This window comes from Stegodyphus dumicola, chromosome X2, assembly GCF_044657685.1.
Source record: "Stegodyphus dumicola isolate Sdum_Otavi_A_Nest chromosome X2, ASM4465768v1".
Taxonomy (NCBI): domain Eukaryota; kingdom Metazoa; phylum Arthropoda; class Arachnida; order Araneae; family Eresidae; genus Stegodyphus; species Stegodyphus dumicola.
Window position 1 is genome coordinate 168,214,699 of NC_140781.1, and position 144,179 is coordinate 168,358,877.

Sequence of the window (144,179 nt, forward strand, 5' to 3'; positions counted from 1 at the left end):
ATATTCGAAATGTTAACGTCAAAGATTATCTTAAATTACTCTTCAGGAACTATCCATTAAATATCCATTCCACAATATGAGTATCGTATATTATATAAATATGCAATCTTGGAATGCTCGAATTGATACGCATTCTAATTCATATTTAAGTGATTATTGCTAATTGCGACCGAATACTTGAAATTTTTTTTACATTCGAAATACTATTTAAAATGGGATATTTATCTGTATTTCAAGCTCAGAAACTATTTCCTTAATTTATCATCATTCCGGGCATTGTTGGTTTGAAAACATGGTACAAAAATTAAATAGCTAGTATCATTTTCTATTTAGAGTTATACCCGTCGAAATTTATTGCTTAAATATAAAAATTTACGTTATGAACCATTGTGTTGTGAGAAAACGATACGTGAAAATGGTGGTATATGCTTATCGTGATCAAACTCGTTTTATTTAATCGTTTTGCACGTCTTTAGCAGCATCATCTTGCGTTCCTTTTACTCACGCAACCCCCACTCTTCCCTCAAGCAGAGATCATATGACCTTCAACAGACATATCTTCCTTCTGTCCTCTAAGTATGCCTTCCTTTTTTATTTAAATAGCTTTCTATATTTATTTGCATAAGCTTTTCGAATATCTTCCATTATCGATATTTATTCCGTTTATAAAATTTATTTAAGGTTATTCGTTCAGTTGTTAAATAGTAGTCTCTATTGAAATTTTCATTGCATTAGCAAATTGTCATTTAAAAAATATTTCGAATTATATTTTACCCACAATTTTGTGGAATTATTCTGAAAAATTTTGTGCGTGACAGCGACTCTTTTTTTCCCATATAATCACATCGCGCCTTCTCGTTTTCTGCGAGATTTCTTTTCAATTGGCGGCATTTACATCAATCCTTCACATTTTGAAGACAGCGTTAAATGTGCATTCCTTGTTGTGTAGCTGTTTACTGTATTGATTGACAATTTAGCTCACCATTTTTGTTGTCGCTTCAGTCGTGAGATCGTAAAAAGAAAATGAATCCTAAGAAGCGTAAAACTGAAGATGAAGACAGCTGGACTACAAAAGGACAAAATGAATATAAAGATTACGAAAGACAAAGTTTGGATGTTCACGCGGCCAATTGCGGAAGCAGTGAATGTGGCAATTCAACGGAACAACAAAAATCCGACAATGGCGGTTCTTCAGAACAGCCCGGTACAAGTGATGACAAGATTTCGGAAGAACAGAAAGATAATGCTGTTCAATCTCCAGAACAACGCGACAAGAAACATATTGTAAGTTACCACGTGCTGCTGTTTACTATATGGTTGTTAATAAGAGTACAAAAATGATTCCATTTTTAATGATAACAAAAAATTCTTTTAAAGCTTTCAATGATATTAGCAGTTCATTCATTTCATTAGAAATAACTAATATGGTGGATGATTCTCGACGGATCGATGTCATATGCTTTATGCTTAGTAGAATAGGATTTTTTATCCTTTGTGTCTAACTGCATGTTTGGATTTCGTTATACATTGATATAAGAATTTTCGTTCGCTTTGTGTACTTAATTTATTTTCGTTTTATTTTCGTTCGCTTTGTGTACTTACGTTATTTCGCATTTATAACATCAGGACATTTAATTATATTGATTGATTTAAATTAGCCACTGGCAATTGATTCACTTAAAAATGAGTAGTTACCTCTCAGATTTTTGGTTTCTTTGCTTTATTCATGTATTTATAGATCAAAATCTACAGGTCTTATAATCATGATATATAAACATTTTTTACGTTATTTGTTGTTTCCGTTTTCACATCTTAAGGTACCAGTAAATTGGATATCTGGAAGGGTTTTTGAGCAAAATTTTAAGAGAATGTCTTTCATAGGATGGAAGATTAAAATTACTCACTTTTAAAGTGAGTATTCAGTATAATCAAAAATAATATTTGTCATTGCATAGCTTTTACTTTCTGCTGAATGAAGTGTTTATGTTATAAAGTTTGATCATGAATATCTTAATTAAAATGTTTACATACTTCAGAGTGTATCTTTAAAAATATTGTGCTTGTGAAACAGCATAATTTTATGATTTAACTGTGAGTTTTAAAGATTGCCATATCATAATGTGGATCAAATTGCTTTCATCGATGCATAATATTTGTCACTTTTAACTAGAAATGTAGTATTGATTTAGTCTCCTTGCACTAATAAGTATACAAAGTATTATTATTAATGTGGTGTTAAAATGAGTGCATGCAGTGTCGTCAAATCTTCAATTCAATATATCAGAAATAAAAGCAAATTTAGAGATCTGGACAAACTAGAATTCTTCACTTTCATCTACATTTGATAGTTCAGTATTTCTGAACTTTATATTTTGATTATAGTCTTAAATTAATCCATCATTTAGTATTTTAATTGCATATCCAAAACTTCCAGGGGCTTGTTAATTTAAGTATGAAATTCTTAAGGAACTTTTATACTAAGAGTGAAAAAAATGGAAATTTATAATAAATTTAATGATACTTATTAAAAATTGTGTAATACTTTTCATATCTGTTTGAAGGCTTAATTTTTTATATTTAACAGAAGTATGGGAAAATTAAGAGAAATATATTATACTTAAGTATAAATCAAAAACAATTGTCATCTGAACATTCATTGAGTTAACTGTTAATGTTAAGTTCCATTCATTGGAGGTGAGATTTTGTTTAAATTTAAAGCAAACAGAAAAGGTATAATTGAAGATAAAGAAATTCTGATGGGTGAAATATGAGATTTGGGGAAATGATGTCAAATTAATAATAATTCTTGAAGTGTAATTCTTCAATAATAATCTTCATAAGTAGTTCTATCATACTAACACTTAAACATGCCTTCTCTCAAATGTTATGCAGTGTTTTATTATGCTTCTTTCTAAAAAAATTAAGGTATTTTCTCATTATCACTATCTCTAGTTTTAATGGTCAGTATAATTGTGATGTTTTGGTTGTATTTTTGAGACGCGTGATAATAGCTAACCTATGTATCCCATGCAAGTTTGAATACATGTGGCTTCATCCTTTTTATATTTAAACTTTATTTTGATGAATAATATCCACTCATTGTAAAGATGTAAATATCTGCCATATGTATTTTTGATTTTTTCCTAAAATCTTTTGGTTTTTTTGTTTCTTTTTATTAATATTTATGAACAGAGCACTAGCTATAAAGCTAACTAAGCTAATGCTTTTCGCCAAGTCGCCAATGAAATAGAAATGTTTCATTTAAGGTGTGGCTATTTAAGAAGTGCCAAATTTAGTGTTAATAATATATGGGTTGATGTGTGTATCTCATAATTCTGTTTCAGGAATAAATGTGTTTAAAAGATTACCATGCGTAAAAGTTTCTGTATTATTATAAAATTAAAAGAAGGTGCATTGATAAAGTTCGAAGGTTGATCTTTACATTATGGTAACTTGGCGAAAATTTGTCAACCAACTCTCCTACAGCAACCCTCTATTTTTTTTCCCCACTGCCATTTTGTCTTCACGAAGTAAAGACATGTTTCTTTTCTTTTTATCTACTGAACACTTCTTCCAACAATCTAGTAGCCGAATTACACTTATGCTAGAAATGTTATCAAACGAAACTACTTAATCATGACAAATATTCACTGCAAAATTGGGAAAAAGTGCACAATACCATACTCCTTACGCGTTTTTCAAAATAACACATACACATAAACCATGTACACGCCGACTTATTTTTACTTAAAAAAACATCCCAGAATTGCATAAAAATGCCATTGCGCACACTCTTCACTATATCCATGTACACTGCTTTTTTCTCATAAATTAGAAAAATTTCACGAAAATACATGACAATTTTCTCAATCTTTAAACCCGTTAAAAAGAACATATATGAAATTACCTGATCGCGAAAAGCTATTTACCCTTTACAAATATGAACATTTCCACATATAAAATAAATAAAATATCCAAAAACTTTTACCTCTAAATCATCTATTACATTATACACGTCACCAACGAATTCATACCGCAAGCATTACAAATACTTAGTATCAAATATTTAAATTATTTCCATGCACGTTTATTTCAACTTAAACGTATACCAAATTCCTACAAACATAAAATTCACAAAATAACTATCATTTCATTAAAATATAATTAAATTCAAAAACACTACTTAAAATATAAATGAGCACATACATTAAATTAATAAAAATTACCTTACAATCCTAATTACTTTAAACTAAATCATTGCTAATAATAATTTTCCCAATAATACCAAATTCCTTTCCACCTTACATTTAGAACAATGCATAAAAATAATATCCTCAAATAATTAAAAATACTAACTTACCTAATCTTCTTCAGAATCTTGATTACGTGGCGGATACACTTTTCTAATTCATTCAATAAAATTATTGAAAGATTTTTTCTGCGAATTTTTCCTCCATACTTCCTCCGCTAAATAAAAAGCAAACTTCTCTTTATCACAATGCCTAAATACCCATTTCGAATTCACTTTAGTTAGGGCCATAGGATCCAAAAATTAAACAACACTGTTTCACACAACACAGAATAAAGCTAAATACAAAATTTCCACATTTTTTCCCGATTTCCCCCCTTTTCTGATTAAACAACCGTAATTCGTCCATTAATATCACATGACATATCCCATGATCTCTCATTTCCCTCACGCAAAATAATGCGTAATCGGAACTGAGTACTGCTCACATTATTACCAAAGTCCCAGGTAGTAACCTTTATCGCCTCCAAAATGTCGCTAAACTACCAGTTACCATATTGTAAAGACCAACCAGTTCGAATTTTTTTTCCCCCCTTCAGAAGCAAATAAAACGAGAAATGGTAAAAATATTAACACATGTAATGAAATTTCTGAAAATATATTATTTGCTGTTTCATTAAAAATGGTTGTTCAGTTTTTTGAAATGTTAAGAAAGATGGGTACACACCAAAGAAGTTCAATAATACAGTCAAAAGTCTTTAATCCGGACTCGTTGGGACTTCGGCGATTCCGGATTATCGCTTTTTCCAGATTTCCAGATTATAGATCATCAGTTTAAATCTGGTAAGATGGCATGCAGAAATTATAAAATTAAAAATATGAAACCGTAGTTTATGAAATAAAGAGCAATTATGATATAAAGGGTATCAAAATTTACAAAAAAAAAAGCTTAATATTTATTTGTTTACTTTATTAAACATTTCTTTCAATGTGCGCATGCGTAAAGCATACATTACGCATAGTCAAAATTAGAAAATTGCAACCAGAAAATTATTTGATGTATATTCGTGATATTTATAATGAAGAGGAATTTGATTTAAATCATATCAAAGACGGAGTACATCGAGATGAAATACTACATTTAGTAAGGAATTATAAGCTGAAAAAATAAAAACATCTGTCATGAAGATAAGGATAGTGCTAACAGGTCAACTTCCAGTTCATTGCGTGCCATGCCGTCCCTTTCCCCGCAAAGCAGCGTGAAATCGATAAACAGATTTCGGAATGGTGAGAGAAACAAAGGATATGTCTTTATCCATTTTTGCAGCAATTCCCTTTTTGTTTGATGGATATCGAAACATGCTTTCGCTTTGTAGATCCTTTGACAGCTCAAGAATCGGAAATTCTTTTTGATATAATCGAAAGTTTAAGCTTACTTTTATAAAATTGCTCTAACAGTCTGCAAAAAATAATAAGCCGGATCCAATTCGAAGATTAAGGAATCACGCAATCTACAACATTAACTGAAATAGATAATTTTAGCTTAGCTTATACCGTCCGTTATCCGTTAAACGCGCATGCGTAAGCGTATTATGCGCATAGGTATCATTCTGGATTATGGACGTCTGGATTAAAGACTTTTGACTGTATTGCTTTTATCTTGTAGTAAAATTAGTCTTTCATCAGTTTTGTTCTACTTACTTTGGAAGAGTGTGTTATTTGATTTTAACGTAATGCTGTTAAATGATTCCCCAAAACTGCTCTGTTTGTGCGGTAACCCTAACCAGCTGGAAAATATTATTCATACTATCAATGTTCATAGCTACTTAACAAACATTTGCTTATGACAGTGATATTTTACTTCTTGGAAGTATTACTTTTGACTGAATGTGTGGCTAAAATGTTTTAAACGTGGAACATTAAAAAATTTCATATGCTGGTTAATAGTTTTTAACAATTGAGCATATGTAGTATAGTATTTTGTTTTCTATATTACTTAGGAATAGAATATTATAATATATGTTGTATCTATGCATTTGATGAAAATTTTTTAGTTTTTATGTTATCTATATAAAGGGCAAACCTTTGTTTGGAAGAGAAGGGTTATTTGTTTCCAAGTGATGACAGGACTGTGTATTTACTTCCTTAGAGAAAATTGTAATCCTCTTCTCAATATTTTGTGCTTTCAGGTTATCCACACCACAACACTGGTTGATTTCAATACTGATTGAATTGCTTTCTTTTTTTTTTTTTTTTTTTTTCTTTTGCATGTGTGTGTGCATAGATGATACTGGTTAACTTGCATATGTTTGTATCAAACGTATGTTTTCTTTTTAGTCAGTATCCAGTGGTTGTGGATGTAAGTACGTAATATCTTAAAAGTAGATATTGGCCATATGGATTTTCCCCCCTCGTTAAGTTTCTTGTTAAATACTTCTTATTATTAATGAATAAAATATTAACTGTATCCAGGTAAAGGTGACTTTTTGTGGGAGTAGATGATCAGAAAATACAGAATATTTTGCTGCTACTTTATACTAATAATGAATTGTAAATGAAGATGATGCCATCGATTTACTTCTTCCTATTTTATTCACTTTCTTGAATATAATCGATAATAAAAAGTTATAAAGTGCTGATATATTTAAAGAAGTTTTTAAGTTCACTAAGTTTAGAAGCAGTGAATAACATAAAAGGGGGAAAAATCTGTGCAGTCTGTAATATCTTGTGTTTTTATTACAAGATTATAATAATGATGATGGTAACTTCTACACTACAATAAATACTGCATTATTACCCATAAAGTTATTTTTCATAGTTTTGCTGTATTTGGATTAAAGTTATTAATATTTGCAGGAATTATAAATGAAAATTTTGTGCAGGAAAAATAAGTATCGAATAATGTTTTTGACGAAATAGTACTTGCAAAGCAGTTTTCAGTTTATTGTGATAAAAATAAATGCTGGAAGTGGACAAAAGACCATTTTGTAAAGAAATATTTAGTTTACAGGAAGATAAAATTTTGTTTGTCATCATTATGAAAATTCTTATGATAGAAGAAATTATGACCAAGTCTAAAACTTTTCAATTATGCCAGCCACTGATGGAACAAAGTATTGAAATGCATTAGGTTTGATTCATGTAAGAAGACATCTTCGTCTGTTAAGAAACGTCTTGAAAACTCCAGCAGTGGGGCACATTGCTGAAAAGAAATAATGTGCATGTTGTGCATGCTGGCTGTAATCTTCTAGTTGCATGGTTAGGTTTCTTGTGTTTGAAAAAGATGTTAAGAATCTTTATGTAATTGTCATTACGTTAATGTGAAAATGTTTGTGGTTAACATATATGTAAGGGTGTGCCTTGGATTATCGTGGAGTTGTTTCGTTTATCGCGAAGTTGGTGTTTCATTTATGGTAACCTGAATAATTGAATGTTATGGAAACCCTATTATAATGTGGTTGGTTGCATGATTGCAGTGAATTTGATTGATGGGAAAATATTTGTTGGATGTCAGTTAGGAAGTGCATCTCGTATTGTGTGCTGTGCATTGTAAAATGGCTGCCGGTGGTAAAGTGGGTGTTTGATGGTGATTTTTAGAACGAGAGAGAGGAAGGTTTTTTTTTTTTTTTTTTTTTTTAAGTGGTTGAGGACAGAAGAAAAGAAACTTTGTTGGATGTAATTCAGCTGCATATGGTTGGTTAAACATAAAGGTTGTTCAGATGGCTTTGAATGGGTTTGACTAAAAAAAAGTTCAAATACTCACCATATAAAGTGTTCCATTAGAAAGGGAACATGGTTTGAGGAAAGTTTTTGGGCTACATAAAGCCAGAATAACAAGTCAAAGAATTGCACAAACTCGGTGTCCATGTACTGCCAAAAATCAGCAATTTTCGCCAAGGGGCACCCATAAATATACTTTTACCATGTTTATATATTTGTTTTTAAATTGCATTTGCTTTGCCTTACAGCTGTTACTTCTGTTGCAAATATATCTGCGTCATCCATTTCCGTCCATAGTTTGCTTCAAATGCTGCACTTTCTTTTGATTTCTGTTACAAACTTGAAATAATGATTGAGACATTTGTTGGGGGGGACTACAATATGCTGTGTAATTCGTATTATAATACCATGGCTCAGAATAAGATCATTTTGACTTCGGTTTTTATTCACTGGTCTATAAATTTTCTCCAGAGTTGTATAATGCATTGTATTTTTGTAAAATCAATAATTCAGATGAAATTCACTAATGCCACCCAACTTATTTGCTGTGAACTAGTGCACCATCCAGAATTGGAAAGATAGACTACCTGTTCATCTCTCCTCGTCAAGAACCATCCGCAGAACTATATAGTTCACCTTTTCTGCTCAGCGCAATTACGAATGGGAGAAATGCAAATTTCTATCTCTAATAATACATTTACAAAAATAATTTGGTTGAAAATTAAATTCAGATATAATTCGTTAAGTGCTTTGTAATATTGTAAGTTCATACGCTCAAGCAGGTTTATTTGATAATATTTACTCAGAACTTCAATTAAAATGTGAATTTAAATTAATACAAAACAAATAATTTCAATTATGTTATTAAATCCCTCAAATTTTTTTCATTCAAATAATCTTGCTGTTTTTGTTATCTAAGGTATTATTTTACATAACATTAATTAGAAAATTTAACTATGCCATTTAAAAAAGATCTCCTTTCTGTATATTCAGCATTGTAAATCTTTTTTATAAATTCTACAAACATTTCAGTACAGAAATAAAAAATAGGTCTAGGTAACTGTAATGTAGAAGAAAACGGAAGCAATGAGACTAGAAAGGAAAGTTTAAATCATTATAGGAATAAAATTGCATGTACGTGTGGAAGCTTAATTATAATTTTTTGATACTTCAGCTTTGTTCAAGGTCAATATCTGCTTGTAAACTTTAGCAAAATAATCCGTTTTTATTTTCACAAATATTCTTTTAGCTATAGACAACAAAATTTATCATAAATGATGTTTTTAAAAGGAGTGATGGAAATAGATTTTGTATTTAATAGGAAATAAAAATAAGTTCCTATAAAAGGATAATACATTCAAAAGTCGTTAATTCGGACACCCATAATCCGGACCTCAAAGTTACAGCGACGCATGCGTGTAAGACCTTTACGGCTGCAAATATGCGTGTGCGCATGCGCAAAATACGTTTACACATGCGCGTTTAATGTATAACGGACGGTATAAGCTAAGCTAAAATTATCTAACTCAGTTAATGTTGCAGATTGCGTTGTTCCTTAATCTTCGAATTAGATCCGGCTTATTATTTTTTGCAGACTGTTAGAGCAATTTTATAAAAGTAAGCTTGAACTTTCGATTATGTCAAATAGAATTTCCGATATATATTTACTAATATGTAAAGGATCTACAAAGCGAAGGTATGTTCCGAAGTCCATTAAACAAAAGTGGAATTGCTGCAAAAAATGACCTAACCATTCCGAAATCTGTTTATTAATTTCACGCTGCTCTGCGTTGGGGGGGGGTCACGCCGCGGCACGCAATGAATTGGAAGTTCATCTGTCAGCACTATCCTTATCTTCAGGGCAGATGTTTTCATTTTATTTGGCTTATAATTCCTTACTAAATGTAGTATTTCATCTTGATGTACTCCGTCTTTGATATGATTTAAATCAAATTCCTCATCATCATAATTCGCTTTCAATAGTGATGAAAGTGACACAGAGGTTATTGTAAACGAAAAAATTTCGATTGACAAATTAGTCGGTATTCTCGATACAGCAATTATAGGACTAAATAGCGGAACTTTTAACTGAACAAGAAATTACGTCTGTTTATAGAATTAAAGAGAATGTATTATCACATAAAAAAACGAAGCAACTTAAACAACTTACATTGAAAGAAATGTTTAATAAAGTAAACAAATATTAAGCTTTCTCTTTTTGTAAATTTTGATACCCTTTAGATCATAATTGTTCTTTATTTTATAAATTACGGTTCATATTTTTAATTTTATAATTTCTGCATGCCATCTTACCAGATTTAAACTGTTGATCTATAATCTGGAATCGCCGAAGTCCCGACGAGTCCGGATTAACGACTTTTGACTGTATTATCTCATTAATTTTTAAGTTGATCGATTCACTGCCATGTCTGCACTTTATACCCCCACCATTTCTAAACTAATATCGCTTTATTTTCAATTAGAATCATTTTTTTTTTACATCAACTTGATGTCTTTAACAGCAGCTCGTATTTTGTTTTCTTGTTACTTCATATTCCTTACTTGTGATTTGAGAATATCGTAGTATGTTTTAGAAGAACTTGTAATATATTGTGCGTTTAAATATTTGTGGGAAAAAATAAAACAAACCTAGATTTGCAAAATGGAAAAATGGCTACGAATGACTATCGTAATTTCGTAGATAAGTCGCCCTGGCGTATACGCCGCACACATGATAATTGACTGAAAAAAATAAAAGGTCATCGGATAAGCCGCACCGCCGTATATGCCACAGCCAAGCATTCCGAAGCATGGCAATTAATATTCATTCGGTAATTCCCTGCGATATTGGAGTAATCATCATTGATAACATTTACAACATAAATATAATCAGTAATATATAAATAAAGAAGAAACATCTTACCTTGAACTTGCTGAAAATGAACTCTGATGATTTGTAATATATTATTTTTACGTTTTCGGTAAACTCCATTTATCAGCATAAATTACCATATTATGAAAAAGAATACGTAAATTAAATAAACAAACAGAATTTTCTTTATCGACCTATAAGGCAGCCTCCTCATACAGAGCTTTTCTTATTTGTGAAGGAATGGAGTTCGCTTTGCATCCACTCCTCCCACTGCTTTCGTAGTTCATGCTTGAAAGTTCTATTGATAGCAAGATCTAGTGGCTGTAAAATTTTTGTAAGCCCACCTGGTATCACTGAGACATCGGTGCTAAGTTTTTTTACTTCAGATCTTACCGTATCCGCTAAATGGGATCGCATTGAATCCAGAACAATGAGTCCTCGGGGTTTGAAAAAAAGCAACCTTCCTTTTCCGGTAAATTTCTCTCAGCCAAAACATCACTTCTTCGCACATTCATCCTTTTTCGTTGGCACAAATAATAACTCCTTTTGGGAAGTTTCCTTTCGGAATTGGTTTTCTTTTAAAAATTATCAAAGCGGTTAACTTTTCTCCATTGGCGGCACAACTCAAAACACACGTAAAAGAAGTCTTTTCATTCCCGGTTGTTAACACTGAAATACGTAGCGTATTCGGAAACTAAGTACCGTTTCATTCTAGTGCCATCGCAGCGCTGTGGTAGGTGTCCCGTGCATGCGCACTAGTCTTTCTTGTTCACTGACTTTCAATTGTCGCCATTTTGGTTGGTCTATGTTGTGTTTTCAGCTTGCTGTGCACATTCAAAATGTTTAAGACAATTAGTTCTCCCGCTGACTGTGAGACTTGTGCCGTGATTAAATTTTTGAACGCGAGGAATGTTAAACCAGCCGAAATTTATCGTCAAGTGACAGAAGTTTATGGTGAATATGCGATAAGTGATGGAATGGTGAGAAAGTGGGTAAGAATGTTTAATGCAGGTCGAACAAATGTCCACGCCGAGGCTCGGCCTTTTGTTGTCACCGATGATTTGGTAAGGAAAGTTGATGAAGCAATTCATGAGGACAGACGCTTCACAATGACAACTCTTTCAGAGGCATTTCCACAACTTTCACGTACTGTTTTGTTCGAAATTGTGTCTGACCGCTTGAATTATTGTAAACTGTGTTCCCGATGGGTTCCAAAAATGCTCACTGCTGTGGAGTCATGGTTATCGAAACTGGCGGGAAGTTTCTTTGACGATGGTATACAAAAACTGGTCACCCGCTATGACAGATGTTTGATCATTGGCGGAAACTATGTTGAAAAATAGTTTAAGACATGTATTTTCATGTAAAAATAAAATTGGATTCAAAAAAATTGTTTTACTTTTTTTTTTTTATTTTTTATTTCAAAACGGTACTTAGTTTCCGAATACGCCTCGTAGTTTTTTCTCGTGTTGAATGAACAGTTCTGCTCGGAGGACAGTGAAAAGTAACGGGCACTTCGTCCATATTAATTATTTGCCCTCTTTTCAAATTTTGTTCTTTAATTTTCTTAGATGTGTTCTCCAAAATAGCTATCTTTTTTTCAAGCCAGTCCACCAGAAGATATTGTCCAACTGTTGTTTTGGTCTGGACGGATAATTTCTTTCACTTCATGAACCTGAAACACCAATTAGGTCCTCCAACAAAATTTTTAATGCTCGTTTGTTGAGGAATTACCTTTGCTTGAAAGCGAATTCCAACTGTTGATACTGATAATATACTTTCTCTCTGCTCTATTGTCCATTTCTCTAAATTGTCTTCCAAAACAGGCCAGGCTATGACACCAGTTCGACTAGATCTTTTATTCTTAGGCATTTTCTCTAATTCTTCTTGTTCAGACTTCCACCATTGAATGCATCGCTCGTCAACTTGAAATTCTATAGCCGCAGCGCGATTTTCAATTTTGATGGCTTTCTTCACTGCCGAAAGCTTAAAAGCAGCTGTATAACTTTTTCTTCGAGTAGGAGCCATAACAATAATAATATTTTTAGAGCACAAATGATAAGGGAGACAAAAAGCAAGCTACAAAGCAGTAAAAACGTGTATGAATGAACACAGCATTTAACAAGTAAACGTAGCTGCTGCCAGTAAAACAAAAAGTCATAGGAAAATGTGGGGAAAACCACGGAGTTTAGGAGGAAGTGCATGCATTACAGTGTGTTTACAGAGAGCGGCACATGCCTTAGGGGAGTTTAGACTCATTGCACTGCTTTAGCACAATCTGAGAGTTGGAATATTGTAGCGAATTCTTACCGCCTCACTTCTGCATTACTTAGGATCTGAATTAGTGAAATTTTAAGGACAGAAGAAAATAAAAATTCCCTCAGATATGCTGCCAACTTAAATTTTCAACTTTTAAACACATATAAGCCGCGGCTTATCTACCCGAAATTACAGAAAGTGAAAAAGTAATGATTCACAGGTGATTGATCCAGGACTAAAAATATTGAAAAGAAAAGGAAAATTTATAGAAAATATAATGAAAGTTGTTTATCATTTGGCTTTACTTGGAATGGCAATGAAATGAACCCTCAACCTAAGTGTGTTGTTTGCGGTGAACTATTATCCAATCAAAGTATGAAACCATCATTACTTAAAAGACATCTTGGATCTAAGCATACCAATTTAAAGGATAAATCTAAAGAATATTTAAACAGGAAGTATTGGAGTATCAGAAATAATAAACACTTAATGAAAGGTTTTGTTTTTTCAAGTGAAAAGGCTTTGGAAGCTAGTTATTCAGTATGCCTAAGAATTGCCAAGATTCGGCAGGCTCGCACTATTGGAGAAAACCTTATATTACCAGCAGCTAAAGATATTGTTTTAACATTATCAACAAAAAAGCAGCTAGTGGACTTAATATTCCATTATCCAATGATACAATAATAATATTTTTAGAGCACAAATGATAAGGGAGACAAAAAGCAAGCTACAAAGCAGTAAAAACGTATATGAATGAACACAGCATTTAACAAGTAAACGTGGCTGCTGCCAATAAAACAAAAAGTCATAGGAAAACGTGGGGAAAACCACGGAGTTTAGGAGGAAGTGCATGCATTACAGTGTCTTTACAGAGAGCGGCACATGCCTTAGGGGAGTTTAGACTCATTGCACTGCTTTAGCACAATCTGAGAGTTGGAATATTGCAGCGAATTCTTACCGTCAACGAATTCATGAAGTGGCAAATTCCATAAAAGAGACTATTTGATTCTAGTTAAATCGATTGTCCTTAGCAAGCATAACTTTGAAAAGACCGTGGCGAATATTCGTTGATCTTCTGAAAATGACAAGAACAAACTTAAGAAGGTTTCAAATACCCTTTTATTTAACTCGGAGAATATTTCATAGTCTGTCCCTCTCAGGCTTACAGAAAGTCTCCACTTGGGCTTTTTTAACTTATAGATAGAAAGTGAGCAATTTCTAACTAGCTAAAATTTAGCAGAAGCTGTACAGAAATAAGTTCCGAGTTCTTCTACGAAAGTGACTGAACTGAAACTTCCCATTAAATACTGGTTCTACCTCATTTACATAAAACACAGTACTGAAAACTCAATCTAGCATGGAATAGTGGGTGAGAAAGAAGAAAGTAAAGGGTTTCAAAATTAAAAATAACTAATAGGAAATTAAAATAATCCTTACAAGACACCTATTCAAAAAATAAAACACAGTGAGTATTTCACATTTCTGTTAGATGAAAGTACTGATAAAATGAACTTCGTTCAATTATTAGTTTACATACATTTTGAAAAAGATAAATGCATTGCCAAAGTGCATTTATTTTGTGAATCTCTTCATGATCAACTGCAAATGAAATTTTCAAAGTAATCAATTTTATGCCTGAGAATGAGTTGCCGTATGCGGTGACAGAGCTCGGACTTTAACAGGAAAACATTCCGGAGTTATTTCTCAACTAAAGAAAATTGCATCTGAAACTAAATTTACTCACTGCTGCATTCATCATGTAGCTTTAACAGTAGCCAAAACATCATGTAGTAACCAAAACATTCTCAAAAACCTGAAAATCGTTTTGAATCAAGCTGTGAAAATTGTTAATTTTATTAAAAGCCGAGCTTTAAATTCAAGAATATTTATGATTTTATGCTAAGAGATGGGCAGTAAACATGAAACACTTTTGTTATATTCGGAAGTAAAAATGGTTATCCAGAGGCAAAGTTTTAAATCGTCTTTTTGAACTTGAATCAGAAATTCCAAATTTGGGAATTCCAAAAACATTTAGTGAATTATGTTTGGCATAGTTAGCTGATATTATTGGAATGCTAAATGATTAAATAATTTAGCATCTGACATAAAAATGATTGATTTTCATTGATTAATAATTTCAACATGTATTTTCCCAAGGATTGTGAAAAAGAAAATTGGATTAAAAATCGTTTTGTTCAGATGTACATGCAATTTTATCTCAGGAAGGAAAAGAACAATTGATAGAAATTTCCTGTGATCGAACTCTTAACTGGAGATTAAAAAAAATACTGACTTGTTAACATTTGGCTGAACCGAAAAAAAGGATTTAAAGGCATTTCAAATTAAGCTATTAAAATTTTTATTGCCTTTTTGCACAACGTATTTGTGTGTACAAGGATTTCTTCCATGTTATATTTGAAAAATAAATACAGAATAAAATTAAAAGTGGATCCTAATTTATGGTTAAAACTAAGTGAAGTAAGACCAAATTTTAGAATTAAAGTATTATAAATTAAATTTTGATAATTAAAGTGGTAACCAATTTTTAATCTAATATGTGCATATTTAATAGAAATAGCCACTAGGTTGTGCAAATGGCAATATATACACTGCTCAACGTTGAAAATACAACACCAAGAAGGAGTAGTCAAAAAGTGATGAAATTGGAAAAAAGAGACAGCAAGCAGCAATAAGTGATCTTTGTTTCAAAATAATAGCCAGAATACAGAGTGAGAACAGCGTCGGCTCAATAGAATGTAGAACCACCGCGGACAGCAATGCACGAAGAAACACGTCTAGGCATAGAGTCAATAAGAGTGCGGATGGTGTCCTGAGGGATGGCTATCCTTACCTTTCAACCATTTGCCACAGTTCGTCTTTTGAACGAGGCAGGGGCAGAGTCTGCAAATGACATCCAATCACATCCTACACATGTTCGATTGGTGACAGGTCAGGAGAGTACAATGGCTAGTGAAGCATCTGTATACCTTGCAGACCATGTTGGCAGATGCGAGCGCTGTGTGGTCGGGAGTTATTCTGCTGAAAAATTGCATTAGGCAGCCCCTGAAGGTAGGGGATTGCTACCGGCCGCAGTACATTATCCAAGTATTGTTGGGTCGTCATAGTGCCCTGAGTATGAACTAGAGGTGACCTGAAATCGTAGGCAGTAGCGCCCCAAACCGTTATGCCACGCCGCGCGGTGGGGCGTTGCACAGTTACTGCCGGATTAGATCTGTCTCCATGTCGATGACGCACACGTATGCGGCGACTGTCACTGGATAAACAGAAGCGTGACTCATCTGAGAACACGACGTTTTGCCATTCTGTCATCCACATCACTCCAGTCCGGCACCATTCTAAACGTTGCCATCTATTCTGTGGGGTTAATGGTAGTCTTCTTAACGTACGGCGTGAGTGCAGGCCACGTTTAACCAATCAATGGGAAATGGTTCTGGTCAACACGGGAACATCCAGGGTATCTTGCACATGTTGCAGAATCGTGGTACAAGTGACTTGCAGGACTGCCACAGCTTGTTGGTGGATGCATCGATCCAAGTGTGCTGACGCAATTTCCTTTTTCCAACCATGTTCGCTATAGCCGATGCACCGCGCTCGCATCCATGTGGGTATCAGCTGCGATTTGACGTAAGGACCAACCCGCCCTTCTCAATTCGATCGGCATACATACCCCTTGTAAAATCGTCTATCTGCTGGAAGTGCCTTCATTGATGACGGCCTGGCATTCTCTCCTATTGCACGTATTCTCTGGAGCAAAAACCAACTTTCTTCGATAATTTGTCTGGCAGAAATAACGACATAAATATTGCCCATTTTGCATGTCCCTTCCCTTATATCTTACTTCACGTGCGTCGTGGAGCTGCACATTTCGCATCATTCACATAACTCAGTGATGTGCATCTACTCTAAAATTTGCATAAATTTCTGACCACTCGTTCTTGGTGTTGCATTTTCAATGTCGAGCAGTGTATATATATATATTTATTTAATATTTCTATTAAGAAATCTAAAAATAATCATTGTAAAATGTAATGGTGATACTAAAGATTTGCAATTTTTATTTAGATGATACACATTAGTCAAAAGATTGAGAACCACTCGAATGCTGATGTCCCTGTTAATATCCACCTATGGCCATACAAAATGCAACATGAAAGGTAAAAGATATCAAAGCCAAATTTATTTTGTACATTACACATAGTATCGGTGTTAATTGATTTGAAATACAGCCTTCCTTGAGGTGAGGAAGAGGAGAAAATCAGGACTCCAGGTTTGTCAATAACCGCTTCTACGTGCTGCAGCACTGAGTGAAAGTCTTTGGATATGTTGCTGGAGAATGGCAGCTCATGCTGCCTTAACACTCCTAGGCGTTATTGACCGAATATCTTCATTGGGTGAGGGTAACAATGCTACGAAGAAAGCTTGAACACTGCATGCAATATGTCGTCACACATTGTCCTTTTGAAATGTGGCTGCAGGTAAGTCTTGAATGTAGGAAAGGAGAATAGGTTGCGAAACCTCAGAAATATAGCATGAGCTAAGTGCATCGATAATGCATACTACAGATGTGTGGGAGTGGAATCCAGTACCACCCCACACCATAATACCGGTTGCAGGACCACTACGATTATGCATAACACAACAGTCAAGCAGCTTATCTCCACAAGTGTGTCCATTCTCTAATATGACCATTGAGGTACTGCGTGCAGAAGCATGACTCATCCGAAAACACAAGTGTCATGCCATTCGGATATCCATCTCTGCCTTTCAGTGCATTATTGCAAATGCCCATGGTTTAACCCATTAACCGCCAAAACTACAAGGAATGTTTCTTTTCTCATGAAAATAATAAAAAATATTAAATTAAGCATTTATAACATAAATTTACATTGAAAATTAAAAAAATGCCCTTACCTGTTGAAAACGCGAGTGTTGCATTCGCGTAATGTCAGCGGAATAAGACTATGGATGTTGAGTGAGTAGGATTGTACTCGTGTGATGTTTCTTCTGAGTGGAGCACAAGATTACGTTTTAGCTGTATAACGATCTATAAATCTACAAATCACTTTACTTGTAATTAATTTAATATTAAAATATACATTGTATTTCTTTTACAAATACAGATTATTTCAATTGAGAGTCAAGCATGAAAAGCTTGATTGCAATCATGATGTAAAGCTACATTACATACTTTGCATCTATAAACAGTCTGGCTATGGTACTCTTTACAACAAAGTCTTTTGTTATCAACGGACTTTACGATAAAATGTGTACCATCTCCATGCAATGGTTTTTGAATGCTGAATTTACTAGGTCTTCCTGTTGCTGATCTATTTGTGGCTGATTCTACACTTTCAATAGGAGTTTGCAAAAGGAATAATGCATTCTCGCGTCTGAAATCTAAAAGAGACTTTATATTTCCAGTAGTAAAAAGTGGTGATATTTAGTAAGTTTAGATACAGTCTCACCTCATATAATTTATCAGTATTGTCAATTTGACTATTGTCAAATGCAAATTCTGCTTTATAATCCTGTACTGCAAACGTGATATTGATTCTCGTACAACAGGAATAGAAATGTCTTTATCAAAAGACCAATACATTTTTTCTTGAGATAAAGAATGATATCCTGTAAGCAATAATATTCCAATAAATCTTCTCATAGGCTTCAGACGCAATAAATTCTGGGCGCTTTTTTTTTTTTCGCTGAGCGTATGTATTTATCTGTTCAACGAGAAGAGAGTAAATGTCTAAACCAAAATGAAAATCGAAAATCTGTGCACTAGTTTTACCTTGTATTTTGTCTTTTATAATTTCTCTTCTATCTCTTTCTTCATGTTCTTCCTGAGACATAACTAACAGTTCCTTTTTTATCCACTTCAAGATTTCAGTCTTCTGCTTTTTAAACTTTTTACTATAACTGCTTTTAGAAGGCTGAAACCTACTTTTTACGTGAAATTCAACTTCCCCAGCAGTATCATTTGGTAAAATATCATTATCATTATTTAAAACATTGCCATTCCTTTCTTCTTCGTCACTAGATTCTGCAATTTCTGGGGAACAACAACAGCATCAGTTTCATTCTGGTCATTATTAACATTATCATCTGTTTCTTCATCAAAAAATCTTTGAAGGGCTTCTTCTAATGTAAGATACCTCGTTCTAGGCATTTTTAAACAACCAGAACATTGAAAGGAATGAGTGAAAAAGGAGATTGATTACCCGTTTCCTGCTGACGTTGCGTCAACGCAACACCTGTTTTTCCTTTCTTGCCAGCACAAATATAAACATCTGACTGGTGTAATGTTCTGATAAACGGTGACCTTGACTAAAAATAGATCACTCATAAAGACGGCGATTCTTTCGTTAAATATTTTCAGCAAAAATACTCAGTCGAAAATTTTGCTTAAAGTATGAGATTAATTATTATAAACAAAATGATTGCTGAAGGCAAATTTTTTTTACAGAAATAATCTTCATAATATTCCCTACACAAAATCATCTGCTGGTATAAAATATCTTAGGTAGTTATATTTATATATGCATTTATTTTGACCGTTGCGTCAACGCAACACCAGTGGCTAATGGGTTAAAGGTAAGTGAAGAAATACATGCTTAGCAGACAGTCCGTTGTACTGGAAATGACATTGAATTGTTCGTGCAGGCACTGATTGTTGTGTTGCAGACTGCATTCATTGTGCTGTGGTTGCCTATATAGTGTACAGTGCCACGCGTACAATATGTCTTGTTTTCCCGTGGAGTGGTGCAACAAGGCTGTTGCAATTGCTCCTGTCCACCAGTCATTCCCTTTTGCATCCACTAATTCAACATTCACGTCTATTGCTTGCCTATATCTGATAAGATAACCAATTTTCCGGAAGGATAATTCGCAATCTCTATTTGTAATTATTCTGCCTCGGTCAAACTCGGAAGCATACTTGGATGTTGCTCCTCTTTTTCTGCAGTACATACTAAAGCTACACATGAAGAAATCTCATGAAACAACAGTTCATGGTATTTAAAATGGCAGTCTTACCTCGCTTTATTATATGTATTGTAAGGAGTGCTGCAGTCGCTCGTGATAAATGTGTATGCTGAAATCATAATCGTTTGCATATCCCTTCGCGATATACGCATAATGCAAGTTTCGTGCTGTTGCACTTTGATTAGCCAGCAGCTTAATAACTAGAGCAGGCAACTCGTGTTTTAAAGCTCATCCATCTCATATCTTAAAACTAACATCAAAACAGTTTGTGGAATGCAAATCATAAATTTGGATGATAATAATAACTGGGCTTCATCCTATCCATTTTATTACTAGAATCTTAAAATAAACAATTTAAAATGTATAAAAATAACATCTTACCTATGTTCCAAAATAAAAGTCTTTTATAACTCAGAATTTCCTTTTAAATTGCTTTTCAAAACGAAAAATAAGTAATTAAACATTTTTATGTTTTTCAATGTTTTGGAATAAGAATTATTGGTTTTTTTTATTTTTCATTTATTATTATTATTTTTAGTTAACAGTTGGTTAACCTTTGTGAATAAACATGCCAGAAAAGCAAAATTTTTCATCTTTTTACAACTCCAAGCATTACACTTAACACTGTGTAAATGTAAACAATCAGCTAAATGTGACCACATCTCACAAATTTTTTTCTCTTTGCCTTTTCTAATATAACATTATTTATCACTTAGTTCATATGCAAATTACCAAGTAAGTGCAAATATAATACATTCATGTCTTGAAATTGCATAGTAGTTCCCGGAATGGCAATAAAAATAGAGACTAAGTTTTTCTGCAGACAGAGTATTAAATTGGATTACCCAGTTTTCATAAAAAAAATAATGACTTTATTGATTGCATTCAACAAAACTTTTAATATGCATGAACTGAATTTATGACAGTCATATGTGATGCTGCAATATATGGATTTTATGTAATTTGCATCATAGTAATGTAATTAAATGATCTTGCAGTGAGAGAGCCTTTGAAGACTGAAAGAAATTCCATGTTGAAATATGGACCTACATAAACCTTAATTTTTTTAGTAAACTCATTTCATGTTGTTTTGAATAGTTTTTATTTCTTTTCTGATTGGTGCTATTTGCTGTTCATCCAGATGAGTGTTTCCAAAGGTTCTCATCCTCATAAAGACATAAAGACAGTTACTTAGAATAGAAGAAAAGAAAGGATTCTTATATGTTTTAAGACCTCAACTGAAAATAACATGAATAATTTTTGCTCTCAATGTATTTAACAAGTGTCTCCAAATCTTTTAGAAAAAACTAAAAATGTATAATTTTTAATAAAAATTTCCCAGTTTTCTTTAGCATTTCTTTGTTTGTATAGTTAGTTGAGAGTAACTGACATAGTAATTATGAAATGCTATTATCTTGAGATGAAATTTAATAAATGTTTGAAGTAATTAAATCTACTTCACAAAAGAATTTGATTCTTACTATGTTTTTTTTTTTTTTTTTTTTTTTTTTTTTTTTTTAAAGCGGTTGGAGGGATCTAAGACAGCAGGTACACTTCTCTTTTGTGGTGGTACAAACTGGGACTTAATAGGTCGTAAGGAGCTGCCTAAAACTGGTGAGTACTTACTTTAAAGTTTTTGGTTTTATATATATACTTTTTTAACTTGCATTTTCCTTTGTTCACTATTATGATAGATAGTTTATTCTGGTTATTATGGGACTAACAACAATACAGGCAAAGGTATCTCGATGAAGAAAGAGGAGACAAATCCTCCCTGGGGGGTTCATAGTTTAAGGGGGGAATGTGGGCAGCTTTTTATTTAGCTGTTAAGTATTTAGTTTTAGTTTATGAATATAAAAAACTACTTTTATTCAAATTTTGCTGTATATTAACATTTCTATTCTTTATTATTTAGTTAATAAAACTTCAATGAAATCTAGAAAAGTGTATACATTTATTTTTAAGTTTTGGAAGTGAGGGAGGAAGGATTATCTAGCAATAGTGAAAGGGGTGCATGGGGCAAAAAAGTTTGAGAACCTCTGGTATAGGCCTTTGAATAATTGGTTTCCTGCGACTGCTTCACATAGCAAGGCATTTAATTGGCAGGTTTGGAATGTAGCCGACACATTCGCATTTTGTATTTTCCTTCAATTTTCACCTTCTTTAAGTTTTAGTGCTTAAAAATAGGTATCTAGTGTTAAAAGTGCTCTGACATAGTGCTCAATGTGTAATATTCCTACTTGATTAGATCAGACATTGTTTAATCAATCAGTAATGTGCCAGCCTATGAACCAAAGGAACCCAAATTCTGGTCCCATTAGTAGTAAATTGCCATTGAATATCAGCAGCTTGTGGAGAATCTTCAGTAACAACTTAAAAACGTGTGCCAACTGTAAGATGTACTAATTGTAGATGACGCAATACAAATAAGGGTACTGTATCTGTGAAACATGATTAGCTAAGGTCTGTCTTATGTGCAGACAGCCAGTTACATCACAGCAGCATTGACCAGATATTTATGAAACCCATCCCACAATCCAAGGTCAGACACTTCAACAAATTAGTGGAATTTGAGTGGAATGTTTCAGTATTGCTTGGCTGTGCAGATATTTTATAATTTTTCTTGTAATTAGTAGTAATTAAAAAATTTGCTACTTAAGTGCTATTAATGGGTAGTAGTAAAATGCACAAAAGGGAGAAAAGCAAGTTACTGCAAAAGTTGCTGCAAAAAATCAGCGTAAAGGTTAAAAATCAGCATAGCTTGGGACCTTAGGTACAGATTTTAAAGTTTTATTAATGAAAAATCATTAGATGCTGACTAAAAAAAGGGCAGGATAAATAAAAGGAAATTTAAACATGGATGTGGAAACTTTTTTTTTTTTAAAATTCAAACATGTATATTGAATATATTCAAGAATTACTTAATTTTAAAGAAATACATTAATTATGTGCAAAAGTTCTATCCATTTTCGGTTAAAAAAGAAAAATGGTAACACAAAATAGCTATGGTTTCATGTAGTTTTTGTCGTTATACGTTTTCCTGTCTGTTATGTGGTTTATCCCATATTAAAAGAAATTCCTTTGTTTTAGAAACAAGAAAGTATAATAATGCAATTACATTCACATTTCAGTGAAAATTTAAAGTTGAGATGTTCTGGAATTATAAAAGAGTTTGTAGTTGTAAGCTCTGAGAAAATCATGTATGGCTGTGTTCAGACGAGGCGTAATGGGCATAAGTGGTTAAAGCGGAGCTGCGTTGCCAAGGCAACCAGTCTGTGCTAAGTCACGTAATCTGGTTTAAGGCTCGTGTCACAAGATTCCAAGTTTTCAACTTTATGCCGAATTTGTGATAAGCATCGACCAATCACAGCGAAGTTAAAATGAAGCGGCTTTCTTAGACGATTTCGCTGTCACATGGAAGGCGACAATTTTTTTAATATGGAGCACATCGTATCTGAATGAGTTGTAATCGTATCCGAACGAAATAAGGAGTTGATCTCGTAAGAAATCTGATGATGGCATGCCTTTTTTTAATTAGTATTCACAATAAATTGAAAAATAAGGATGAAACTCGTAAAGCGAAAGTTAAGCTCAGGATCATGCACACTGTGTATGATCCTGTAGATGATTGATCCCATCCATTATTTTTCATTTTATTATGAAAATTCTTTAAAAAATGCATGCTTGCAAAAATTTTATTTTTTCTGTGTAAATTATTATTACTTTTTTTCTGTTTATTATTTTTGTATAAATTATTACTATCATTTTCTTCCTGTTTAATTATTTTTGTGATTAAGAATAAATGTATTGAAAAAGCTGGAAATATTGTATTGCTATTTGCTTCAAATGCTGATTTTCTTTCCAAACAAACTTCATGAATTAATTTTACTAAAACATCAAACTAATATCAAGAATCTGCTGTTTTTTTTTTTTTTTTTTACACTAAAAATATTACTTTAAAAAAAAAGGGGAAAAAATATTTTCACTTATTTAAGAATAGTCACAGTAGTCAATTAAATGGTGTAAGCTTTCTATAAGTAATAAAAGATTAATCTTTTGAGAAAATGCTCGTATGAATTCCAAGAAGGAAAAAATATAGTGAAATATCCTTAAAACAATAGTCAACAGTTTAGACAGTTTTGTCTCTTGTTGATGTTCTGTTCTGTTTTTTAATTATGTTCTTCCATGAAAGGAATTTTCTTTTAATGAAACTGAATAGCACACATAATTCGTAAATGGACTATAATTTAATGAATAGTATTTATTATTATTATGCACTCTTTATTACTATCATTTGAATGGAATTTTGATCATTAAATTCATGCTATTTCTCTGGTAGAAATTCCTAGATAAAGGTATGAATGTTTATAATTTTATTTTATTTGAAGACTTGGGTATCTAAAATTTATCAAGGTGAAACTACTTTTGAGCTATTGGTCGTAAATAGAAATGGCAGCATATGTTGAATTAAACTCTTTTTGGTGCTTTAATATGCATGTCTGCTAGTTATGTCCTTATGCTCTTTATGCCGCCGTCTGAACGCAGCTTATGAGAACACTTCCCAACCAAAGCCCAATGATCTTTTTATTTTAAAATTAGCCATAAAAATTAACCAATTCCAAGAAATTGACTTTGCTGGATTGCACTGATATTTTTTCATCGGTTTTATGTAAACCATTAGCATCAATTTTGTGACCTAAAATTAGTACCTGGTTACTTTTCTCCAAATTTAATTTTAGTCTGTGAATTTTACATTTTTGGAAGAACTCTTTTAAAGTATTTAAATGTGCATCATCATCAGACCCTGTTACACATGTATTTTCCATGAAGACTTTACACCCATCCATTCCTTAGAATATAGTCTGCCAATTTAATGTTGCCAAATTGCTGGTACTGAATTTAGCTTGAACATTAATCACTTACACTTATATAATCTCTTGCGTGTGTTTATTCTTAGCAAGTTTCGAGTACTTTCATTTGTAAGTGAAAGCTTATTCTTAAAATTTCTCACGATTTTTATGGAACTTGGCTTAATACTTCGTTATATGAACAAAAAAAAAAAAGTGATTTTGGACGTCTGAAAGCAATTTTACAGTAAAAATATTACTTTAATAATATTATCTTTTTCTCTAGATTATATCTAAAACAAAACTTTGTGAATCAGATGAGAATTTCTGTTTTGTGAGTAAGAGCATACAAATCCAGAAACATCGTTCCCCAGTTCTCCAATGGACATCGAGCTCCACTGCGTGTCATCTGCCATATATTAGCCAATGAGCACAAAGCAAGCTCAAGGCTGTTATTTGTATGTTCTTTAGTTACTTCTTTTATCTTGTCCTGAGTTGTGCGAGTACACGTGCCTTCAAGAAATAGTTTTAGAAATTATCACCTTTTGCTATGTCTGCGAGAAAGGTGAAATACTCGTGTACGTTTCAAAAGTCGTACACAGTTGACTTATATAGTCCATTATTTCCTCAAGGAAATGTAATAAATTTGCGATGTGTACCGTCTGTCCTTGCGATTTTTCGATTTCGCATGGTGGAAAAGTGGATGTTCTCAAACATGTGCGTACACAAAAACACAAGGACAACATGAGTTGTTTTGAAAAAAAAAAAAATTTTCAGAAAACTGAATTTTTCTTCAGAAACAAAGGACCGAAAAGTTATTAATGCAGAATGTCTCTTCTCTGCCTTTTTACTGGAGCACAACCTGCCACTGAATGCATCGGATCACACTGCATTTAGAAAATTTTCTGCATTCTATTTAGAAGAATGTTTCCTGATAGTGAAATTGCTAAGAAATACTCAAGTGCAAGGACTAAAACGTGCAAATGTTAAAGAAATGGGTTTGAAAAATAAATCTTCAGTTATTGATTGCATGAAAACAGCTCTGTTCTGCCTCTCTACGGGTGGAAGCAATAATACAGATTCAAAACTGTATCCAATTGTGTTTCTTTTTTTAATCCAGAGTCTTCAGAAATTGAATCCAGAGTCTTCAGAATCAGTTTACTTTCTGTCCCCACTTAGAAGGACATTCGACAGCCTTTAATATAGCACAGCTAATTATTAAAACTTTAAAAGAAAATGCAGTCCCTCTGGATAATTGCTTATCACTTGGTGTCGATAATGCACCAATAATGGTAGGCTTGAAGACTGGTGTTGCAGGCATCATAAGAAAGGAAAATTCAGATTTGCAGATTAGGAGGTGCACCTATCACCTCTTAAATTTAGCAGCTGAAAAAGGGGCAGCTTCTTTACCCATAAATGTGGATGAACACATTTTTGATATTTATTATTATGTTGAAAGGAGTTCTAAAAGGAAGGGAAAATTGAAACGGTTCCAACAGCTGCATAATACTGAATTGAGAAAAATTTTGAAATGTGTGTACATGCTGGCTGTCTTTAAAGAAGTGCTTATCTAGAATCCTCGATCAATGGAATCCACTTCATGTATTTTTTAAAGAAGAAGTAAATGCTTCAAGAGTTAAGATAAAAGGCTCTATTGAAAGTTGTAAAATACCTAAAGTAAATGGAGATGTAGTTACTACTTCCATTGTTAAAATAGGTTTGAGAAAAATAATTTCTGCACCATTCAGCAATTCAACTGGCAGTTCTCAAAATAATACTGCAAAAAATAAGCGTAAAGCTGATACAAATTTCTCTCAAAATAAAAAACATTGCTCAACACATGAAATGTTTTCCGATTACTGTAAGTTTATCTTGTAAAGAACGAATATTATGTTTTTTTTTTTTTCGGACCTTAACAAAGCTTCTTGCTTTTTTTAACAATTCATTTTGCCATCATTCGATGTTCTTAACACAGTTCTACAAAGCAGAATTCCATTCATGTTTTGCAATCAATGATTTATGATCTGTTTAAAGACAGTTTATCAAAGTTTGTAAAACCAGTCTGTGTTTTGTCTTGTAATTCTATATATGATGTGATTTATGGTGAAATAGAAAATCAGTAAGAAAGATGAAGATTTGGTAATAGGAACTGCAACTACAAAAGTAGTGGAAGAACTTTCCGAAGAAGACAACAATAAGTTTTATCTTCATGTTAGAAGTTACTTCTGTCAAGTATGTGATTACATACTACATAAATTTCCAGTCAACGATGAAGTGATTTTGCATGCTAAAGTTGCTGATGTTTCTGCTCTAGCAAATGTATCTTTTTCTGATATAAGGTACTTTTTGAACAGATTTCCCGTGTTACTTCATTTAGTCTTGAAAGATGATGATATTGATGTTGCCACTGATAGATTGCAGTCGCAATTTTGCAGTTTACTATTAGAAAACTTGGATGAAGTTATAAAATCAGCTAGGGTTGACATCCAGTGGAGTTTAATGGGGAAACTGAAAGGTGCTGATGGAATTTTAAAATATAGTGAACTGTCTAGAATTATGTTGGCCATCTTGACAGTTCCTCACAGTAATGCAGAGTGTGAGAGAATTTTCAGTGTTGTTGCAAAAACGAGGACTAAATTTAGATCTAATATTAGTGATGACATGTTAGAAAAACTTTATTAGTGAAAGCAGGCCTACGTGTTAATTGCTATGAACAAAATTATGAAGTTTCTTTCTTAACAAAAGCAAAATCTGCCATTGTTTATAATATTTGTACGAAAACTAATAAAAAATGTCTTTTTTTTAAAAAGATGCAAGTAATAAAAATGTTTTTTATGTGTAAGCTATTTTTGTGTTGCTTGCATTTAAGAATTAGTAACTATTTAAAGTTAATTCATTACTAAAAACTATATTTTTATCATTTAAAACGTCTTTTTAACATTGTGAAAAATCTCCTGATTTTTTAGTGTCATAGGTTGGCAAATATGCATAACGATATTTGGGTTTACTGTTACTGAGTAGTCGGCATATAGTCATATAGAGCCATCTTGCTTAACTATGGGTACTTCCATGGTTCCTCATCCCAGTGTTTCAACCTTTTCGATTATACCCTCCTTTTCCAAACGATCAATTTCTTCATCTTTCTGGTCTTAACACAGATGGTACTTGCCTAGTTTTATAAAATTTTGGTGAAACATTTGGTTTTATTTCAGATTGAACTTCATAATTTTTTATATCCCTCTAATTTTCCATCAAGAATCTCTTTATATTATTCTAATAATTTATTTAAATAACTTTTTTGAGAGATAGAAATTGACTTTATTGAGGTCCAGTCTGTATTTATATCCAAAAGCTATTCAAGACCAAATAATGTTGCAAGTTTTTCTTCAACAATATAAAGATTTAAGTTTTTATTTTGAACTTTATATTCTGCATAAACTGTAGAAAATCCTAAAGGTATCACCTTTTTCTCCATTATATGTTTTAAATACTAGACTTGTGTTTTGAATTTTATTTTTCGAAATTAGCTGGAATTTTTTTTTAACTCATTACAGATACTGTAACCCCTGTGTCTAGTTCTGTAGCTACCGGTTTTCCTTCCATGTTCACTTCGAATGTTATGGACGGTTTTCTATTTTGTACCTCACTGGAATTTATGCTGTTTATAGAAACTGTGTTTTCATTTTCTACTTCAAGTTGTTTTTGTTTTGCCGTTTTACTTTCAGCATTTTTAGTGTTATAGCATTCTCTTTCAACGTCCCTGGTTTTCTTAAAAATTGGCAGATACTTGTCTTAAATTTGCAGGAATTTCTGTCATGGTCAGTCCCCGTGCATTACAGATACATTTTTACCTTTAGCACTTTTAGTTGAGGACTTTTGTTTTGGAGCAACCGACTTTGATTTACCTTTATTCTTGGCACTAAACTCATTAATTTCTATTGGCATCCCAATTATTTCTTTTGCACCTTTTAAACGCTTTTTCCAGTGCCAAAGCTATTTTTAAAGTATCATCTAAACTAATATTATCCTGCTAAAAAATTTAATCCAGAATAACCATCTCTTAGTCCAATAACAAACAAGTCCTGCAACATCGTATTTAGTATGTTCTGATCTTTAACTCACTGTGTACAGAATGTTTCCCCCTCGTGTTGTTTTCAATGTAAAAATACATGCCTGCTCAATATTATAAGAGGCTGAGGATTTAAATGGTTTCTCAATGTTGTTTTGAACATGTCATTGATGATATAGTACTGTGAATTGTAGTGTGTATAGCTTGATGTAGTAAATTTTTTATAGCACTAACCATACCTTTGATGAGTATCCAAAATATGACTGGTCCCCAAGTAGTAAAGGTGCTGAATACTGGTAATATATACAGTCAGTAAATACACTGATTAGCCAGAACATTATAACTGTCTCCACATTTTTCAATGAACTTGTCTGGATGTTGTGTAGGGCAGATGGTTAAGTGGCAATGGTATCTAACTGCTGCTGGAGAAGGTAAGGAATAATCATTGCACTTAAATTTTGAGAGTGATGGGAAAGGCTACTAATCTAAGTGAATTTGATAGAGGGCAAATTGAAATGGCTAGAAAACTCGGTACGAGTATCTCCAAAACTGCACGATTGATAGGCTATTCACAATCTGCCATTGTTAGTATTTATGCAACAGGATAAATGATGGTGAAATTAGCAGTAGATGCCAAGTTGTTGGAAGTTCACATGCCATCAAAGTTAAAGGACATCGGAGATATTCCTGCTTGGTACATCAAACAGTGCCAAACAGTGCTTCGGTTGACAGCCCAATACAATGCAGGTTCAAATGCAAGTGTTTCAAAGTGCATAGTTTATCAGACACTGTTGGATATGGGACTGTGCAGCAGATGTCCCACTCGTGCACCTCTGTTGACCGAGTGTCATGGTCAGCTACACCTACTATGGGCCCGGGAACATTGAGAATGGACCATGGAGAAGTGGAAGACAGTTGCCTGGTTGGATGAATCATGATTTCTCATTCATCAAGTCAATGGTTGTGTCAGGGTTTGCCATCTTCAAGGCAAACAGTTGCTCCCCTGTACAGCAGATCATACACAGGCTGTTGGTGGTGATGATATGCTTTGGGGGGACGTTCTCTTGGTGGCTCCAGGACGTAAGAGTAGTGGTAGAACAGAGCTACCACAAGTTCTAGTTGTGGTAACACAGAGCATGGAAGCTGCAGATTATCTGAACGTAACTGGGGCTCAGTTGTACCCTTACATGGCATCTGTCTTTGTAACTGAAAATGGAATCTTCCAGCAAGACAATTCCTCATGTCACAAGGCTCAGACTGTGTTGGGATCGTTTGAGCAGCGTAAGGATGAATTCTAGTTAATGTCCTGGCTACCTAAGTCGCTGGATCTTAACTTGATAGATCACATTTGGTATGTCGTGGAGTAGCAGCTCGGAGCTCGAACGCCACCATGTCAGAATGTTTCTACTTTCCATGACCGCTGCTTGGACGTCTGGTACAACCTGTCTCCGTTCATCTATTAAGAACTTGTGGCATTTATACCAAGTCAAATTATAGCTGTTTTGCAGGCCGAAGGTAGCATCACTTGTTATTAAGTGGATGGTCATAGTGATTTGGCTCTCCAGTGTATACTGAGTTCACTTCGAGGCAAATGAGTTGGCTCTATGGGTATTTTCATTGATCCCCCCTCTCAGGGTTACCACACTACCGGGAAAAGTCAGGGAATTTCATACGGCAAGCTCACCCCAAAAAAGTGAGTTTTGCGCCAACGTTGGAAGCAATCACTTACTTGGCGAATTATGTATTTCGTGTGCATCATTTGGCCAGCTGGCATAGAGCCAAATTTCGCAGCATACCAGATTGTCTTTTAGAAAGGCAAAGCAAGTTCCCAGCAACTTCGAGAGACTGGCATGTGCATATCCAGTGCATGTTGAACTAAGGGAAATACATAGTCTCATATAAAATAAAATTGGTTTAATTCTAGTATAGGATACCATGGAGGTTAGAACTTATGGAATATGGAAGGATCGTGTATATGGAAGGTACTTGGAGTTACCTTCCATATACACGGGATTTGGGGACATTATGATAAGTGATGCAAAAAGCAAAGTTTAAAGTTATAAAAAACATTTAGCGGAAATAGCAATAGAAGCTCCCTAAGTTATATACTGTGCAGACATTGAATGCAAAAGTTTTAAACTTAACCAATTTATTAACAATATATATAAAAATAAAATTACAATAAATAAATTTAATCAACACCAGAAACTTAAAGAGTGTAACATTATCAAAAATTACATTTAGTTGACTATTCATTAACCCCAAGGGTTTTTCCTTTAAAGAATATTACACTATTAATGATACAGCAAATATTTTACCTGATCTTTGAATACCGGCATTCAATGCACGAAAAGCATATCACAGAACAAAAACTATGCGGTTAATATGAAATTCACTTCACTATAAGTAGGTCCACGCTTTTTGGCCAAGAAGGCACCTGAAAAATTAAACTAAACCGTGAGTGCACTTGAGCTGGCAAAAGCCGCTCACTGTAGTTACACATGAGAAATCACAGCTTGGAAAAACATTGCCTCTAGTCCTGGAAAAACACTTGTATTGAAGATGCTGCCTTCATGAAACAGGATGGCCGCCTACAGCAGTTGCTCACTGGAAAACACAACTTGAGATCTATCACCGTAGAAACAGGATGCCACCCACGGCAGTCGCTCACATCGTAGCCGCCTTCCAGAATCCAGGAAAAATCCTCTTGGACTGGAACCACGGTACTTATCGCTGGACGGCACGCATAGCAATATTGTCTCCCAATAGGGGCTGGAAACGGCACACCAAGGAGCAATGAAACAGGAACTAGAAGGAATAAGCCAGAGCGATGCGAGATACTTACAGTGGATGGGCAAAAATATGGAAACACCTTGTGAAATGCATGTTTGAAAAGAAAGATTGATTTTAATGAAATATGTAGGTGGCGCTGGCATTTTTGACTACTGACGCCACCTATACAACTTCGTAAATGTGCTAAACAGGTTGTCATTGCATTATGTCAGAGTTAACAGACTTCGAACGTGGGCAAATCGTTGGAGCACGTATGGTAGGTGCTTCCGTAAACAAGGTAGCCGAGGTGTTTAGTGTTTCAAGAGGTACTGTATCGAAGATTTATTCCGCATATTTGAAAAGCGGAAAAACATCATCTGCTAAATCACAGCGCGGACGAAAGTGTGTCTTGAGTGATCGTGACAGACAATCATTAAGGGCAATTGTGACGAAAAATAAGAAGACCACAGCTGCAAAAAGTAAGTAATATGGTCTGACGAGTCTTCTTTCACATTGTTTCCCACTTCTGGCCGAGTTTACGTCTGGAGAACGCCATCTCAAGCCTATAATACAGACTGCTTGTTGCCAAGAGTGAAACATGGCGAGGGTTCTGTTATGGTTTGGGCAGCCATATTGTGGTTCTCTGCTAGCCCCAGGATAACTGTGTCAGGGCACATGACTGCCAAGACTTATGTGAACATTTTGGCCGATCAAGGTCATCCCATGGTACAAACTTTGTTCTCCGATGGTGATGGTGTCTTCCAAGATGACAAAGCCCTTGTTCACACAGCTCATATTGTCCAGGACTGGTTTTCTGAGCACGAGGATGAGTTGTCCTATCCCCCCTGGCCACCACAGTCACCAGACCTGAATATTATCGAAACTTTGTGGTCTACATTGGAACGGAAAGTGCGTTCTCGTTATCCACCGCCAATATCGTTATCTGAACTTGCCACTGTTTTGCAGGAAGAATGGTATAATATTCCCTTGGCAAACATACAGGAACTGTATTTATCCATTCTGAGAAGACTGCAAGCTGTTTTGGATGCCAACGGGTTTCCTACACCATATTAAGCAAAGAAACATGTTTTTTTAAAGGTGTTTCCATATTTTTGTCCAACCCCTGTATACCTGAAGTAGACATGACGTCATCTCACGGAAAACAATCAGCCATCAGCACGACTCTGCTTTCCAGATGACGTAACATCAAGTTTTGTTTTCGCATCTTAATTAGGCTGGAACAGTCCGTTCTTAATACACACAGTGGCAGTGAAAAACGAAGTAGAAGTAATTGCTATATTCCTCTAAAATAAGAACTAAACCTTATGTAAAAGTTAGAATTATTTCAAGGAGGAGAGATGATGCAGAAAAAGGGTTACAATAGGTCATGTTTTCCAACAATAAGCAGTAAACTTGTCATTTTGGTGTTGACGACAGTTTACAAAATCGTTCCAAGGCCATAGCGTGCATATACTAGGATTTTACCGCAAAATCTTTTTAACCCTTTTTTAAATAAATGCGTTATTTGTCTTAAAAATAGTACCATATTTGACATATAGTAAAATAAAAAATAGTACCATATTTGACGGCATATAAGATGCACCCTTATTTAGAAGGCCACACACATGTAGATGTAGAAAAAGTTATGTGTGTCTAGACCTTTATCCGGGCTAAAAATAGCAGTATATCTGGGCAGTATAAAAATAAATAAAAATATCAGGGCGGTATTGAAAGTTAACCTGTGTCCTTCACGTATAAGATGCAGGTAACTTTTTTGAGACCAAATTTAGGAAAAAAAGTGCGTCTTATATGCCGTCAAATACGGTAATCAATCACCTAGGCTAACCATTTAATATAACTATATTCGCCAAAATATCGTTGATTATTCTAATTCAATTTTTAAATAATTATCTTTATTTTGATGTTATTTGTATCATTTAATGTTGCTTCTCTCCTCTAAATTTATTTATTATTAGTAAATAATACTTTCAAATTTCAGGACATTTTCTGTGGCATAATCCTGGAACTAATTCTAGCAGTATGATGACACATCATCATGAAATTTAATGCATATATTTTTTGCTTATGTATGCTGCTAAATAAATATAAAATACCTGAATTTTTTATAAATATAATTAAACAGATTTTTCTTTCGTTTAGCTGCAAAATGTCTGAAAAAAAAAAGGAGGGGACATTTTTTCATCCAGATTGGGCAGATTCTAATCTCAATCTTTAGTGGAGAAAAAACTCATATTATATTTATAATAGTAATGCTTTAGGGATTGCATAGTCATATGTAAATTTTTGTGTTTTCAATTGGTACCATAATTAATTTACCTCTTAGCACAGCCAATGTGCATTACGTGAATAGACTGGAATTTTCTTAAATCACACCTGGAAAACCTGGAAAAGTCAGGGAATTTCACTTTCCTGTTTTGAGTGGCAAACCTGCCCCGTGTATAACTTGGATTCAAGTCAGTTTCTCATAGAAAGTCGTACACGAGGTATTCCTCCCCTTAGGCAGATAGCCCTCAAGTGCTTTGCTATAGTCAAATAAACCAAACCAAACCAGAACATGATAGATATGCATACTGTCTCCATCTTAGAATTTTTCAAGTCAGGAGCGAAGCATTTCAAGAGCAAACTGCATCCTGTCCATTTATTTGATTAACTGCTGCTTCAACATTGCATGTGACAAACTCGTAAACCGTGCCTGATGTACACCTTATTTCTTGCTATTTTAACACTTAGAAGATGGGTGACTGAAGAAACGACCAGAGCTGCAGTGTCAAAAAAGGCGGCTGCAGGCGAAATTTCAGCCAGAGAAATTCTTCCCCCTCTCACCATTTATGGTGCAGAGAAAGTCATTGTGCGATAACCTTCCCCTGCCATTTCTCCAATGACCTTCGCGCCTCACAATTATGCGGTTTCGTAAACTCCCCTTCATTTTCCCCCCAGCAGTGCAATGTTAGCTTGATGCAAAAAATTTCAGTTATGTTTCGCATGATTAACTTGCCATCTAGAATTCTACATAAGTAAACTAACCATACTGATATGCATATATATGTGTATGGTATATACATATGCAAATGAGGTGTGTGCATATGCACCAGAAACACGAATGCGTAGCATGTATGTATGCTAATTGTGTACATGTATGCAAACAGATAAAAGCATAGCATACACATGTACATATGTGTAAATGCCAAGTATATATGATAACTGTGTGTATAATACGTATCCCTATATCTGTGTGTATACATAATATTTGAAAATCACAGATTTAAGTTAAAGTATTATATGAATTCCCCCCCCCATTCGTCGTAGAAGTTTTATTCAAAAATACAAAAAGCCGAAATGTGATAATATTCCAATCATTGATGAATTTATGGAAAGAGACTAGGTGACACTATATAAGGCCAGGACACTCTATGAGATCAGCAAATAATTTCTCTTATATATTTGCTTTCTATATTTCTAAATATTTCTTTTGTCATAAATAATAAAATGTGGGAAATGTATTAAATAAGTTTTACAGTATTTACTAAGATTTAACTTCTAAACAATCTCTCATTTTTAGCATTTACTCTTCGTTTCCTAGAAGATAACCAAAATGAGAATTAATAGTTAAAATATAAATACATATGTATCCATTTGCTTCAAATTTTTTCTTATAAGAAATTGTACCCATTTAGATAACAGTCAGGTGATATCTTCAGTCAATTGAATATCACCTAATGGCATATCAGTGAAATAGCTATTCTCTGGTGATTCTCGAAGGTTCCATTCTCTGCTGCAGCTAAATAAAGCTTTTTTCTCCTTCACGTACACACATATAAGTCAGTTTCACGCAGAAAGTTCTTAACAAAGGCCTATTAGTGGCCAAGCAACAAAACCTGCTGAACACTGGTGGTTCAGTCCGGGATTCGAGTTCCAGCAATCGGGCTGACTGCATGAGGTTCTTCCCCCCCATGTGTAACTGGTATGCAAACCACTTTTCCTTAAAACATCTTCAATGAAACGTCCTTCCTTTTCCATGTAGTGCCTAATGGTGGAGCATGTAATAAATAATAAATATATTCCTTAACGGTGTTATTTTTCCATATAAGCAAATAGTTCTAGCATAATTTTGCATAATCATAGTCTAATTCATGTTAACTATCTAATTCATCTTATTTCGTATTTACCTTCTTTAATTAGACTGAATTACTTTTCAGCGTAAGCCCTTTTTTTAAAATTAATAAAATTGTCATCACTGTGGTGTAGTAATAATGAGAAATGCTATTTTAATAACATATTTAATTTCAGTATTCCTGACATTCTTGTGTGTAATGAAAATATGAGCTAAATTCATGCAGGGGTGACCTGCATGATAGTATCTATATTTTGAGAGAATAATTATCTGTTTATGGCAATTCCAGTCTTTATATGCACCTATATATAAAAGTTGCAATATTTGGATTACGGCCAAGGTACAAAGGGCTGTCTGCCCAAGGGTCCTCCTGCCAGGGTCTTCCTGGAGGACTTTTTAAGAGAAATTGGTTGGTAGCGTGCAGCCAGCTGGTTGACCAAAATATGAACCGAACCTAGATTTTACCGCTCGACCTCTGGTGGGTCTATATAAATAAATAAATAAAGTTAATAAATCCATTTGAAATTTTATGATACTAGTATTAATTTCACCAGTTTTTCAGTGTCATCAAGAATGTATTTTGCCTTAATATTTCCTCTTTTTATTGTAATTTTTGTATCTAATATTGCTATTTAAAACATGCAAAATGCAATGCGATGAACTGAACATATAATCAGTAAAATCCTTTTTTTATAGTAAAGGAGAATATTTTAAAAAAACTATGCGAAAAGGAGAAAAAAGCTTTTATCACAAAAATGGAAGAAAGAACAATGAACAGTAATGTAGTTGAAAGATGAAATACTTACGATATAATAGGGAGAAGTATCAGTAAATTAAAAAAAAAGAACTAAATAAGGATACTAATGAGAAAGGTAAACAAAACTAATATCACAAAAATACAGGAGGATTTGTTGAATATATAAATATAAGCTGTTGCACAACGTTTGTAACAAAATGAATACGAATTGCCGATTTATGTGAGAAATAGTTAAACATAATTTTCAAGTATAAATTAAAACTCTTAATCAGTACATGTAATTCTAAATTCAGTTTGTAAACAAAAACTGATTATGTACTGATTTTAGGTGTATTTTAGTACTAACTGCTAAGACGTTTAGTATTTACTGCTGAGATGTATTTTCATTACTACGCAAAGTCAAAATTTATTATACCACCATTTGACAATTACGGTATTTAATGGCATATAAGACGCACTTTTTTTTCATAAATTTGGTCTCAAAAAAGTTACTGCGTCTTATACGTGAAGGTAATTGCATTCAATAATTGTTTATTTGGCTTTTAAGAAACATGAGAACTAAAAGAAACCATGCTGTTGAAACTTTTTTTCCTTGTGTGTGGCCGTCTATATAAGGGTGCGTCTTATATGCCGTCAAATACAGTACTTAGCACGAAATCTCACCATCTTATGTTTCCCTAGTGTAGGGAAAGAGATAGCAAAAAAGAGAAAAAATTCCTTTCTTTTATTCCCTAGTATCTTATGTGAGAATTAACAAAGGCAACCTTAAGGAAAGGTTTCAAAACAGTAATACTTTCCCTTTACAATGGCAGCAAAAAGGGGTGGAAATGAATTTGGATTAACCTTCCTTTTAAGTGAAACCTTTCCAAACTTCCCAGTCTTTTAAAACTTAAACTGTTAAACACAGATGTTATGTCAAACTTAGTGACTTTATATGCTGTATTGCAGGGATACCCAACTCATAGCTCCCATGTCTGTCCCATTTTCAGTTTTGTGAAGTGAGATGGCAAGACAGGAAAAGGAAAGTGAAATTCCAGTTATGCCACATGCTCAAAGGTGCAGCTGACCTAGGCCCGCTTAGATAGATCTTTTTCAGGGGGCTTTGAGCCAACACTGTTCTACACTAGATTTACTACTCTCATTATTCTACACATTATCATTGAACTGATCCTTATGAATACCTTTGCCGCAAAACGTCTACTTATTTTACTGTCTCACCATTTGCCTTTTGCCATAGCCTGCATGAAACACACACCTGTGAGCACAGAACGAATTTTCAAAGTTCTGCATAAAATAGCTGATTTGGGGGTTTCATACAGGTATAAAAAATATTCGCTTCTTCTATGTGTATTAGTTATTAATTTCAAGAGATTAATGGTTTTGTAGTTCGTGTAATCATGTCATTATATGACTCCGGAAAAAAGAGTACCTAAAATTAAATTTTACAGTGAATTTGAAGAGAAATATTTTTCAATATTTTTTTAGATTGAATGTATTTGTGTGATTTATGATGTGTTTGGTTTCTGCTGAAAAAAAAGCAGCATGAAAAAATATTTTACAACAGCTCATAAAAAATATGATAATAACAATCTAAGAAAATGTAGAGTGAAAGAATTGAAAAGCATTCTCTTTTCCCAACAATCTGTTTACCAAGTTACCAAATAAAATGAAGGTTGCATCATGTAAGGTTTCATTTATACTTGCACTTCCCAAGAAAACCTTTGTGAAAAGCAGCATAATTAAAGAAGCTAAAAGTACATGGTTGGAAAAACTTTCCGTGTCAGTATTGTGAATTAAACTTGTGAATGTAATACAAATCTAATGTAAAGTATTTTTATTTAAAGCTAAAGGAGCTGTAGGAAGAAATTTATGGGGCCCTCATCGCTTAGCATCTCTACAAGGTATCAGGGTGGTATCTGTTTGTGTAGGAAGCTGCGCTGTGCACAGTGTAATCATAATAGAAGGAGGCCAAGCATTAACTTGGGGTAGGTGTTTTAATATTTCTGTAAATTTTAAATTTTAGAAATAATTTAGGTAACATTAATAAACATGTAATATATGCTATAACTTACGGTTCATTTAAGTTTTCCTATTCTCTTGCAGCATTAAATAAACTGGTGTTTCTTAAAAAGATTTGTTTAGCATTGTAACTGACTTCTTATAATTATTTTCTAGATAAATAGTGAATTCTAAAATGTTATATTTTCCCATGAGTTTGTTTGATCTAATATTTCAAAGGAAGTACTTTATATTTCTCTCGTTTTTATTAATTTTAATAATAATGCATAATCAGCTTTATGTACTTAAAACCGGCACTGTATAAATAAAGTTAAAAACAAGAAAATAAATTGATAAAAATTTTGCTTTTTTTTTTTTTTTTTTTGCCCATTTCATGTATTTTTAAATGCTGCATAACAGAAGTCAAACTAGAATATACCAGATGTTTCCAGGTTTTAGAACCTAAGGCAGGTTTTTAACTTATAAGACATCTAATTTCAATTTTCATTTCATTTCTTTCAAACATTTATTTGCTTGAAAATTGTAGTTCATTGATCAGATGTCATTTGCGCTTTTCAGGTATTGTTAAGGCTGTCTAGCCAATTCTTTTAAAGCATCAAACTTAAAAGTGTTCTGAGAATTTTTCTCAGGTGAACTAGATAAGATTATGTTCTCTTTTATTATAATCGTGTTTGTAAATATTACTGAATATGTCTTTAATGAACCATTTATATCTCTATACTTTTTACTATCTAGAAGAGTAAATTTGAATTTTCTTATCACCTATTTGAGACTGTGTTTCACTAAAACTGTTGCTGGGTATTCAAAATTGCAAAGTACTTTTAGTTCACCCAGGATTCTATTTCTGACATTTGAATAAGCTAGCTGCCTGATATTTCAACAGCTCTCCTCATGTGCAATGTAAGTATATTAGTATAGCCTGTTTTTTTTTAGAAAGTCATATTTTTCCATTGGCTGGTAGCAGTTAACTTTACTGTAATCTAGTCCATATATTGGGTCATGACTGCTGTTATCCTGATTTTCTTCTGCAAAATCATCTCCCAACATGTCTTCATTCACAATCAACTTCATTTGGCAATTTATTTGAGGTATTTATTCAGAACCTGGATGAAAAATATTTGTCCCCATGCAAAAAGCCCATGCCATTCCAACCTCCACACAAAGGAATGTCTGTGATAGCAGTTCAAATGCATTTGGTATTATAACATCATTTTCTCCCACAAGAGCTTTGAAGCTGGTATATGTTAACTCATGACTATTTAATTATACGTTTATTTTTAGTAAAAGCTTAACAATAACTTATGGGAAAAGTTTTTTTTTTTTTTTTTTTTTTTTTTTTTTTTTTTTTTTTTTTTTTTTAAATTCAAACCTTTCCTTTAGCTGTTTCTTTCATTTTAGTATACTCAAACTTCATGTGATTGCAGAAAAAAACTAAATTAGCATGATTTAACTGTATGTAAACCAGAAGAAGGTACTTCTTTCTTGTACAGCCCTGGTTATTTAAATGCCGCCAATATTATTAATGAATCTCCAGTGTATATTTCCAACACTTGGCATTCCTAGCCAGGTTTATTGCTTGCCACATGTAAAGCACTTGTTGTATTTCTAATGTATTTTCTGTTTTTTTTTTTTTTCAAGAAAATGTTAACAATTTTTTATTTACCTAAGCGTCTAGGAGATCCTGTATCCTTCTTCCTGAAGAAAGGCATTATAAACTGCATTCTTATACATGAAAATGACCAAATAAGTAATATGGGCTGTAAAAATAAAGAAGCACTTCTCAAAGTGTTCCTGGTTACACCCATTGGCTGTTTGGCAGCATGAAGTTGATTGATAATACTGGCACCGTTTAAATAAAGGGTGCCATGATAATATGGAAATAACCAGAAAATTTATAAACAAATTTAAATGGAACTAACTGACAAATGGTATGAGAAAAATCTTCTACACAGTTAAAATTTATATCTAAATCACTTCCATACTGTTTTTCTTCTATGGTTGTCTCCAAAACCATGTGTAGTCTGTCTGCCATGAGAAGAGACTTGGCTATACCTTCATGATGTCTTGGACAATCCCAGTATATTATGTTAAGTAAAACAGGAGTAACAGTGCATGCTGTCTATAAAGTGGAATTTTGATTCACTCATTTGCCACTTTTGATAAGTTCTCTGTGTCTCTCCCAGCATTGAAGCTCTCCTTCCTAGCAAGCAAGGCCAAGTTTTTCCTCGTGGATGAATGAACTATACAGTCCTCAAATCTTCATTCTTATTTCTCTGTATATCTGTCACATAAAAATAAATCTTTGGGCTTAATTCATTCTTTAACTATAGTAATAAATTCAAAGTAATGTGTATTGTTATACTATTTAAATCTTCTGGCTAGACAATTTTTAGGAGGAAAATGTTTTTACCCAATGACCATTACTGAAGCTTAACAAGTGTAAGAAATAAATATAATATTTTCATTGAGACACATATTTATAATAATTTTATATAAAGAATTCCTAACTGAAATAAATCAGCCTTATTGAATATTTGTCATTCACAATACAGCAAGAGTGAGAAAGAATTAACCTGTAAATAAGTATATCAATTATGCTGATTTGTAATGAACTCTGTAATTCAAAACATGTAAAGTTTTCATATTTATGCACAGATTAGGTGATATTTCAGCCTCATCATTTGTAACTTCTTCAGAATCATTAATCTTATTTAGTCATTATAAGTTAACTTCAAGCATGATCATTTGATATCTCAGATAGAAAGTCATATGTATTCCAGAATTTCTGTTGTCTATAAAGATATGGAGTTGTTTGTTTAGAACAGGGATAGGCAGCCTGGTTCCTACTGACCACTAATAGGCGATTTAAGCTTTCACAGTGGGTGGTGGAGGTTTTGCCCTATAATGATCAAGGAAGATTGAAACCTGTATGGATGTATAAATATATACTACATACCACTTAAAGTTTAGTTCTGTTCTTGACAATTACCCTTTGTGCAGTGCTCTTCTGTTTCCATATATTTATACAGCTTTGTTTATTAATGCTGTCTGTTAAAAATTTAATATTGTAAATTATACAGGGTGATTTCTTTTAGAACTGAACTATTTCATTGGGCTGTAGTTTATTTAAAAAGCATTAGATTTTAATGTGATTTGCAGCAAATGATTATTGAGGAAGGATGAAAATTTAGTGTTCCGTCCCGTTTTTTTATATGCAATGCCGAAAAAAAGAAGAAATAATGAAAACCACACATTCCATGAAATTCCATACAAGAGGACTGCATACTTTTAAAGTCAGAACAGTTTGATATTTTATGTCTATCGTGATAAACCATGGACATTAGATGAATTAAAAGCCAGCATTTCTAGGGAAATTACAAACATCACTGCCCACACATTGTGGAGTGTTGCAGCCAACATGGATCGGCGAGTTTGGTTATGCTTTCGCCAGGAGGGTGATAATTTTCAACACCTATTGTAGAGTAAGTCATTATGAACCTTTATAACCTTCACAAACCTTTGCTAATCACGTTTGGCATGCAATATGGCAATCAGAGTTTTTAACAATGTTTTATAGGTGCAAGCCATCCCTCCTTATATAGCATTTGGTGGTTTTTATTATTTATTTTTTGCACCATTGCACATAAAAAAAAAATGGGACAGATCACTAAGATTTCCTCCTTTCTGAATCTTTTGTCGCAAACCACATTAAAATTGGATACTTCTTAACAAAACTACAACAGCCCAATGAAATAGGGCAATTTGAAAAGAATCACCCTGTGGTATAAATAAATGCATAAATTTCGGTACATATTTTTTACTAAACTTCCCTTTTGTGTCGTGTTATGTTATGCTGTGTTAAGTTACTGTGAACAGGTGGGCGGTTTAGAAATTTTAATGCCTACAAAATGGGCATTAGGTATAAAATGGTTGGCTACCCATGATTTAGAAACTACCCTTTTGAAAATCCATTAGAGAGCAAAAGTGTTCAAACACATTGAGTTTATTATTGTGCACTTGGCTCTTAGCTTTTCAGTTATCACAGAATTAAAAAAAAAATTAACTTTTAAAGTAGTAATACTCTATCAATTCTCAAGTAATTCCTTGATTACTATGCTGAATTAACAAGATAGTGTTGCCAGGTAATGAAACTTCATTACGCTTCAATAAGAAAAATATTTAAGCATAATGGTTTATTTCTCCATTGCACTTTATTAGTTGTCAAAAATCGCCTTTGCCCATGTTTTAGGAAATGATTAAGAGAATTTCTTAACATATATGAAACATGACAAGTTTTAACATTTATTGGTTATAACCATTTTATCTTTTTTATTATTCATGTTAATGCATAATAAAACTGTAATACCTTTAATAGCAGTTTTGCACCCAATGCTCAATCATAAACATCAGTGCCATTGCATATTTTTCAAAGTTAGCGGTAGATAATAGTCTGTAGTTTAGGTTTCCTCTGCAGAAAAATCTGCATCTTTTTTGACATCGTGATTTCATTTGTAAACTATATTTTCTTGTTTTCTTCTGTGTTTTCTCTCTTCCAGCCATTTCTAGTAGCTAAGCTGTCTCTGTTTTCTTACATAAGTCATTTGCTTTTTGATGCATTTATGTATACTTTTTTTTCATGCATTTAAAGAATGGGCATTTATTTTTGAAGCTTATTATTAAAAGGACATAGTTTTGAAGCTTACTCAGCAAATGATTATCACAGATTTATTATCCAGGTTTTTGAATTGATAACAAAAAGAGAACCAATTGCAATAAATGATGATTTAATGCATATTTAGTACAGAACCAAGCGTATATGATAACATTAAGTGAAATTGCATTAAATGGCAACCATCATAATGATTGTTAGATAGCCTTTTAAAAATCATATGATTCCATTAGAGATAAACCACAAAGAAATTAAATCCCTGTCTTCTAGTCTGAAACTGCAAAGTAGTATTCTAATACAGGTGTTCTGATGTTACCAGATCGTTTAAAAATTCTTTTTTTTTTAACCTAGCTAAAAATTATTTTTTTTAACCTAGCATACTACTTCAGTGTTATAATGTATTACTGAAAATGTTTAATACACTAACTTTGGTGTGCTAATATTTTTGTAACTAAAAAAGTAATTCAAAATTTTCAGAGTGAGTTTAAATTTTCTTTAGTTCAACTACACACTTCATTCAATATCCTTTGCGCTTGTAGAAAGAGTGTTGGAATAAGTGTAGTGCTGTTCTACACTTAAAGAATTTTTTTCTGTGTAAAGCAGAATTTCTGTCATATGCACTTTACTGTGGACTTATTTGTACTTGAAAGACTTCCCTATAATAGTTAAAAACTGATGTTTTCAGATTAATTTCTCTTCATGTCTCCCCTTCATATATATAAACACGAACCACATTTATGTATGTAGAGAATGAAATGTATCCCCTTAAAGGAGAAAATCTTGTTTCCTCCATAATTAACCAAAATATTTCTTTTTCAGTTATGTACTTTATTCCCTAATTTAAAAATTGTAATAATTTGATGAACACTGATTAGTGTTAATTTGCATTTAGTGACTGTATGTGTTGAATGTATTTTAATATAGGTCGTAATGATAAAGGTCAGCTGGGTCATTCTGACACTAAAAGAAGAGATATTCCTACTGTAGTGGAAGCTCTAAAGGATCATCAAATTGTAGCTGCAGCATGCGGACGAGGGCACACCTTATTTTTATCAGGCAAGTTATATTAATTTGAATCTTATTGAGTGCTGTAAAATGGATCTTCATGATCAGTTGCAGTTATTGAATTGCACATAGAAGTAGCTATATGCCTGAATTTAATAAATATTACTTTAGTAAATATGTTCCTTTGAATAAAGAAATAATAAGTATTTATATGATGTTTGAATATTAAGTTAATCATCGAATACTATTTAATAGTTAAAAATTGTATACAGTCAAAAGTCGTTAATTCGGACACCCATAATCCGGAATGATCTATAATCCGGACCTCAAAGCTACAAACTTTCTGCGCATAAGACCTTTATGGCTGCAAATATGCGTGTGAGCAAAATACGTTTACGAATGCGCGCTTAATGTATAACAGACGGTATAAGCTAAGCTAAAATTATCTAATTTAGTTAATGTTGCAGACTGCGTTGTTCCTTAATCTTCTAATTGGATTTGGCTTATTATTTTTTGCAGACTGTTAGAGCAATTTTATAAAAGTAAGCTTGAACTTTCGATTATGTCAAATAGAATTTCTGATATATATTTACTAATATGTAAAGGATCTACAAAGCGAAAGTATGTTTCGAAGTCCATTAAACAAAAAGTGGAATTGCTGCAAAAAATGGATAAAGGCATATCCCTTGTTTATCTAAACTTTGTTTATCTTTAACGCCGCGGTGCGCAATGATATATAATATTGTGCCAAATGTTATAATAATTAATGTGCACTAAGCCTGAATTACTGGATAACGTGCAGGATGGAAGTGTGTGATCTGGAAAATAAATAGAATTAAGTTAACTTACCCCCAAAGATGACACTTCAAATGATGTGAATTATGAGAAATTTATTGTACCTTGACATCGTGAAAATGCAAGATAATATTATCATAAATCAAGAAATATAACCAGACATAAGACAATTTACCACGTGCTACTATTTTTGAGTCCTAACATTTGTGCACAAATGCGTTGAAGATCCAGTCTAATAAATCTCAGTTCATCTTCGTTGCAGAAAGTTACAAGATACCAGAATTGAAATTTTATAGGCAAGGTGTACCACTTCGATGATTATTTCAATATATTTTTTTTTTTTTTGGAACATGTGTCCAACTCAAGATGCGACACGTGCACAGAAATTCCTCTCAAGTTGTCAAGCACCATTCATCTACCGCAGAAGCCAACATCTAAATCAATTTGAATAATTCTTCTGCTTACTGTATTTTTTTACAAAACTGCATCCTCTTGAAACTATGTGGAAGTGGTTGTTAGAAATGCACAAAAAGGAACTAATTGCAGACACGCATCATCCCCGGTGAGGACGGTCAGATGGCCGCCCTACACTTTCGGAGTCTCGTAGCAGAAGAGAGCCAAAACCGGTTGTCATCGTCAACCTCGCTCTGTCATTGAGTGGTCGCAGTGAAGACATGAAGCTGAATAAATGTGGAGGCTTGCCTGCACATTCCCTCCGGCCAAAGGAGAAAAAAAGCAGCACAGTTCACAAAATCATATCACAATACTTTGATGAAGCACAATCCTAATTTGCAGATGAGACTTGATGTATTTGCAATCACTTAAATCTGAATTCTAGGATCTTGTCCATTTGAAATTAGCACATGTTAATTTAATCAAATCTGTCTGGCATAATCCAAATTATGATGAATCAATAAATTATCAAAATCTTATTGTGTCAGACAATATATTTCAATATATTTTTTTTTGGTTAGAATTAAAGTTAAAAATTAAAACTAAGAACTAATACATAAAATACATGATACACATACAATAGCATAGATTTCACTACAATCTGTAGACACATTACATTTGTAACTGAATACATCTTGTATGTCATACAATCTTTTTCACTGTTGTTAACAACTCTTGATTACTATATATCTCTTACTCAACAATATTCAAATCATATCATTTTATCAACTCTTAAATACCATACATTTTTTCTTATAATATTTGTAAATGTTTAAGAATGATTTACTCTACAAACTTTCTTTTACAACTTAGTTATTCCCAATTCTCAAACTGTTAAAATAGCACATTATATATATATATATATTTTTTTTTTAAATTCCATGACCTTAGTCAACCTGGACCAGCCTGCAACTGACCAAAGTTATAAATGAAGGTGGCCAACCTACACCCACCCATACTAACCAAGAAACTCCAAAAAAAAAAAAAATTAATTGGAACTAAATCCACTACATTCATAAAGTTTGATGAGTGCTATTAATTAGTTAAATTTGACCTCAGAGGAACTCTTTTAAACAATTTACTACAATGAATTTTTTGAGTTTTGTTGTCAGTGATATTTTCAATTAAATAGTTTTTATTTCAAAAAAATTTTACGATTTTGAAAGGACCAGTGTATTTTGGCTGTAAGGCATGAGGTGGTTGTAAAGCCTTTATAAATACTTCGTCTCCAATGTTAAATTTAGGACTTTCTCTGCCCTTCACAACTTTATCTTGAGTCTGAAAATACTTTTCTTCATTTTGTTTCACTAACTCTCTAGTGGCTTTAATGTGTTCCTTTTGACGCAACAAGTACTGTGAAGGATTGTCTACAGCATGTGGTTCATTATTTAAGTCTAAAGGTGTATTGAGTTCTGGCCTGAAAAATAACTGAGCAGGAGTGAAACCAGTTAATATGTGTTTTGAATTATTGTAATGCAGTTTAAAAAATGCCAATGTATCAGACCATTCAAAACCTGATTAGATAATGAAGCTATGCTTTCTTTCATAGTTCTGTGAACTCGTTCTGTGATCCCATTCGATTGTGAGTAATAAATGGAACTTTTTCTGTGTTCAATACTTGAATCTGTTAAAAAATTCTCAAATTCAGCCGAACAATAATTTGACCCGTTGTCAGATTACATTATCTTCAGAATACCGAATTTTGAAAAATACAGATTCATACATCTTATGATTGTTGCAGAAGTGATACTGGTTAAAGGAATAGCCTCTAAATATCTCGAGTAATGATCAGTAATTGTTAAAATGAAAAATTTACCATCGTGTGACCTGAGTAATTTACCTACTATGTCAATAGCTAACATTTGTCCAGGGGCTAAATCAGACTTTTTTATATTACTTGTGACTGTTCTAGAAGATTTGGGTTTATTTTCCAAACATTGTTGACAATTTTCACAAAAGTTTTTTGTGTCTAAAAACATGCCCTTCCAGAAATATTTCTTTTTTATGAATTCATAAGTCTTGTTGGTGCCAAAATGTGGAGCATGAGCAATCTCTAAACAAGGGTTCACTAAAGAATTTGGAAGTAGAATTTTGTTTTCTAAATGCCTTGTCTTTAAATGATGTGCTCTAAGTCTTAATCATTACTATACCATTTTTCTGATCAATAAAATGTTTGCTACAAATCTCAGAATTGTTATTGTTAATTTTGTTTATGATGTTGTAATGATTTTATCATCTTTTTGGTGATTAACTATATTTTGACTGCTTAATTGATTATTTTTTGGTTGAAATAAGTTAATATTGTTTACATTATGAGATTCTTCAGGAACTCTGGAAAAGAAAATCAACAGGATTAGAAAAACAAGGTATGTGCTTTAAAGTGTAATCAGAATCCTGTAAATACAATAACCATCTGGCCACAATATCAGGCTGCTTATCCAATTGCATATGAAAAGTGAGAGGTTTAGCATCAGTTAAGATGTTAAATTTTTTTCCATACAAATGTTCATGAAAATGTTTCACAGATGAAAATATAGCATAGAGCTCACGTCTAATAGATGGATACCTAGTCTCAGCAGGAGTCAGAAGTTTCGAATAAAATTCTACAGGAAAGAATTTGTCATCAATTTTGTGCAAAAGTATACCACAAATAGCTACTTTAGAAGCATCAGTAATTAAAAAAATTTCATGATTATCATCATATTATGTTTTTTATAGTAGGCTTTTCTAACATTATTGGCTGTAACAGATCTAAAGCATCCTGACAATCTTGATTCCAAACAAAGGCACATTTCTTTTAGTCAAGTGTACTATTGGCTGAGTGATCTCAGCAAAATTATGTATTAAGTGTCTAAAATAATTCATCATACCAAGAAAAGCTTGAACTTGTTTAACATCTTTTGGAATAGGGAATTTTGAAACTTTTGCTATATTATCTTCAGAAGGAGAAAAACCTGCTTTAGAAATGTTAAAACCTAAATAAGTTATATCAAATTTCCATAGCTGCACTTTAGCTGGATCTAAAGTCAAATTGAATGCTCTAAGCCTATCAAAAACCTTTTGAAGAATTACTTTCATTTCAGATACACTGTCAGCAGCAACAATAATATCATCCAGAAAAAATTGAACATTACTACCTTTGATATCATTTAAAAATTTTGAAATTAATGTGTGAAAATAAGAAGTACTATTGCGTGAACCAAAGGGAAGTCTACAAGGATGAAAATTGCCAATCTCGGTGCAAAAAGCCAACTTTTCTTTATCAGATTCTTGTAACTTAATTTGGAAAAAAGCTGATTTCAAGTCGAGTACACAATATAAATTCCTACTAGCTATGTTGTGTAAAATTTCAGAAATTTTTGGTAAACAGATTTTGTAAGATTCTGTTATACTGTTTAATAGGCGATAGTTTACAACCATACGAAATTTTGGTGTGTTTTTATCCTCACCAGGTAAATTCTTTTTTCTGACAAATATAACAGGAAAACTATAACTGGAAGAAGATGGTTCTATTATGCCAGCCTCTAATAATTTTGCAATTTCTTGTTGTGCATACTGTTTAGGAATGAGATAAGGTCTTGTCTGAATAGGAAAATTATGATGAAGTTTAAATTCTGGCACAACTTTATCAGTGGATCCTAAAGTGTTATAAGACTTTGAAAATACAGCATAGTTATTCATTAAAAATTGTATCATTTCACCTTTTGCTTTTTCATTTAGATGATCTAGTATAAAATCTGATACATTTAATTTTTCTTTTCTGAGCTTAATTACTTCTTGCAGATTTAGTGTATTTATTTGTAATGTTTCATGACTTTTTGGGTTGACAATATCTTCAAAATGGAATGGCATAGCAGTTCCCGTGACAGAATTCTTTCTTAGAACTAATTTTTCATTCGTATTATTTTCAATGATAGTTTGACTATGGTTGTAACAACCAACTGTATGCAAAGATTCAATGACGTGAAATCTGTTTTGGGATGTTTTTGGATAAAGTAAAATTTCTTTCTATTGTTTTAAAACTTCAGGTACAGTTAAGGAAATAATCTGAGATTGACCTGGCATGACAGTAATATTAGAAACCATCCTTACTGCATTTAAATTGCAGTTTTTCTTTTTTGTATTTTTAACCGAATTGGTTACTGTTTTATTAGGAGAAGTTTCCTCAAAGTCCAGATAGGTGTTATCAATTATGAGTTTTTTATTTACGGAATCTAACAAAATTCTGTTGCATTGAATAAAGTCATACCCTAGAATCATTTGATATGTGGAATTCCAAGTGTTTTGAGTAACATAAAATGAATTAGTAAGCCATTTATTTTGAATTTTGAATTTTAAGTTAACTGCAGACATGTAAGGAATAGATGAGTCTTCAATTGTCTTTATTCTAACCATACGAGAAACAAATTCGACTTTAGAAAATTGTTTAATTTCCTCAATTACATCTGGTTGAACCAAAGATAAATTAGCACCTGTATCAAGAAGAGCTTCATAAGTCTGCGAACCAATTTTAACTTTAATTATTGGTAGATAATTAGAATTTTCAGAGCTACAAGACATTAACAATTTGGTAACATTTTTATTTTCATTATTCTTATTTTCTACTAATTTATTTTGGAGTTGATTGCTATTTCCTTCAATCATTTTTTTATATGTATTTTGTCTGTTGAAATATTTCTTATGGCCCCAGTCTTTACAGATCCTTGCAAGGGGTCTAAATTTAGTGTCATATCTCTGGCAAGAACCCTTAATTAGTTTAAATGATTGTTATGCCCTCTTTTGTACTGACTGTTACCTCTATAAGGATGATAAGTCCTACGCCAATTATTACGAAAGTCTCTATGACCTCTGAAAGTTCTACTAAAATAATTATGTCTATCTTGCTTAGGAAAATACCAACAATCTGTTGTTAAGTGTCTTTTGCTACACATATGACAAGATACATTATCAAATCTGTTCGTATTTTGAGATGTAGAAGCACTCTGATTTAATTTTGATTGTGAGCTATTCATCTGCATTTGAGACAATTCATTTATTTTATCTTTTAACTCCTGAATGATTTTATTTTGTTCAAATTTTTCTTTCAACAAAGTTAATTTCCAAATTTTGCTCAGCATTAATGCTGTTAAGATAGGTTTTTTTGGTCATTCAACACATTCTCTATATTACTACCGAGTTCTACAGCCTTATCGAATGAAGATGGACCTAACTTTTTAACTTCAATCCTGCTATCAGCTCTAAGAGCCTCAAGAAATTTTGTGAGTTTCATATTTTCTTTTAACTTCTGCAAGCTAGGATTATCAACCGAATCTTCATTAATGTACTCTATGGCTGCAGTATTTATCTCTTCAGCTAATTCTCTGACAGACTGATTACATTTTTGAGATATGTTTGAAAATTTTTGCTGAATAACCTGAAAAGATTCAACTTTAGCAAATTTCTCTTTTGATAATTTCACTAAATTTTCAAAATCATTTTCCTTGGCTGCCCGTGGGTCATTGACCAAGAATTGTAGAGCTTTATCTTGACAATTAATTTTTAAAATAATCAACTTTTTCTCATTGGGCCATTTTTCAAGTTCTGCCACACTATTTATCTGATCTAAGAAGAAGTTCACATTTTCTGAAACATTATCACTAAATGTGGGTAGAGCAGATGCTAAGGAAGTAGTCATAATGGTAGTCTTAAATTTTGATTTTGGCGTCGATGAACTATAGGGTTACTTATCTTTTTTTTTTCCATTATAACATTCAATTTCAAACACATTAAGATGCACATAAATTTTTGACATAAATACTTAATGTTAAATTTTGTAAGATACAAAATTTTACTTATCAACATGCATAATTATAGCAATAATCACTATAGGGATAAAAAATTTTTTAAATCAATTATCTTAGTTACATACTTATCATAACACTATACTTATCAAATACACGACAATCCAATGTTGGATTATTAAATTCTACTTTTGATTTAAATATATCACATATATCTGAAATTATTTAAATATCATACATTAATTTAAGTCAAGCAAATAATATTAGATAACACACTTTATGTCAAGTTCACAATGCGAATTGAAAAAAATTTTTGTGCTTCTTTAATTATCTGAAATATCCAGGTTCTCAACCTTCAATTTTTTTTTTTTTTTTTTTGAATGGCACCAAATCTTATATAATATTGTGCCAAATGTTATAATAATTAATGTGCAATAAGCCTGAATTACTGGATAACGTGCAGGATGGAAGTGTGTGATCTGGAAAATAAATAGAATTAAGTTAACTTACCCCCAAAGATGACACTTCAAATGATGTGAATTATGAGAAATTTATTGTACCTTGACATCGTGAAAATGCAAGATAATATTATCATAAATCAAGAAATATAACCAGACATAAGACAATTTACCACGTGCTACTATTTTTGAGTCCTAACATTTGTGCACAAATGCGTTGAAGATCCAGTCTAATAAATCTCAGTTCATCTTCGTTGCAGAAAGTTACAAGATACCAGAATTGAAATTTTATAGGCAAGGTGTACCACTTCGATGATTATTTCAATATATTTTTTTTTTTTTTGGAACATGTGTCCAACTCAAGATGCGACACGTGCACAGAAATTCCTCTCAAGTTGTCAAGCACCATTCATCTACCGCAGAAGCCAACATCTAAATCAATTTGAATAATTCTTCTGCTTACTGTATTTTTTTACAAAACTGCATCCTCTTGAAACTATGTGGAAGTGGTTGTTAGAAATGCACAAAAAGGAACTAATTGCAGACACGCATCATCCCCGGTGAGGACGGTCAGATGGCCGCCCTACACTTTCGGAGTCTCGTAGCAGAAGAGAGCCAAAACCGGTTGTCATCGTCAACCTCGCTCTGTCATTGAGTGGTCGCAGTGAAGACTTGAAGCTGAATAAATGTGGAGGCTTGCCTGCACACGCAATGAATTGGAAGTTGATCTGTCAGCACTATCGTTATCTTCAGGGCAGATGTTTTTATTTTATTTGGTTTATAATTCCTTACTAAATGTAGTATTTCATCTGGATGTACTCCGTCTTTGATATGATTTAAATCAAATTCCTCGTCATTATAATTCGCTTCCGATAGCGAAGAAAGTGACAGAGGTTATTGAAAATGAAAAAATTTCGATTCACAAGTTAGTCGGTATTCTCGACACAGCAATTATAGGACTTGAACAGCGGAACTTTGTAACAGAACAAGAAATGATGTCTGTTTATAGAATTAAAGAGAATGTATTATCACATAAAAAACAAAGCAACTTAAACAACTTACATTGAAAGAAATGTTTAATAAAGTAAACAAATAAATATTAAGCCTTTTTTTTGGTAAATTTTGATACCCTTTAGATCATATTTGTTCGTTATTTCATAAATTACGTTTCATATTTTTAATTTTATAATTTCTGCATGCCATCTTACCAGATTTAAACTGATGATCTATAATCCGGAATCGCCGAAGTCCCTAAGAGTCCGGATTAAAGACTTTTGACTGTATACTATCTATTAGAATATATGCTCTCTCATATCTATGAAAAATAAAACAGGCACTTATGAACCTCAAAATTGAAGGTGAAAATTAGCGTGTGTTTGTTCAATCCTCAGTTGTTACATAAATGTGTTTTGGCAACATGGTTTGCCTATTTTGGTGACATAGTGAATTGTTTCATGAATATTTTTCAGGGGAATGGCTATAATCAAAATGTACCCATTATTAAGTAAAGTAACACAAATTATATTATATACCAGAGTGTGTGGTCTCTCCTATCCATGAAAGTAAAGAGATTTTGATATTTTAGTTTCATCCACTAAAGATGAGTGAGAAATGAAGAAATGCAGTTCTTGTAAAGGACAGCCTAACATACTGTTTCAATGATTGGTACCAATAATACCTGACTTTCCTACTTCTAAGCTTGCTTTATTTCCAGCCACTTATAGCATCACCAATCTTACATTTTGTAGTTTTCAGCTGTGTTAAGTAAATGTGAACCTAAAAAGAAGAGCTGCAATGATATGTTATTTAATGGAAATAGTGTGAGTACTAGAAGCTTTTCATAAACTATGGTTTCATATTTTTAATTTTATAATTTCTGCATGCCATCTTACCAGACTTTAACTGATGATCTATAATCCGGAATCGCCAAAGTCCCGACGAGTCCGGATTAACGACTTTTGACTGTAGTTGCAAAATTATGTATTTTTCTTGCTTTTTAATATTGTTAATGTAGAGAATGGTGGAGAATAGTTCACACGTAGAATAGTTTATTTATTTACATTAAAATGAAGTAGAAAATAATCATCAAAACATTTTAAACACGTCTGTTCTTGCTATCTTTCAGCTGTCATCTCACTTTGGCCTCATCTAGGTGCCACTTTTAAGTAATCTTACTCAGTTACATTTCCCACATAATTCGGCCATCCGACATAGTTTTCTGCCCTCGTATGAGAAGAACAAACAGTGAAATTTAACATATATGAAAGAAAGTAAAAAGAAGAATATTAATAGTATTAACCAATAAATGAAAATACTAAATTAATACAGATAAATGAAAATAGTATTCTATCTGGATCTTTAATAACAGCACCTAGAGGAATAAAAAAAGTAATAGCCAGTAATCATAATCAAGGAAAAGATGGATAGGATTAAAGTCCAAAAGAGTAGGTTCATATGAGAAAATATCCACAAAACACTTAAGTTCAGGTAGAATGTTCTGATGAAGTCCAGGGTTTCATAAATTCAGCGCAAGTGCTTGTTTTCATAGGTCCCTTGAAGAAACGGCATTTTTCAAAATCATAGGTGTCGTTTGGCTTGATTTTCACAATTTTGTAGGGTCCCAGAAATTTGGGTTTCAGTTTAAGACCAGGTCCATATTATGTACACTTGATTGCCACTACATCATGAAGCTGGAACGTACAAGATGGTTTATGTTGTATATGTAAGTTTTACAATTTTCAGCCATTGCACTTTCAAAATCTGTTTAGCTTCTTTGCAAAGGTTTGACGAAAGCATCACAAGCTTTGACGAAATCTGACTGGATCTGCATTTAACATCTCTCTAATTTTATCATGATTAGCAGATTTGATTTTAGTTCCAAACATGAATTTGAATGGAGTTGTTTTATACTGCGTTGGTATGTTGAATTGATCACTTGCTGTACTTCCCCATCGTGTGTATACCATTTTGACGAATTTTGAATCTATAATTTAGAGAAAACAGGAATTATGACGGAATTCAGTCTCTCACTTTGTCCATTGGCACGAGGCAGTCCTGTGGTAATTTAAATGTACTGGATATTGTTGGTTCAACAATAGTCTTGAAAATCTTCCTTTATCTGAAGTTATATGTAAAGGATTTCCAAATGCGAATTTTTGATTTTTCCAATTTAGATAATTACTTTGTCATTATCAGTAAATTTTGTTGGATAAAGCCATACAAACTTTGCAAAAGAATCAATAACTGCAGTTATATACTTGTAATTCTTATGAGTACTTTGAAGTGGTCCTAAATTATCAATGTGATGCATATGAAATGGTACATCTTGTTTGGGTATAGAATGCAACACACTTTCTTGTTTGCCACATTAACGATTAATTAGTATGCTAGGAATGCAATTAGCAATATAGTTGTCAATTTTATCTTTAAATTTAGGTATATAAAATTCTTGTTTGATGAGTTCTTCAGTTCATTTAGAAGCGAAATGTCCACGAAGATGTGTGACCTTAATTGTATCAGTTTGCATTGATTCTGGAACAAAAGTAATTCATTACTGTCTACAGATTTTTAATGTATATCAGTTTTAACACAATAGTCATCATAACTTTTAATGGTAACTGGTACATCATAACTTAAGACTTCTTTGATATATTGGCTGTGATCATCTTACTCTTGATCATTTCGTATTTTCAAAATGAAGTTATCTTGAGTGATGAGTATAACAGGGGAGCTGCTCAATGCATCAACATGTGTCATTCATGTTCCAATTCTGTGTTCTATTTCATCGTCGAAATCTTCCAACATCAGTGCGGCCCACCAGCGGCCGAGCGGTAAAGACGCTGAACACTGGTAGTTCGGTCCGAGGTTCGAATCCCGCGAACGGGCTGCTGCATGGGCGTTTTCGTGGTTTTCCCCATGTGTAACGTGTATACGAGCCAGTTTCCCTTAGAAACTCCTCCACGAAAGGCATCCCTCCCCTTAGGCAGATAGCCCTAGTGTGCTTTGCCATAATTAAATACACCACACCACACCAGACCAACATCAGTGCTCGACATACTATTCGTTTATTTAAGTTTTTCTTGTTCATTGTAATTTTGAATGCATTAAAGTTGGTAATAATTCTGAAGTTTTTTCCTAAAAGATAAACTCTAAATTTTTTCAAAGTTTGAATTACAGCTAATACTTCAAGTTTGTAACTGGTACATTTCTTTTCTGCATCAGATGTCTTTTTACTCATGTAGTCAACAGGATGTAGGCAATTATCAATCATAGGTCTTTGCCTGAGTATACAACCATAACCATGGATACTGGCATCAGTGTGTATTTCAGTATCGCTCTGCTGATTATAGATGCTGAGTATGGTTTTTCACATAAATGTTGTTACAAAAGATTGAAAGCATTTCTTTCATTAAAGTCATTACCTTTATTAATGGTTGAGCAATTATGGAAAATGTAGAATAAGTTTACGGAAATATCCGACGATACCAAGGAAAGATGGAACTTGTTTCAAATTAGTGGTTCTGGAAAATTAAGGACCACTTTCGTTTTTAAAGTAGATGGAAAACTTTACCTTCTTCAATAACATGACCCAAGAATTCAATTCACATCTTCAAAAAATGAGATTTCTTGAAATTAATATCGAATCCATATTCACTAGCAAGCTTTAAGACTCGTTCAAGGCTGTTCGATTCCTTCCTCAAGGGAGGACAACAAGATTATTTCATCATCCATATACAGCAAAACAATACCATCATTAACTAAAGGTCAGAAAATGGTGTTGATGTACCTCTGAAATACAGCCGGAGAATTGCATAGTCCAAAAGGAACCTTGAGAAATTGGTGTTGACCTTCGTGTATGGCAAATGAAGTATACTTCCTACTCTCCTTGTTTACGTCATCGTGTACTGAAACACATGTGGTCCCTGCAACTGATCTAGAATATCTTCAATTAATGGAAGTGGAAACCTGTCCTTTACTATTATTTTATTCAATCTCCTATAATCAATACATAAACGAGATGTTCCGTCTTTTTAACGATTACAACTGGGCTGCAGTATTCTGAGAACTAGGTTCTACTACTCCTTGTTCTAACCATTCAGCTACTTGAGCTTCAACAATTCTTTTTTCTGAAAATGTCAACCTACGAGGCTGATGAAATATAGATTCATTATTTTTTACCGAAATGTTCATTTCTGTGTCTTGTTTTAGTTTTACATGGTACATATTTCGAAACTAATCGTTGCACTTTTATCTCCAAACATATTTGGAACATCAAATTCAATATTTACTTCAGTTTCATCACAAATTAAATCAACTGGAAGAATAACTAAAGTATTTATTTCTTTTATGCACTGGGATCTATTTCTAATCGTAACTTCATTTTCATTTATTAGAGTTTCACCCTGCATTAACATATTAAGTCCTACAATGATGTCACAAGCTATAATTTTCCTCTACACAAATGTCAGCATTACAATTACAATTGTGAACTTGAATACTTTCTTAAAAACAGCCTAATGGTTGTACTCAGCATTTTCCAAACCCAATCAAAGAATTCGAAGGACGTAATTCTTCAACATTTAGTTTATCGAAAACAGATGTTCTAAGCAATGTCGCTTGACCACCAGCGTCTGTTAATGATTTTACCGTTAAATTACCAATCATTATCATTTTGTTCAACTTCGATTCAACATTAACAAAGTGGTTACTTCTGTTTTCAAATTTGTTTTTGGACATTCTGAAGCTTTATGTTCGAAAACTTCATTTAATTCCCTTATCTTTATGAATACAGTTTTTAGAAATAGGATTTTTTAAACCCCAATTAAAACAAATTTTATTGTTAAGACTTCCAGTATATTTCATATCAGATTTACCATCTTTCTTCAATTTACTTTTATTCACATTTTCGGTTTTAAGTTAGTTTTATCATTATAATCATGTTTTGTTTTCGTTCTATCGAAAGTACCTTTACTTTTTGCAAAACCATTCTTCATTACTTCGTATACATTGAGTTTTTCTTTAAATTCAATTAAGTTTTTACATCCGTACAGTAGGATTTTGTTTTCATGCCTATTATTTATTCCTTGTATAATAATGTATGAAGACAGCATCATCTATTTTCCCAAGATTACATACTTTCATTTTTAAGAAATATTCTTGAGCTGATTCAGTATTTTTCATTTTCCTGTGACTTAATAGATCATGTAATAACAGAATTTATTTCAAAAGAGAATTCATCAATTAAAGCTTTTCTTAAATTGAGTTCCAGTTCTATTCAAACAAATAATGCTGCGTTCCCACCAGGCGATCATTTAGCAAAGACACATTTTTGTAAATCTAACAAATTAAATAATGTAGAAGTTTTCTCAAAATGTTCAACCCATTAAACAACATTTTCATGTGATTCTGCATTAAACTTCGTAAAAGAACTTTCGATGTCAGAATAATGTTAACACTCTGCATTATAGAATTTCCAGTAGTTTCATTTTTGCAAGCACAATCACACTGTATAAAAGAATCAGTGTTACTTTTCTAATAAAAAAAAATTTGCACTACATTGAAAAATCATTTTCACTTCTTTTATTTATTAAAACTTCTATTTCCAATTAATGGGAGCTAGACGTTTCGGCACCGGTTATATTTTCACCTAGTGTTTCAATATCACATAATAAAGATAAAATTATTTTTGCTGTTTCTGATTTATTGCCATTTCATAAAATACTTAAAATATTAGAAATTGTGACTAACTCATTAAATGAAAAGCTTTCTTCTATATGTTTTAATTTGTTTTGAAATTCATCACTATCTGAAGCAAAGTAAAAGCCAGAAATGTTTCTGTTTTGACCTATCACCGTCTGCATTGAAAATAAATCAATGTAAAATTCTAATTTTGTCTGTTTTGCAGTTCTTCAATGCAACATTGATTTGTTTTATTCCACTTGGAATCATTGTCAAATATGAAAATAAAATCTACATAACTTCTATCTTTGAAGTTCTTAAATATGTAATCCTACATAGAATTCAGTTATTAATCTTCAAGAATTCTATCCCACTTCTGATACCAAAATTATGTAGATAATGGCATAGAATAGTTTATTTATTCACATTAAAATTAAAAGAAAAGTAAAAGGAATCATTGTCAAAACATTTTCTACATGTCTGTCCTTGTTATCGTTCAGCTCTCATCTTACTCAGCTCATAATCTTACTCAGTTAGAATTTCCACAATATTAATGGCTGTTGTATATTGGAGTAGATGGATGAAAAAATGGTAGCTTGTTAGGAAGAATTTGGTCATTTTGTCATTCTGTGAACACCAAAATGTCTTGTTATTTTTAACTGTGGCTATATAAAGAGAAGACACAACAGTACATTCAGGATAAACTCATGTTTTTAAGTTTCAGCTTTGAAATACCTGTAAGTAAGCCTCTTATGTTTAACTACTGCGTTATACTAGCCTGTCATAAAAGTGATAAAACAATGTTATGATTTAATAAAGCACATAAAATCCTGCTTGTGTAGTGGCTCCATGGCATAAAAGTGCTGCGACTGTTGATGGTAGTTAGCTTGTTTACTGTGGTACAATAAAACTGTTGCTGTGTCCTCTCAATACATAATGTGATAAAAGTCAAATTTCTTTAACATGACCCACTTGCACTAAGTTTATTTCTATCAAGAAATCCTGACATGTTTGCTAAGTTTCTTCGCTGCTCATCTATTACGCCATCGCCAAGCTCCAAATCATTCATTTTATATCATGACCTTTTTTTAGCCGGACAGGATTCATGTACCTGCTGCCTAGAACTCCAGTGAGAAAAGTATCTGCAAGTTCATCGTTCTTAAAGTTAGATATCATCAAGTATTCAAATATGGTCTTTACTTCATTTTGCAAGTTCTTCAGAAAAAGTGCGTGGAACTAACTTCCAATTTGTGCTTTCATTATATATATATATATTCGCATATGCATTTAAGCATGCACATAATACCTTTACGCATTCGCGTATGCATTTACGCATGCGCATAATACGTTTACGCATGTGTGTTTAATGTATAACGGATGGTATAAGCTAAGCTAAAATTATCTAATTATCTATTTCAGTTAATGTTTCAGATTGCGTTGTTCCTTAACCTTCTAATTGGATCCAGCTTATTATTTTTTGCAGACTGTTAGAGCAATTTTATAAAAGTAAGCTTGAACTTTCGATTATGTCAAAAAGAATTTCCGATTCTGGAGCTGCCAAAGGATATACAAAGCGAAAGCATGTTTCGATGTCCATCAAACAAAAAGTGGAATTGCTGCAAAAAATCGATAAAGGCATATCCTTTGTTTCTCTAACCATTCCAAAATGTGTTTATGAATTTCACGCTGCTCTGCGGGAGGGGGGGGAAACGTCGCGGCGCGCAATGAACTGGAAGTTGATCTGTCAGCACTATCGTTATCTTCAGGGCAGATGTTTTTATTTTATTCGGCTTATAATTCCTTATTAAATGTAGTATTTCATCTCGATGTACTCCGTCTTTGATATGATTTAAATCAAATTCCTCATCATTATAAATATCACGAATACAAATCAAATAGTTTTCTGGTTGCAATTTTCTAATTTCGGCTATGCATAATGTATGTGCATGCGCGTGTTGAAAGAAATGTTTAATAAAGTAAACAAATAAATATTAAGCTTTTTTTTTTGTGTGTGTGTGTGTGTGTGTGTGTAAATTTTGATACCCTTTAGATCATAATTGCTCATTATTTTATAAATTACGGTTTCATATTTTTAATTTTATAATTTCTGCATGCCATCTTACCAGATTTAAACTGATGATCTATAATCCGGAATCACCGAAGTCCCGACGAGTCTGGATTAAAGACTTTTGACTGTACTGTATTATTAAGGCATCACTTGTCTATCCCTCCCCTATTCTTATTTTACTGTGTGTTGCACACTGGCTTCATAATAGGATTACCTGTTATCTAATCTTTTATGTTTATATGCATCATTGAAATAGTTAGTACTTGACATTCATTTCTGAAAGCAGTTAAGTTTAGGTTCTTTTTTCTGCAAAACTAACATCTCAGCAATTTTTATTTTGGGCGGTGAAAAATTTTCAGTCATTCCTTTTGTTCTCTTGATTAAAGTTCCACAAGTATTCGTTTCAAGTTTAAAGAGTTCATCTGCCAGTGACGGAGGCATGAAAGTTTATCAATATATAAAATAGTACCCTTGACCAGAAAGTTCTTCAGTTAGATTTAGCATCGCTTTCCCCATATGATCCTGAAGTTTATTTTCCTTTATTACTTGTAAAGTTGTAGATATAACCTAATTTAGATTCACATAATTTGTTAAAAAGTTTCTGTTCTTCAACACTCAAAACAGGACCTTATCACATAAGGTGCAGCTCTTGATTTCAAACATGGCCTGCAAACCTAAATACCCAATGCTGTAGTTTTTAGACTCCCTAAACATTTATTGATAAATGCCACTTGCACATTTAAAGGGACACCCGATGCTGTAGCAAAAAAAAAAAAAAAAAACTCCATAACCTTCATCAATGAATGTCATGTGCACATTTAAAGAGCCGTAAGCATATCTCAACTTGCAGGAGGCCTGCAAAAACCAAAGGAAAACTTTCCTTACAACTAGATATTAATATACTACTTTGTAAGCAGAAAGATTAAATATGTAGCAATTTGTGCATGTGATGTTCAAAATTATGTGATATGGCTATTGTTAAAACTGTTGCTTTTCTTCCAGAACGAGGCATTGTCTACTCATGTGGTGACAACAAGATGGGCCAATGTGGCGTGGGATCTCAAAATACTACTATAAATGTACCAACAAAGGTATAACTCATTTGTCAAATGTAGATAGCATAATTTTTCTAAATATAGTTTTAAGATATAGGAAATTATAAATTACGAGTGCAATTTAAATTATCCATCTGTTTATATTTTAGAAATGTTTACTGTAATTTTATTAATTGTATAATAATGAAGGGATAATGAAGGTGCTGTGCAGAATACATGAATTTTATAATGCATTTATGTATTATCCCATCAATTGTGAAACTGTCACCATTCAGCACCAAGTTTCAGAGGTTTTTTCAAAACTATCATGATATTTTTCCGTTAAACCTAGTTTTAAGGTATGGGTTTGCGAAATTTGGCCAGCAATGAAAGAAACGAGTAAAATTTCTGCAGGAATACAGAATTTTGCCACAAAATTTCTAGATGGAACAGCTCATAGAAGTATTTGGTATATAGCCATTGTTGCTTAGGTTTCCACAATGTGGGGTCTCTGCAATTCTCTAATTTTTTTTAAGTAAAAACAGATTGCTGTGTACTTAAAAACTGTGTATATGATAAGTCTTTGTATTCACTTTAAGCTTTCTTTGTTATTTTATGAAAAAAATGCAGGGTAATCGTAAAAAATTGTTAAAAAAATTGGGTGTCACCATTTAAAAATTTTGAACGTTTTTCTCTGTGATCCGAACTGTTACAGTTGTACTGTTTTAAAACGTTACAATTTTGAGCACATGCTTTCAAATAATATCTGAAATTTAATTTTGATTGTTTGAGTGGATGGACTGCTAAGAGTTCATAAATCAGGGAACTTTTTAAGACTGTCCTGTATGACTTAAAAATTAGCAAACCTTTAGTGTGTGTTCTGATAGTAATTCAAGAAAGTCTGAAATGACGAATTGAATGTAAAATAAGTAAAAAGTAAGCCATACTTCTCAACATTAATGCAATGTGAATTTAAAGTTAACAGTTGGCAGTCAGTTTAGAAATGTGCTCTTAATTAATGATTTTTAACCCCTTACGCGCTTATCGCGGAGGCCGGCAGTGTCTTACGCGAACGTCTGTCCAGGGCCTGGGGCTTTTTTGCTATGAAGCCTAAATCCATGAAATTTCTGAAGTATCAACGCATTGTTTAATAATGCTCTATGGAGTATTTAAATGGCTTATGCTTTATAGATATTTTTATATATACTTTAACTACCTTATTTCTTGTTTAAATGCATATTTCACACATTTTATTTTGATTACTCACCATTTTATGTCTTTTAACATTATACATCTGAAAACTAAATATATTACTTAAAATTCTCTTTTTGTATGAAAAATTTGAAAACAGGGATCTACACACAATCCTACGTTACATTCCTTGCACTCGTAATAACTCATTTGCCGTTTTGGAGGATTTTTCCCGGAATGTGAACAAACAAAGCATCATCGTCTCATTTTCTTATCAGTCTCTTCTGAACAAAGTTTTGGAAAATGTCTTTCAGTTAATCTTTCAGATTCAATATCTGAAATATTTTGCATCATTTCTGTTATTTCATGCTCTGTTAAAACATTTTCGAAGCTTCGACATTGCAACGGTGAAAACAGAAAGAATTCAGTCTAGCAAGATCTAATTATTTTCTAAAAACTGAACTGCAAACCGAAATACCCAATGCTTTAGCGAAATTAAAACTTCTCTACTTACAATAAACAACTACCACGTGCGAATTTGGAGACGTCATAAATCACGCCATTCGAAAACATTTATTTCCCCTTTTGTTTATATGATCAAACACATGTATGTGAGTCATGCTTCTCTCATTTCGAGTAGAAGGTCTAATGTACATGTATTTGAAACCATATAGACATACAGTGCCATCTTGTGGCAGAAATTATCGTTTTTAAAACATTCCAGGACACTGGCACAAATACCTGACAGTCGGGGCTGAACGGGAAAACCCTCTGGCATGCATGCGTGGCGGCCGGGAAGTGGGTGTGTTCGTTGCTGGCACGTAGGCGTGACAGTCGGAATCGAAGGGGTTAACTTTTGAGAAATAGCAGTAGCTAATATTAGTAAATTTGATGCAAACAGCAGGTTTCCAGAAGTCTAGCAACCTAAGATTATCTGCTGGTGGACCATATAATTTTTATTTTGTAATATAGATTGGATTTTAATTGGCTATATTTAATTGCTAATAAATCAACATGCAAATGAGGCAGCTAGGTAAAATTTCTCCTTTAAGTTTTTTAAGCATAAGGATGCCAGTTACACTCATGATTTGTAAAATGAAAGAAAAATTTCCTATAGTTTTACTACATTTATTATTCTGGTTACTTGCTGTGAATTTAAGCCATAAGTCATAACTTTTTTGTTTGCTTTGTATCATTTTAGTCTATAATTTAAATAATTTTTAATGTACAGGTACTATTTTATTAGTGCTTCTATTTGCTCTTATTACCTCTTTTCTAATGCTATAAATAAAATCAATTTCCTTAGATTGCATTTAAGGGCAGATCTATTACCAAAGTTGCTTGTGGTGCAGAGTTTAGTGTAATTGTTGATGTGAGGGGTGGAATGCACAGTTTTGGATGTCCTGAATATGGACAACTAGGTAATGTTATATTTTTTCCCCTTATTAATTTTTATGTTAAAGCATAAACCTGTGTAAGAGCTGTTATATACAATTTTGAAAACTTACTTTGCATGTACATTAAGCTTTTTTTTAAAAAATAGTTTGGCCAAAACTCGAATACTAATATTTGTTCACTTATGAGTAATCCAGCAGCTATTAATATATATTGGATGCATTAGTAATTAAAGAAAAAAATTTAAATCAACCATTGGTTTTAATAATTGCACAAAAAATGTTTTAAGTGCGATCAAATGATGTGGAATGGAAAGCAAAATTCTTAAGCCTAAAATCAGATGAGCTCAAATGTTTATACAGCCAGGATATTATATAATAGATCTGCTGTATTTACAATGACAGTTTAATGAACATGTTTATACAATATTGTAGGTGAATGTGTGGAAGCAATTGTCATTAATGAGCAATATGACATCATAAGCAATCTCCAGTTTTGGATATCGTAAGGTATCTGATTCTGGAGTACATTTTGCCACATAAATTTCATGGAATAATTTCTAGGCCATCCTTTAATCAATAATTACAATTATTCTAATTCATAACAATAAGGACATGTAACTTCACGTAGGAGAAAGTAACCTCTTCAATTTATGTAAATCTATTGTAAATGTTGATGTATTTAATTTTAGGTCACAATTCAGATGGCAGATACTTTGTAACTAGCAACAAGCTGTCATTTAGATGTGAATTGGCACCTCGGCGTATTATAGCATACATAGAAAAGACAAGGGAAGGCCATGTGACGTTAGTTGATGATGTGCAAATAGTTAGTGTAGCATGTGGAATAAATCACAGTGTAAGGAATCATTTTGACTGAAAGGTCTAATTTAAAAAGTCCTGTTTGTTATTATATAAAATTTAAGTTGTGCTTTGTATTTATGTAGGTGGCAGTAGATACAAAAAAGCGTTGCTTTTCTTGGGGTTTTGGAGGCTATGGAAGACTTGGTCATGCAGAACAGAAAGACGAAATGGTGCCAAGATTAATTAAATCTTTTGATGGGCCAAACAGAGGAGTGAAAAAGGTGTTTGCAGGTGGCACTTATAGCATGGCTGTCAACGAGCTTGGTAAGTATTTTGTTGTTTTTCTGAAATTCGGTCATGAACCACAATAGAAGTTTTTATGTGATAGTCTTTTCCTCATATTTTAGGAGATTTTTCTGAGTGCAGTGGAAAGCCAGTTATCTTGAATATTTGTTGTCTTAAGGCCATATAAATATAAAATCACTCTTTACTTTTAATTTTTTCTGTTGGTTTAAGCAATACAGAATTTTAGAATAGTGTAGTCTAGAACTACAGTAAAACTTCTGTAAGACAAACACAGATGTCTCTAAGACAGACGCACAGTTTCAGATTATTTTGATTTTCTGTGGAGTTGCTGTATCTAAGCTCTCTGTTTCTTTATATAATTACAGAAACCCTTGTTGCCATGAGAGATCTCACTGTCTTAACTCTAGAAAAACAACCATCAATTTGATGATTTCAGATTTACAGTGCTGTTTCCTTATTTGTGGACTCAAGTACCAATATTTCATAACTTTTCCAAGCTTTACTAGAAGTATAGACGTTTATAAAACATTCAGCTGTGAAAGGGAGATATATATGTGGGAGTGATGTCTCAGCATTAAACAGAGATTGCACCCACTGTTCCAAGTATCAGGTTTTATTTTCTGGTTCACAGAAGAAAAGACAAATGAGATGAGCATGTACAGACAGACTGAGTATGTTTTAGGAGAGGAATCACAACATTCATTCCAGTAGGCATAGGTAAATGATACCGCCAAGCAAGGAGGTTAGAACTCATGGAGATGCCCTCCACGCAGTCAGAGTGAAGCCAAAAAAGGGGGCAAGCATGCCCTTAGTAGTCGTGGCTTAGAAAGATTGACATGCTCTAACCACTTCCAATTTTGTTCCTGGTAGTCATAAAGGATCGCAGATTGTTCACACCCTCTTTCCTTTACCTTTCTCGCCATTTTATTTTATTTCTACATGTAATTGCTATAATTTCTACATTTTGTAGTTGCAATAATTTCTATATTATGTAATTGCATCCTGTAATTAATGAATGTATTGTGTTAAAAATATTGTGAACACAAAACGGTAACTATGTACCCAAACCATAATTTAATTATACTTTACTACTACTTTTTTATGCATTATTCTACTTTTTATGCATGTTCTAAAACATTCTTTTACATGGACATGAAGTTGGAAATGTAGACATTATTTCGCTGCAACAATTCAGTGCCTTTTAGGCCTTTTAGATCTATGCATACAAAATCAGAAAGCACACTGAGAACTTGAAACCATCTGGTGTTTTATCTCACTTCGCTTAGTAAGGTTATCATTTTCTTACCCTCACGTGGCGTGGCTTATTTCCTTCCCCTGGCTTCACTTTCTTTGTACTGTAATAGCAGAGACATCATCTATATATATATGTATATAATTCTCAAATTTTTCATGTTATAAATATTACTTATGTTTCAAAAAAATTTAATTTGAATAAAAAATGATAGAAATATGTAAATTTTACATTGTTATTTTAAAACTCGCACAACAAATGTGACTAAACATCAAATCCACTTGTTATATATTTACTTGAGCACAAAATAAAATGTATTTAAACATATAAAAGGTAACACACCTGTAAAGTAATTATGATCAGACATTAAAGTAAACTGTTTTCTTTTCCATGGAGAGCTTGCCACTCCCCCTCCCCTTGTTTACTTATCGTTTTGCCATCGCATATAAGTTAATTACGACTATCACTTTTATTATTATTATGAAAAGGTAAATCTGAGAACTGTATAGCTTTCTTCGTGTACTTTACACAAGGAAAATAATCAAACTCTTTCTTGAATGTCATTCAAACACGTTTTGATTATTCTACTTTTTTATGCATGTTCTAAAACATGGACATGAAGTTGGAAATGTAGACATTATTTCGCTGTAACGATTCAGTGCCTTTTAGGTCTTTCAGATCTATGCATACAAAATCAGAAAGCACACTGAGAACTTGAAACCATCTGGCGTTTTATCTCACTTCGCTTAGTATAAGGTTATCATTTTCTTGCCCTCACGTGGCGTGGCTTATTTCCTTCCCCTGGCTTCACTTTCTTCGTACTGTAATAGCAGAGACACCATCTCCATGTATCCTAACCTCCTTGCCGCCGAGGAATGTCTGTAAAGAAGGAAAGGTTCCATAAAGGTAATGTAAACCAGTTTGCTCTTACACCACTGGAAAGCAGAGGGGAAATTTGCCAAGGTGTGTGGCGACGGAACCTGGCAGCGAGAGTTTTCCCCTCCACGATGCGTACAGGAAATTGAGGAACACATGTTAAGAAGAAACATTCTTTGACTTTTCACATTAATTTAAATTAGGATTTTTCATACTTTTTCCCCTCAAAATAACTAATCCATTAATTAAATTGCTTGCGAAAAAAATATATTTTCTTTACAGTAAAGTTTAAAGAAATTTAAAATGATATTCGTTTTATATGAACTCTTGATAAATATGACCTTCAATGCTGTCTTAGGCGACAGATATTTCATGAATGCGGCAGATGTTTCCGTGTGTGTTGGAATGCAGCCACTCCTGTTGCAGAGAAGTTTTCCTTTTTAACAATACATATTCTGTGATACAGCTGACCACCTGCATGTGCGGTCACTTTAGGTAAGTCCAGGTCTGATGACCTAAGTGCGATTAGTAAGCGTCTTGTTCTAGCTCTTTTGTGACCTTTCTGTTACACCGCTTCTGGCAGACTTCTAGAACCAAGTGCAGTGTATTTACCTGGAGGATTTTTACCGTAGAAATAGATAACGCCATTTGGTGCATTGTTGAGGCACGATTTCGACATATATTGTATACCTATCTCTTCAGTCTAGAGTTGTCATTTTTACAGAATTATAAAAAAGAAGCAGAAAAATTTAAAAAGTAAGCTAAGATGAGCCTGATAAATTTAGCATTAAATTCTGGTTTGCTTAAGAGCATAACCACATAAGTTTTTATATTTTTTTACTTGCATTACTCTTTGCTTTGTTTATGTAGGTGGCAGTACTTGCTCACATTAGCTGTAGTGAGTGCATTGTATCAAATTCCAATGAAAAAATGTGTTAGCCAGTAGATGGCATGGGGATGTTCCCAGTTACGTATGCATGTTAACAGTTTTGCATCAATATCTTCATTTCTTGAGAGTTGTTTCTGCTGTTTGTTGCATGATTGATTCCTCCAGATTAGCAAAAAGAGCCGTTATCCAATTTCTTCATGCAGAAGGGGAGCATCCTTCACAAATTTATCACATGATGAAAGAGTTGTATGAAGAGCTGTGTCTCACATTGTGCATTGTATTCCAGTGGTGTCAGCATTATGAGGTGAGGATGTGTAAGCATTAAGGACTTGCCACACTGTGAGCAAGTGCACATCGTACTAACAGTGCTATAGATTTTGGCTGTAGAAGAGTTTGTATGGCAGAATCATTGGATCACCACATGTGAAATTACTGTTGATAAACAAAGGCACTGTGCATATATAATCCAAAAGAGCTTGGTTAGGACAAAGTTTGTGCACAGTGTTGGGAACCCAAGCATCCATCAGCGAATCAGAAGATGGCAAGAATGGGTGTTTGCTTGACCCATCTGCTGGGTTATGCAGAGCAAGGAATGAGTTTCATTGCTAAGATTGCGGCATGTGATGAAACAAGGTGTCACCATTTCGAGCTTCACTCGAAGTAAATGAGCATGGAGTGGCAGCATCCTGGTTCTTCTAGTCCAACAAAAATCCCATTCTGCCCAGAAGGTCGAAAAAGTGATATTCAGTTTTGTTTTCAACAAAGAAGGTCCCCTGGTCATTGACTAGCTACAACAGGGTGAGCAATTAATGTAGGGCAGTATTGCAACACTTTGCTGAGGCTCAAATAGATCATCAAGAATGAGGGCAGGAGACGCTCTCAAATGGGATAATGCTTCTCCAGGACAAAACTAGGCCACATGTAGTCAAGAAGACCCTCAAGAACCTTGAAAGTTTTCAGTTGGACATTCTGCAACATTCTCTCTACATCTCCAATATCTCCCCATGTGAATCACATAACTTTGGCTCCTTAAAAAAAATATCTGGAAGGTCAGAGGTTCACCTGTGACAAGGAAGTGCAGTATGCCATGAAAACTGGATCTGTTAGCATGCCAGAAGTTTCTACACTGAAGCTATCCACTCCCTTCATATGCGTTGTGAACAATGTATCAATGTCAGTGGTAATTATTATAGTTGTACTCTTCCACAGAGACTGTAATTATAATATTGCTATTAAATTTTCTTTACATATAACTGTAGTGTCCTTTTCATTTGGACACGTACTGTATTCCCTATTTTAATTAAACCAGTCAAAGTTTTTTTGTAAGGGAGAGAAACCCTGACCTAATGTCAGTTAATTAATGACCTAATGTTAAATAAATGTGTGACTCATTTGTTTATTGGCTTACATAGCAATAATTTATCAGTTAATGAACTTGTTCATATTTTTTTAATTAAATTCAGTAACACGTCATCACATATGAATTTGTAAATATGTAGCTAAGCATTTTTGTTCTACGGTACATGTACAAGAATAAACAGAATGCATTGAGGTTTAGACTAAATTTGATAACTGATAAACTTTATACCTGCTTTGCTGTTTAAAAAGTAAAGGCAATTGGTGTGTTTTCAACTGTTCTAAAACTTTGAATCAAAAGAGAATTCGAGTTCTGTGATTTTTTCTATGAACATTAATTAAATTCTTCTGGGGTTTTCTAAGTGTACATTTTAATTATTTTTTTATTTTTTAGATGTGTTATTTTTTTGGGGCCAAAATAAAAGAGCTGGAGAAGCAACAATGTATCCCAAACCAGTCCCTGATCTTGCTGGTTGGCAAGTGCGGGATGTTGGGTGTTCAAATTGTAGTATAGTTTGCATTGCTGATGAAAGTGTCATTTCATGGGGTCCTAGTCCTACTTATGGTGAACTGGTAAGCACTCTTTTTTCTTTTCAGACTAATAAGAGGTTGAAGCGTAATTATCTAGAAATCTGAAGTTTTTTACTTCATTTTAGGGTTATGGAGAGTCCAGACCAAAATCATCTACAACACCACAGGAAGTGAAACCATTAGATGGTATTCACATTCATGCTGTTGCCTGTGGTTATGGCCATACTTTACTTATTGCTCGGGATGATAGTGAAGAAGATAGGAATAAACTTAATCAATTGCCAGAATATTTACCATGATGCTGTTTCCTTTTAGTAATGTGATTCCTTGACATGTGGTGGGTACATTGTTGGGGGTCAAAATCATATAATTCCATTTGAGGTGTATACTTTTTTTTTAAATCTATAGGTATATTCACATGAGGAAAAAAAAGAGGAGGAAGAAGTAAAAGTGTGTTTGCAATCACCATTGTTCTGTGTGCTATTTTCAAGAAATATGCTTCATTTCTCATCTTATTTATTTTCACTAGACATAAAAATCATACTTTATCTGGTAAAGGTACCATTACTACTAGCATTGAGAAATATTTTTGAAATATTTTGTAAACATTTAGAACACTTTCTAAAGAGTGATGGATTAAAAATGTCCTGAACGTATCAAATTTCATTGCATAAAGTGTTGAAAGAATTATGCCATCATCATTTATGTTATTGAAGATTTCAAAAGAATTATTTAAAATAATGCAATGTTTTTACTATAATAATAATCAGCATTCAATAAAACAGAAGTGAACACGACAGAAAAAATTTTGATGTTCAATTTAACATACCCAAGTCTGAGTAATTCTACTATATTTATTGATTGTAAACACACAGATCATTCCATTTAACTATCTTGTCCTCTTTCGTGCTGATTTGTGAATTTTTATTTTTTAAAATTTTTATGAAGCTGTGTAATATGATCTTTTTCAATTAAACACACAATTAGAAGTTACCTGTTATACATTTCTTTTAGTGGAATTAAGTATGTAAATTTTAGATAAGCATGCAAGAACAGATAAAAAAAATTTTAATGAATAAATGGAAGCTTTGTGAAGTATGATCTTTTTTTAAAAAAAATAACCTATTTTGTAATTCCCATTTCTATGCTTTTTAGCATTCCTTTAAAAGTAGTGGTGATATTACTGTTTTGTATGTTTTTGGGGATATTTAGTAAAAAGATAACTGTATAATCAAGGTATATTAGCATTCCCATATACATTTTGTAATCTCATTTAACCAAACAAATCAGCTGATCTAAAGGAAACACATTTATTATTTTGAATCTGTGTATATTAATTTAGTTTGCTTTAGAAGTGATGGGCATGGTATATATTATTTTATTTTCGTGCTAGAAATCTTAATTTACGTTTTTAATATCTTAAAGTTTTCATTCTCTTTTTTTTAATTATTTGAATCTTTGGAGAGTTTAGAAAAGCAGTTTCCTTTTCAACTGAATCTAGGGACATTATATTAGAAATCCGATTAGTGAATTAAAAATACCATAATAGGAAAAAAGATATTTATTGGAAGGTAAAATTAATATGTATTGTGAAGTATGCTCCTGGGGTAGGTAGGGTGGTGCAAGAAATAACATGCTAGCTACAGGTATTTGGTGATAACTAATATGCTGAGCCATTTTCTTTGTAAATTCTTCCATGAAAAACACATTTCTTGTGACAGAGAGCCCCTAAAAGTTTTTCTATGATAAATGAATCTGAAATAAGTGAATTTCTTTGAATGTTTCAAGAAAACTTAAAATATTTGCAAAAGTACTTTCCATCTTCATAGTTAGTTGCACAGCTAATGTGCAATAAAGTGAAGATACTATCTCCTTAGGTTGTTTCTAATAATACATGAAATTTTTATGTGCTTTCTTATGGCAGAAATATCAGTTCTTTAGTTTTAATGCAAAATAGCATAGGCTATCATATGCTACTTTGATGAACTGCTAAGTGAAATGTTTTCCTGTTCTTGAGTTAGAGTTTTATGCATTAAGACTTACTATGCATTCAGTCTAATCATCATTTTCAATCAGATATTATTTAGTGATATCCTACTAATCATATTTCAAAGATGATTTTTGTTTTATTTATGTAAAGTAGGATTTGATAAATTTTGTAGTGAAATAAATAATTTTAACTTTTTAAAGGGATGCCCTTTTGTAAAAATTTTTTAAAGGAAAAGTCTCATATTCATATTGTAATTTACTGGTAATGACTAAACATTTCTTCACTGTGCTAGATCGTAAATTTTTATGGGGCAGATTCCTTTTGATTTGACAGTGCTATGAATGTTTTGCCCCCTTCATTATTATAGGTAAGGGGGGATGAAAGTGGAGAAAAACAAAGAGCATCATCTTCCCCTTTCTCATATAAATGTGTTTATTTACAATCAAAACCAGTAAAATTTTTCTTTGCCAATAAACTTGTCACTACAAATTCATTATTACACTTTAGACATTCTAGCTGCTTTTTAAAAATTCTGCATGCTTTCTAAAATTAAGATGCTTATGATGTAATGTTGTGTGAACAAAAAGTAGATCTATCAGAGTCAATTTAAAGTAAGAAAAAAATGCACTTTTTATTTGAGTTTGGTGCAGATTCGAATAAAAATGCTACCGGTGAAATGATGAAAAGTGAAATGATGGCACATGGCAACTACCTGAAGAAGTTTGTTATATTGAAGTTTCTTATATATTTCAGATCTGTTTTATTAAATATATGAAATGTATAAAAATTTTATGTCATGGAAAATGTTATGTCTTACTTATGTGGTACAAAATACAGCATTAAAAGACATGAAGTATTAGTTATGCTGTAAGAAGTTCATTGTGGCTGTTCTTATGATATTGTTCTAACATGTACATATAATAATTAGAAGTCACTGGGTATTTTTAAAAAATTAAATTTCTCTGCCCTAAAAGTTATCAGAGCAAGAGAGAACTTTATAGGATCTCCGAAACTTCTTTGTCTGGAATATAGGTTGGAAATGCATAAATAAAAAGCAAACATTTTCAGAGAAATACATGTTAAATGCAGACCTCCAGATTCATATGTTGTGCAAGGTATAAAATCACTTTTGAAAGAAATACATCCAAAGCATGTCAAGTTGAACTGTAATAATAAAGTTAAAATGTTCTTCAGTAGTGAAGAAAGACTAGGAGGTTAATTTTGTAAATCCTCGGCAATTTGTGTAAAATATCAGATGATATATTAATAAATGTCATGTGCTGAACTCTCCGTACCTATTTCACTGTCACCATTTTATGTAGAAATCTTGTAAAGATTGCTGAAAACATAAAAAAAGAATTGCAGTCACTGCTCAAGAACAAGGAAATTTTGCCTTGAAAAATTTTCCTACTAGGATTCAAGTTTAAGTAATAAAGAAGGAATTGGCAGGGATTGTTACATACTGAAAGTCCTGAAGTTTTATTCTCACTTCAAGAAAAATCTACAATTTATTAGTGAGTTGGCTGCAGATGACGACATTCGTGGTTTAGTGCAGTAAATGAAGTAATTTTGCTGTAACAATCTGCATTTATATGGAATGCCATTTTTGTATCTTGGATTTCTACTAAAACTAGTTATTGAAATGAACTTCAATTCTGCCTTCATACTGTGGCATCATGAAGTAAATGAAACTATTAACTGATTAAAAAAAATTATTTTGTTATTTTTCCATACTCTAAGGAATGTATGTTTTGTGTAATTTATAGGCACTTAACACTTTCATGTAGCTAATATCAAAATTATATTGGGATCAAAATTATATTGGGATACAAGATCATTAGTAGTGTTTTTATGGAAGTATATGCATAATTTTAAATTATATAGTTAATTATTGAGGTTTATTATTGAGATAACATTTAGTTACAATTAAAATATCTTCTTTAAAAGCAGGTGGAGGAAGGAGTTTTGAGTAGGATGTATTTTGCATTTGGAGAAAATCATAAGAGCCTAATGCAGTTAGCATGTTTCAATTGGATAATCACCCAAAATAAAAAAAAAATTCAGTTGGCATTGTTGATATCTTTTTTTCCTTTCATAGGTTAATTTTTGTTAAATTACAATAAGTTATACATACTTTCTATTTTTGGAAGAGTTTATTAGAAATCCTCTTGTATACAATTCAAATAATATTGTGAATGCAGGAAATTTCATTTATATTGTTGAAAAATCAAATTTTCGATTGGCAGACTGACACATTCTTTCAATTGTAAAGAAAAAATGCTTGTAGTTATTACAGGAAAAATATGGACAGGGATAATGGATTGAGCGGGTAGACTAAAATTAAGAATCAACTATTTTTTATATTAATAAATGTTATGATCATATAATCAGTTTCAGAAATTTTATGTACATTTGATGTACAAACACCTGAATAAATTTCATGCATTATTTGTCTGAATCACGTGAAGTGTACACAATTTTCAGGACATTGTTAACGAATCAATTGACAGTGTGAAAAGAAAAAAGATTGGAAATTCCTGATTTAGATAAATTTTCCTTTTCATAGGAAGGGTGCATTTTGGCATACAGTTAGGAAAGAGGATTTTTTTTTTCAGAGAAGTGAGAAAGTGTTTTCTGCAGTAAGTCATTAATTTTAGTTACATTATATGCAGTTTTCCATTTTATCATAATAGATTTTTTTTTTGTTTTTTATAATAATATAATTATATTTGCAAGAAGTCAAAGTTTTTATGGAATTTTTATTTCCAATTAATTCCTGTATTACTGTCAAGTTTTTGCAATTTCTGATCTATCTGCTAACATGATGCATCTGATTTTGTTTAAAAAATGCAAATAATTCATGTTTTTGTTTATTGAAACTAAAGAATTTTCTGTTGGATAGAGTTTCAATGCAGGAGCTTACAAATTAATATGTATGCTATGTTTAAACTTCCGAAAGTACCAAAATATTCCAAATGTACTTTTAAAAAGGATTTTAGATTTACGTGCAACTGGTAATCCAGTCACACAAGTCCTTTGGTGCTTAAGAAATTTTGAAATATATTTTGGTATCTATATATTACTTGCATTTTGGGGGGGGCTTTAATAGCAATATGAAACAAACAGTATGTAATAAAGAAATGTATATAACTTTATTTGAGGAAAAGCTGTAATAATGTGCAACTGTATAACTTACATGTATAAAGTAAAGAGAAAAGTCGTAAAGGATAAATTGCATGCTATTAGGTCAGTAAAGGATTATACGGAAAAGTGATGCTACTTGCACTTTAATGACAGCTTAAAACCAAAATAAAGTAAAAATAAATTAAGTTTTTTAAAGAAAACTTTTTTTTTTAATTTGCTTTTCCTTTTTCCCCCCCCCCTCTAATTCCCAAGCAAAATGGAGACTGATTATCCAGAGAACTGTCTGATTAAAATTCTTATTTAATTAATGTGGAGTTTAATAAATTTATAAATAAATAAATTTAAATGTAGTTTTCATTTTCATCACATGAAAACTCTGATAATGTATATAGATTTCTCAAAGAATGAAAAATATATTTAGATCATTTAATGCAATTGCTTGCTTTTCATTTGAAACGGTTTATCTGCAACTGCAGCCATTGACAAAAAGTTCAAACAAAATGTTCTTTGTTCTTTGATGACGAAGTTCTTTGATTTTATGTATGCTCTTTGAGGTCTCTTCGCAGATTCTATCGTTGAAACACTTAAATAAGCATACATTGCTTACATCATTACACTTTTCTGGGGATATATTAGGACGATGCATAAATTATATTTTGTTGCTATTTTCTCAAATTTAGAAAGTTTTATGTATTGTTTATCAAAAATAGAAGGAAACTGTTGACCTGGATTTACAGTATATTTTTTAATTTGGCCTTTATGAAAAATGAAGCATTTCAGGAAAGCTTATTTTCCTTCAGCAGAAATTCAAAATAAATCTAAGATTATGGATAAATATAATTACATGCATGGTTTCTCATAATAACAACCAAAAAAAAAACTGCTAGATAGGAAACTTAACCATGCTTATAATAAATATGTAAAGGAATACTATGATTAACTGGTAGATAGGAAACTTAACCATGCTTATAATAATATGTAAAGGAATACTATGATTATATTTGTTTTTGTTTGTATTTTTTGGATTGCTTGTCACTCAGTGTTTAAAACCTGGAGTATTTTCTTTTTTGTAAAGAGGAAAGGCCACAGCTGTTAATGTATCTCAAGGTAATGAGTGTTTTTGCTAAGCAAGTGGATATTAAATGCTTTTCTGTATTGTTCTTTGTAAAGAAACTGTTAGTATTTGATTTTATTGCATTCAGAAGCTGTGAATTAAGATTTGCAGTATCCCTCATAATGTAAATTCTTATAAATGAGTAAAAAGTCTACAAGGTGGAAAAAAAAAATTAAGATATTTTTAGTGTTGCCTTCTAAAGCACTTCTACATGCATTAAAGCTGAAAGCAATTAATTCAATTATTTTTCTAAGCTATAAATTTATGATGCTATTTTATGATATTACATAAATGCCTTTTAAATTCACTGCATTATTTGCTTTATTGACCTTTTTCTAGTCAGACTGAAAATTCTGTACCTGTTTTTATAGCTTATGAAATTATGCATGTGTAAATTTCCCTTCCATTTTGCATTCCCCATTCGAATAAAGGCAGATTTTAGTTTATTTAGAAATCGTATCAAAGATTAGAAATAACTATGTACAGCATTTGCAAGGGGGATTATAATATATATAGCACAGTATAAAGCATTATCACTTCAGTAATTTAAGCATCCAGTAAATGTTTTAGTTTCACAGCTCAAACTGGTTATTCTGATGCATAAAATCTGTATACCTGTTCCGTATACAGTAATTGCTTTCCAGAATAAAATATTTTTGAAAATTTAAAGCGAGACCTAGAAACAGAACTAAAGAATACTGATTAATGTATGCATAATTTTTAATTTACTCTAAATTTTGTGGAATCCCTAGATACCAAAATATATTACAGTTGTGCAGATTGTGCCAAACACTTTTGAGTGCTTTAAATTCAAAAGAAGAAAAAATCCATCCACATTTGTCTTAGTCTTTTGTAGATGATGATATATGGCCTGTGAAGCATTGTGTAGACATGGTTTTGCTTAGTTTGATAACAGTGAGCAAAATTACAAAATATTGAGAATGAATAATATTTATATGTAGTTAAACATATTTCCTATTATATGGGCAATTTTTCTTTTAAAAGTACATAAAAATCATTTGAAATTTTTATATGTGTTTTATAGATTTTAATAGAGAATTTTTATTTCACAGTTTACCTTTAAGAATTTTTGTATACAGTAATTATTTTCTTTAGCTGTTACTAACAGAAATATAATTTTAATTACTTTAAAATCTGATGTCCCTATGTTTTGATACTGGAGTAAGAAACTTTATTGAAGTACTTAATTTTAAGCCAAAAAAAATTTAGCATCATGATCTAGCTTTGTTTTAGTGTAACGTAGTTGTGATGCACTGGAATCATTATAACATATTTTGTCATCTGTAAGAAATTTCTGCTCTTTGCTGTCATAATTATTCTGTGGTTGTGGTGTGAAAAATACAGTTTCCTTATCTAAAATGTTCCTTGAGGAAACCATTCCTCAACAATTCTTCAATGATGTGATGTTATTTTTTATGCTGTTATGTCCTTTTTATTATATGTTAGAGAATTATGAAACAATGCGCACATGTAAAAATCACTTGGATTTTGTTCAGTTATTCACTACTTTTTCATAATAGCACTTTTGATTTTCAAAAATCTGTGTTTTATAAGCTCTTTATGTTTGAAATAAAGGAGTGAGACTTTCTTAAATTTTAGTTTTCAGTTTCTTTTTCTCCTCATGTGGCAGAAAATGTCACTACTCTTGTTATGTCACACAAAATTAACGAAAATTTTTTTAATGTGGATGGTAACAGCAGGTAACTAATAGAATTCTAAATAATGATAATGATTTTAATTAGTATTTTCAATATTTATATGCTTTTAATAAAACTAAAAATTTTCATTGTGATCTGAGTAATTTCAGTTTTCTTTGATGATGTAAACATCTCAAAAATTTCATGAGAGTTTTTTCAGCCATCATCCCCCTCCCCAATAGGAGAGTCAAAATAATTTGGCTACCATGAATTTTTTACATCAACACTAAAATAAATCGTGATGTTTGTTAATGTGATCAGCCTTCTCCAAACCTGTTTTCTACTTTTATTCTTGCAATCCATGTGCAGTTGTCTGTCGTAGTTCTACAATTATTTTGGGTAAGATTTAATTTCATTGAATGAAAATGAATTTTCTCGGTTGTTTAACAGTAATTTATCACTTTATTATAAGCTGATGATTTCAATTTCATAACTTCTTTAATCTGGGAGGCCCATGGAGAAAATAGTGTTGAGAATGTGTCGAACCTAACATTATGAACTGAGCACATGATTAAAAGAGCATGTTATAACGGGGAATGTTGACAATATTGGCCACAGCTACCAATTTTAGTTATAATAACCAAAATTATTTTATAAAGTTGGAAATACTAACCGAAAAAAAATCTAGTTACACACTTCTGTATTTCTTAGAGACTTCATAATATCACCAAATTTTGTATGCTTTGATAATACTTTGATTTTTTAGAGCTAAATTTTAGGTCTTGGGATAGCTGTGACTCTATGCATTCATATATGAAAATTCATTAACTTTATTGTCAAATGTTTTTTATGCACTTCATTATATATTCTCTCTACAGTCAAAAACAAGTACTTCAGAACAAAACAAGACTGTAACAAACTCTACAGTCTGCAAAACTGTGGTTTTTGTGAACTTCTAGATATACCTGGCAAAATTTTTGCATTCAGGCTTTCTTATTAGCACTTTTCTCAAAGATTTCTTGTCTTCCAGCTGCTTTAACCCTTTGTGGCATGGTATGCCGGTCGGGGCACACCTAAAAATTTCCTTCTGTATGCACAGAAAAATTGAACTAAAAAGGATTTTTAGGTACTCTGAACCTTCTTTATTTATAGTAGATGGCAACTCAACATAAACCAATCCATACATTTTAGCCATGTTTAGTTTTTCAAGACCCTCATTTTTCAAAAAAATCTTCCCCGTACCCCCTTTTTTTTAAGGAGTATAAAAAGAATTGTTTGAAAAGAAATTTCTTTTATGTTTTTGGTTGTATGCTAATCTTCTTATTCTATATTAGTTTTAAATTTTTACCTTAAAAATCTTCCCTAATGTCGAACGGCGAACCTCTGGTGTTCCCAAAGCGGGCTCACCAAGACTTTAGGACAACTGAGAGACTGTATTCTTTGTTTCTCCGCATCTCATTGGTCAGTTCATTGACAACAGAAAGGTGGGTCCACATCTGTGTTTCATTTCCTGTTTTTCTTTCTTCTTTTCTCTCTTTCTCTTTTTTTTTTGGGGGGGGGAGAGGACATTTGGTTATCAACTAATAAATTGTTGGGGTGATTTTCTGAAGGTCAAGGGTAATTTTATCAGTTATCTATTTGGTTTTTCACTAGAGCAGTGTTTTTTTTTTTTTTTTCCCCTCTTTCACTTTCATTCAAAGTTTCGCTTGTGCTACGTTTAATAGTTTTGAGTTGTAGACGTTAATTTTATTTTATTTTATAGTTTATAATTTCTAGTTGTAGATATAATATTAGTTTATTTTTTTCGGATTTTTAATTATTTTCGAAACAGTTTGGAGAGGGCTGACCATTTCTGAAGCATTGAAAGTGCTACATGAATTGCTTTCAGGTAGCGAAACTAATACGGATCCCTGTGCATGTGCAAAACATGCAGTATTGGGTTGTGGTTTTTTAAAGGTGGTGTCACTTTCTTCAAAAAGTACCACCATGAAAAAAATAGACTAAAGTGTAAATATGAAATGTAAATATATACCCAAGTATTACTTTTTTTCCTATTCATATGCATGTAATCACCATATAACCAAAAAAGAGCTTTTTAAGGGAGGTGTGTAGAGTAGCAGGTCTCCCCGTGGCACACCTTGAGTAATGCTCAATATGCTACAGCATTCAGAATCTAGTGTTTTTTAATCTTATGCAAAATCTCTAACTCTATTACGTAGCGTATTCGGAAACTAAGTACCGTTTCATTCTAGCGCTGTGGTAGGTGTCTCCCGTGCATGCGCACTAGTTTTTCTTGTTCACTGACTTTCAGTTGTCGCCATTTTGGTGTCTCTATGTTGTGTTTTCAGTTTGCTGTGCACATTCAAAATGTTTAAGACAATTAGTTCTCCCACTGACTGTGAGACTCGTGCCGTGATTAAATTTTTGAACGCGAGGAATGTTAAACCGGCCGAAATTTATCGTCAAGTGACAGAAGTTTACGGTGAATACGTGATAAGTGATGGAATGGTGAGAAAGTGGGTAAGAATGTTTAATGCAGGTCGAACAAATGTCCACGCCGAGGCTCGGCCTTTTGTTGTCACCGATGATTTGGTAAGGAAAGTTGATGAAGCAATTCATGAAGACAGACGCTTCACAATGACAACTCTTTCAGAGGCATTTCCACAAATTTCACGTACTATTCTGTTCGAAATTGTGTCTGACCGCTTGAATTATCGCAAACTGTGTTCCCGGTGGGTTCCAAAAATGCTCACTGATGTTCGCAAAACAAAGCGACTTGGTAGTGCCCCGACATTTCTCACGCGGTACAGTGATGAGGGTGAAAACTTTTTAAACCAAATTGTGACAGGTGATGAAACTTGGGTGTGTCATTTCACACCAGAATCGAAATAACAATCGATGGAGTGGAGACACACTCATTCTCCGAAAAAACTAAAGTTCAAAGTGACAATGTCATCACAAAAAATCATGTACACTGTCCTCTGGGATAGGAAAGGCGTTTTGCTTACTGAATTTCTTCCCAGACGTGAAACCATTAATGCGGCATGATATTGTGAGACTTTAACAAAACTAAGGCATGCCATTCAAAACAAACGAAGAGGAATGCTCAGTAAAGGAATTGTGTTGCTCCATGACAATGCTCGGCCCCATACTGCTGGTGTGACTCGATCGTTAATTCGACAGTTTCATTGGGAGCATTTCGATCACCCGCCGTACAGCCCGGACTTGGCACCGTCTGACTATCACTTGTTCCTGCACATGAAGCGCGAGCTTGGTGGCAAGCGCTTTGGATCTGACGATGGCACGAAAAATGCTGTGGAGTTGTGGTTATCGAAACTGGCGGAAGTTTCTTTGACAATGGTATACAGAAACTGGTCACCCGTTATGACAAGTGTTTGATCATTGGCGGAAACTATGTTGAAAAATAGTTTAAGACATGTATTTTCATCTAAAAATAAAATTGGGTACGAAAAAATTGTTTTACTATTTTTTTCAAAACGGTACTTAGTTTCCGAATACGCCTCGTATGTGCTTCCCAGCAATGCTCATTTCAGCACTATTCAGTCATGCAGGCATGCCCACAGAATTAAATCAGTAAGTGCTATATTCGCAAAATTTTACTTGTTTACTCCTCTGGGTCTAATTAGATTGCCTACCTTCTTTTTTTTTTTTTTCGAAATTTCGACTTTAAAAGGTAGTGTGCAAGAAAGTTTTAAGAAAAGCATGTGTATCAAAATGAGTTTGTAGTCATTCTTGGGAGAGACCATTCCATGCACTAACTAGCGCTTAAAATCACACCAAGTAAATCAAGCTTGCTATGTTTCTACAGTTTAGGTTCGGAGTAAACTTTCTCAAAACAGCATATGGCTGCTTTTTCATGTGAAATTCACTGCTCATCAATATTAGAAGATATTAATAAAAATTAATCTTAACTGTTATTTATTGAAAAGGATTTTAACGAAAGTAAAATTTAAGATAAAAGATACCATGTTGGCCAATTGATTAATGTCACAATATTGAAATGCAAGTCAAATTTATGAACTACCATATTTTGCAACAAATATCTTTAATATGTCATATGGTCACCACTGACAGAAAGGCAAATTTCACATTTCGATTTCATGGAATCTACCAAACTGCTATCAGTGTTGTTGGATAATTAATTAATCTTTAATTTATTCACAGTCTAACTGCTCAGTTAACAGCCATTTAAAAGCAAAATAAACATGAGGCTGTCAAAACATGCATCAAGAAGAAAACTATATTGGTGCATGCATGTTACAGGATTCATTGCTAGGCAATAATGATGAAAGAGAAAGTTTTCTTTAAGCATACTGTCAGGCACCAACATCCTGCCCAACGTTTAAATACCAATTTTAAAACTAATGTACACAATTTAAGACATTCAAATTAGATACATATCGATTCTAAACAATTAAATGCAATATATCAATTCAGCAAACTGAATAGGGGAAACATTCAAAGTTAATGCTACAAATTGTAATAGTTTCACTATTTCAGACATTCGTAGGCAAAATACATATGTTAAATTATCCACATGTTCTCAAGCCTTGAGGGGTTTTGATAACAACACAGGCTTCACCATCACTTCCAGGGATGTTATCATTGATACGACCTACTATCCAACTTCTTAGAGGTGGTTTATCCTCTTTAATACAAGAGTACCTATTTTTATATTGTCCTGTTTAAAGGATCATTTACCTATCTGCTGAAGATTATTTAGATAATATCTTGGCCATTTCTTCCATATTACAGTCAAAAGTCGTTAATTCGGACACCCATAATCCGGACCTCAAAGCTACAAACTTTCCGCGCATGCGTCGCGTTGACGCATGCGCGTAAGACCTTTACGGCTGCGAATTTGTGTGTGCGCGTGCGCAAAATAAGTTTACGAATGCGCGTTTAATGTATAACGGGCGGTATAAGTTAAGCTAAAATTATCTAATCTATTTCAGTTAATGTTGCAGATTGCGTTGTTCCTTAATCTTCGAATTGGATCCCGCTTATTATTTTTTGCAGACTGTTAGAGCAATTTTATAAAAGTAAGCTGTTGGTAGTGGTGATCAAGGCAAAGCATGTTTTGCTTCCCTTAAATAAAGCTAAGACTAAACTAAATAAAATTCTTGCTTTATTCCGTAAATAAAATAAAAGAGCCAACACTGTAGCCTTTACATTTAAAATCATTTGATTGAAAGCAAACTAGCATAATGCTAACTGATAATCACACAAGAGAACAAGAACCTTCGCCGATACCGGCGTACATATATATTATACTCGGCCGATCTTGACGTCATCGGCCAATCGGCGGCAACCACGTTAGCTTACCTCCGATCAAAATTTGCATGTGGAAAACTAAAGCCAACATAAGCTTGAACTTTCGATTATGTCAAATAGAATTTCCGATTTATATTTACTAATATGTAACGGATCTACTAAGCGAAAGTATGTTTCGGAGTCCATTAAACAAAAAGTGGAATTGCTGCAAAAAATGGATAAAGGCATATCCTTTGTTTATCTTTAACGCCGCGGCCGGCGGCGCGCAATGAATTGGAAGTTGATCTGTCAGCACTATCTTTATCTTCAGGGCAAACGTTTTTATTTTATTTGGCTTATAATTGCTTACAAAATGTAGTATTTCATTTCGGTGTACTCCGTCTTTGATATGATTTAAATCAAATGCCTCGTCATTATAATTCGCTTCCGATAGCGAAGAAAGTGACAGAGGTTATTGAAAACGAAAAAATTTCGATTGACAAATTAGTCGGTATTCTCAACACAGCAATTATAGGACTTGAACAGTGGAACTTTGTAACTGAACAAGAAATTATGTCTGTTTATAGAATTAAAGAGAATGTATTATCACATAAAAAACGAAGCAACTTAAACAACTTACATTGAAAAATAAAGGAAACAAATAAATATTAAGCTTTTTTTTTTTTTTTTTTTTTTTTTTTTGTAAATTTTGATACACTTTAGATCATAATTGTTCTTTATTTCGTAAATTACGGTTTCATATTTTTAATTTTATAATTTCTGCATGCCGTTTTACCAGATTTAAACTGATGATCTACAATCCGGAATCGCCGAAGTCCCGACGAGTCCGGATTAACGACTTTTGACTGTATTTGGTTAATTTAAATTTTCTGCCATCGGGAAAATCTGTTATCAGGAATTTCTGAAATGCAAGGTTCAGGCGCAGCATTAAGAGGTCTGATTAAAAAATGACCAGAAGTCAAAGTTTCAAAGTCATTGGGACCTGAAAATAAAGATAACAAAGGTCAGTACTATTTAATATACGGGTAAGACCCCGCTTAACGCTCTTTTATTTGAATTGGGGGGATTCTCCGAAATCGCACGCAGCGTTAGGCTTCTCGATATCCGAAGCAATGTATCTGTGGTTCTTCTTTTCTGCGGTGTTATACGAACGTATTTTTATCGTTTCAAACATTTGTTGGCATTATTGTAAGTATAAATTTATATAATATAACGATTGATAAAGTACAAACATTATGATTTTTAGTTTTTATCATGGGGATAATAAAAAACACGAAAATAAAGCAACAAGAAAAAGCATTTCACTAGAAACTAAAATGCAAGTGATAAGATTAGATACTATTGAACGTCAATCTCAAATTGGTGCTGCATTAAATTCGGGAACTTCAAGATCAGATCAGTTATCCAATGTTTTTAGCAACATATAGGGGATCCTCCGCTTTAACTGCCTAGTGGAAAACGTGCCCTCAGGTGATGGTAAAAAAGGGGATAAGGGCGATATGCCCCGCGAAAAGGCGAATCCAGAGCAAATACTGAGTGTACGTAAAGTGAGGGAAAGAAAAAGTCTTAACACATGGCGAAGCCATTCGAGCGGTGATTTCTTCACTAATAGATCAAATCTTCAAACATAAAAAACTCAGTAATAAACTGAGAGGTAAAAATTCAAAAAGTGAAATAAAGTGCAAAGATGCAGTTTTAGTTATCTTCTTCATCTATTTTCATAATCATTGAAACTGCTTTGAATCCAAACGTATGCTTCTCAGCCGTGGATCTAGCGGCGCATATTTTCTGTATACAGTCAGTAAGTCCTTTGAGGGAGTTATTAATACTTCGGTTTGAATCCAATTAAATGCTGCATTAATATCTTCAAGTGGTGCTTGAATGGTTTTCTTAGGTTTTTCATTTATAGTTGGTTTCTGCAATCTGCGTTCTTCAGCAGGAGCTTTAGTCGGCAATTTCGGGAAGTCTTCATCTTTAGGAGTAAATTCTACTTGTTTCTGGAGAAGTTTTTTAGCATTTTTTCCCCACATATCTTTTTGTAGTAAACACATCCACGATAACTACTGACGTGGTTTTCATAGCAAAAGATACAGGTAGGCTTTTCTTGTTTCAATGTACATGCATTGCTTCGGTGAAATTTGCCACATTTGCAGCACCTTTCTGGGTTAGTGCAAAGGTGTTGGGAGCCCTGCTAAAAATGCCCCGTAGAAACCCATAAAATTTTTTTACGACCCGTAGGCCAACTCCCCGTAGAAAACCATAAAATTTTTTTTACGACCCGTAGGCCAACTCCCCGTAAAAACCCATAGGAAGAAACCCGTACGGCCAAATACCCGTAAAAACCCATAAAGAAACCCGTACGTTTGTACGGGTACCCATAGGCCAAATACCCGTAAAAACCCATAGAAAGAAACCTGCACGGCTGTACGGGTACCTGTAGGCCAAATACCCGTAAAAAAACCTGTAAACAGAAACCCGTACGACTATACGGATACGAGTAGGCCAAATCTCTGTAGAACTGTAGGCACTATAAACAAAATTCCAGTAAAAACCAATAGCCAAAAATCAGAACTTTATATGCATATCCATTGGCCAAATTTCCATTAAAAAAGTGGATATTCCGTAGGTCTATGCCTTGTAAAAACCAGTAAACAAAAGCATGTACACCTATACAGGCACCCATATGCCAAATCCTGTAAAAACCACTACACAAAAATCTCTGAACAAAACAGTAAACAAAAACCCATAAACAGAACCAATAGCATTATAACATAGTGGAGTATCCATACATAGAACGGGTATCCATATACAGAATCCCTATAAAAAAACAATACACAAAAATAGAACTGTAAATCAAATTTCCATAAAAACATAAACCAGCAGAAGTACATAATTAGCACTGATGAAATGTACAGAACTAAATGGCGGAGAAAGCATGTAAAGTAATTTTAAAATATCTAGAAACCTACGAGCCCTTGTCCTTAATGCACGTTAATATCTATAAACATATCACAAAATATTTGTATAAATTCTCTTTACAAAATTTTAAACTACCTTTATATAATTCTGAAAATAAAATGAATAGAACGATAATAACCAGTCATGATTCACAACCATCAAAGATATATGTACATATATATATGTAAGAAAAATAAGGAATATGCAAAAGATTAAATTAGCAGCGTAAAATTAATTTTCCTTCTCTATTCTAAAAACAGTAATCTTTCTGCACTGCATCATTTCGAGATTAATTCATGTCATATGACCCTTACACAATTTGATGTTGTAAAGGAAACTAAAACTCAAACAGCCAATAGTAATTTTACAGCAGTATTAACTATCAAATACGAGTAAAAATGCATCGAGAACCAAAATTACTCGGTCTGAATTAAGATTTTACGCTTAACATAATGCATTTGCTTTTTACGCTTTGCCTAGCTGGATTGCAGTCTGTCTGCTCCTTGTTTCTTACTACACATTTATCAAAAATGTTAATTTTTGGAATAGGCATAAATAATGTGCCAACTTGTTTGTGGCTGCAACATATTTGCTGAAAGAAAAGTTGAATTAAATCTACCTCGACTGCCAAATTTCTTATTCATTGTGGATTGGAGTTTCGGTTGATCTTTGGATTATGGTAACTTGGTGATTTTTTGGCGACCAACACTGCTACAGCAACCCTTTATTTTTTTTTCCCCGCCGCCATTTTGTCTTCACGAAGTAAAGACATGTTTCTTTTCTTTTTATTTACTCAACACTTTTTCCAACAATCTACTAGCCGAATTACACTTATGCTAGAAATTTTATGTAACAAAACTGCTTAATCATGACAAATATTAACTGCAAAATTGGGAAAAAGTGCACAATCGCAAACTCCTTGCGCGTTTTTCAGAATAGCACATAAACCATTTACATGGCGACTTATTTTTACTTAAAAAAACATCCCAGAATTGCACACATTCTTAACTTTATCCATCTACACTGCTATTTTCTCATAAATTACAAAAATTTGCACGAAAATTCAGGAAAATTTTCTTAATCTTTAAACTCGGTAAAAAGCACATATATGAAATTACCTGATCGCGAAAAAGTATCTACCCTTTCCAAGAATGAACATTTCCACGTATAAAATAAATAAAATATCCAAAAGCTTTTACCTCTAAATTATCTATTATATTATAAACGTCATTATTGGAATAAATTTGAGTCAGTGTTTTAGGTGTAAGTTATTTAGATTTCTATTGTAGAAAGAATACTTTAGAAAATGTATAGAAATATTATTTTGAACCATAAAAATTCTAAATAGTAAAATTTAAAGTACTGAAAAGGTAGCTATTGTTTTTGACAGTAGATTATATAATATAAAAATACCTCATGCTGAGCATTTTCTGAAATTACAATGCCAAATGAAATTTATATGGTGCAGTATTTAGCAATAATAACTTTTTGTAAACAAATGTAGCTATATTCGCTTAATTGTAATGACAATAATTTTAACTGCATTTGTATAAGGCTGTACAGAAGATTTATTTATATGGGTTTTCATCCGCAGAGAACAACCGGATTCTCTGTGGAAGTGCTTCCGAAAATAATGTTTAAATATTACTCTAACTATATTTGAAAGCAATGCAATAACAGTGCCCTTATAAGACTCATGATCCGAAAAGCTTTGGTTTTAATTGTCTCGTAAAAACTTTCAATTTGTACGATCCGTTGTTAAAAATAGTGGACTGTAAATTGACTTGATATTACTTCAGTATAGAACCCAAAAAACCTCAGACTCCTAACGTTGACCGAAACTTCTTTATTGACTTTCAAATAGTAAGTTAGGCGAAGAGGAACGGCGAAGACCACACAAACTCCGACTTCAGTGGCGGCTTACCAACACAAACTCAGAAGAACCTCCGCTTAGTTGAAACTCCAGTAATTCACAGCCCTCAAAGCTCTAAACGCGAGCTTTAAAAACCTAACAAATTTGCGTCTGCGCCGCTCCTCGGTACAAAGAAAGAAATACAATTTGCATAACATCGAACATACCCCCAGCCTTGAAGTCCCAAGGGGGTCCACAATAAATTTAAACTGTTGAACTGCATAAACCTGAAAAATAAAAATTAAAGTCTCTAAATCAGGAATTAAATGGCAAAGCACATAGCTTTGCTATAGGTCGTTTTATTTCACCATTAGACGTGCGTAAACTCACCACTCGAACTTTCTCATCAAGACCAGGATACACTTTAGTAATTCTACTTAATTTCCAACGTAGCGGAGGTAGATTTTCGTTCTTAATAAGAACCATATCACTAATCTTCAGATCTTGTTGTAACTTGCACCACTTGGGTCTCTGCTGCAATCTAGATAAATACCCACTGCTCCATCGATTCCAGAAATGTTGAAATAACCTTTGCACGTTCCTCCAACGGTCACTGCAGCTCATGGTTTCTTGAATTTGGTTAGATTCTGGAATAGCGCTTAAAGCCGCTCCGGTTAAAAGTGTCCTGGTGTTATCGCCTCCAAGTCGCTACAATCACTTGAAGCTGGTACCAAAGGCCTAGAATTAAGACAGGATTCAATTTGGGTTATTAATGTCAAAAATTCCTCGTATGTTAAAATGAGTGTTCCTAAACATCTTTTTAAGTGATGTTTCATAGACTTGATACCCGCTTCCCAAAGCCCTCCAAAATGAGGGGCAGAGGGAGGATTAAATAACCATTTAATATTTTCTGAAGAAATATAACCCTGTAGCTGTTCATCACGTTGAACAATAGAAAAGGCTTTCTTTAATTCTTTATTAGCTCCTATAAAATTCGTTGCACAATCACCGTGAATTTCACACGGTTTGCCTCTACGAGCTATAAACCGCTTAAGTGTCGCGAGGAATGATTTTGTTGAAAGATCTCCAACTAATTCTAAGTGTATTGCTCTTGTAGTAAAATAAATAAATAGACATACGTAACACTTAAAGATTTTGACTCCTCTACCAGGACGATATTTAACGTTAAATGGTCCTGCTAAATCAATCCCTAAACGAGAAAAAGCTCTACTTTGAGTAACTCTTGAAGCGGGTAAATCTGCCATTAGCTGAGTTGCAGTTTGCGCTCTAACTCTACGGCAGATAACACATTGGTTTATACACTTTCTTATAATATCTCTAGCATTCACAATCCAAAATCTATGTCGTATGACAGAAGTGAGTAGCTGCGTACCTGCGTGAAGATACGTGTCATGATAATGCTTAATAATTAAACGCGTAACATTGTGATTCTTAGGTAAAATCATAGGATGTTTCTGATTATTTGAAACTGTAGAGTTTCTGAGCCTTCCGCCTACACGCATTACCCCCGCGGAATCCAAGAAAGGACTTAAAGACAGTAATTTACTTGATGTCTTCAAGGGTTTACCAGAGTCTAAACAGAATAATTCTTCTGCAAATTCGGCTCTTTGCACAATCCTAACAATCATAGAAGTAACTTCACAGAATTCTTCAGTAAATAAATAACCCTTTATACACTCTGTAGGTAACTTACTACAATTATTTCTGAATCTTAAACACCACGCAAACACTCGACATAACTTTAACCATGATGAAAATCTTGAAAACACACTTGGCTCTTCAAATTTGGAAACATTTGAAGTGAAACTCTTTTTCAATTCCTTCAACATAACTTCACTCTCTAATTCTACACTTGAATTTTGCTGTACATGAATTAGGGATTCGTTTAACCACTGCGGTCCGTTCATCCATAACTCACATTGTAGGAATTCTGATGGAATAAAACCTCTGGTCCCACAGTCTGCAGGATTTTCTTTCCCAGCAACATAATTCCATTGAATACCTGGAACAGCTTCCTGGATTTTTGCAACTCGATTTGCCACAAAAGGTAGCCAACGGCGAGGTTCGGACGAGACCCATGCCAATGTAACCTGCGAGTCGGTCCATGCGTAAATATTGTTAATAGTAAGAGGTTGGTTAAACGTAACGCAGCACACAACTCTAGTCTCGGAAGAGACTGGGTTTTTAAGGGCGCTACTCTGGTTTTCGATGTCAGAAGGCTGACTTTGACTGACGAATCAAGGTTGATTGTTCGGAGATAGATGACTGCACAATAAGCCTTTTCTGAAGCGTCGCAGAAAGCATGGATTTCTATAACTACTGCCATCGGACTCAAGACATATCTCGGAAATTGTAAGCTTGAAAGTAAGGGCAATTCTAGATCGAAACGCTTCCATTTTCTACTTATTCTCTTATCAACGAGTTCATCCCAACCCAGCTGTAAGTTCCATAACTGTTGTAATAATATTTTCGCGTATATTATTGTTGGCGCTAACCATCCCATTGGATCAAAGATTTTGGCTACCTCTGATAAAATAATCCTCTTAGTAAACTCTTTGTAACTTATGCATACCGAAAAATGAAACGTATCACTAGAGTTGTTCCAATTAATTCCCAATACTTTTACTTTCTTGTCACTGGTTATTTCAAGAGAAATACTGGATTCTCGTAAGCACTCGGGAATATTCTCTAAAATAGCTGAACTGTTTGAAATCCACTTCCTTAAGCGAAATCCACCCCTTTTCATCATTTCATTCAACTGCTGAACTAGAACATTCGCTTCCTCTTCATTTTGTGCCCCTGAAAGCAAATCATCAACATAAAAATCACGAAGGGCAATTTTTGATGCTAAAGGAAATCTCACTTGTTCATCTAATGCAAGTTGTTTCATTACTCTAGTAGACAAATATGGCGCACAGGCAGTCCCATATGTAACTGTCACTAATCTAAATGTACTCAAGGGCTCACTAGGACTATCCCTCCAAAGCATTCGTTGCCAATTTGTATCTTCTGGGTGGACACGAATTTGTCTGAACATCTTCTCTACATCGGCACATACTGCAATTTTGTGAGTTCTAAACCGTAGAAGAATTGGAAACAGCTCTTGCTGAACTCTTGGCCCAACCATCAAAATATCATTCAATGAAAGACCCAATGTCGTTTTAGCTGAAGCATCGAAAACAACTCTTAGTTTAGTCGTAGTATTTGATTCCTTTAATACAGCATGATGAGGCATGTAATACGTAGAGTCAATAAGAATCTCTCCCTCAGGCATTCCCTCCATATGTCTCAGCTCAAGGTATTCCCTCATGAAATCCTTATACTGTTCATATATCTGAGGCCTTTTTAGAAGTGAATTTTCTAAAGATTGGAATCTACGCATAGCTAATTGTCTGGAATCTCCAAGCTGAGAAGACGGAGAGTGAAACGGTAATTTCACAGTATATACCCCACTGTCCTCTCTCGTATATGTAGATTTGAAATAGTCTTCACATGCTCTCTCCGATTTAGTAAGCATGTCAAACGTAGGTACAGCATCCAATTTCCAAAAGTCAGACAGCATCTCAACAGTTTCCACTTGTATATTATTAACATAGATAGTAGGATTAATTTCTGTTGAATTATTCACACTACCTGAAATAATCCATCCTAGTTCAGAACGAGAAGCTACCGGTTTACCTTCTTCGCATTTAATTATTTCTCCCTTTAAAAGAGGTAAGGCAATATCTACGCCTAAAAGTATATCAACAGGCCCACTTTTGTAAAATGTTGGATCTGCTAACATTAAGTAACCTCGTACGAAAGACGATTTTCGGTCAAAATTTCGATTTTTACTTTATTACATTATCTTAAAGAATACATCGTTAGCTATCAAATACAAGTTTTTGCTTGTTGATAGGTTAATTAGAACTTCAGTTATAAGCATTTTTCTGTAACGGAATATACCGGAAGTTCCAATATTCTGGGCCGGAAGTGAGAGTTTAAATAGATATACCTATTTAGAAATCTTATCTATCATCGAGATTTTGTAAATTATAAACCTTCGTACTAAGTTTAGATATTTTGTTATACATTTTAAGAATCTGGCGATAGTTTTTTCCTTTAATTTCGTATTTAGTTTGGCGCAGAGGGTATTCGACGTTGAATGGATGTGTTGCTGTTTGTCGATTAGCGTTGACAAAGTGCTTGATTTGAAAGCTATGTCACATTTTTGCATCATTTGCAACAAAATAAACAGAACGGAATGCAATCTTCAGCACGACATATTTAAAACGTAACATAATTGTTCTGCAAATTATAAAGAAGCAGCTTCAGGTATGGATGCAGTTGGTGCTTATCCGCTTTTTGAATGATCTATTACATTACGAAAGCTGAAGTACATGGAGTATTATGAGGATGGGGATTATAAGGGGTTTTTAATGTGAAAGATATAAATGGTAAAGTTTCGGTCAAGAAATTGGAATGCGTTGGACATATACAGAAAAGGGTTGGTAAAAGGGACTACGAAAAGTAAAAAACTCCGCTCCTGAATTGAAAGGAAAAGGTAAACTGACTGATTCTTTTATTGATAAACTGCAGAATTAGGGATTGCAATTAGAAGTAATGTGGAAACTTAATTGAGATGCAGCAGGTTGTACTAGCTGCTTGTTCCATTGTAGCTCTTCTTCGAAGCCAATGCCCTCCTCAATCAATGAGTTGGTGCAACTATGAATGTGCGATTGCAGAAATCAGGAAAATATCAGGCAAAACCCTCTATTATATCAACATATATTTTGATTAAACCTACATATATGGAATTGACTACATAAACAAGAGTTATTAAAAAGTGCATACAGGGCAAAACTCAAAATATCAAGGAATGTTTTAATGACATTTTATTGCAAATTGTCCTGAAAGAAACATTCATAAACTTTCGAACATACGTTTGGAGCAAATTTAAGTGTTGTGTTATTTAATGATGAATTTATAGGTTTGCTTGAAGTATTTCAAGGTTAGGTATGTATCCTGAAATTTACACTGAGCAGGGAATTCGAAAACTTGGATAAAGTGCAAAATCATGACTCTTGGCGGCATTCCACAAGTTTTACAAAAACCCAAAGAAAACATTATGCTTTATTTGAAAGAAAAAGTGCAAAGTGTGTGAAGAAAAAACAAGGTTTCAGTTACAAAGCAGGGCAATTTTAATTATAAGGGATGCTTCTTTCACCAAGAAATTGTTTTGTGAAAACTTTAAACTTGTTTTCTGAAAAATGTGTTTTCAGCAAATATTGCCAATGGTAACAGCTATAACTCAAAATTTTATCGATAAAATTAAATGATACTTTCTATACATGTTTCATATAATCTGATGCATGCCCTGAAGCGGAAGATTTTAGAAATATTAATTAGAAGTTGAATTGTTACTTTTTATTTTTAGATTTTGGATGCAGTAATAGGAAAATATACAGTAAATACTATACATTTTGACATATCCTCAAGAATATATGAATATTTCTTAATTATTTTGCTTCATTGCATACAAAACAAGTGTAAACATAAATACATATTAAAAAACTGCATATTTATATATACATTGTTCACCGTGGTTGTTGCCGTAAAGGCAAAATTTAAGCAAAAATTATCCTTTTTTTCATTATTTTTCAAAATTAAAATTACTTAGTATTACGTTTTAAGCTGTTTTCATTCATTAATATGCTTATCTTCAAATTAACGTGTTTATAGTTAAAATAAAAACCATTTTTAAAAAAATGGTCCCCGAACGAGGTCGGATACCTTAAATCATTATATTCCTCAACGTACTTCTTATCCAATGTAAAATGCGGCAAAGTTCCAATAATTCTATTGATGATAAATACTGGTGTTTTAAATGACACTTTCGCCGGAAAATGCGGAACGAAGTTTATTTCCGTAATTCCATTAGTTTTCGTATCCAAAGACCCTAAACATGAAATAAAAACTTTGGCATTTCTTCTTGCTAACCCTAGCCTTTGTACACAATCTTCTGAAATCAGGCTTGCTTGACTGCCAGGGTGAAGGAGGGCTCTACACAATTGGTATTCACCGATGAATCTAACACTTTAATAACAGCCGTACATAATAAAACTTCACTCTGAAAATTAAAGTCTGAAACACAAGATTTAATTACTGGACTAGAACTTGCGATATTCTCCCCTGACCCAGCTGATTGAGCGCGAGGTTCTGGCCCAGGGAAAAATGGCTTAGCCGTCACTGATAATTCATTCGAACTGTTCGTAACTCCTTTACGTGCCTTTGGTTTATTTTGAACTCTTTCGAAATGCAGTAGTGTGTGATGATTTTTAAAGCACTTTTTACATTTATGTGTACTTCTACACTCGAAAGCTTTATGATTTGAAACCAAACAATTAAAACAAACATTATTTCTCTTGACAAAATTAACGCGTTCCTGAACATTCAGATTTAAAAACTGAATGACCGGCTTTACAATACGTACACTGCGCGCGAATCTCTGAAGCCAATGAAGTTAATTTGTCTTTTGTAACTTGTTTTTTAACACCTTGCGTTTTACCTGCTTGCAAGGTTCTGGCATGAGATTTCAAGAACTCTAGCAGATTATTAAGTGTTGGTATTTCCTCACTCTTTAATGTTCTTTCCCACCATCCTCTCGTCGAAGAATCCAATTTAAACTGTACTATTAACATTAAAATAGTATCCGCGAATTGCTCCACTTTGAATCCTAAATTTTCAAACGAACATACACACTCTCTTACAGTGTCTACTAACGCTAATATCTGACTAGGAATTTCAGCTTGTAAATTTGATAAATACAAGATTTTCTTTAATCTTTTAATTTTTCTCTCTTTAATTTTTTTAATTTCTTTTAAGTAATTTTCTCTTATGTGAAAATCTTTGACACAATAAATGCCACGCTATTTCGAAATTCCTGTCACAAATAGTTAAAGCTTGAACAATCCGCAAAGCATCTCCTTTTAAAGAACCCTTTAAATATTGTAGCTTTTGTGCACCTGATAAACGGTCATTATCCACTATCGCCGTTTTAAATAAATCAAAAAATGATAACCATTCTTCAGTACTGCCACTAAATACAGGAAGAGTTAGCTTAGGTAAGCGTATACTCGCTATTTCACAAGATTTAGTTTCCACACTAATGTCTTTAACATTCTTAACTCTGGTTAGCATTAAAATTAACTCATCAACAGTATCTTGTATGACCTGTTGTTCTTCTATAAATATATCAATATCTTTTTCTTCACACACTACAAATATGTTACTAAAAATATCCGAAAGTTCGGTCATTAAATTATTTAATCTAGATTTAAAAAGTTCTAACTGATCAACATCAGCAGAATCGTAAGTCACTGTAATTTTCTCTTTCAGTTTACTTAACTTAGCTTTAGCTACACGCTTTTTAGTCTTAAGCGTTGTAAGTTCCATTATCTAATAAGAAAGATAAAAAAAACACACTGACTCACCAAATTTACTGCGACTCCGTAGCTGACGGACCAAAAAACATGTACGATCCGTTGTTAAAAATAGTGGACTGTAAATTGACTTGATATTACTTCGGTATAGAACCCAAAAAACCTCAGAGTCATAACGTTGACCGAAACTTCTTTATTGAATTTCAAACACTAAGTTAGTTGAGGAACGGCGAAGACCACACAAACTCCGACTTCAGTGGCGGCTCATTCGGTCCATCGTCCTCGTACGTGTAGGTTGCGTGCCATGAGCGCTCCGACGGAAGCGAGTACCCCAGCCGAAAATAGCGCACGGATGGATACTAGTGATTCATCAGCGGCGACTACCACTACGGAGAGCTGCGTTGGACTTCCCTCGCATACTCAGATCGATGAAACGAATATGGAATATTACCGTGAAAAATTAATGGATTTGGAAAAAGAAATAGATGGAATTAAGACAGCGATGAAAGCGTGCCAACGTCTTCGACCAGTCTCGGATCCTGACACCATCACGGATATTATGAAGAAGAATCTGCTAACTCTTCAAGCACAAGCGGCGGATATTAGAAGTAAGTGCGATTTTTCTTGTTTTTCAGGCATTGTCCCCCCTGTTAACCCTAATCTTAAACGGAAAAATTTTGAAAACAAAAGGAAAAATAATAGTAACTCTGCTTTAATGGATAGTGATGGCTTTAAAATTCCTAGTAAAACTGCTAAACAACAAAAACTTGAAAAAATTCCTGTTTTTATGGAAAATGTGAATAGATTTAATGTTCTTAATGATAGTGCTGAGATTGATAATGTAAAAATTATTGCTACCCCAGATGAGCAGGTAGTGCAGCAGCAGCCGACTAATAATCACACCCAAACTATCCCCCCAATTATGGTTAACCCAGGGAAATTAACTCACGAGGCTTTTCTAAAAGAATTATCTTTGAAAACGGAGGCAAAATTCTTAGGAAAAGTGAACGGAGAACTTCTAAAAGTTCTACCCAGGACAGCTGACGACCATCGGATGCTTACAGCATTATTTCTGGAAAAGAAAGTGGAGCACTATATTATAAATGCAAATTACGCTAGACCCATAAAAGTGGTTATTAGGGGTTTATCCATAACCACAAATACAGATGATATTGCCGGCGCCCTTACTGCCAAAGGATTTGGAATTAGCAAAGTAACCCAGCTTACACGACGACGCACTAAAGCCCCAATGCCTCTCTTTTTGGTATAGGTTATTAAAATTGAAATTGCAGAGGAAATATATAATGTCAGTGATTTATTATTTTTCGCGGTCACGGTGGAAAAATACATCTCAAAAAATCAGGTGCCACGATGTTATAATTGTCAAAAATGGCACCACTCATCAGATAATTGTCATTTTGCTTCACGTTGTGTGAAATGTTCAGAAGAGCATAAAACGATGGACTGCCCGACGAAAGGAAAAATGGAGGAACCGAAATGTGCCAACTGCCTAAAAAACCACGTGGCTTCCTACCGCGGCTGCGAAAAGTTTCCCAAAAATAAAATCAATCCCCCAATAAAGGATAATACGGTAAAAAAAGGAATCTCTTTCGCAGACATGCTGAAAAACCACGCGAATTTGTTCGCAGAAAATCCGGCTATGTCAGTCCCAAAATCGGCTTCTGCTGCACATAGTAAAAACAGTGAAAACATTAAGTTAACTGATCTTAGTAACGCATTAAAAATTTTAAACATGTCTAATGTAAACAAATCTATTGAAAATGTCTCAATTGATAATCAAGAGAAGCCACAAGGCTCCGAGTTTTTGTGTTTCATGAAAAATATTTCCGAATTTAATAGTATTTTAGGAATTAACAATATAAGATTAATGAACAATGTGTTCAAAACTTATTTACCAAAGTTAAAAGAATTAAGTGACCCTGTTGATAAATTATTTATGTTTTATGAAATAGTAAATGAAATTAACAACAATGTATCAGCAAAACCATAATATGCATTTAACTTGTGTTACCTGGAACGCAAATGGATTGCTCCCAAAAGCTTACGAGCTTAAGGAGTTTTTACATGAAGTTTCCCCTGATATTGTATTCCTACAAGAACACATGCTTGGCCCCCAAAACTACTTCAGAGCTTGCAACTACGTGACGCATCGCTGGGACAGACCTATAGAAGGCAGATATGCTCCAAGAGGCAACGCAAGAGGAGGGCTGCTTATTTTAATCAAGCGCTCCATCCCTCATCATGCTATAACATTACCACAGCTTTTAGCAGTTGAAGCCCTAGCTATTACACTCACGCCAAACACTTCACGACCAATCACAGTCATCTCCACCTATTTCCCCATACACTCACCTACAAATTCTGTCAAGACAGATTTACAAACCTTATTAAACACAAACAATCGAGTCATCATAGGTGGAGATTTTAACGCACACCACCGCGAGTGGAACTGCTTGGATTTTAACCAACACGGAAAAGTAATTCACACCATTGCCCAAGCGGCCAATATTCACCTCGCAGTTCCGGAAAAACCAATACACTATGGGATAGGTAGACCGTCAGTCATGGATTTCTTCATCTTAAAAAATATCAACCCACCTAGTTATGTAGAAAGTCTGACGGAATTATCATCAGACCATAACCCTGTGATGATGGAAATTACTACCGACTCCTATAGTACACCACACAAACGAGCCCTTATTACAAACTGGACAGGATATGCCAAAGCTCTCAACAACACGCAGTACCCTACCCACAGGATACAGTCGAGGGATGAGTTAGACGCTTTCACGGAAGAATTCACAGATGAACTGCATGATGCTTTGCTGAAAAACAGTAAAACTATGAGAGAAGACAAACGGTACAAGAATAAGACACTTAGAGAAATTATCAGACGAAGGAACCACATCCGTAAGCAGTGGCAGAAATTCAGATGCCCTACGGACAAATCTCTATTAAATCAACTGAACCAGCAAGTCAGGACTCTACTCAAAAAACATGCACAACTTGACTGGGCCAAACATTTGGAATCACTTTCCACGGATGATAATTCACTGTGGAACGCTGTTTCTAAATTTAAAAGACGCAACACTAATATTCCGCCCATTAATGGCCCCAACGGGATCGCATACACTGATTTTGAGAAAGCTGAGTCTATTGCAGATCACTACGCTTCTCAATTTCGCACTCACAACATATCTAACCCCCAAACAGAACTCACAGTCGCATCACTCATCACACAATTCCAAACAAAACCACACACAAACAACACTCCCATAATCATGCCATCAGAGGTTATTAGTTATATCGAGAAGAGAAAAAATCGAAAAAAGCCCTGGACTGGATAAAATTAGTAATAAAATGCTCAAAGAGATGGGAGTGAAAATGATATGCAAATTTACAAAACTACTGAATGCCATGCTCCGCCTCCAGTATTTTCCGACCAATTGGAAAACAGCTATCATATCGCCAATTCTAAAACCAGGAAAAGATCCTACCCTGGCTACCTCATACAGGCCGATTAGCTTGCTATCAACTCTCAGCAAAATTGCAGAAGCAGTTATCTTAAAAAGAATAGAAGACTTCTTAACAGACAACAACGTCCTCATACCACAGCAATATGGATTCAGAAGGAAGCACTCAACGACGCACCAACTCAACCGAGTTACTGAGATGATTGCTGACGGCTTCCAGAGGAGGCAAATCACAGGAGCTCTCTTTCTCGATATTTCGAAAGCCTTTGACTGCGTATGGTTACAGGGCCTCACTTACAAATTACTCACTCTGGGATTCCCAGACTACATCATAAACATCATCAATTCCTATCTATACGATAGACACTTTGTCGTTCGATATAACAATACGCACTCCACACGGAAAGTAACTCTAGCGGGTTTACCTCAAGGAAGTTTACTTTCGCCCACATTATTTTCAATTTATACGAACGACATCCCACACCACCCCAACACTACACTCGCACTCTATGCAGACGATACTGCGATCCTATACCAAGATGCGTCCATGGCCGCAGTCGTACATACACTACAAGAACACATCCATGCATTAGAGTCCTGGATGATAAAATGGAAAATTAAAACGAATGTGGAAAAATCCGAAGCAGTTTACTTCACTAAAAAAAGAATCGTCGATCTGAATATCACCCTGCAGATGTATGAAGTCACCATCCCCTGGGCCAAGCAAGTCAAATACCTTGGTGTCATTTTGGACCAAAAACTCACATGGGCCCCACACATCACACATATCCTGAATAAGTTTCGGGGAACTAAAGCATTACTCAACCCCCTAATTGCCCGAAACTCTGTTTTATCTATTCATAACAAACTTCATGTATTCAGATCCATGCTGCGACCAATTGTTACTTACGCCTGTCCCGTCTGGGGTTATGTTTGTAAAACGCATATGCAAAAAATCCAACAATGCCAGAATATTACCTTAAGAATTACTAACAGTCCCAGGTATTTCAGAAACGAAGCCATCCACAACGAATTGAATATCGATAGCATAAGTATTTGTATTGCCAAAATTGCAAAAACATTTTTCAACAATATTGAAAAAGTGAACAATAGCTCCATTCCCAGGCTGACCTACGACTATACGATCGAGGAAAACAAAAAGAGACCAGGAGCTGTTCTCCGGCATTTATTGTAGTTTGTTAACCAAATTTTAATTTAACTTCGCACACTATATCTCATAAAATCCCAATTATATTGTAATACTCCTTCTATGAATTTTTAGGACTCACATAAGTGTCGCCATCTATATGCACACACACGAATTTCAATTTATATCTTTCCACTAGTACAACCGTATACAATAGTTATTTAGGCCACATATTATCTCAGCACATGGTCCTTTCACTTTATTGCATTCTGCATAATTTTAGTCTTATATTTTTATTCTAATTATTTTTGTATTCTGATACCTTATTCCTAGTGCTGACACTAAAGCATATCCCCAATAAATTTCAACTTTAGCTTAGCCCCGCCCCCCAACCAATGCCTGACAAACAAGATTGTGCACTTTTCTTACAGACCAACCATTGGCGCACGTGACCAGTAGCTCCTCCCTTCACCTCCTCGACCATCTCTATGCCACTCCATCGACATTTGAGCGCCGGACACCGTAGAAGCAGCAACATTTAGGCCTTGCTCCCCTGACATGAACGCGACTAACTGCCCGTATCGGTTATGCGAAAGGCTCATCCATCGACCATCACGCCCACTGCTTATCATGAGGAATTCTCCTCTCCTAAGTAATTTGCCATGATATGCCAGAAAAAGATATGCCAACTTTCACGGGATATGCACAGGATACGGCTTTCCAGCCGAGGAGCCTGAAGAAGTGCACAGCACCTGAGCCTTCAGTGGCGGCTTACCAACACAAACTCAGAAGAACCTCTGCTTAGTTGAAATTCCAGTAATTCACAGCAACCTCAAAGCTCTAAACGCGAGCTTTGAAACCTAACAAATTTGCGTCTGCGCCGCTCCTCGGTACAAAGAAAGAAATACAATTTGCATAACATCGAACACAATTACTTCTGCAAAATTCATACCCACGTAAAAATTACTACACCGAAGTCAATTGATTATACAGCACAAGGTTCCTAAAACATTCAACTCCACAATTCCAGATTATGCCAGTTTCTTGTAGCCTGACAAAACTATCAGTGATTTTAAGTACTATTATTTAATTATGTTCTTGACAAATGTGTCACTGTCAGAGATGGTAATTTAAGAAAATAACCACTATATGAGGTTTCACTTATTGTAATTTTTTTTCAAGTAAATAATTCACTTTTTATACACCCAAAAAAAGACTAGTACATTTAATATAAGATAAACTCTATTAATTACTCACAAATCTATTTCTTTTTAAAAAGCAATTTATGAAAAAAAGTGATCTTTAGAATATGGTAACTGGTAGTTTGGCGACATTTTGGAGGCGATAAAGGTACTTTGGTAATAATGTGAGCAGTACTCAGTTCCGATTACGCATTATTTTATGTGAGGGAAATGAGAGATCATGGGATATGTCATGTGATATTAATGGACGAATTACGGTTCTTTAATCGGAAAAGGGGGGAAATCGGGAAAAAATGTGGAAATTTTGTATTTGGCTTTATTCTGTGTTGTGTGAAACAGTGTTCGTTAATTTTTGGATCCCATGGCCCTAACTAAAGTGAATTCGAAATGGGTATTTAGTGGGATTGAAAGGGGTAGTAATAAGTGTTTCTTTAAGGTTGTGCGAGATAGAAGTAAAGATGCTTTATTAAGTTATTTATTTTACCTGGTACTTTGCTGTGAACTATAACTATGATTTTAAAGATCCTGAAACAGAAATAAGAAAAGTTTATCGGACACGTAATCAAGATTCTGAAGAAGATTAGGTAAGTTAGTATTTTTAATTATTTGAGAATATTATTTTTATGCATTGTTCTAAATGTAAGGTGGAAGTAAAGTAATTTGGTATTATTGGGAAAATTGTTATTAGCAATGATTTAGTTTAAAGTAATTAGGATTGTAAGCTAATTTTTATTAATTTAATGTATGTGCTTATTTATATTTTAAGTAGTGTTTTTGAATTTAATTATATTTTAATTAAATGATAGTTATTTTGTGAATTTTATGTTTGTAGGAATTTGGTATACGTTTTAGTTGAAGTAAACGTGCATGGAAATAATTTAAATATTTGACACTAAGTATTTGTAATGTTTGCGGTATGAATTCGTTGGTGACGTTTATAATATAATAGATAATTTAGAGGTAAAAGTTTTTGGATATTTTATTTATTTTATACGTGGAAATGTCCATATTTGGAAAGGGTATATACTTTTTCGTTATTAGGTATTTTCATATATGTTCTTTTTTACGGGTTTAAAGATTCAGAAAATTGTCATGCATTTTCGTGAAATTTTTCTAAATTATGAGAAAAAAGGAGTGTACATGGATATGGTGAAGAGTGTGCGCAATGCCATTTTTGTGCAATTCTGGGATTTTTTTTTTTTTTTTTTTTTTAAAGTAAAAATAAGTCGACGTGTACATGATTTAGTGATACTTTAATTAAATGATAGTTATTTTGTGAATTTTATGTTTGTAGGAATTTGGTATACGTTTTAGTTGAAGTAAAAGTGCATGGAAATAATTTAAATATTTGACACTAAGTATTTGTAATGCTTGCGGTATGAATTCGTTGGTGACGTTTATAATATAATAGATGATTTACAGGTAAAAGTTTTTGGATATTTTATTTATTTTATATGTGGAAATGTTCATATTTGGAAAGGGTATATACTTCTTCGCGATCAGGTAGTTTCATATATGTTCTTTTTACCGGGTTTAAAGATTCAGAAAATTGTCATGTATTTTCGTGAAATTTTTCTAATTTATGAGAAAAAAGCAGTGTACATGGATATAGTGAAGAGTGTGCGCAATGCCATTTTTGTGTAATTCTGGGATGTTTTTTTAAGTAAAAATAAGTCGACATGTTCATGGTTTATGTTTATGTGTTATTTTGAAAAACGCGTAAGGAGTATGGTATTGTGCACTTTTTCCCAATTTTGCAGTGAGTATTTGTCATGATTAAGCAGTTTTGTTAGATAAAATTTCTAGCATAAGTGTAATTCGGCTAGTAGATTGTTGGAAGAAGTGTTCAGGAGATAAAAAGAAAAAAAACATGTCTTTACTTCGTGAAGACAAAATGGCGGCGGGAAAAAAAAATAGAGGGTTGCTGTAGGAGAGTTCATCGCCAAATTTTCGCCAAAAAATCGCCAAGTTACCATAATCTAAAGATCAACCAAAAAAGCATTTGAAATTTTCTTCATCAAACTAATAATAATGAAAATTAAAGTATGCATAAAAATAATTATATGTGTTTTAACAAAATAGCACAAAATATTTAATGTAAAAATGTGGTTCTAGTCTCATACTTGTAAAGAAAAATATATCAAAAAGGAAAAACTACTATGATCATCTAAATTTTCACATAATTTTAGTAGTGGAAAAAAGATTCCTTAAGCTTGTATGTCTTGTCTACCCCATTCAATAAGTAATAAACACATTAAATATTTCAATGTTTATTTCATTATTAAAACTTACCTTTTTTGCTCGCGAAATATAATTAGTACATTTTTTAAAACATAAAAAAACATTCTTTTTGCTCGGCCATATCACATTAGTCGAAAAATTGAAAATTGAATCATGCAAGATCATTTTTAAGTAAGGTATGCTCAAATTTATTAGTACATAATATTCAAATGATAAAGCAATCTACATGAACAAGCTTTAAAAAAGTATTTCTAAACTGTAATAACTGTATTTCTGCATCTGATCTAAACACACTGAACCAAATTATCAAGTCTAAAATTATCACTTTTCAGTATTTAAGCACATTGTTTTTCAGGTTAAAAGTAAAGATGGAAAATCAATTTCACGCATAGAAACTCCATTTCACAACTAGTCAATTATCAGCAACGTTCTCTCAAACATTAGACACGATTACACGTGCATGGCTTTAGTTGTATATTCATAGTCAGTGCTGGTATTTTATTATTTATTACTAATTTCTAAACAGTAAAACATAGTAAAATTTGTAATACAGTAATACCTAGTAAATAATATATTGCATTACTACAACCACGAAGAAAATAACACCACCATCGCACAACAAATAACTAGAGCGGCGCCATATTGCTTGTTTGGGAAACTTCTGAGAGTGGGGGAGGGAGCAACGAGATAATATACTGGTTATATGAAGTCGTTGGGAGGGAGGGAAATTTTTTTCCTCACGTCAGCGTTAACGTGGAGAAAAGGTTTGCGATTGTGAATGAACTTGTTCGCGTTAAGGGGGATTGTTGACAAATGTCTTCTTATTCTTTTAACATTAGCAAATTTAGAGACAAAGTATCACATGAAAAAAGCTCAGTGAAGTAATGAAAAAGTCTGCTGCTACATAGAATACATCTTCAAAATTCTGCTACAGTAAAAAAAAGGGCATGCTTTATCCTATTATTAATAAATATTTGCCGAATATCACTTTTGTTTTTTTAACGTTTTTTTCGATTAGTATCAATATTGAAAAATAGAGGGCACCGCTACTCCATACGGACTGATTGTCAATTTCTATTTTGGGGAACATTTAATTTTTTCTGCATTAAAATATAATTTTTTACTTCAGGAAACGAAGTAACATTCACCAGCATACAATTCATTCATTAAAATGTCATTCTTGAGCAGAAAAATATGCATGTACATCAATTTTCCTAAAACTTAGCAAACCTAAAACGTAATTGCATCTTTCGCCAAGCAAAAAACTTGGCGAACTTTTTCACGCCATTTGTTGTCGATCGTCTCCAGCTTTGCGTCTGCAGAGCTGAACAGGTTTCACTAATGTACCCTCTATTCTTTGCTACCCCCAAACAATTCTATGCTACCCCCAAGCAATTTAGGACGAAACATTGAATGCTTTCAATAGCCATTTGCAGAATCAGTGGAAATGTTTACTTCCTAGGTCCTTCAGCTAACGAGTCACTCATTGAACGAAAAATTTCTCAAGCGCAATGTTTGTCTGGTAAATATAATTCAAATAATAAATTATTTTACTAATACCATTAATAAATAAATATTCATCTCAGGGTTATGAGAGAACGTCGAAAAATCATTCGATATTTTTTTATAAAGCGTTAAGATTACCTTTAAAACTGTCTCAGTTACCAAGTTGAAATCATTCTACATAAAAACTTGAATGCTGAACTGATATTTATTTTCGGGTAATTTATAGAACTTAATCATAGAAACTGGAGGCCTTCAAATTATACGTATATTTTCCGAATAATCTCATCATATATTAGGTCAGCACTTCACACTGAATACGTTGAAATTAAGCATAACTGAAACGCTTTTAAAATAGTCTCCAGATATTAGGGATAATGTGATATACGTTAAATTTTGCCTCTTCAATAATTCTTATAATATGGCGCTTCTTGTTGAATATTTCAGTATTATTTCGTGCATCACATAGTACAAGTTATCTCATTGCGGAAAGGATGGCATAATTTGATGGAAATTTAAAAGGATGGAAAATTAATGGAAATTTCTAAGGATAAATCGCAAAATTCTGCGAATATTTCGCAGCCGACGAATTTCACTTACACTTCCAAAGAACCTGTCAGATAATGACGCATTAGGTTAAATTTATTTTCAAAGAGCCAAGCTTTGTCAGTATTAACAGAACCGTTATAAGCGATCAAGATCTTGATTTAAGCTGATAGCACAATTTAATAAGTTTACGTCACATCAATAAGTTACGCCACCTTTTTATTTGATATCTGTTATCATGGTTGATTTGGTTTATTTATTTAATTATAGCAAAGCACACAAGGGCTATTGCGTAAATGGAAAGATGCCTTCCTTGAGAACCGCTACGAACGGCAGAGCGGTAAAGTCACTGAACACTGGTAGCTCGGTCCGAGGTTCGAAACCCACGAACAAAGCGGCTGCACGAGCGTTTTCATGGTTTTCCCAAGTGTAACTTGTACACGAGCCAGTTTCCCTTTGAAAGTCCTCCACGAAGGCATCGTTTCCCTTAGGCAGATAACTCTCGAAGCTTTGACGTAATTACGTAAACCAAACCAAACCTTAGTTAAGGACTTTTTAACCCTTTAACTGTCAAGTTATTTTGATGATTTGGGTACACAAATTGTCAAATTCTTTTATTGGAAAAACCAAATGTAGCCGAAATAAACATCTCCCGATATATATTCGGGTATGACAATACGATGCACTCAAAAAAAAAAAAAAAAAAAAAATTACCCCGAGAAATACTCGGGCGTGACACTTTCGAACACCAGTGCTAATCTCGGGCATGACAGTTAAAAGGTTAAGTGAAACTGGCTTGTACCCATGCTAGAATCACGAAATAATCCATTCAACCAGCCCGTTCGTTGCTATTCGAGCCCTTCGAACTACCAGTGTTCAATGGTAGCAGCTCCTCACCGGTACCGCTCGGCCGTCGGTGAGCTAGTCTGCTGTTATGTAACGTGGTTAAATTCGAAAATGGATTGTTCAAAATGTCAGCAAATATTAAAAGCCTTTCGAAATTTCCATAGAAATCTACAGAAAATTCGTGATTTTTTTTTAATGGAGTAAAATTACTAAAAATCCTTAAATTTTGCAGAAATTCCTGCTGTAATAAAGTAGGTCTTGTGGAAGAATTCAAACAATGAGTAATAACTTTACTTTAGAGGCATTTTTTCAATTTTGCCAGATCTTTGAATCATCGAATATTAATTAATGTTAAAGCAGATGAAAGATCTTTATCTAGGTAAGTATACGTACCTAAATTTCAATGACCATTTAAACTTCTCACTGTACATATTAGATCAGGGATAGGTAAACTTTTTCGGTCGCGGGCCAAAGATCGAAAAAAAAAAAAAAAAAAAAAAAAAAAAAAAAAAAAATTTGAAGGGCCAAGATAAATTTTTCTAAAATTTTAAAAACAATATACAAAGTACTACAACTTAAATATGTTCATGAGATGAATGAAATTGCCCTTTCATTTTTAAAAGTTCCTCATATTGAGGTTCGAAAGGAGATGTACTAATTCTAAGGAACGAGGCTAAAATGCTCGTCGGTCAGTCTGCTTCTGAAATAATTCTTTCTAATTTCACAGTCGAAAACACTTGTTCACATGTATAAGATGAAGAAAAGCCTAGCACTGATTTTCTGGGGGTGAGATATTAGATTTGGGAAACTTATTTTCGATATGCAAAACTCTAACTTTGGCAACTTTGGCGCAGTTAGAAACAACCGCTCGAGATGATTGTTAGACTGTAACTCAATTTATTCCAGCTGAAAATCTGACCTCACTGCTTCACAGTTTACTTCAAAGGCATGGTAAAAATATCCAATTCTGTTTGAATAATACTGAAGTCTAAATCTGCTTTCGAACTCAAAATGCAGTTATTTCAAGCCATCTATGTTTTGCAGAACAAAAACGGAGAAAGTATCCATCAGTCCTTTAATAAAAAAATAATAATATTTAAACAAAGTAGAAAAGGAGATGGATATTTAATATATCAATATATATTTCTTTTTATTTGCCACCGAATTTCTTTTTATTTGCCACCTTTAAATTCTATTGCCGGCGGGATAGGACCTTCCGGCGGGCCGGAGTTGGCGCGAGAGCCGTAGTTTGCCCATCGCTGAATATACATAGATGAAAATACGTGTGGATAATATTTTCATATGTTATCAATAATTTTAGTAAGATATAAAATTTTAAGCAATATTAAAAAATAAATTATGATGTCTATTTCTGCTAGTTGCAGAATTTTCGCCTTAAACCTTTAAATGGACAAAGAAATTTTTTCCGCCTTCTGGCTATCGATATCCAAAACCTTACTTATTCTAATTAGTTCTTATTAATAAATATTTTGTGTACATCAAACTTTTTCTGTACAAGTTCTAGAGAAAATCTTGATAATACCAGGGATAATAAGCTTTTTGTAAAAAATTATACTGAATAGGTCAATATTGCGCAATAATAAGTGAAAAGAGCCTTTACGTTAAATGAATAAATTTATTATGTTCTTTGTTATTAAATATGCATTTACCTTTTTTATTTCCTTGTACGAAGTAAAAGAAATATTACTATTATTAAAAATTACAACTATTATTAAATATTACTATTATTAAATTATGTACGAAGTAAAAGAAATTAATAATTTTGACTATTTTTTTGGGTGACTTTTGCCACCCGTACGTACAGAATAAAGTACTCCTTCTCCGGAGGTTTTTCTAAAAATGCAACTGGCTCGTATCCACATTCCCGTCTGGGAAAATTCACGAAAACTTCCCTGCAAGAACTTCTCTGAGGATCTGAACACTAGTCGATTTAGCAATTTTCAGCTATTTTACCGTTTAACGGCTAATGAGTCTCAAGAATTATTTTAATTATTAAACAAATGCCAGGCCTTTTACCATCAGGTCATTAGGGGACGAACTCTCCAATACTTTTTAACAGTGAAATAAAAATCATTTATTGCAGAACACTCGTCCAGACAAGCAGCGGTCGTGCCTTGTTCAGAGGCATAAGCATTCCGTACCGTGCCCATGCGCATAGGTTAAAAATCTGTTCTCAATGCTTGGAAAAGGCTGTTAGCTGAATTCATTTCCTATAAAGTTTTAGGTATTGGTGTATGTGCTTACGGCAAAGCCTCAAGAGCTATCTGCCTAAGGAGAGGGATGCCTTCGTGGAGGACTTTCTAAGGGAAACTGGCCCGTATACACGTTACACATGGGAAAACCACGAAAGCTCCATGTAGCCAGCCCGTTCGCGGGATTCGAGCCGCGGACCGAACTACCAGTATTCAGCGACTTTACCTCTCGACGGCTGGTGGGGCCTTATACACTTTTAGGAGCGCCTTGACTTTGCTTAGGCTCGAGAGTACACTTCCTTACCGTTTGCACTTTTATAGGAGTACCGAAAACATTATTACAGTTAATGATGTGCGTTGTAGTTTCGTTACCATAAAATTTCATTTATATAAAAAATGTAGTGAATTTTTTTTTCCTGGAGAGTTATTTTTTCCAGTTCGCTAACTTCGTAAATATGTATAAATGTTTTTAATAAATGTATTCTTTATTTAAAACCATTCATATTAAAGGTGTTGTAATAATTAATTCATTATTTCATGTTCATTACAGGTCTACCAGCAGCCGAGCGGTAAAGTCGCTGAACACTGGTAGTTCGGTCCGAGGTTCGAATTCCGCGAACGGGCTGGCTGCATGAGGTTTTCTTTATATGTAACGTGTATATGAGCCAGTTTCCCTTAGAAAGTCCTCCACGAAGGCATCACTCCCCTTATGCAGATATCCCTCGAGGATTTGCCATAATCACATACACCACCACCATGTTCATTACATATCCTTTCTCTGCAGATGCAGTCTTCGAAGGTGAGACAAATCAGCTTTCGGAAATAGCAAAAACGTTTAGGAGGTAACATAATGCACAGTTAATTCTCGATATTTGTAACCAGTCTGAAAAAGTAAAATTTACTTTTGAATAACTATAGATTTAGAAGAGAGAAATGGAGATACGTTATCTTTAAATTGAATAATATTACTTTGTGAATATTGCCCGTTTTTTTCATGTGTAACATGTTTTGTACATTTGTATGCAATTAGTGTTTATCAGAGAAGGAAGTTTCATTTCTTACACACTTGTATTAAATTCAGCGATAACACTGAATGCATTTTTTAATTACACAAACACAAAATATTAGACATGGGAAAGACATGGAACATTAATATGGAAATAACGTATAAAGTTGCAAAGGAAGTATTTTCTGCAATGTGTAAAAAACAGAATGCTATAAAATATCAATGATAATGAGCAGAGAAAAGCTTTACATTTGGGTCGAGATCGTCTTGTAATCTAACTTGTTTCGGTTTTTGTACTAAATTCATAAATTCAGCTATTTATATAATCTAAGCACTTAAAATTGCTTCTGATATAACAGCGCCTTTGGAGGATTTTATAATTTTATTATTTCATGAAACAGGAAAGCCATCAGCATAAAGCTCCATGTAAATGTTTTCGTCTGGCATTATTATTCAAAGAACACAAAGGATAAATTTCACTCTTCCGTGTCACTCATGCGCTTCATTCAGCAAAACAAAACCATAAGAACCTAAATGTCATTACGGCAAGAGAAAATGATGTCATTGGAAAATATATCTAATAAGTACGGACTTTTCCCATGCGTGTGGCACGGTACGGAAAGGCTTATATGCTGTCCGGAATCATACATCACGTGTTCAGGTGAATTATTCAATTTAAAACTAACAAATTAGGTACTAAGATAATCATATCCGGCCAAAAGTTCAAAGTGGGCCAAAGCGGCAGATCTGGGACATTGTAAGTTCCAAGGTCCTTACAGTTCATTTTACTAACCTTGGTAAGTTGCACAAAGCACACCCCAGGGCTTATCACCAGAAACGATTCGATAATGAAGAGAGTGCGAGAAATTCAGACTTCAAATCATAGGCTCCGCAGTGGATGACGTTGAGCCAATACCTGTTTATATATTTTAGCCATCAGGTGTGGTGTGCCCGTCTTTCTTAACTTATCACTTGCATACTTATCGCTTGTTCTAAATTTAAATTAATAATTGAAAGTTAATTTAACCATACAACGACATTACGCAGAAAAGAGCGGAAAGAAGGAAAATAAGATGGAGATAAACTTTAAACCTTGAATTGAAAAGCAAATGCAAATTAGCTAAACCAAGTACAAAAAAAAAATTATACAAAATGTAATAGATTTAAGTGTTATTTTACTGTTTCCTTCTCTTCTAGCATGCGCGCAGAATGAAAAGAATTGTACAAGCTCCTTTTGTAGGTTAGTTCTTAGTTCATGCAAGTAAATATTTTCCTCTCTACCTTTTAGATACTTTATACATAACAGTAAAAAGTATATTACTCCCTTTGGGAGAGGAGCAGAGGGCAACAAAACAACTTTTTCGGTAAGCGAAAAGACTTTTTGCTTATCTCTAAATGCCATGCAGGTATCCTGAAGCGGTGAAGGGGCAATTACGAACAAATAGAACTTGTAGAGAAATGCGCGATTCCTGTTTTCAATTTATAATGCTCCAATAAGAAGCTACTTCATGAAGTGAAAATACTCCATAGAATATACGTGATTCCATTTCTTCACATTTTCGTGATCAGATTTTGCATTCTTGTTTCATTCTTAGCCTTTATATTTTGGATACTGTATTATTATTACTTTGCTTCTATACTTCCAAAATGGGTAGGCGTAAAGGTGAAAGTAGTCGTCGGAGAGTTCATCCACTGCATTCATTAGCTTCAAAAACTCAAAGACTGCGCCGTCTGAAAGAAAGAACAGCGTCTCAGTCACCGATGAATATAGATCTTATAGAACAGTATGTTTTATGTACCCTTTTCTTCACATTTTCGTGATCAGATTTTGCATTCTTGTTTCATTCTTAGCCTTTATATTTTGGATACTGTATTATTATTACTTTGCTTCTATACTTCCAAAATGGGTAGGCGTAAAGGTGAAAGTAGTCGTCGGAGAGTTCATCCACTGCATTCATTAGCTTCAAAAACTCAAAGACTGCGCCGTCTGAAAGAAAGAACAGCGTCTCAGTCACCGATGAATATAGATCTTATAGAACAGTATGTTTTATGTACCCTTTTCCTCTTTTTTAAATAGAAGGTTTTTTTTAATGCATCTCTTTAACATTTATTAATTATTGATGATTGTTGGCGTATTTGTCATGTACTGATTTTTAACGTTAACAGAGACGAAACTAAAGCAACATTTTTCAATATTAGCTCTTTATAGCAGCTCCACTTTTGTGCCAAAAAAATTTGTTATTTGAAATGTTGGTTGATACCGGTGTTTATTTGTAATATCATAAATGTAAGTGCTTATGTGTGTGTATTCAGAGCACCAACTCGTAGCAAAAACCACCACCTCCCTAAGACGACCGCCTCTGAAAGAAACTAGTATTTCTGAAAACATAAGTATACTTTGGTATTGAATATTCCCTCTGTAAGGCGACCATTCACAAAGAAAATTCTGCAAGTGTATCTGGTCGCCTTAGAGATATTCATTCTGTAGATGCAATCTCCCTAAGACGACCACCTCTAAAAGATAAATGTATCTCTGAGAACATGAGTATATATTGGTATTGAGCATCACCTCTCTAAGGCGACCACTTGCAAAGATGAGTTTCTATTTGCGGCTGGTCGCCTTAGAGAGACCTCGTTGTGTGTGGTGTATATGATTACTGTTATTGTTTCCGAAAAAAAATTTTAAATCAAATAAATAAGCATATTTAGTAAAAACCCTCACTCTCTAAAACGACCACCTGCGTTTCCAGGTTACTCTGATGGTCTTAAAGAGATCATATTTTCATTCTGTTAATTTTATTGTTTACAAGAAGTCTATTAACGTCAGATAAAAAAAATAGCATAAACCCATATAAACCAACAGAAGATTTATTATTATATTGATACCAGTAAGAAAACCAGTAAAAGTCAATATAAACCTATACAAACCAGTACAAAGTTCTGCCATTGAAAAAAAAATGGTGGTTGTATGGGTGTCAATTGATACCAGCAAGAAAAACCCACAGAGATCAATAGAAACCAGTAAAAGTCAGTAGAGACCATCAAAAATTCTATAGGTACCAGTAGAAAGTTTTACTGGTTTCTATGGGTCATTTTGAAACCAGTAAAAAAAACCCACAGAGACCAACAGAAACCAGTAAAAGTCAATAAAAACCCATAAAATCTTATGGGTACCCATAAAAAGTTTTACTGGTTTCTATGGGGCATTTTTAGCAGGGAGTGGCCCCATTCCTGGCACCTAAAGCATTGTATCGGCATCTTTTTGGATTGTAGTTTTCAATTCTCACATTAAAGCTGAACATGTTGTTCAAGTGGTGGATAGCATATCCCGATTTGTTTTTCTTTAGTTCTAAGAGAAAAATCGGCAACTTTTCAAGGTCTTTTCTTTTTCCTCTTGTGAATTGTTTGGCCTTAATAATAGGAAATTTTCTTCGTCCTAAATCATTAAAGATTGCTTTTTCTTTTACTGTATTAGGGAGGTCCTTTAGTATGACTCTTAGTGTTTTTTCGCTTGTCAATAAAGAGGTGTGAAAAAGAATGCTTCTATCATTCAGCAATTTCGTAATATTTTGATGATCTATAGTTTTAACATTTACATCGATCCGATCCGAGCATTTTATGCCGAGATATTGCGCGGCAGCGCAACGTGTCCGGCTCAATAACAGGAATCTTGCCTCTATGGCACATAATGTGAAAGCTACATGACTGTGGTATCCCAAGGGGGTGGAAAGGTGTGTGGCCGACAGTAACAAGGCCAGTGATGCAAATGGAGAAGCAAAATAGTGCGAGATGTGAACCTAATACCGCATGAAGAATAACATGTTAAAGTAGAGAGAATACACAAAATATAATGCCGAGTAAATGAAACAAAATAAAATAAAATGCTAGTAATGAAGTTGAAGCTATATACACTATCTATACTAGTACACACAGGGCAGTATTTAGGGGGGAACAGAATATCGGGTGAGGTGAGCCGCTAGGGGGCAAATATCGTGGTCTTGCAGAATTTCATAATTAAAAACTTTTAAAGAGCTTACATGTATGCATTCACGTGCTTTAGCAAAGAATTTTTCGTTTGTAAGCTGCAGGTAGTCATCCATATACTGAATTTTTAAATCTTTATGCAAGGTGTCGTTGCTAACAAAGTTGTGGGCTTAGGTGTAGGTGATCTGTAATTTTGCAATGTCTGAGTTGGAGGCCGCGGCCCATGCCGGTGAGGCGTAACATATCACCGGTCTGATAACAGCAGTGTAGATGTGACTCTTTTTGACCAGATTGTGTTTCGAGCTTGAACTTAGCAGTGGATTTAATTGGTGACTAATATACAAAGCCTTTCGTCTGACCTTGTTAATATGGTTCGACCAGGTGAACTTATGATTGATGACAGCCCCTAAATAAGTTGCCTTCTTTACAAGTAGAGTCGTCTCATTAAAAAGACTGAGATTAGCATTAATAGTCTTTCTTTGCCTTCTCCTGATAATCATTTATTGCGACGCGCCATTTGATGCACCAGTCTTCAATGTTAGGTATGACGTTCTGCAGTTTTTGAATAGTGTGCTCGGACGGATAGATTTAATCGCTAACGCAGTGTCATCTGCGTAGCATCCAAGAAAGCTGTTGTAATCATTCTAAGGAGTCCCATGGTGGACACAAAAGCTATCTATAATGAGGAAAAGAATATTGGCTGAAAGAAAACGTTATCAGCGATGCACTCAAGACGAAGAACTACGAACTCAATATAAGCAATTCTATAAAAAGGGCTTAGCAAAATACGAGAATTACTGAGATCCAAAAGAACATGCTGGAAAACACATCTAGAACATATTGATCCCAAATCACCCTTTGGTTAGTAAAGACTCTCCGGAGCACACGTTAATTAGAACTCAATTAAAAAGACGGTACGGAGCCAAACAAGACCTCCCGTTTACTAGACAGGAGGTAGAATATGCAATTAAATCCTTAAACTCTGGTAAAGCTCCAGCATTGAATAACCTTCCAAAGGAGAACATCTTAGAAGTATTCTATGCTAATCCAACTTTACACACTGAATTTTATAATGAACTCTTATGACGAGGCATCTTCCCAGAATGCTGGAAAACAGCAAAACTTGTTCTCTTCTCCAAAGAAAGAACTCCGAACTCCCCGAAGCATACAGACCAATTTGTTTATTAAATACGTGGAGTAAAGTTTATGATAAGTTGATAACTAACAGATTAAATTACTATCTCTTCTCTAACGACAAAATTAGCCTAAAACAATATGGATTTACTGTGGGGGGGTATGTTCCACGGATGCAATCAAAGATATAAATACAGTCGAAGTAAATAGAAGAAATAGTTGTTACACGAATATCATATCTCTTGATATAAAAAGTGCGTTTAACAATATCGGGTGGCCTCACTTATTGAATGAATTACGATCTCTCTTATGTCCTATCAACCTATATAAGGTTATTGAATCTATGTTGGATAATCGGCAAATAGTTTATGAAATTAACAATGAGCAATTCCTTAATGTTCAAGAAAAAGGATGTGTTCAGGGTTCAAACTCTGGACCCCTCTTTTGGAATATAATAATGAACACAGCTTTAAGAATAGATTATGGAGAAGGTGTTCAAATTCAAGCATACGCTGACGATGTACTGTTCATAATGACGGGATCGACACATCAACAAATTCGAAATAAAGCAAACCATGCCCTAACTAAAATAACAGAATGGGCAAACTTAGTTTTTCTTCGGAGAAGTCCAGTTCAATGTTCATTACAATTAAAAAGAGGGGCTCAGCTTATTTTGCCCCTACCATTAAATTGAATAGCATAACAATTAAACGCCAAAAACATATAAAATATTTAGGAATCATTATAGATGAGTGCCTGACTTTCCTTCCCCACCTGGATTATATAAAAAACCAAGGTTTGCAAAATAATTAGCAGTTTGATGAAATTTCCTGGTCTGTCTAAAGGGGTTATGAAAGAACTATGTAAACGAGCAATCGAAAAGACTGCAGTTTATGCATGTGGGCAACTTGGTGGTATCCACCAACAGTAAAAATGCGAAACAAAGCCAACACTGTTCAAAGAGTGGCTTTACCAGCAATGACTAAAAGTTACAAAACAGTCCCAACTTCGACACTGCAGATTCTGGCAGGCCTAATCCCACTGGACATCAAACTAGATCAGGAAATTGCAATTCAAAGGACTAAAAGAGGATGGTCAGACTTCTCATTTGAACACATTAATTTTCCCAAAGAAGCTCTCGACTTCCCGTGGCATAAATGGTATATTCATACAGCACGGATTAAGACCTACGAATGGAATGACCACCTTCCTTCTAATAAAGAATTCGAAGTATTTACGGATGGATCAAAGAATGATGAAGGCAAAGGAGCTGGATTCTGTGTCTACTGGAATGGTACTACTCATACAAATTGGATAAAAATTGTTCCGTATACCAAGCGGAAACACAAGCGTTGAAATCAGCTCTTCAATGGTTAAAAGATAAGTACAAAGCCTAACTATACACGGATAGTCAAGCAGTTCGACATCTTAAATTCAGAAATCATAGACGTTAAAAAGCTCGTCTTTATAACTAAAGCAAATTTACATTGGATAAGAGGCCATCGCGATAATGAGAAAGCAAATGAACTTGCTAAGAAAGAAATATCTTCTTCGGAGTGTATTAATTGCAAAATTCCATTTAGCAATATAGTGCGTAAAGCCAAAGAACAAGCTCTCATCCTGTGGCAACACCGATGGAAAGAAGAAGAAACTGGCAGATCCACCTTCAAGATTCTTCCTAAAGTATCCGAAAGAAGACACTTCAATGATTTCTTCGTTAAAAATCAGATTCTATTGAATCATGGAGCCTTTCCCTGTTATTTTAACAGATTTAAGATTAAAAATCCACCAAGTCGCTGTCCTTGCGGCTTAGACTCAGCGTATGCACTTCACATGATATTAAACTGCCCGAGTTTGGACAGTTAACGAAAAAAACTCTTTCCACAAAATTTGAACTTCACACACAGATCGTATTTTATTCTCGAGTGTCAAGATGTAGAAACATCTTTTTACTCGACTTCTGATAAGGATCGGGTGGGGGGAGAAAGAGTAGGGTGAAAGGAGTGTGGGAGGCGGATGAAAAAGAGTGAGGTCCGCACTAGCGGCGGCGAGAAAAGGGGGGTGGCAAGTTCAGTGTCGTTATAAGATGAAGCCGCGGGTGGTAAAACCGCAGAGTCAGTTTAGCGTGAATGAGTCAATTTAGGTTGTGATTCTTATGTGGGAAGGATGACACATGGGTAACGATGTTTTTCTCTGGGATGCGGGGAGTGTCTGAGAGTGCTAATAAGGCTATTACTGTGGGTTTGTACTGAATAAAAGAAGTTGACCGCTAATCGTTTAATATACTCTTGAATAAGTTCGATTCGGAGGTCTCTGTGAATATAGATGTTGGGAATATACCAAGGAGCATTGATAATTTCTCGTAGAATTTTATTTTGTAGAATTTGTAATTGTTTAATGTTGGTTTTAGCTGCATGTCCCCAGATCGGTGCTGCATAAACGAGAGCTGGGTGCAGTATGGAGCGATATAGAATTAATTTGTAGTAGATAAGTTGCTTTTTCTACCAAGAAGAGGTCGCATAGTAGCTGTGGTGATTTTAAATTTTTGTACTACGGACCGGAAATGGGTTCTGAAGGTAAGTTTTTGGTCAAGGGTTCAGGGTCAAGTTTTTGGTCAAGGGTCAAATATTTCAGGGGATGGAGGATAGTATTTCATGATACTTTTACGGAAAATTATTGCCTTAGTTTTATAGTGTTAATTTTAATCCTCCAAAAGGTAAGCCATTTTTCCAGTTTTATGAGATAGCTTTGGAGTTGGTTTCTTACGGCGATAACTGTGCAGGTTAGTTTAGTAAGTATAGCGGTGTCATCGGCAAAGAGTGCAAGATGAACAGAAGGGTCTTTAGGGATGTCTTGTGTATAAATATTAAAAGGGTACGGCGAAAGTGCCGACCCCTGTGGGACAGCAGCTTTGATTACTCTGGTGGTAAAGTAAGCAGTACCGATTTTGATTCTGAATGTTCTGTTGCTGAGAAAAGAGGCTATTAAGCGAGTAAAATGATCTGGAAAATTGAGAGTGATTAGTTTGTAAATAAGGCCTCGATGCCATACCCTGTCAAAAGCTTTCGCGATATTGAGGAATATAGCACCGGTCGGAACCTTGCAGTTGTAGCCTTCAGTGATAATATTGATAACTCTAAGAAGTTGGTGGCAAGTGCTATGATGATTACGAAAACCGAATTGTTCTTCTGAGAGAAAATTTATGGAAGGGTGAATTTTTTTGATGTGGAAAAGTAGGATTTTCTCAGTAACTTTAGACAGATGGCTAGGTAAACTGATAGGGTGATAGTTCTGTGGGAGAGTTGGATTTTGTTGCGGTTTAACAAAAACCATTATTATAGCTTGCTTCCATGAGTTAGGAAAATGAGCGAATTTGATAATGTTGTTGATTATCTTAGTTAGGCAGGTAAGAGCGTTGATCGGAAGATTCTTTAGTGCTTTGGTCGAGATGCCATCGTGCCCTGGGGTTTTCTTCGTTTGTAAGGCGCTGATGGTGTTGGCAACGATTGTTGGGGTAGTCAGGAAAGTGAAGTTGTACGGAGCAGGGGTATTAAGGAAGTTATTGACCACCTGGTTGACCCGTTCAATATGGTTATTGTCGTACGGAGTGGGATTAAGAGTGAATGTATCTTCCATATAGTCCGCAAAAGATTTAGCTTTATCTTCTTCTGTATATGAAATTCCACTAGGTCCATGGATAGGTGGAATAGGTTTATAAAGTTTCTTGAATTTGCGGGAAATGTCAAATAGGGAATTGTCCTCTATAGTAGGTTATTTGGAAATTGGTCCATTTTTGGTTTTTGAAGTTCTTGATTCTTCTGTTGATTTCTTTTTGCATAGAGTTTAGTTCGTGTTTGAGTTGTGGATCCCTGGTGGTTTGCCATCTTTTACGGATCCGGTTTTTCTCTTTAATACTATTTCTTATATCGGCAGGCAGGGAGAGGAAAGGCTTGTTCACATAAAAAGTATTGGTGGCTTCCTTTAAAGCAGAATCGATGCTGTTGGTAAATTCTGAAACTTCGTGTTCTAAATTGTCTTCCTTGTTGATTCATGGGTTACCTTGTATGGAGTTATTCAGAATTTCAGAGTATTTGATCCAATTTGTAACTCTTATACTTCTATCAAGTGAGGGGAGGTATTTATTAATGAGGATTTCAAATACAATGGGGTTGTGGTCGGAAATTACAGAGATATTGCATCTGTTAGTAATGTTATTTGAGATGAAGAAGTCAATTGCTGTGGCGCTATTGTACCCGTAATGGGTGGGCTCGTCTGGAGCATGAATGTTATAATTATTTGATTGAATGAGTTTAAATATGTCATTTCCTTTTTTGTTAGCAGGTCCTCGGTTCCAGCAGGGCTGTTTGGCGTTGAAGTCCCCTCCGACAATGGTAGAAGTATTAGAATCAAGGAGGTGAATCAATTCTTGTGCGCTGGGATTATTATTTGGTGGGATGTATATATTCGAAATTTTGAATTTTTTATGTTCTATTACAATTTCTATTGTGTTACTTTCGAAAGTGGTGCGGGGATTAGGAATTTGAGAGTGTTTCATGCTCCTTTTAACAAATGTGATGATGCCACCGCCTCTTCTTGTCTCACGATCCGTACGGTAGGTGTTATAATTAGAATAAAGTACTTTGAATGCTGGTTTAAGGTGAGTCTCTTGTATGAGTATTACGTCAGGTTCAATTTCAATAATGAGGTTGGATAATTCATCTTTTTTATGGTAAAGACCGTTTGCGTTCCAAGAGAGGATTTTTATGTTGCATCTATTCTTGAATTTATTAGAATTAAAGATGATTTCCTATTTTTTTAATGATTTCGACTACTGCGATTATTTTATCAAGAGGTGATTTCTTGGTTTTAATGCTTTTGAGTCCTTGTATCACTATTGTCCAGATTGTTTTTAGCGAAGAGAAGTCAAAGAGGTCTGACAGGGAGGATTCTGCGGTGCTGGTAGTTTCTTCTGTTAGATTTTCGTTTTGAATGGAGGTTTGAGCGAGATTTTCGTTACTGTTTGATGTCAGCGGAGGAAAGTCTTGTCTTCTGTTAGTCCAGGGATTGGTTGCTGGTGGAGGACTGAGTTGGAACTGAACTTGTTTGTTTTTTGGTCTGGCCGGGCAATTTGAGAAGTTGGCTGGGTGAGAAACTTTGCAGTGATAACATACGGCTGGCTGGTCGCGACTACGGGTACATTCCATAGGTTTATGATTGCCTCCGCAACGGACGCATACCCAGTCTCTGGTGCAGAGTAGGGAACTGTGAAAAAATCCCTGGCATCGATAGCATTGTGGAGGGGCAGGTTTCTTGCGTAATGATTCTATTGTTACGTTCATATAACATATGCGTTTGATTTTGAATACTTCCTTATTTTCTTCTGATTTTGGTATATGTACTAAGAAAAGCGGCATTGGTTTATTTTCTTTTCTGTTTCTTAATAGTGTAATAAAGTTAACCTTGAATCCTTTGTCAAGAAGTTCTTGAGTGATGGTTTGGGGATCTGTGGTGATGGGTAAGCCTCTTGTTATGACTTTTAAAACTTTATCTTCGGGCAATAAGTAGGTGTGGGCTTTAAGCTTTGTTTCTTCAACTATTTTGCGAATGAATCGATGTGAGTCAGAGTCTGCAGGCTGTATTTCAAGGCGGCGTCCTTTTAAGGTGCCAGTTATCTCTTTTCCGGTTTGCTTGTTTAAGTTTTTTAAGAATTCATCCGCTTTTGGTACTTCATCTACGACAATAATTGGCACTTTATCAATTCTGCTTGTTTTGGGGGCTTGAGTTTGGTTTTCTATTTGCGGGAATGGTGTCACTTTTGTTTGGTTGGTCTTTTGGGGTGGTAGTGAGCTGAGTGGCTGATTCATCTTCGTTGTCCAAATGCAATTTCGTCTATTTGGTTCTCTAATTGTTTATATCGATTGCTGGCTTTGAGGGAAGGCTCCTCATCGGAGTCAGAATCCGTTTGTCTATGACAGTGGTGCGCAAACTTTTTTCGACGGCGACCCCTTTTGTAGAGAGAAAATTTTTGGCGACCACTAGAGATAAATGTTCACAAATACGATGTATATTTCGCGCATTCTTTCGTTTCATCGAATAAAAACATCATCATATCTGACTCATATTAATTTTATTTATAATTTTAAGAAAATACTTTTTGTATAACACAAAAATCAGTAAATTGCCCTTTAATGAGATGTATGTGGCTGCAAGTTTCTAATTATCTCATCGATGTTTGGATGTATGTTGCTAATTGCAATTCGCATATCATCTTCAGGGTTTAAACGCGAGCGGTATTTAGTTTTTATTGAAACTAGTTTGCTAAATCCAGTTTCACATAAATACGTTTATGCAAATTGTATTAACACTCTGATGGCATTCTTGCATAAAACGGGATATTGTTTTTCCACGGATAGCCAAAATTTTTGGCAAGGCTGAGTCTTAAATTGATTTCGAAGAGTATAATCACTAATTAGATCTATCAATTGCTCTTTCTCGCTAATTTGAAGAGTTGAACTACATATGTCAAAGGAAAATGGATCAAGAATCCAACCAAGATCGTTTTCAGGAAAATCCTCGAATCTTCTTGAAAAATTTTCCTTTAACTTTTCAATGTGATTGGAAATGATGTTTTTAAATGTAAATATATCTATATTATTTTCCTTGATAAAATCGTTAAAGCAAGGGAACATGTCGGTGTTGTTTTTATTCAGTTCATTTTGCCAGAGACTAAGCTTATTCTTAAAAGCTTGAATTTTACTGACTGAAGTTATGATAGTTGAATTCTCACCCTGCAAGCTCAAATTTAAGTCGTTAAGTTTTTCGAAAATATCAACTAAATAGCTCAGCTTCCCTAGCCAAACTTCATTGATATAATAACTTGCCAATCTATGTTTCTTTTCGATTAAAAACATGTACACTTCATTTCTCAAATCAAATATCCGTCGTAGTATTTTCCCACGTGAAAGCCATCTGACTTCGGTGTGTAACAGTAATCTCTCATACATTGAGCCCATCTCATTGCAAAGTATTGAAAAGAGACGGCTGTTGTGGCTGTCGCATTTAATGTAGTTAATTGAACTAACAGCGTCTTGTAATATGTTGTGCAACTCTTCATCCATATCTTTTGCAACAAGAGCTTGCCGATGAATCATACAGTGATTAAATACCATATGAGGCGCCACCTTCTGAATTAAGCCTCTTAGCCCTTTATTCGAACCTGTTAATGCTGCAGCACCATCAGTACAAACCGCAACACAGTTTGCCCAGGTAAGGGACTTTGTTTCAAAATATTCATTTATTACTTCGAATATTTTTTCTCCAGTTGCTTTTCCTTCCAAACTTTTGCAACATAAAAACGTTTCTGTTATATCTTCATTAAAAATAAACCTAACGTAAATAATTAGTTATGACATTTTAGTAATATCGGTAGTCTCGTCCAGTTGTAAAGCAAATACAGATGAATTTTGTATGCGTTTTATGACTTCTGACTCGATATTTCGTGACATTTCGGAAATCCGCCGAGACACGGTATCTCTTGATAATGGTATTGTTTTTAGTTCATTTCCATATTTATCGCCATGCATAATTGATGTCATCTTAGTTGCTGCAGGAAGGATAAGGGATTCTTCAATTGTATGGGGTTTCATTGTTTTTCCTATTAGATAAGAAACTTCTAAAGAAGCTCGTAATGCTTTCTGAAGTATTGTTGTAAATTTCTTTAAATGTGCACTTTGAATTTTCAGATTTTCAGCTCGTGTTTGAAAAAAATCGGCATGTTTATTTTGAAGTTCTTTATGTTTAGTTTCCAGTTGCCTTTTTAATTTAGCTGGTTTCATGCTCTCATTTGCTAATTTTTCGTTGCAAATGACACATATCGGGCGTTCTTCATCATCAACAACACAAAATGTAAAACCATACTTAATAAATTCCTCATTGTATTTTCTTATTTTTTTAGATCGGGCATTTAGTTCAGTATTTTGCGACTCCTCATCAGTATTTGTTCGTTTGTTAGCTGAAGATGTACCTGGTGTACGTATTACCCATTTATCCATTATGAAGATAGGGGTTAAATTATTTAAACTAAAACAAATAATATATAAAATTTTATCAATTTTTTTCGAGAAATTCAATAAAATTAACAGAAATTTTTCTCTAATGATAGTACATACCTGATAACAAAGAGTAGCAAAGCCCGATAAAAATATAAAAAATCATAATTACACAACGTCACATGATAAAACTCGAGGATAAACAAAAACAATTGCAGGCCAACTGCTACATGCTACAACTTCATGCGAACACTCCACGTCTTCCTCTGACTATCAGATACACCACGTACCTCGCCATCTGATTGGCTGATCACGGAAGCGAATTTTTCCCCCTCTCCCTGCGGTCAACGTCTAGTCAAATAGGCGCTTTTCAGTAAAACTGGTGAATTACCGCGAAGAGAGCGCTATCTACCGGAGTGAAAAACTTGCGTCATCACACTTTACATATATTACGCATTACGGTCAAAGAAAGAGCGGACAGCATGAAATTGCAATTAAACAGTGAGTGACGGCGCTTCACTCTTTATATGTACACTGTATGGTATGCATCATGCAGGCATACTGCATTTCATAAAAATTTAACGACCCCTAGTTTGCGCACCACTGGTCTATGGCGCAATTTTCTTTTTCTTTGAAACCATTAGTGGATTGAATTATGTCGCAGAAGTTTTTAACCTCTTCAAATTGTTTAGCGAGCTTTTCGTTAGAGGTTTGTAATTCGTTTATTTTTGCATTGGCCATCTCGTTTTCCTGCATACGCAGTTGATAAATGGCTTTTACAAGGAGAAAGTTTAGTTCTTTTTTATCACTAGCGGACATAATCACATTTGGGTCGTTACGGATATCTTGGATATCTTCCACCAAGGATCTGGTAGTTTCGACTTCATTGGATAAAGTAATCTTGTGACTTAATATTTGGAGAACGTTGGGTTCATCATTGAGATGTCTCATGTGAGGATTTTCTGAATTTGGAGGTGAATTTTCCATGTTTGTGTTATTATTAGTTACAGTTATGTTTGTTGTGTCATATTGATTAATCACGTGAGGCAAATAAGTTGGAAAAAAGGCCTAACTAGAGGCCGTATCCGAAGGTACCCTTATCAGCACGGTGAATAAAGAAAATCAGAAGAAAGAATAAAATACGACCTGTTTTATCCAGCGAAGGGTGCAGCAGTGGAGTTAAGGCTTCTGCGAGGCGAAAGCCAAAGAAAAAAACAACCCAGAGCCCGTGAGGCGTGGTCGATGAACTCGGTACGCATATTTCACAAGTGCACATCTGTGTAGCCACCGAGGGAGGGACTTCTAGGATGGACCAATGGGAATCCAGTAATATTTCTGTCATGTCACATGACCTTTCGCGTGCTTTAAGAAGAAAGCAAGATGGTTGAAAATATTTTGTCATGCGATTTTCTGTACAAAAGCATCGTCGATTTCTTCTGAAAATTTTCATTGCGAAATTAGATCAAATATAAGCAATAGTGAAGATTACACTACCTGTTTGAAAGAATTTGAAATAAATACAAACACATGTTGGATACTCCGCAAAAGTATCCATGTGAAATATTATTTAATAAGTGGTAAATAAAATGAAGAAAGAAATATGTAATAAACATCTGAGCCCAAATTCTATCTTTACATAAAAGTATGCATGAGAGAAAAATATTTACACCAATTATATATGTAAATAGAAGTCAGTATTTTTTATTGAAGTCTATATGAAAAAGATGTTCTATAATAATAGCCAATGCAGAATTTTATTCAAAGTGAACTTTACTAATTTGCATTCGTATTCATTTAGTGTGTTAAATTTCATATTTAATAACTGCTATTTCATCAAACAGAATGAATTTATTTTATTCACAACGAATATATTCAATTTATTCACATGTAACTTCATGTAACTTCTTTATTCACATGTTAACAGTAGGCATAATCAGATCAAGCACAATATGTATTCTGAATCTTACATCTTAAAAACCAAAAGAATGCAAGCACTGAAATAAGAAAACACTAGATTCATTGTAACACTTCCAGTCCTTCTCAGCTGAATTAAAAATTATGTGAATAATATATATGTAAAAAATATGCTCAATTAAAACTACGCTTGAATTCTCTTAATCCACAGGTGTTAGTAAATGCATAATATTCGAGGCTAATTGTAGCTTGAGTCCTTTTTTTTGATGTAAAGAGCGATAATATGCCGTAAACATCAATCCAAATATTAATGCGTGATAAAAATCGCGAAAGGGAAATTTATGTTTACAATTCAATATTAAGGTTATTATATATTTAGATAAGATTTATAATCATTATAAATTAGATACATTTAATCATTAGATTTCTTCACAGTACTTTCACAGTTGTTTATAAGTGAATAAATTCTTCATTTCAAATACATTTATAAATAATTTAATAAATATTTAAGTATTTTGTCAAAGGCAGATACATGCTTTTTGCAAGCACATGCATAAATACCCATACATATTTACTATTTATCATTTCCGGCATGTGCAAATCTTTAATTTCTGTGCATTCACTATATTTTTCGTGTAAAGTAATTTACACTAATTTAGCATACACCCGAAAGTTTTACATAAAAAATATGTATGAATATAATTTGAATGAAAATTATAAGTATTATTTTTAATACCTACTCAAAGGTCAGTTTTTCTTCAAAATTCCTCCACAATGGCATCTATCTCTTTAGGCAGATAGCCCTTGCATGCGTTACTCTATTTAATAAAAACTTAATCTGACCTATGTGCCTAATTACAAATATTTTAACATACATAATTTTGTTTTACATTTAGCCATCAAGTTTCAAACTTGTCAAATCTTCTAGAAAATAAATTTTGGCAGATCTCTTTTAGCAATTTTCTTAAAATCTATATTTTTGTAGTGCAACAGCTTAGAATTTTATAAAACAAATTCATAATCAAAATCGCTGTTGTTAGTTATCGAAAAATAACCAAGATGTGATTTTTGCGTAAATGTCAGTAAACTATACAAATTGCTATTATCCATCACACTATGAATGTTTCTTTCATGCGAGAGTGTCCCTTTTTCGATTTCTATGGAACTGTCGTGTATCGAAATACTATCAGAATCTTGTCAAGCGAGCTTCTGAATTTAAACAAAGAACACCCCGTCTGGTGACCCAAGCTTCAAAGCAGTGCTTCACTTCTAGCGCGGAATGGCCCCTCCTCCCTTTCCTACCTCCATGGTACAGTAGCGGGGGTGGCAGCAACGCAAGGAAACGGAGAGCGAAGCGATAAGACGTCTATCTCGAATCCACCTCAATGTTGAACTTCAACCTTCTATGTAAACTATTGTTATTAGAAAAAGGTCGATCTCAATTATCTAAACTTATGGAATTTTTGTATGATAATGAAAATACAATCTATGTTTAATATTGCAATGTTAATGGCTTATAAATGTTAATGCATATTCCTACAATTTGTATTAGTTTAAAATGTAAAGAATTGTAATCTTTGAATGTTGTACTTTACTGTATTATTGAATCTTCATAATTATTGTATTATCTTATGATTATAATTCCTTATCCTTGATACATAGTTTGATCATTGTAATTTTTGTATTTAAATATCAATAAAGACGTTGGCGAGGCTAATACATCTTCTAGTTAGCGAACCTCACAATTTATGTTAGATGATTAAATTATTTCAAAATCTTGTTTATTACTTTTAGCTATTACTTGGATTATTAGATACTTTTTAGCCTATGGCTCCGGTGATACCTCAACACTGAGGTGAGGACTGGATATTCCATTCTTATGTTGTAATCATTCTGTAATTCAGGGAAGTCCATCACGTAATAAAGATACAAAATAGGCTCTAAAATGGACCCCTGGGCTACAGGCGCTAATTCGTCTGACGCTAGAGGTGTCCTGACCCATTGAGACATAAAATCTTCTGTTAACAATAAAAGAATTGATTAGCAGACTTAGTTCCAGGTCAAAATTTAGCTGGATCAGCGTATAAATGAGCCTTTCATGTCAGACGCGGTCGAAGGCTTTCGCCACGTCCAGCATGAGTAAGGCGACACTTTGCTTGTTATGTAAGGCGCTGCCAATGAACTCGGTGAGTCTAACTAATTGTTTGATTGTGGATAAGCGGTTTCTGAAACCAAATTGTTGCATAGGTAGTCTGTTAAAAGTAGGGTTGCAAGTGAGCATAGGTATTTTCTCATAAATCTTCCCGAGAGCAAGCTAATTGGGCGGTAGCCATCCGGTCTGGTAATTTCTTTTCCTGGTTTTGTAGTAGAATGATCTTGGCAAGCTTCCAAGTACGCGGGAAGTAATAAACTGGCGTTGATGATGTTTATAAAATGAGTGCTAATATTGCGGGGAAGATTCTTAATAGCCATATTCGAGATAATGTCATGACCAGGCGCTTTTCTTTTTTTCAGAGTCTTGATAATACCCTGCACTTCTGCTGGGGTGGTGAACTGAGTTCTGTTTCTGACACTAGGAGCATTTATCCAGTCTTTTACAAAGTAGCGAATATCATAAATGAAGCTATAGTCACAGTGTAAGTCTCCATTTGGTTTAAAATCTGCTCAAGATGATCAGCGAGAATTTTCGCCTTGTCTTTGTTGGTCCCTCCTGGGGGTTGTTTCAAGCGAATGCCTGGGAAGTACTGGTTAGAATCCGTATCTAGGCAGTCTCAACCACGGGCATATAATAACAGACTTCACAGAAGGCCTGAGGGCTCTCAGGACAGAGTAAGGTCCGGCAGGGACCGTACTGGTACTGCCTTGTCTACTCTTGCTCTGAGGGGTCACAACATTGTCGATTGATCAAGGGCGGGGTGACACTTAATCTCGTTTGGCGCCTTTAAGGTCGCATTAGGTCGGGAGCCGTCTCGTTCCAACAGCGTTGTCTTTGTTTGTCAATGCAATACAATTGTTGTTATAAATAGGCTTATTCGTAGTGGAACTATTTTTGAAGCGCTTAACGAAGGACCAAAAGGTCCCCGTTAGGTTCGTTCAAACTGAGTATTTTTTCCTCCCATTTTTCTTGAAAATATTCTCTTTAATAACTCGATTTAGCTTATTTAGCTCTTTCTTGTGGGCTGGGTTCCAAGTCTTATTCCAGATTTTACGAAGCTTATTTCTCTCTCTGATTTGCTCTCGAATAAAAGAGGGTAGTCTATCCACACCGTGACTGGCCGGGAGTTTACGACTCGTACTGGTAATTGCATGACTAATAGAATTGATAAGTAGGTAATAGCAACGTCTATATCTTGAAAGGTTTTAAGCTTAGGCACGCCGGTGCGCTTTTCGCTAAAAATCTGATTGAAGTGAAACTAATTTCACTTCAATCAGCCAGTCAGTGAAACTAATTTCCTTCTTCGGGATACTCTTAGTCGTACCAAGAGTAGCAATAATCGGGACATGGTCCGAGGTCATTTCCTGCTTAACTTCTAAGTACATGGGTATAGAAGAAGTAGTCAAAATTAAATCCAGAATGTCAGCCATACTGGGGTCGCTAGGGAAATAAGTGTAATGTTCCGGAGCATAGAATGAAACAGGGTTATTCATGATGAAATTATGTAACTCAGTACTATTTTTATTAGTACGTCGGCATTTCCATTCTTCACTTTTTGCGTTTAAATCACCTCCGAGAATAACGGGAGTGTTTAAAGGCAAGAAACTCTTTAAGATGTTTTCATCCATTAGAACCGAGGGCGGGTTATAGAAGGCACAGAAATACACTAAGCCGTAATAAGGGAGCAGTACAGATACCTTAATCATCTCCTGACCGTTATTTCTGAAGTCTGCAATGTGACATGACTGAAAGGATCGCCTAACATAAATTGCGACTTCCCCACCTCGATGACTCAGCCTATCACATTTGTAGCACATATAATTCGGAATCTTAATATTATTGTATGGTGAAACATGCGTCTCAGTAATTAAAGCCACGTCTATATCATAATTAATTTTATTAGAAATGCCACAGTCGTTCCAAACAGTAAGTTTTATCGAAGCTCTGTTATGGTTGTATCTACCCATTAGTCTTTTGGTTGGTAGAATTGAAGTTCTTATTTAGTTGGGTAATTTCCTTCATTTGTTGTGTAATCTGAATACAAGTGGTTTTTATGGCTGCTAAAAGTTTTGAAAGATCAATAAATACTTTCTTCGCTTCCTGAATTTTTCCAGTGAATAGTCCTGCGGAAAGGGTTGGTGAATATGTCTTGTTCTCCACAACTCTGCTGGTGTAAGTTTTTTGTTTGTCATTTTTTGCTTTCGGAAACTTAATACAACTACGAAAACTTGAAGTATGTTCAGAACCGCAGTTTGCACAGCATGAGGTTCTATCTTTGTCATTTTTAAAAGGGCATAAGTATGAAAAGTGTTCTTGTGCACAGCGAACACATTTAGGTGTATAATTGCAACCAGTTTGGGTGTGGTGGAACCCCTGGCATAACATTAACATAGATCGCAGTAGACTTTAAATTTGCTTCAAATTCTATTTTGCAGATTTTTCTAAAATGTTCGTCAACTTCTGACCAATCAATTCTGCTTTGAAAAACGATGGCTCCACCTACTTCAGAATTTTCATTATTCTTGAGAGGATCAAATCGAGTTTCTTGGGAAACTTCTATTTTTTCTTCAGTTTCAGTGATTTTAGCAGTCTTTCTAGGAATTTGCCATTCACCTTCTTTGATTTCATGATTCTTTTCAGCATCGTTTTTGTTTTCCTGCATTTGCTGTTGACTGCATTGAGAATACTATGAGTGAGATTCCTGATGAACTGTTTGGCTTCTTCTACATTCATTGAAGAACCTGAATCAAATTTCTGTCTGAAAAGCTCCATATACGAATCTGGGAATTCTTCTTTCACGTATTTGTAGACAGCATCATAACCAAAGATTTTAATTTGGTCCTTAATTTCTTCCGATTTGAGGGTAACTAATCTCGGTGCTTTGTAATCAATTGCTGCTCTATCATCTTTGTCCATCTGTATGCTTGTTCTTTTTTTTCTTCCTTACAATTCGTTTCTCCGAAGTACTTACAAAATCTTCTTTTCGCAAAAGGAGAGTCCTCGTAGAGATATTCGATCTGCCAGAATACGAAACATCATTAAGTTTATCATAAGTTTGCGTAGTCCTATAAATGGACATTTTTGGTTACCGGAAGGTAACAAAGCTGCAAAGTAATAAAATCAGTACAAAAAAAAAGCTGAAAACCAAAGTGCGACTGTCACGCTCGCTGTCCCAGCTCAGAATGATGCAAGTGAACAACTTCAACAATAAGGACTATTAAAAATAAAGAAAAAATACTGTCATCGGCAACTGCAACGACAAGCTCTGCAACTAGAATTACCCCTTCTAGAAATAATACAATAGAGGAAATGGTAAAACGACTTTCTATATGGATTGCCGACGAAATTGAACGCAATATGCCATTAAGCCAGTCTATTATAATGGAAAAAACAAGAAGAATTTTCAATTACATTCAGGTCGAGGATGGCGTAATAGATTTAAACATCGAAATAATCTTCATAACATACAGGTTGCAGGAAAAGCAGCAAGTGGTGATACGAAAGCGACGGCTGAATTCCCAGCGATATTAAAAACAATAATTGAACGAGGAAACTATCCTCCAGAATTGGTTTTTAATGTTGATGAAGCAGGCCTATTTTGGAAAAGAATGCCAAAACGAACATTTTTATCCCATTAAGAAAAACGTTCACCAGGATTTAAAGCTGCAAAAGATCGCTTAACACTTCTACGGGTGGTGATGCAGGCGGAGATTTCAAATTAAAACCACTACTTGTTTACCATTCCAAAAACCCAAGAGCTATGAAAGGAATACCCAAATCAACTCTACCTGTAATTTGATAGTCTAATAAAAATTCATGGATAACTGAAAATTTTCCAGAATTGGTTCACTGACTATTTTTGCCCTTCTGTTAAACGCTATTGCGAAATTAAAAAACTTGAATCAAGAGCACTACTTTTAATTGATAATGCTCCAAGCCATCCAACGAATTTGTCTGACTTAATAACATGCGTTCCAGTCGAAGTGGTTTTCTTGCCGCCTAACAACTACCATAATCCAACCAATGGATCAAAATGTTATATCAAATTTTAAGGCTTATTACCTGTGGCAAACATTTAGACAGATGTTTGAAAAAACAGATGGAGAACAGACACAATCAATAAGAGAGTTTTGGAAAAACTACAATATCATGAATGCTGTAGAAAACATAAACCTTTCTTCGAATGAGGTAACCGAAAAATGTTTGAAAGAGGTGTGGAAGAACATTTGGCCAGATCTAAGCAAGGGCGCTGACAATGTAGAGTCTGTCGATATGAATGAAATAGTGGAATTAGCGAAACAAACCGGTTTAGACGAAGTAAATGTGGAAGATGTCGAAGAAATAGTGCAAGAATCAGCAGCGAGGTCTTTCTAATGATGAGCTCAAAGAATTAGCGGACCAAGAAGAACACAAAAATATTGAAAGTAGTGATTCTGAAGAAGAGCAAAAAGAACTTTCAACAGCGTTTCTAAAACTCAGTTTGACCACTATAACAGAAATTATGGACCAGTTTATTGAAAATGACCCAAATTTTGACAAGAGTTCAAAGGCAGGACTTGGTGTTATGGTTTTCTTATCCACTTACCAGCAACTTCGTACAGAGCGCAAAAGGGAAACGCAAATTACATTAGCTACCTTCTTGATAAAAAGGCAGAAAATTGGAAATACAGAAGAAACTGAATGATCTGAAATGTAAGGATACTGACTTCAGAATTTTATTTATTTTTATATGTATATTCGTTTATTATGTTTCTATATTTGTAAGAAGTAAATTTAATGATAAATACCTGACCAATTTTCTACTCATCTTCCCCTAACTCCATTATTTACATGATGAGACAACCTCGTTTAACGTTGTTTCATATTACGCTCTACTTTGATGGAACTGTACCTTCAATTTGATTTATGATGCTAAAAAATTCTTCGAGAGTTAATTATGCATTTAAATCAATGCCATTAATGGGAAAGGGGGGATTCTTTGCAACTCTTTCTTTTGGCACTGGTGCCATACGTTGTTATGTTATTTTGGGTTTATTTTTAAAACAGGTAATACAGCTATGTACTATTTTAAGGATATTGTATCTGCCATTTAATGGCCAAAATTCTTTTCGAACACAATACAGCAAAGTTCTACCACCAACGTGTAAATTTTGTATATGAAAGTATTTTCCATTTTCATCAAGGAAACGATTAACATTTGCATTATCCTTCATGGCACGTATTCCAGGGGCCATTTTCCAACAAGATAACGCCAGGCCACATACCGCTCGCATATCTCTGGACTGTCTGCATGCGATTGATACTCTTCCTTGGCCAGCAAGGTCACCAGACCTTTCACCAATCGATCACGTCTGGGACATGGTAGGCCGCCAGATTCGGCATAAAATATCGTAGATCTGGAACGACAACTGATGAATACCTGGCAGAATATGTCGCAGAACAGGACTTAGAAGAGAAGGGCTAGCTCATAGAGCTTTTGCCCCTGAAGCAGAAAGTGAGAAGTGATGACGTAGTCATGCTGACACTGAGCGCGGAGATACAACTCAAAACATAGAAATTAGCGTTTCTGAATCAGCGTTTACTGTGAAAAATAGGTATAATTTGGAATAAACTGTTTTGTATTAGCTGAGAAATACTTGGCGACAGAGGAGAATCTTAGCTAATAGCGCATGCGCCACCAGAACTGGCGCTGCAATATATTCTGTGATAAACTTGATTTTTGAGGTACATTCGAAGTTGCGATGCATATGTTACGCTGTAAGAAAGAAACTTAGCGCCAGAGCGTCGCTATGGAAAATAAATGTAGTGAACGTTTGAGTGTGTTATTTTCTGTAATCTGTGTGGTGTTATTTTATTGTGATATATAGTTATCGACGGGAAATAGAATAAGTCAAATCAAGTTTTTTGGTCCGTCGAGCCGGAGCAGCTAATGAAGTTTATGAGACTGTGATATTACTTTCGGTTTTGTGAAACGAATTACATAGGATACTTCCAGATTGAAGTTCTGTAGAAACAAAAGGGTAAGTACCCTCCCCCTTTTTGAAGCTCATTGTACCTTTTTGAAGCTCTTTATTTGTTTATTGACTTTTGCTATTTAAAATGTCACTAAAGAAGATATTAGCGAAAAAAACGTACATTGAAAACACAGTTAACAAAGTTAAAACAAAAGGTTGCGAACGAAAATGTCCATAAAGTGACTTGGAAGTACTGAAGAATAAGTTTAAAGTGCTGTAATATCTTGTTATTTAATAAATTTATTTATTATATGTATTATTTGTAGTATGTAACCGTTGCTCAGCAACCTGAGAAATCGTTTTAAAAATTAGATTCTGAAGTTTTACCAGCTAGGAGTAGTATGAAAGTTTTGTCACTAAAGAATTTCTTCAAATTATCTATCTCCGTGAACTAGAAATAAAATTTATGTTCTAATAAGAAGATTGCCTGTTTTGTCAATTACTGCAAAAATACATTACAGTCTTAATTAATTGGAGGTTCCACCGAGATACTGCAAATTAGGAGTTCAATTATCAATTTCGATGGTGCTGGTCTCCGAATCCCAGGAAGTTGCTGAAATTTTGAGAACAAGTTTGCTTGTATCAATTGCCAAGTTTGTTCATTTAAAGGAGAAACGTATCTCAGAAGTCTGAGGTTTTAAAGCCAGTTTTTGAAGCAGATCATTTAAAAGTTATCTTCTGTGTTTCTACAACTTGCATCCGAGAAAGAATTGACAGAACAGGATATTTATAATCTCTGAAGATAAAAAAAACTTTTGGTTTTCTTAAGCTTTTATTGAATTTTAATACTTTGTTTCATTCTTGTTTGTTTCATTCTTTCATTGTTTCAGAATTATATTTAAATAGTAAAAGTTTCTGTGTAAAATAACTAATACTAAAAATATTAGGAGAAATTTATAATTGATATTTGTGGTAGAAAAGTATTTTAAAATTATTGTTCATACTTTACTTTTATTTGTATTGAATTTTTATGTTGATAATTGATATGTGTAAGCCATACCGGCATTTATAAAAGAAAAAGAACTGCTAGCTGAGCTTTTGAATTTGTTGCCAAGCAGGTGCGTGAAAAATAAGTAATAACGTTAAACTGACGTAGAGTGATTTGATTATACTGCAGAATTGGCAAAAGTCTAAGTTCTCGTCATCCAGGCGTGTGGTAGATAGTAACGTCATCCCGACGTTTTACAGATTGTATATTCTAAAAGTTATATTGCCAAACTGGCAAAAAAAATTGCTTTTGTTATCGCCAACCAGGCGGGGAGATAGATAGTAAAATCGTCAAACTGACGTGGGTAAAATTCCATTGTATTGCCTAACTGGCAAAGGTGTTTATATAGTTAGATAGCTAACGAGGCTTGTGAATAGTGAGTTAAAACGTCAACCCGACGTAGTGTTTTATTATTTTGTGCCAACCTGGCAAAGTTGTTTAAATAATTTTCTCCAATTGGTTAGTGTGAATTTCCTATTTGAGAAATTAAGTCTCGCCAGAAATTATACATTTTTAATACAAGTACGATCTTTTAGATTCAATTTTAAAAGAAAGCCTATTAAAGGTAACTTGTTCAACATGTCGTTCTTAGCTCGGAGTAAAAAACAGGATTTTAAAGTACTGGCAGAAGAGTTAGGTTTAACCGTGAAACCTGAATTTAAGATTGCTCAGTTGCATAAATTGATTACTGAAAGTCCCGGTTATGATGAGAAGTTTACTCGAGAACTACTGGCTGCAATTAGAGAAGAAAGGGAAAAACAACGCGAAAGAGAAGAAAGAGAAAAGGAACGCGAAAGAGAAGAAAGGAGAGAAGAACGCGAAAGGAAAGAAAGAGAAAAAGAACGCGAAAGAGAAGAAAGAGAAAGAAAGGAAGAACGCGAAAGAGAAGAACGAATTGGAGCTTTTGAGCTACAGAAACTTCAGTTGGAAGCAATGGCTGCAACAGCACAGCCGGTAGAAACTACGCAGTTACCTGAGCAGCCTTTAAAGATCAGAATTCACGATGTCATGCCACGTTTCAACCCTAAAGAAGATGAAATAAGTTTATTTCTGGTGTTATTTGAGCGTCAAGCTAAAATAATGAATATACCTGCTGAAAATCAAGTGACTCAACTTATTCCATTGCTGCCTCCTGACATTGTTCAGCTTATTGCTAGAGAACCAGAAGAGGACGCGGAAAAGTATGAATATGTAAAACCTTTACTGTTACAACGATTTAAATTGAGTGCGGAAAAATTTCGACAACTATTCAATAAACACCAAAAATCTACTGAAAGTACTTAATATGATTTCTACTATGAATTAAAGAATTATTTAGAAGGATGTCTTAACGGATTAAACATTAAAACTTTTGAACAGCTAAAAGATCTCATGCTAGTTGATCATATTAAAAAGCGTACTTCCCCTGATTTCAAAGAACATTTTATGGATGACTGGACTACCATAGTTTCACCTACTGAGATGGTTAAGAAAATTGAAAATTTTGAAGATGTGAGAAAAACAATAAATCCGAAATTTTCTGCCAGTCAAACTGAGAGATTTAACAAAGGATCATTTAAACCTCGTTCCGATAATTTTGCGGAAAAAATAGAGCATCCGCCTCATTTTAAGCATTCTGATAAATGGGATGATTCAAAATACCAGAAAGATCACCGACAAAGAGGTCAATTTCAAAACAAGAACCAAGAAAATTTATATGACAAAAGATATCGACCAAACTTGTTTCGAATGTTTCGAATACGAACATTTTAAGCCTCAGTGTCCTCGCTTAAAACAAAATGAAAAGGTAAATTGCGTATCTTCGAATGATGATTTGTTAGAGACATATACAATTAACGGTTTAGTGAATGGGTATGGAATGCCTATTCTTCGAAACACAGGAGCCACTGTTGATGTTATTTCTCGAAAATACATAGATAACGCAAAAATGACTAGAGAACATGTCTGGGTACAATATCTTTTAAATGACTAGAGAACATGTCTGGGTATAATATCTTTTAAATGACCATTTAGTGTGTCTACCGTTAGCGGAAGTTGAAATTAATTGCGAACTTGGTCATATAAAGACAAAGGCAGCTGTTGTTACAAATTATCCCGGAAGATATGTATTGGGTAACAAAACTGCACAATTGTTCAAAAATAAATCATTATTAAATTTAGAAAAAATAAATGCGGTTTTGACACGATCTCAAGTAAAAAGATCTCATGAAGAAGATCGAAGCAGAGAAATTGAAATGGAGAAACTAGAAGAACTGACGTTTATTGAGACTGACGAAGATATTTTACCTCAAGCTGATGAGAAAGACAAGGAACTTAAGAAAGTGATTAATGTTAATTCAAAGGAATTAATTGAATCTCAGCATCAAAGCAGAGATCTAGCGTCATTGCTTAACGAAGCTAAACATGAAAATTCCAGCAAGACAAATGATTTCAAAATAAAAGAAAACGGATTGTTGGTGAAAAGGAAAATAGATAAAAATGGAAATGAAAGGGAATTAATTGTTATTCCTGAAAAATATAGGGATCAAATAAAGTCATTATGTCATGATAGCACATCTGGACATTTAGGCGTCATCAAAACTAAAGATAGATTAACAAGATACTTTTACTGGACTAATTGCTATAAAGAAATAAAAGAGTATGTTAAAACTTGCGATTCTTGTCAAAGAGTGGGAAAATCTAATGATAAAGCCAAAGCACCTTTGACTTTAGTACCAATTATTGCAGAAGTATTTTCAAAAATTAACTTTGACGCATGCGGCCCTTTACCAATAACACCGAATGGCAATAGATATTTAATTACAGCTATTTGTTTAGCTTAAAAATATCCGGATGCTGTACCTGTTCCTAATATTGGCACAACGTCAGTAATTGAAGCCATGTTACAAATATTTAGTAGAATGGGTTTCCCGAAAGAAATACAAACTGATCAAGGTACCTTCTTTATGAGCAATCTAGCCATTGAATTTGTAGAAAAATTTGGAATAAAAGTCACTAGAAGCTCAGTACACCATCCGCAGAGCAACCCTGTTGAAAGATTTCACCGAACAATCAAACGAATTTTAAAAGTTTTATGTATCGAAGCAGCCCCTGAGTGGGAGAAGCAAGTTCCCGCAGCTCTATTTGCTTTAAGAACAATAACGCACGAGATTACGGGATTTACACCTGCAGAATTAGTATATGGTCGAAATCTTAGAACACCTGTAACATTATTATATGAACAATGGATGAATCCTGAAGACGAAGGAAATACTGTTGTTGAATACTTTTTCAATTGATTAATCGGTTAAAAAGATGCAAAGAGATAAAATGCTGGAAATGCAAACCAAAAGAAAAGTGTGGTACGATCGTAAAGCTATCAAAAGAGAATTCTCTGAAGGAGATTTAGTATTAGTTGTATCAACGAATAAACCAAACAGACTAGCAGTTGAAGGGAAAGTTCCTGGGAAGGTTGAGAAGAAAATATCTGAAACTAATTATGTTGTGAGTTTCGAAGGAAAAAAAGGCTTTAATCAAGTCTACCATGTTAACATGCTAAAACCTTATCATAGGCGAGCAGAATCGGTTAACCTTATGATTACAGAAGATTAATCTGAAATTGATGATATGGAGGAAAATTTCCCAACAATTGTCTCTGAACCAACATTGTTCGATTTTGAGGACAGTAAAGAAAATAGTTCCTTAAGTGATAAGCTAAATGAAGAAAAGATTCAAGAATTGCATGATATGCTGCTCACGTTTTCAAAAGTCTTTTCTAATAAGCCTGGAAAAACTCATTTAATAACGCATGATATTCAATTGACAGAAAACAGCCCAATCCACTGTAAACCATATAGAATATCTCCTAGACAAACGGATATATTAAAAACGGAAATTGATAAAATGCTTCAGCATAAAATAATTGAAATAGGAGATTCAGATTACACTTCTATGATTTTAGTGGAAGTAGTAGGGAGGGATCCAAGACCTGGTATCGACTATAGAAAATTGAATAAGTTGACAAAAACACAATTCTTTCCCTTGCCTAACATCGAACAACGAGTAGAAACGGTAGCAGGCGCAAAATATATAACTCTTTTGGATTTAACAAAGGGATACTTGCAAATACCTTTAACACCTAATGCTCAAAGATTAGCCACTTTTGTTACAAGTTTTGGCACATTTAAACCTCTACGGATGCCTTTCGGACTTAAAAATGCACCATTTTCATTTAGCAAAATGATGGCCGAAATCCTTCACGGTTGTGAAAACTTCGCTGTTCCATAGTTAGATGACGTAGCAATCTTTTCAAACACCTGGGAAGAACACCTAAGTCACCTGAAAGCCGTTTGACCAAAATAAAGGATGCTGGTTTAACTATTCAACCTAAAAAAGTATGTTTGCTCAAGATAGAGTGAAATATCTAGGACATATTGTCGGTCGTGGTATAAGAATACCAAGTGAAGTGTGTAAAAGCTGTTCTTGATTTTCCAGTGCCATCCACAAAAAGTCAAGTCAGAGCATTTTTAGGATTAGCGGGATATTATAATCATTACATTCCCATGTTCTCATCTATAGCAGCACCTTTAACAGAAACTTTGAAAGGAAACTTAAAGAAAGGGAAAATAAATTGGACAGAAGTGTGCACAAAAGCATTTGAAGAGCTAAAGGAGAAACTGTCTCAAAGGCCTATACAACATGCACCTGATTTCAGTAAGGAGTTTATTTTGCAAACTGATGCTTCAAACTCTGGTATGGGTGTCATTTTAGCTCAAAACGATGAACGAGACAATGAACATCCAGTATTATACCTCAGTAAGAAGTTTACAGAAACTGAAAAAAGTTCTCTTCCACAGAAAAGGAATGCGCCGCCATAATATTTTCTGTAAAGAAACTTCAATGTTATTTACATTTTTATTTTTCAATGTTATCTACATTTTTATGGTAAAAACCATAAAAATGTAGACGCATTAAGTCGTACTCCCTGGCCTGATTAAATAATTTGTTTCTCTATATGGATTAAAAAAAAATTTGTTCCTTCCTTTCTTCAGTGTATGTTACTATGTTATTTCTTGTTTAATTCTTCTTTAAATTCTTGTATTTTTATTCTGTATTGTGCTGATATTGTTGTTTTGAAAAAAAAAGAAAAAAAAACCGTAAACTTTAATTTATAAAAATATAAATTAAAGTTTATCTGGAGAGGGGGGAGGTTGTAATATCTTGTTATTTAATAAATTTATTTATTATTTAATGACTTTATAACGTTGCGCGCCTCCAACTTGCACGCAACCAAGAGGTGACTGTGAAAACTTGTATAAAAGATAGAAGCTTGTGAAGGGTTTAAGTCCCTTTTTATTCAACGTAATAAATTACAATTGCGTTCTCTTGACGCTTACAGACGGTGCCAACTTGGCAGTCAAATAAAAATAATAACCTAAAAAGAAAATAAAGACAAGATTCTAACTACGAGGCTCTCTAAAATAACTAACTCACCGCGTTTTACAATACCGCTGCTAATTCAGCAGACTTGAAGCTCACTGGAACAATTTCCACTACTTCCCGCCAAGCACATAGGCCGCAATGCGGGGTTCTTCAATTCTCGCTAACTACCTCCGCGCTCGCTAAGTAAGAATAACACACACCGAACTCGTTTCCTTGCTATTTAACTCATACTACTTCCGCTGATAATTTGAATCCTTGCGCGTTCCACTCAAAATTTACATATTCTGGCATTGGCAGTTCCAGGAGAAAGTAAGGCTTGACAGGAAAGATAGTTTAAACTTAAAATAAATGTTAGTTAAAATAAATATAAACCCTACATTTGCCGCTGCCAGAATTTGGAAAACTTGGAAGCAGGTCCTACAAACGACCTGTTGTAAGTTTATCTAATTCTGAACTAACTGGCGAAAGCCTCGTTTACACACACACACACAAAAAAAAAAAAAAAAAAAAAAAAAAAAAAAATCTTAAGTAACAATTATACTAAAATTCTGTTGCTCGTTACAAAGCTTTCTTCTTACAGCAACTTTTCCTGGACTTCATCAATCAATCTTGATCTTTCCTTCCAGCATCTGGAAGGAATAAGTATCAGTATCTTTCTACATACATTATAATTTACACTTTCTTGACACAATTTTTGTTTTTAACGTTTCGTTTTTCTTAGTTATTGCTTACTTCACATTCATTCAATTTTTCAAGCATTAATTTAACTTTACCCTGGCTCTCCACCGTGTGTTGTGTCAAACGGGAATATTCGTGTTTTAGTCTTACAACACTTCCCCTAACCACCATGATTTGTTAGAATTCAACGACCAAATAGACACACCTTACTCGACATTCTACAACTCAATGAGCTACTTTAATATTCTTAAAAATTCAAATGTAGGTGGAGAACCCTACAAAACACATTCATTCTAACTTCCCCCTCATTCATCTTTAAACATGCAGGCTTTCGCTCTAAAGCATGACTTTACAGTTTAATACTTAAATTTTGACTTCCTTGCTTTTAAGCATTCACTTTTAGCATCTACAATTTTATGCTTCTAGACTAAATTCTACTTTTACATAACATGCAAGTATTTACATACATTTACAAAATTTTATACATATGCTTTTTACAATTTACCATAAAATGAATTTTTACTTTACTCATTCTTCGCCAACCTGGCGGCACTGAAACTAAAATTCTTATTAATACAAGAATACGAAGTTATTTTTATCTTCGGCCAAATTTTGGCTTTAACATAACAGAATTAGTCTTTCGACCAACAGAAAATGCTTGTTTTTAGCTTTTACACTTAAAGAAAATAATACTTTTGCCTTAGCTAAATAAAGTAAAACAAAACTAAGTCTCAACCGAGACATATTGACTTTCGTCAAAACATAGAACTTCGTACTTATGCATAACATTTCGGAACAAAAGAGAAAAAAAAATATAGAAGGTTTTAACTTATCTTTGAGTTTTCGATGCTTGAAACTCCGTCATCCGTTTTTGGCAAAATTGATCCCAAGTTAGAGGTTTCATGGATGTCAATCTTCTCCTTATTGATCTCCGAGTGTCGTCCACGTTGCTTTTTCTTTTGCGTCCTCTATATGCTGGCCTCTTGGCGGAGTAATCGTCTGGTTGTTGTCCTTTCCGTTTCTCCCTGGGACGGCTGGTCTTGACGTCCTCCGGTCTCGAGTCCTTGAATTTCTTCTGTTCCTCGTATTTTTGTGCCTCCTGTTGGCGTTTCAGTTTCCGGAACGGCGGCCTTGCTGGCACCTGACTCTGTGGCCGTGTGCGCGTTCTCCTTGATGTGTAATTTCTCCTGCTATCCTTTGTAGGTGGTGTTTTTCTCTTTACCACGGTTTCTTTACCCGGTTCATCTGTATTTTTGTTTTTCTTAAACGCCGGAGTTTGAAAATCATTTTTTCTTTTTCATACCGACGTCCGGGTTGTAGAAGTGCTAGGTCTGGCTTCAGTTCTCTGTTTCTTGGGTGGTGGAATAGTTGTTGTAGTCTCTGAACCTTCGTTTAGACATGAGTCCTGCAAGAAACTTTTAAGGATTTCAAAATCATTTGGATTATAATATTTTTTCACCTGGTCGGGACTTGCTTTACAGATTTCCCCTCTGTTGTTCTTAAGATATAAGACTACTCCTTTGATTTCCTGAATTACATAGGGGCCTTCAAACTTTGGAGCTAGCTTTGCCATAAAATTGTCTGGGGCACTTGATAAAGAAAATTTCCGCTTCAATACTTTATCCCCAACTTTAAAATCTGCTTCACGGCGTTTTCTATCATAATAAAGTTTCTGCCTATTTCTTGCCGTATCCGAGGTTTTAAGCGCCTGATCAATCAACTTTTGCACATCTTTTTGTTTAAACTCCTGTTCTCTTTGTTGCACAAAGAATAATTTATCTAAAGGCGTAATTAACTTTCTGCCTAAAAATAATTCTGCTGGAGTTTTTCCCGTAGTATCATGATGTGCCGTTCTTAAAGCATAAGCTAATTCATTTATGTAGCCATCCCAGCGCTTGTGATGTGTGCTCACGTAACTGCGAATTATTTTTACTATGTTTTTATTAACTCTTTCTGCTATGTTAGCCTGTGGTCTATACGGAACCATTTTGATATGGCGTATGCCAAGTCCATTGCATATGTTTTCAAATATTTGACTAATGAATTGTTTTCCGTTATCGCTAATGACTTTTATCGGTGCACCGTATTTTAAAATGTATCTGTGTAAGAATGCATCTGCGACTGTTTTGGCTGACGCGCGTTTAAGAGGAACAATTTCTATCCATTTTGAAAAATGATCTACTATTACTAAAAGAAAAACGATTTTTATTTAACTCGCTCTGGGGGAAGCGACCAAGGAGATCTATGCCTAAAATTTCATTCGGAAATGTAGCGCGAATGCTATTTAAGTACCCGGCCGGGCTGTAATTAATATCATTTATTAACTGACATTGATTGCAGGACCTGACATACGCCGTTACTATTTTGTATAATTGCGGGAAATATACCGCCTCGCGTGGCCCGCTGTTTTTTCTTCGTGCAACTCCTTCAAAATGCTTAATCGAAGCGAGGCTGGGATGACTGGCTTATACTCAAGATTTTCGTTTGTTGTTTTCGTATAGAATAATAAATTATCTATTATTTCATAGTTTTTTGCTCTATTTCTTATCGCATCGATATCTGTATGCTCAAAGCTTTCGGGGTCTTTCAAATAAGCATAGATATTTCCAAATTCAGGATCAGCTTTCAGTTCAGTAATAACCGTATCTCTAGAATCTAAAATTTTTGAAGTCAACACAGCGCATTTAAGTTCATTTCCTTCGTCGTCCAGTTTTATACGAGAAAGTGCGTCAGCTACATTGTTTTCCTTACCCGGTTTATATTTTATTGTGATAATATATTCTTGGAGTTTTAAAGCCCATCTTATTAACCTGGGCGTTAGGTTTTTTCCCGAGTAAAGTCTACCAACAGCCGCATGATCCGAAAAGATTGTTACTGGCGATTTGCCGAAATAAACTCGAAATTTGTGTTAAGCCATTAATACGGCTAATGTTTCTCTTTCTGTAGCTGTATAATTCCTTTGTGTCTGATTCAATGTTTTACTAAAAAATGCCAGCGGATGGTTATTTTGCATAAGAACCGCACCCACGGCATAGTTTGACGCATCTGCTGCAATTTCCAGGTTTTCGTCCCCCTCCGGGAATTTTAAAACAGGGGCATTAATAAGCGCTTCTTTTAATCTTTCAAAAGCTGTGTTAGCTTCCGCTGTACACGTAAATTTACTCTTTATTCTTTTGATTACTAAGAGTGGTTCAACAATATTAGCGAAATCTTTTATGAAAGATCGATAGTAAGAACATAATCCAAGGAAAGATGAAAGTTTCTTGGCGGTGTTGGGCGGTGGGAAATTCTTAATAGCTTTTATTTTTGAATCTTGCGTTTCTATACCCTTTTGCGAAATTTTATAACCGAGATATTTAAGTTCTTTAGTTGCGAACTTGCATTTTGAGGCGTTAATTGTAAGACCGGCCTCTTTTAATAATTTAAAAACTTGTTCGAGGTCATTAATGTGTTGTTCCAACGTACTACTCGTTATAATTATATCATCTAGATAAATTAAAGTTGATTTTCCTAGGACAGGCTTTAGAACAATGTCCATAGCTCTCTGGAATGTTGATGGGGCCCCACACAACCCAAAGGGCATGCGTAAAAATGCACAAGTGCCCGATTTTGTTATAAACGCGGTTTTATGTATGTCTTTGGGTCTCATAGCTATTTGATAGTAGCCAGACGTTAAGTCCAAAGTAGACATATATCTTGTCGATTTGATCTGTCTAATGATCTCGTCTATAACCGGCAAAGGGTAAACTGGAAATTTAGTAATGCTATTTAGTTTTCTGTAATCGATAGCAAACCTCCAAGCCCTTTTATCCGAAGGAGGAAACTCGTTCTTTTTCCTACATAGTACGACTGGACTCGCGTACTCACTATTTATGGGCGTTATTATTTTATTCTTTAACATCTCCTGAATATGTTCTTCGATGATTAGGTCTTTTTGTTTATCATAACGATACGG

At 34.0% G+C, this 144,179-nt stretch overlaps 1 protein-coding gene across 1 annotated transcript; it reads left to right on the forward strand.

Moving 5' to 3' along the window:
* The first annotated feature begins 775 nt into the window (after nt 1–775).
* Nucleotides 776–78,099, forward strand: LOC118182066 (protein RCC2 homolog). Its single transcript, XM_035351347.2, has 10 exons — nt 776–1,284; nt 21,626–21,716; nt 38,524–38,664; nt 44,292–44,423; nt 61,607–61,695; nt 64,136–64,250; nt 64,916–65,082; nt 65,171–65,351; nt 70,101–70,279; nt 70,363–78,099. The coding sequence occupies exons 1-10, from the start codon at nt 1,024–1,026 to the stop codon at nt 70,534–70,536; spliced, it is 1,530 nt and encodes a 509-aa protein (XP_035207238.1). The 5' UTR covers nt 776–1,023; the 3' UTR covers nt 70,537–78,099.
* Nucleotides 78,100–144,179: the final 66,080 nt, after the last annotated feature.

Excerpts from the sequence above, each read along its gene's own strand:
- LOC118182066 (XM_035351347.2), top strand. The coding sequence starts at position 1,024 with ATGAATCCTAAGAAGCGTAAAACTGAAGATGAAGACAGCTGGACTACA. Across the intron at positions 44,424-61,606 it reads GCACACCTTATTTTTATCAG|AACGAGGCATTGTCTACTCA; the intron begins GCAAGTTATATT and ends CTTTTCTTCCAG. Across the intron at positions 64,251-64,915 it reads TCCTGAATATGGACAACTAG|GTCACAATTCAGATGGCAGA; the intron begins GTAATGTTATAT and ends ATTTAATTTTAG.